Here is a 124,425-nt window from a genome sequence, read left to right as displayed (position 1 = left end):
CCCTCCTTGCAGGAGAAATGTCAAAAGCGGAGGATTGAGAGGGTTTCTGGCCTCTGCTCCGTGGCACGCAGCGGAGGAAGTCCTGCTCAGACATTGACCTGTGGAGGAAGCATGCGTCATTGTCCCCCTGAGATGGCCAGTGTGCAGGATGATCAATGCACCAGGGACGTAGCAGGGCACAGCAGGCTCAGTGCAGGCATAAAATATCCCCAGATATGCTGATTTCTAAGAAATCTCTGGGGAACATGAGGAATGAGAAATCAGAGGATAATAAATTTCAAAAACATTGATGATTTGTGGTGGTGTTATGAGCCCAGGACCTCTTCTGTTATGTCCTGCAATGTACAAAACAGCCATCTGCAAAACATTTCCTCCTAATTTAGTTCTTGGAAACAGCCGAAACACCACAACCCTGTTAATAACAATAAGCTCAAGGCAGACCACCAGCATGGGAAAATTCAGTTCAAGTGGTGGCTTCTTTGCAAAATTGTAAAGCCACTAAAATCCCAGTGATGGTGTAAATGAGAGCCTAAACTACAGGTGGCAGTGCTTAAAACATGCTCTGAAGTGACAGCCACACGTCTGCTAGATAAGCTAGTGCCATATTGCTCGCTTCATCTTTGACATCCACTAGCAATGAGTCAGTAATAACAATTATTTAAGTAAATAAAACAAAAAAGAAAGCAACAACAACAAAACAACACAATACACACACACAAAAATAACCCACACAGCTAAGCATCCCTTTATTAAGTCATCAAAAAGCACATTTTCCCCAGCTGAGTCACCCCTGAATGACTGTCCTTCTGACTAATGAGGTTCTTATGCCACAGCCCCTGCTGCAGGATCCCTGCTCCACAGATCTTTTTGCTGCCTGGCTCGTTGCTGGCTTATCCTCTGCTGGCTTTCATGTGCAATGAAAACCGAAGCGAGGCTGGGTGAAAGACGTGTCCGCATTGAACACCAAACATGGTGTGGTTTGTGGTGGTTCTTATCAGTTGCCTGAGGTATGCTTTCTGGATGGGACCAAGAAAGAAGCAAATAGAAAATAAAGCTGGTTCAATTCTGTATCTGTTTACTTATGCGAGACGAAACACAGTGCTCTTATTAACTTCCCAAAGGAAACAAGGTAAAATGTCATTCCCAATCTGCAGCAGTGCAATCTGCTTCATCCCCTTCCTTGTTGTTTAAGAAGAGATGTGCCACAACTCAGGACAGTCCTTTGCAGACAAGGCTGGGCCTTTCCCCACTGTACAGACAATTCCTGTCACGAAGCTTTTATTTGTGTCTCAGTTCACCAGCTTTAACTCTGTGCTGACTTCTTTTTTTCAGTATAGGTATTAGATTCAGGTGGACTTCTTGGAACAGATTGAGCTCAAATTGCTTCTCCCCATTTCCAAGGGGAAACAGGGGGAACTACCACAGTTTTCAGCATTACCAGGTTCACAGAACCTGCTTCTGGAGAAACTTTTGCATCCCCTGAGGCTGCTGGATGTGACCTCCACGTTAGGGGTACTCATACAGCTTTTGAACGCTGCACAGCTTTGGCTAGCTTCTAAACCTCAGCTTGCAGGGAGGCAGTTTGCAGGGAGGTCTCAGGAGTCACCAGCCCCCATCCCCTTCCTCCCTGAGCCTGCTATGGTCAGAAACACCTCTGTGCACAGCTTCACCACCCCATATCCACTCCTAGCCCCCCCTTTACAGCCAGAGTCACCATCCCACATTGCTGGGCTGGAGCTCTGAGCCAGCCGCGCTTCTCCCCAGCCACCCCGTGACTCTCCCAGCTGACTCAGGTTAATGCATGAGTTCTCTAGGAGTAAAGTGTCCTGCGGGGATGAGAGGACAGCCCTGGGAACTGGGGATTAGGCTAGGCAAAGTGCCTGAATTCAGAGGACAAGGGCAGGTAGTGCCAGAGAGCTGTGTGAATAGGGCCTGTGAGGTGGGCAGAGACACTGGGGATGGTGGGGTTGTGGGGTGCTGAGAAGGAGCGTGGGGACATTGAGAGGAACAGGGGCTGCCAAGAGTTATTGGCACAGACAGCCTTCAAGCTGATGATTGCTAGCTTCTCAGTTACCCGCGTGTTCTTCTACCTGAGTGGCTTCAGTACATGGTGTTTTTGCATAACAAATTTTCTCAGATGATCTCTTATGGTATTTCCTGTAAGGGCTGAGCGTAATGGTCTGAGTGCTGTTTAATAGGACCAGCTTTTGAAGGGACAAGATGTACCTTCAACTAATTGCTTGTGTGCTCAAATTCTCTCCTCGTTTCCAAGCTCCTCAAGCAGTGGCCTTGTCAGGGGGGCAGAAGTACTCGTTAGAGTTTTCAAGGAAATGATACAAGGAATGGACTGACACACACACACACACAAACATCCCCTAGGAAAACTTACTTCAGATAACATCATTAAAGGCTCCAATTACTAATTATACTTTATTTATTGGTGGGCACAAGTTTTTGGAAGAGGCAGCACAGGTAGAAATGTTACTTACACCAAACCCATAAACACTGGTATGAATATTCTGTTAGCACATGCAGTGTATGGCCAAAGGTTAACAGCAGCTAATGAGAGTGGGGTCTTTTTTTTTTGAAAACAAATCGATCTTTTTATTCTTTTTCTCCATTTTCCCTTGTGCAGTGAAAACATCACTAGGAGTGTCACACTTCTGTTAACATGTATGTTCACCACTAGAGGTTTGAAAACCTTTGCTCATCTAAAGATACAGACAGGTACCTGGTGCTTGTCTGTGAAAGCTTAAAGTCCTGCTCCCGTGGATGTGTGTGCAGTCACACCATCTGTATCCTTAGGTACTGAAATATCTTTGAAGACTGAGCCTTTCATTCTTTTAGCTCAAGTGCCAAAGTAGCTATAATAATTCTGGCTGTTCAGGAAGTTACAGTTTGACCTACATTGTCTGTGTCAATGTTGGAAATGAGTTGGTTCAGGACATGTGTCTCACCTGGCAATTTTATCTTTTCTTGTTTTCTGTTGGGGACCAAGACTTGCATACCCTTAACTCCTCCTAGGCAAGCGGCCTACAGCTCCAGTTTTAAGAGTATTGCACCTACATGGGGGATGCTTCTTTCTCACAGAGTCACGGAGGGGTTGAGGTTAGAAGGGATGTCTAAAGGCCATCTGGTCCAACCCCTCTTCTCAAGCAGGGACAACCAGAGCAGGTTGCCCAGGACAGTGTTTTTTTCCAGTTTCTCCCACTAAAATTGTTTCACTTTGCAGCAAAAATCTTAAACATTCCCTTGGGTTGGTAAAAATGGAAAGAGGAAGCATTAACCCTCTCCCCCTGAGCTTAGGGTGATTGCCTCAGAGAAAGGTAGGTGTGGTGCTAACCCCAGTGAAGGTAAAAGTATCTGTGAAATGTCAGCCAGTCTCCCCGAGCGTACACATCCTTAATCTTATGCCAGTTAATAAATAAATAAAAATCTTTGGAACATCTGAGACAAATTTGGCAAGAGATCTGGGAAATTCAGAGGCTGCAAGTGATTTCACTTCCTGAATATTGCCCAACTCTGCAGCAGCTTGGTCAAAGAGCCACAACGGATGTGTCTTCCTGAGTGAGAACTGGTGGCCTTGGCTCCGAGCTTTGGGAGCTTGGCAGTAGGCGGACATGGGCTGTGAGATTATTAAGTATCATTTCAATATCAATAAATGTATTATATATATATTACGTAATATTTCATATCAATATCAGCCGCTGGTGGCATTGCCTCCAGGCCAGGTGAGGGGAACCCATGTAAGCCAGCCAGTGCTTCAGGTGCCACCTGAAGGAACAAAAGCTTTAAGCTAAGGAAGGACTTGAAGTTGCTTGTGTAATTTGTTTGTTGGGTTTCCTTTCTCATCAGATCATACCATAAAGAGTTCATTGAGTTATGCACTGGGGCTTCTCTGGAGGAAGGCATTTTCAGAGATGGAATTGGCCGTGGTTGTGAGCAGGCATCCCTGGACCAGTCCTGGGTTCCCCCCAGCATTTCTCTGTCTGTCTCCACACAAGTAAATCTGCAAAAGAGGAAGCTGGCTGGTTACTGGGTGTGCTCAATAAGCCCAGCACCTCATACATAAATCTCTGTCCATGTCTGATTTAACAGCGTTTTCCATGCAAGCAATAAGAGCACATCCTCCAACTGCTTGTGGCGAAGCCACAGGCGCTCCTGCTTCTCTGTGTAACGCAGCAGAGCTGCTGGAAGCCTGCGTCTCGCACATGTCACGGGAGCAGGCACGGCTCTGCCATTCCCACACGTCCCCGGTGGGTGATCGTGCTCCCACACCGCTGGTGTCCCCTGTGGGGCGGGAGGAGGCGGCAGGGGGGGCAGGAGGAGGGCTCTGGAGACCCAGGAGAGCTGATGTGTGGTTTTCCCTTCCCCAAGGGAAGGATGAAGGAGGTGTGGTGAGGGGGAGAGAGAGAGGGTCCCTGCTGCCTGCAGCAGAGCGGGTTTGCCTGCACAGCTCTGAGCCAGCTCTGGCACTTCTGAAGCTGCTGAGAAGCAGTTTCTTGTTGAATAGATGTACTTATGAAAGCAAAACCATTACTTGTATCCCTGAGGGTGGGGAGACACAGGCACAGTTTAAAGTCCACCAGCTAAGAGCAATGTGCTTCACACCTCCAAATGCAACTCCGGGCTTGTTCCTGAACCTGGCAACCTCAAAGTAATATTTTTTTGTGGCATCATATTTTCAAGAGAGCCACTCCACTCCACCCCACCCCCCCTACACACACACACTCTTTGCTAATTCTCTTTCTGCTGGTGCAAATCATTCGTTAAAATGCAGCTTTAAAAAATTCTAAACAGATGAATGGGAAAAAAAAAAACCCTACCCATGACATCAGCAAAACATACTAATAGACAGATATCAAAGGGATGCTGCCTTCAGCTACACACTTGAAATCCTGCTGACGTCAATCTGGGGCACATTTTAGCCTCCTGTGCTTTGCGTTTAGGAAGCTGAAGCCCATTACCTATAATTGGTTCCACCTACATGTAATTTGTCGAGGAGAAAAAGCAACAAGATGCAGATTCTCCCTAGGATCGCGGGCACAAGGTGTGTTCCTGATGGCCTCGCAGCTCTCCTGCAGAGAGGCTTTGGGTGGGTGCCCGTGGGGAATGCTCCAAGGAGTTGCTGCAGCTCCCAAAACTGGTCCTGAGCCGTGGGCAGGGGCTGACTTCAGCGTGCACCCACTATGTACCCATACCACATGCAGCTAGTGGAGGGGGGATGCAATTTCCACTTGCGTTTTCAGCCCAGGAGCAGAGCAGCTGGTATCTCAAACATTACAGACCCCTGAAGAAGGTCCCAGTGCCTGCTGGTACTGATGTCCTTGCTTGGGTTGGGGACAGGGGGTATCTGCAGTGGGTACAGGACCAAGAAGAAGGCACACCTTGGGGCATTCTGGTGCGTGGATCCCAGGTCTCTGTGACTCAGCTAACAGCATCAGCGATGGAAAAAACATGCTGAAGGCCTTGCTGATGAGGTGTGTGACTGCTGGCGTGGCCGCTCTAATCAGGAAACAGGTTCATGGCACTAAATACTGTTGCTGTAGTATTTATAGCTGTACTAATGCCATCCCAGCCAGCAGGTCAAGATCCTGTGTGAGGTGATGGGAGGAAAGGGAGGCAGGCAGGCAGGAGCATGCTGTTCTTCTGGTGGAGAGCAGGGACTGCTCTTAGCAAGAGGATTTGTGCTGGAAGGGAGCTGGCAAATGCTCTGGCTTGCTAATGTCCCCCACTCCCAGGAGGTCAGGGTATAAATGCTGTATATATATTTGCAATGTATGTTTATATAGATGTTGGATTGCTTTGAAACTGGCTGAGGAGTAGGAGAGTCCAGGATAACCATGAATTTGTTGCTGAATTGGAAGAACCCTTTACTTCATATGGATCTGGAGTGGGCGTAGTAAGGCTTGGTGTGGTATGTACCAGGGCTCTGAGTTTTTCACGCACTCCAGGAGCCTGTGACCTTTGCTGAGGCCAACAGGAGGTACAGGGAGGTAGGACCTGTGAAAAACAGATCTTTCACTCTTTGTATCTAAAAGGAAAGTGGCCTGCATCTGAGGACAGCAAGCAGAAGAGGGAGGAATGAAGTTACATTTGTGCTGAACCTGACCTACTCCAAACAGCCTACTGTGAGCATTGCAATGTAATGTCTTTGCCTTCATCTTCCCTCCTACAGACACAGATTTTAAAAAAACATTTTTGAAACCTTTCCTGTAGGTCCTGCTGAATCTTTTAGTTGACTGTGCCTTAAAATAAATGTGCTGCTTTGGCAGATCTGGGCTGGGTCTGACTGTTTCTTCGGGGAAATGCTCGCCACTGCTCAGGAAGGGAACGCTACTGCTGCCATGTCCATGGGGGGAGGATGCTTGCCCTCCTCCAGATGAAAGCTTGGAGGCTGCGACGTAGGCACAGGGCAGCAACAGGGGCTTTAGGGGGCCACAGAAATATGTGCCTGCCTGTGGATGGCCCCTGCTGTCCCCTGTGGGCACTCCCTGCCGCAGCACCAGACCTCTCGTTCTTTAATTAATCTCTCTCATCATATACCTGAAATAAGGACGTTTCATGTGAAGTGGAAATAACTCACGGGAAGGTCCCATGAGTGCCCAAGGAGTTGCCATCCAGACTCCTGGCATCTGTCCCCACTTCCCTCTCTCCTCCCAGAGGAACAAAGTGCTCTGTGGTGGCACAGGAGAGCAGGGAAGAGGCTCTAGGACACGGACTGCAGGTCCTGCCCTCCCAGCAGGCGGCTGCATCACACAGGCCAGTAGGAAAGGCTGCAGGGAGCAGCTTTTAGCATTCCCAATACAAACTGATCTTCAGAGGCTCTGTCATGGGAGAACAGGGCTAGCAGCTGTGTTAAAGGCTATCCGTGTCACCAGTGCTCGCCTGGATCAGCCCAGAGACCTTCTCTTGGCATCGCTGTAGTATTTCCACCTTGAGCAACAGATTCATCCATCTCTATATTCTGGTAATTCGTAGAACATCAGTCAATTAACTAGGAGGTTGGTTAACCACAAGGACCTGAGACATGCCAGGCTGTCGTATTGCTGCCTGCAGAACTTCCCCCCCCCCCCCCCCCTTCCCCTGGTGCTTCCCAGCACCCGCTGATCCTCTGCAAGTGTTTGCCAGAGGAACGGGTTACATCTGTCAGAGTTAAAGAGGGGAAAAAGTCAGCTCTGCTAACTGCAGCACGCAGCCCTCAGCTGCACGGAGAGCGACGAGGAGCCCCGGTCCCTGCCTCTGCTTTGCAGCACTGGCACCGTCTGTCTGTCTGTCTGTCCCTCGCTGGTGCTCCTCTGAGTGCCTGTGGGACTGGCGTAACTCCATGGATGTTGGTCGTGCCAGGAGGGATCCTCAAACACGGCCAGCGAGGATTTGTGGCTGGAAGTCCAAGTCACTGCTTACTCCAAACAAGCCAGCTGTGGAAGAGTGGCTGAATAATTCATATTAAATGGAAAGGTATTCATGGATGCAAAATCCCTTCCGTGGGTTTATCATCAGCCCTAAAAATAAATAACTGCCTCCTGGGGTCTTTTTTTCCTTTGATTACGATTGTAATATTTTGGGATGTGCGTACCTACGTTTAGCCTCAGAGCAGGAGATGTGAGGTAAGGGGCTAGAGGAGCACCTGAAGATGTGCAGGCCGTGGCCAAGGTATTGCACGTGGTGCAGATGCTGACTGTTATTTCCACAACACTGTCCACAGCTCAGAGGCAACGTCGTATTTATTTATTGTAGGATATTTGCTTGTACCAAGGATGTTTCTCAGAGTTACACACGAGGGGAGCACTGCAGGGCAGATCGGCCACAACCGCCCCTATCGCTGGTACCAGGGTTAATGTTTTTGTATCGTACCAGGAACAAAAACACCCTGCGGTTAATGAGCCCTGCCCCACCTGTGACCATCCTCCCCGTGCCGAGCTCTAAGGGCCCCTAATGGAAGCTTCTCAGAAAAGACCCAGTGTAAACGCAATGAAGGGATGTAAATAATCAGCAGAAACGAGCGCTGATGGGTGTTTTGATAGCGCTACTCGAGGAGGAGTTTTTTAGAAAATTGTAAATGCAAACTTGGATGGAAATAACGTGGGATTCAGCCTACAAAAGCACAGTCCTCTCTGGACTGAGGAAAGTGCCGTAATAAAAACCTGAACTATTTGGAGAGTGTGGGAGGGCAGTGACACGAAGGAGACATCCCTGGGACTTGAGGCAAAGTTACTGACGCCTGGCAGGGAGCTGAGTTTTCCATCTTCAGCTCCCAGATACAGTTTTCATTCCCCAGCACCCCATTGAAAATGAAAACTACGGACACTTAAAGAAAAAATATAGTAGAAATGTTAATTTGGGGCTGCTCCCAGCCATGAAGCACAGAGAACCAGGATGCCCTTTGAGACTCCTGCGCCTTGCTCAAGCTTGCTTCAGAAGTCACTGGAGAAACATAGAGGAGTTACACACCTCCTGCCACCCTGACCGTACTCGCTGATCTGGATGCTGTTTGTACAGAAAATGAGCGCTGGCCCAGCCTGCCCAGATAAATCGTGGAGTTTCCTCCTTGGAGATGTTCACAAGCCGCCTGGACATGGTCCTGGGCAAGCTGCTCCAGTGGTCCTGCTCGTGCAGGGGGGTGCGCCAGGTGCCTCCAGAGGTCCCTTTCCAACCTCATCCATCCTGTGGTGCTGTGAAACATCAGGGAAAGCCACTCACCCCTAGTTATAGGCTTGCAAAGCTGGGTAACATTGCACTTCTCCAGGGCGGGTCTGGCTGCAGCCCTGCAGGGAGCCACGGGCAGGGATGCTGAACAGCCACAGCCCTGCCAGAGCTCCCAGTTGTTCCCACTTGTGACCAAGGACAGCAATGCCAGCTGGCTGGGTTTCCATCATTTACAGTTTCCAAATCTATAACTTGGCACGTTGAGCTCTTCTGGCTTGGAGGACCTTTACAGCATTTGTGCGTTTGTTCTCAGATGGAATGGAAAGAAAATAAAACCTGAATATCAAAAGCTCCTACAAGCTGCTGACATCCATTTTGACCAGCGCAGCAGCCACCAAAGCACAACAAAAGGCTGTTATGGCGACTACCAACATCCGACATCTTTATCCTACCTACAAATTAGAAAGCGCGGCGTGCCCGTCTCTGCTTGAATTAATACCAGGCAATTAGCACAGCCCTACAGTAACGCTGCGCAGGCACCAGCTGGAGTGATGAATTACAGCTCTGGAGCTGATTTCCCCAACAAGCCGCGGCGTGCACGCAGCACAGGCTGGGGCTGGAGGCTGTCCAGGCGAGGAAGCGCTGCTGCTGCCATGGGCTGCGGGGAAATAACAAGTGCAATTTTCAGTAACTGTTTATAAAGGGGAGAGCGATATATTTTTGTGTTTCAGTGTAATTGGAATGAGCCCTCTTGACTTTGCCAGGGACTGTTCTTAGACGTGTAACGGCTTAAAATGAATGGGTTTTGCCGTAACTTTTCGGTGATTATAACCAAATGTCACTTTATTTACCCATCAAGGTGGATTTGTCGGGGGAAGGATATCATGCTTGGAATTATCGCTGCAGAGAGCTGTGCTAACAACTGTGCTTGGGTTTTTAGTACCCAATTAGTAGCGTGCTGGAACTGCACCTCCCCTCATCACTTGCTATCACAGACTCATTTCATTCTGAAAAGAATTAGCGCAATGTTTATAAAGCCCTTCCTCCACTGAATACCAGTGCGTCCGACTGGATCGAGGTTCGGGCCATGCCAGCCCACTCCTGTGTTCCTGCTGGGCAAGGCAAAACAATGAATTGGCAACACACTGCATGGAGCCAGGGACTGGGTGGAAATCACCACCACCACTGAAGGAATTAGAAATAATATCAAATGGGTATCATCACAAAATAAAAAATGTAGTTTTCATCGCTGCAATGGGGAATGGAACACCAGTTAGGAGCTCAAAAGTCATGAGTGCCTCCTTCATGCATGTCTAACATCCTCCATGTAGAAAGATTGCTATGATTGCCCTTACACAGCTTATAGGGCTCCAGCTCTCCTTGGCTCATCCTGCATAAGCAGATGATGATAACCTGGTTCACACCACAATTTAAGGATAAACAATTACTCACTGGGAGGTATAAACAGATGAGAGAGGTAAAATTTAAAATTAGAGATTGAGAGAACGATGATACTATTGCCAGCAGACAGTACATCTGATGCCCCTGAATTTCTTGACCTTACTTAGGGATCATTTTACAGGTGAGTTTCAAGGATAATTTTTCTTTGGAAGACGATAATGATGCATCTTGCTGATGCATTTGGTTTACAAATGACTAATTTTTAAGCAGAGCACTCACGGTATGCATATATGGAGATGAAGAAGAAGGTATCATGACTTTGTTAGGGAGATTAAGCTGACGTTGCTGTCCAAGCCAGAATGCAGATAGAGATGAGGGGAAAGGAAAGTCTTGGAGCTACAGCAAGTGAATTTGTGTAGCACAATAATAACAGTGTGGAGGAGAGGGGTTTGCAGGAGCGGCAGCATCCCCTCTGGCAGGTGATGCTGCTCAGGCCCTGCCTGCAGGGTCACCCCACGTTGCCCAGCCCAGCTTGTCTGTGAACCCGTGGCTACCAAAAGTGGGAATCGTGAGTCACAAACCAGAGGCTGGGGCTGGGTTTAGTCTTGAAGCTGTAAGAAGAGCATCCTGCGGCTGAGCCTGGGCAAGTAATTTCCAGCTTGAAAGCTGAGGGAACCAGCCCCAGACCAACACCAGAGGAGAGAGAAGAAGAAGAGAGCAGGGTGGTGGGATGAGTTGGGGTTGTCAGGAGTCGAGGCTGAGGAAAAAAGAGGAGCAGAGAGTGGGACCATGTGGGTGAAAACATCTGTCCTGAGAAGCAGGTAGAGTTGGGAGGTGGGTCAGGTCATAAGAAACCAGAGACACACACCCACTAAGAAACTGGGGCCAGAGCTGGGGAGAGTGAGGTGGGGCTGAGACGAGTCAGAGAGGGGAGGAAACTGCTGGTTGAGGCTGACCGCTTGTCAGGTAACACGAGAGGTGTGGAGGCTGGAAAGGCAGCAAGAGAAGGGTACCGAGTTCAAATAAGTAGCCTAGTTAGAAACACTAGCAAGAAGCACCTTAAATGAAGTCGCGTACCACTTAGAGGTGCCCCACAGCAGCAGCTGGATGAAAATTATAGCTATATGGTACACGAGAGGCCACAAGGAAAGTTAAGTGGGAAACATCCTCCTCCAGCCTGGGGAATCAGAGGGTTATTCCGAGGTCATTTATTTTCTTCAGAAAATCTCTGTGAAGTCCACTTGTGACATCATGTTGCTCATCTCTTTTCACGCCAGACTGTTCCAAAGATAACCATCATATATCTTGCTCTGTTAGCTCCAACGCCTGGTTCTTTTACACAGATCCAAAATTTCCAGTCCTTCTAGGGACTGATAAATATTGGACACAAAAGAACACCTCTGCCCCTCCCTGTTGGCTTTTTTTAAAGCCCAGAAAGCTACAAACAAACCCCAATGAATATTATCAAAGCCAAGTATGCAAAGGGCAGAAATGGTATCTTAATCCAGCCCCCAATGCATATGCAATAACATTCATACCCTTAGTCTGAAGCCACTGTAGCACGTGAGCGCCCTAAACAGCCACAGTGGCCTCAAGATAATTACATGGTCTTAAACCCTCATGACTACCCAACAAACAGCCTGGTGGACTAAGGGCTCCACCGGGTGGGATCTCCTGCCACTGAAGAGTTCGCGTAGCAAAGCTCTGCCAGAGTCCTAAAATCTGGGCACCCCACGAACCTGTCAGCTGAGCTGGCAGGCAACCAAACGGACCGTGCTCTTAGCTCTGCAGCTGTTTCACCAGAAATTGGTGAATGACATTCCCACAAAGCATTTCAGCTTTCACAAAACATTGATTTCTGACCACGCTCTCTCTCTGCTGTAAAATTCCTTCCCGGTTGTAGCTCTGAGGACACAACCGCACAAATAAGGCAGGAGATGTCCCTCTGCAGATGCACCATACTCCACTGGTGGTTTTTACCATGGCCACTGGGAGGTTGGCTGTCTCTGTTACACTAGGCTTTCATCAGAAGGAGAAAGATCAGATTTGAGAAACCAAATATCAATATCGGTTGGTTGGTAGGTGGCCCACTGCATGCTCAATGAGCTGGAGCTTCTTCAAAACTCCCTCCTGCAATCCCATTGTTTGCCCGTGCATATGGTTAGATTTAATTTTTGACACTGAAAGAGAACATCTCAACACAATTAGACCCTCTTCTCTCCAAGCAGCTTGTGTAGCTCTCCAAGCTGCTTTTAAAACCACATACCACTGACACAAACCTAACTAATTTTGCTCACAAAACAGCACTCTAAAACAAACAAAAAAGTCCATAATGCAGGATTAGCCATCGGTGAAATTCCAGATGACAATCAACTACTTAGCACATATCGTAAGTGGTGTGGCCCTGGCAGGACTGGTTTAACTGCAGTGTTTAAATTCTGCAGCAGAGTGCAATGTCCTCCCTCCCACAGACACCCAGAGCTGTACCCAAGCCCACGTCCTAGCGTGATCACCTACACTGTCTGCTCTGGGTGGCTTGGAAGCAACTGAAGGTAAAGCCCAGGGTGACCTTTCAATTGTCTTTGCTTGAAATTATGACCTTGGTAAATCTGTTCCACAACTGTAGTGTTTCAGTTTGTCTTGTTCTTGAATACTGTGCGGTGGCACTAACCTTTGCGTCACAGCCTGTATAAAATTGAGGACACATATTATGCTACAGGCTTGGGGCAGAGCAGGAATACGAAGCTGGTGAGGGGCCTGGAGCACAAGTCCTATGGGGAGCAGCTGAGGGCACTGGGGTTGTTGTGTCTGGAGAAGAGAAGACTCGGGAGACCTTATTGCTCTCTGCAAGTACCTGAAAGGAAGGAGTGGGGAGCTGGGGGTCGGCCTCTTCTCGCATGTAACTAGTGATAGGACCAGAGGGAATGGCCTCAAGTTGCACCAGGGGAGGTTCAGGTTGGAAATGAGGAGACATTTCTTCTCAGAAAGAGCAGTCAGGCACTGGGACGGGTTGCCCAGGGAGGTGGTGGAGTCACCGTCCCTGGGGGTGTTTAAGGAAAGGTTGGACGTGGTGCTTGGGGACATGGTTTAGTGGGTGACATTGGTGGCAGGGGGATGGTTGGACCAGATGATCTTGGAGGTCTTTTCCAACCTTAATGATTCTGTGATTCTACAGCGGCCAGTATTCCTCTTTGCTTACTAGTCCTAATCCACCAGAAACACTAGATTTCATTTTTAATCTTGGGGCTCTTTGAATAGAGCACAAGAAAGGCATTAGGAAAGGTCAATATTTACATCTGGCAACCAAAACAATTTATAGAACCAAACCAAACACCAAACCCTCCAGTCGGCCAGCCATTCCGTAGCTCAGAATTGCACTTTATTAAATCAACATCATCATAAATGTTTATTTCAATAATTTTTCAAAGATATATACAGTTTCACAGACTTATATGTATATATATATAAATTATTATCATTTGTAATCTAGTTTATTATATGGGGTTACATGTGTGTGTGTGAGGGGGCTTTTCTTCTCTAACACCATGTATGTGTACCAAAACAAACAAACAAAAAAGGTCAACTGTATAGCAAAACACAATCAGCACAGTTCTCCAAGTACTATTAATTCAGTTCTGAAGATTTGAATTTCTATACGTAATGAACAAACTATTAGTGAGCTGTGAATGAACTAATCATGCCTATGTTTGGCTGCATTCTTCAACACAGTTTTAGTTTGAAAAATTGTTCATTTGAATTTATAAAGGAATAAAAAATGTTTTCAAAAGACTATTTAAAGAAGATAGAACTTGTCTCCCACACTTAGTATGTGAAAGCTCTTGCTGTTGATGTTGATACTTCTGTATGAATAGCATTAATCATCCATAAACACAAATCTGTGCTCACATAGGTTTGAATGCACTGTGTTATTATGGCACACTCGGAACATTTTTTAAGCTTTGACCATTGCTATTATTAGCTCCAGTGATTTTAAGATGACTAGGATTTAATTATGTGAAAACTTCTTTTCAGTTACATGTAACTGTGCATTTACATTGCAATCCATGACACGGATCCTTTACCACATGAGAAGCTATTGAAAAATTATTTTAATAAATCGAGCCAAAATTGTCAAGTCTATGTAAAAAGATACACTTCCAAATTTGAATTAGACACCTACATTAAAATGACCTACGACCTTTCCAGAGACACTGAAAGTATGTATCTCCTTTTTTTTCCTTTTTCTTTTTTTCTTTTTTTTTTCTGTTAATACCAAAAAAATATTCAGAAGACAAATAGAATTTTAATTCATAGTGAGACAATTAGCTCGAGGCACTTGCATTTCAAAAGCTTTTGTTTTTAAATACATGGCCTGCTTGCCGGCATAAAAGTAACAGTCTGAAAACATCCATGCTTAGACACTGCAGAGTTTAAGCATTTCCATGTCTGCATTCAACTTACATTGGCACGAACGTGTCAAAATGTTTTTCAATTCCTCCTCACGCTTTAGGAGAAACATTCAGGAACTGACAAATTTGTAGTAAATAACCCTCAAGTTGGCCATTAGCAAGAGTCAGGATTTACATATAATTATCTAAACATCCACAACAGACCAATCTGCCAAATAAATGGAGTGCCAAATGTGAAAGCTGACTTCTAATCTCCAGATCTCCCGTCCTATAATTAAAAAAGTAGCAGCAACAATGGGAAGCCAGCACTGATATAAGTAGACCTAGAACTTTATTCACCAAATTTAGTAATCTATGAGAAGTACTTCATTAAATTATTAATCACATAACTTCAAGCTAGTTTTAAATGAGAAAGAACTTCATCCTCAAAATTCATGCAGACCCTGTTTGCAGAATGAGGAAAATGCTTCATTGCTTCTCATTTCACCAGAAAATGTTATTTGCATTGAATCGGCTTCTCAAGGACAATGCACAGGGAGAGCTGTTGTTTCTTGAGGGTCCGTGTGCTTTTACGGAGCATTGGAAATGTTTGAAATATTCAAGAGCACAAGCCTTCAGTACTCCTTGCTTCTGCAGCTTTTACAGTATACTATCTGTGTTCCATATCAACAAAGGTATTTAAAATCCATAACTCCTATTAAATGCAATGATTAATTGGATTTTTCTAGTCTCTCTGCATGCTGACCCCTGCAATCTTGGCCAGCCCTCGAGGGAACTAAACAGAAAATGCCGTGCTGCTCTTGGCACTTAAGTAAATAGCCACAAAATGTCAGAAAGTCTTTCCTATCCATGCATTGCCAGCGATGGAAATTGGAGTCAGATCATGATTTAATGAAATTATCTCCATGAGCAGATGCTAAATGCCCCTCAGTTAGAAACCACCAAATTGAGCGTGTCACAATAAGGATGACTCGAATATAAAAACCAACAAGGTTATACTTCAGTCCTAAAAGCTGCTGTACCTGTTGCAAACAAGCGGAAGAGCAAGCAACCAGTTTATGTAGCATTTTACCCAGTCTTCCTGCTAACTCTGCGAGGATTTTTTTGAGATACAATTTTCATGTGCACTTCGTGTCTGGGCACAATGCCAAACGCAAGTCGTTGCAGTGTTAGGCAGGAGTCCTCCACGGAAGATTTTTGCCAGCTCTCTGAAACACACATATTTTCTTGAAGGGAAACACCGAAGCAGGACTGGATTATTCAGGACTCCACATTGGCGCTCTCAGTGACTTGAAAAAGGGAAACAAACCCCATTTTTAAAATGAGAAAAAAGGAAGACCTGGAGAACAACAGACGAGTCAGTCTCACCTATGTGACAGGCAAGATCATGGAGCAGATCCTCCTGGAAACTAAGCTAAGGGACATGGAAAATAAGGAGGTGGTTGGTGACAGCCAACATGGCTTCGAAAGGCTCCAGGGAGACCTTATAGTGACCCTCCAGTACCTAAAGGGGCCTACAGGAAAGCTGGAGAGGGACTCTTGGTCAGGGGGTGTAATGACAGGACAAAGGGTAACAGCTTTAAACTAAAAGAGGGCAGATTTAGACTGGATATGAGGAAGAAATCCTTCACTCAGAAGGTGGTGAGGCCCTGGCACAGGTTGCCCAGAGAAGCTGTGGATGCCCCATCCCTGGAGTTGTTCCAGGCCAGGTTAGAATGGGATGGTCTTTAAGATCCCTTCCAACCCAAACCATTCTGTGAGCCTATGACACCAAGCATCCCCAGAAAGCCACATTTCTCATTTTTAAGGACGTGTGGCAGCTGTTTTTTCACATGATTCCCTTCCAGAGTATTTCCAATATTGAAGTTGACATTGCTGTAGTTAAAGACAAATATTTACATGCTGTAACTATTATCACAGGTATGTTCTTTAAGAAAGTTTTCCATTGAATGGCAAGCTGTGTCTTCTGATGTATTTGAATATATCTGACATACAGCACAAACATTAGAAGATGCCATTTTTGGACTTGGAGGTTCATAGTGCAGGCTGATAGAAGGCAGCGTGTTATACAGACTATCAGCCTGCAGAGCTTTTCTTTTCTTTTTTTTTCTTTTATTTTTTCTTTTCTTTTCTTCTCTTTTTTCTTTTCTTTTCTTTTCTTCTTTGCACACCCCCTCCCACTCCCCCCAGTCTAGCAGGATGCTCATTGTTTTCAGATTTCAAGTGCAGGACTTTTTTCATCTCACTCTAATCCTTATTAATAAGCTTATAATATTCTAGTTAGTTTTACTTTTAAAAGTTACCAAATTTAACCCAAAGCAGTGTTTTGCTGCTTTATATTCTTTAACAATTACTGTTACTCACTGAAGCACGAAATTATCATGCACTGTAATTTTTCTAAATGCTGAAGTTCTTTTTTAACATATATTTGGGGAAAGAAAAGGTTGTCTTGCACACAATCCCATAATGTAAAAAGACTATAGACAGCTTAGAAACTGTAGTCATTTTTGTCTCAATTCTCCTTAGGCAAATTATGATTTTTTCTGTATGTAATATAAGGAAAGAGGCTAATTGGTGTCTCAATATACATGTGGAAAACAGCTCATGTTAGGCTGGGGTCCCTATCACTAATGCTTTGCAATTCAGAAAAAAACTTACCAGAATCTTACATCCAAAAACAGAGTGAATATCAAAATTGCATCTTCAACGTGGTGTTCCTATTGTCCAAAAAAAGGGAATGCAGAGGAGCCACAGGCAGTCTCAAAGCCTTGTGCAGACCTAGCAAGTACAGAACTGCTGAATGCAGTTGTTCTCCCAGTATTCACTGCAGGCTCTTGGTAGCTGCTCTGGAAATATCATAGAATCATAGAATTGGGACCTTAAAGCCCACCCAGCTCCAACCCCCTGCCATGGGCAGGGACACCTCCCACCACACCAGGTTGCCCAAAGCCCCATCCAGCCTGGCCTTGAGCACCTCCAGGGATGGGGCATCCACAGCTTCTCTGGGCAGCTTGTGCCAGGGCCTCACCACCCACATAGTCAAGATTTTCTTCCTAATATAGTCAAAAGCTACCGTCTTTTTGTTTAAAGCCATTCCCCCTTGTCCTGTCACTGTACTCCCTGACAAAGAGTCCCTCCCCAGCTTTCCTGTAGGCCCCTTTAAGTACTGGAAGACTGCTGTGAGGTGCTGCTCTCCCCAGAGCCTTCTCTTCTCCAGGCTGAACAACCCCAGCTCCCTCAGCCTGTCCCCACAGGAGAGGTGCTCCAGCCCTCTGACCATCCTCATGCACCTCCTCCGGACTCACCCTAACAATCCAGAAGCTGCCCCATGTTAGATAAGGGCCCTGCTGCTGGCCGGAGCCGGGCCTATAAAAAATGTTGTTTGTGCCTATGTAAGAGCGTATTTAAGAAAGGAAAAAAGAAAACAAAGAAAAACCCCACCTGCTGCTCAACAGCAGCTGGGAAAGAGCGAGGAGTGAGCACCAGCCCTGCAGCCCCCAAGGTGAGTGCAGCAGGAGGGCAGGAGGTGCTCCAGGCACGCAGCACAAGTTCCCCTGCGGCCCGTGGAGAGGCCCCTGGTGGAGCAGGCTGTCCCCCTGCAGCCCACGGGTCCCACACGGAGCAGATCTCCACGCTGCAGCCCGTGGAGGAGCCCCCGGTGGAGCAGGTGGATGTGGCCTGGAGGAGGCTGCGACCCATGGAGAGCCCCCGCAGGAGCAGGCCCCGGGCCGGAGCTGCAGCCCGTGGAGAGGAGCCCACGCAGGAGCAGGGGGTCTGGGGGGAGCTGCCGCCCGTGGGGGACCCGTGCTGGAGCAGTTTGCTCCTGGGGGATGGATGGACCCCGTGGTACGGAGCCGTGTGGGAGCAGTTCTGGAAGAGCTGCGGCCTGTGGGCAGCCCCCCAGGCTCAGTTCGGGAAGGACGGCATCCCGTGGGAGGGACCCCGCGTGGAGCAGGGGCAGAGAGGGACCGTGAGGGAGCACCAGAGATGAAGCGTCAGGGACTGACCACAGCCCCCATTCCCCCGTTTCCTTGCGCCGCTCAGGTGGAGGAGGTGGAAGAGGGTGGATGGGGGGAAGGCGTTTTTGGTTTCTTTCCTTTGTTTCTCACTTCTCTAGCTTGTTAGTAATAGGCAAGAAATCTTACGGTCTCCCTACTCTGAGTCGCTTTTGCCCATCTCGACAATTGTCAAGCGATCTCCCCATCCTTATCTCAACCCTTGAGCCCTTTTTTTCTCCCCCTCTGAGGAGGGGGAGTGAGAGAGTGGCTGAGGTAGAGCTCGGCTGCCCACCCGAGTAAAACCACCACACCGTGTCACCAACAAAGATGTTAAACAGTGCCAGTCACAATACTGATCCCCGAAGAACACCACTCGTTCCTGATCTCCATCTGGACATTGAGCTGTTGACAGCAACAGTTTGAGCGTGGCTATCCAGCCAATTCCTTATCCACCATCCATCCATCCATCAAATCCATTTCTCTCCAATTAAGAGACAAGGCTATCAGGCAGGACAGTGTCGAATGCTTTGCACAAGTCCAGGTAGGTCATATAATGGACGGAGATATCCCTTAGTAAATTTTTTGTCCTATTAGAATAAATTGGGATTTCCAAATAAGAGTAGTGTATCAAAGAAATCTTGATATCTATCTCCTAATGGATCTGTTGCTCATTCTGATAGATCCCTGATGTAATATTGCCCTATCACCATACTGAACTCCAGCAATCTCAAAATAAATTGAAGGTATCTTCTGTAAAACAAATCTTTCAGTTTTCAGATGTATTTCATGTTCTGTAACACTGTTAAGGACTGCTTCCATAGTTTTTAAAAACAGGAAGAAAGGGGTACATCATGGTTGTTACATTTGTTCAATCCCATGACTTCAAAAAAGCATTTTTGCTGTTGAAGAGGAGAACCTTCACCATAGATGCACAGGGATTAGAAGACAAAAAACCTCCATTTCTTCTCAATGCAAAAAAAAATCTTAAATATTGATCTAATCTCTGAAATGCTGTTCACTAACTTAGCAGGCATTGCCTACAGCTATGTATCTGCAGTCTTGCTTGACATGAAAGATGCACAGAGAGGACTGACATAACATTAGGATGATCAATTTCTAGAAACACAAATAAACATGCACACATGGAAGTATGTAACTGGAGTTGAATGTCAATAGCACAACTCGTAACAGACAATTAAAGCAGCCTTTACAATAAAGCAACATTTAGTGAGAGTTGAAGTAACGTAATAATCACACTCAGCAGCTGATACATCAGCTTTATGACGTGATGACATTCAGACTCTTAACAGCCAACGCTTGACAGCACTGAGACTTTTATCCATATTCATGGATATTGAATCACTGAATAATATAGCATGCTAGTAAAGTACTCGGAGATCTTGAGATTTTTATTTTTATTTTTTTTCTAACTTAAAAACAGTAACAGAAAATACAGAATTGAAAAATACTCCTAGTGAAAAGCTGAAAATGCTTTCTGGATCACTGTTTTAAGATTATACTCCATTCAACTGACACATACACATATGTTGTTGTCTGGAAGAGCACTAAGTGACGTAGTCATATTAACCTAACAAATTTGTGTACAATTTAAAAAATTTGAATTTAAACTTAAATAAAAAATTTAACACACACATATAAGCATGACGCTTTAATAAGCAACAAAAGCCTGAAGTATGGCAGAGTGTTTTGGATACACCCTAAATTCTCCCAGCACCTGAGATCTTCATTAAATTTAATATTTTACCTTTTAGGAAATGTTGCTTTTCTATCTAGTATTTTAGTAAATAATTGCAAAGCTACTTCTCCATTTTCTCTGTAAGATCTCCACTCTGCATTCTCTCTCTCCTGAATTACATAACCTGTGGAACGCAGATCAAGGACATGACTGACGATCCTTCTGTAATTAAAGCTCCCTAATGCTGCCAACACAAGCTCTATACAAAGAGCTAGAGAGGCAGTACCTCTGCCCTTTTCTGAACCCTTAAAATCTCTTGTGAAGGCAGCAATCACAAGCCGTTAGAGGGAAAGGAAGAATGTAATTCATTTGAACCTTTGGGAAGAAACCGGAAGATATCCTTTAGTTCATTTCAAAGCTGGTGATATCTGCAAACAATCCTCCTTATGTATCCAAAATACACTTACACAAGCTCCCCCAAAAGGAACTCAACGACCATAATAGCAGATCTTTGAGTGTTAGCCTGAAAATTAATTCACTAAAAGAGAAAAAAGAAAAAGGCAGACAATTTTGCAGATGTTTTTGAACATATGCCAAACAAAGTTTATTTCTGCCTCACCATAATTAAAATTGGAAACAACAGATTTCAGAGATCTCCGTAGTAAAAAGATGAAGCCAGTGTTTGTTTGCATGGTAGTTGACCTGCATAGTTCAGTTATAACAATCAATCAGCAATGCTGCTGCAAAATGAACAGCCCTTGAATACAGATTATGTAGAATATTAATTTTGGCAATAATTGAGTACTTGGAGGCTTGCATGTAAAGAGACAAATGTATTATACATCTCACATTATACTGTGAGAGGTTAGAGGATTTTTGAAGCCTTACAAGACAGAAACCATAAAATGTGCACATAGTATTACCAAGAGGGAAAACAAAGACTGAATTTCTAAGACATACAATCTTGAGATCAACCCAGACAAACATGGGGGGAGGGAGCGAACAACTCAGACTATAAAGCCTCTCCATGACAGCAAACAAACCACATCTGGATTATTTAAACTTCTGGAAAAATAGTCACATAAACATTTGCAGTGTAACGCTGAAACCCACAGATTTAACCCGTAGTAAGATTTTTCTTGTACAGGAAATCGGAAATTTCTGTGCAAAAGATAAGAAATAAAGCTAAGTTCTGTTAAATGAAGATTGAACATTTCACATAACAAAATTTCTTTTTAAAAGCTGCAAGGGTAATCTTAATGATAAGTCTGTACTGATCATCTTAAACCCACAGCTGAGAGACTGGACCAAATAGAACATAAAATTCTTTTCATTTTAATAAGGGAATTACAAAAGTAACCAGAGGCCTCAGAAAAGTAATGAAGTGATAGAAACTTTCATCTTTGTATGCACCAAGGAGGGCATATGCAACAGTGCTTGTGAAAATGCTGAGACAAAGACATGGGGAACAAGCCAGGATGTTCAGTTCAGCCTTAAGCTGCTGCTCCAGAAGGACGCAGATCTTTTGTAGGTCTTGTGTTAGATCTGCCAGTCCTACGCAGATGTCTCAGGGTATGGCAGTAGATCTGAAATGGCATCATATCTCTATGTGCTAACATCTGAATGTCACCTAAACCTGATTTATGATTAACTTCTCACAACAGAGTTCATCTTAACCATTCATACATGAACCTGAACACCTTAAAGTCACAATTTCTATACAGTGAAAGACCACGGATGTGGTGTGTTTGTCACAACCAGGAATACGGCAGGGTTTGATCTGTTTGTAAAAAGTACATACATTCATTGCTAACAGCAGCGTATACTCCAAGTGAAAAATTAACCTGATACCAAATCACACACAGATAATGAAAAGAGATTTTTACTGAAGTAATGCACCTTTTTCTTCTGATGCTAGACTCCAGTTCTTTGGTCAGTCTCTCTCTTATGCTAATACTGTAAGCACTCATATTTTTCTTTCTGTTTCCCCTCCCACAAAGTGGCAATCGAAGAAATCAATTAGGTAACTTGAATGCACATTTTGTAGCAAGATAAAGATTTTTAGAGGAAATGGAAGTCAAGAAAGAATGGTATTTCGAAACACTCCTTCTTCTCTGCCTCAGAGATCAACAACCGACTTAAAAACTAGTTCTAGAGAAGTAAGTGCACCATCAAAAACATTACTGCCACCAAACCATTTTTTGTAACAACAGACATAGATATAAAATGCACCATATTTAAACACACTTCTCCCTCCATGGCTAAGGACAGTTAACTTAATACAGGAAGCTCCAGATACGTTTTAGGTTTGAAAACACAGAAAAGCACAAAAGACAGCAGACTGACCATTGGGGCTCTGCAGAGGATGCAGTACTTACCTTTAGAGAACATACTTTATTTAATAGAAGTTTTTTGCTCCAATATACAAAATAGGGGACTGCAGTCCCAATTAACATTTACATAGTTACACAGCAAATCATTTCCACCATTTACAACAACTGACAACTTTCCCATACTCCCCTCTGTACTACAGCCAAGAAATAATCCTATAATGCTTTACATACCAATCAGTTATATTTTGTACTTCCCTGCCTCTTTTCTTTTTTTTTTTTTTTTTATGAAGTTGCAGTTTCTGATAATAGTTTAATTGAGAACTTCTGATTATTTCAGCTGCACTACAAGTAAAATGAAATATATAATTTGGAATACTATCTCAAAAACCCTATACAAAATGAAAGTCAGCGCCTTATAAAAATATGTGGCAGGAGTAAAACCAGTGAATAAAATGAAAACGTTTTGAATTTTGTTAGGGTATAAAGTATTTAGCAACTAGTCTCAGATTCTGACTACACAAAAAAAAAAAAAAGAAAAATAATGGAAAAATTGTCCATTAGCAAAAAGTAACATGACAGTTCTTTTACAATACTGTACCTTTAGTATGCAAAGGACTTCATCCTTCTAACATGCACCATTAACCAACCGGCTCACTCCTTAACCCTTTTCCCACTGAAAGCTGAAAAAAGGTGTTAAAATTACTTGAATCCCTTAAGAAAAATCCAATCATATTTTCTGCATCTCCCACAGTATTTAAGCTTTACTTTACAATGCTGGTAGTTTAATCATGATACATAATTTTATACAAAAGAATTCTAGCCAAACCAGGGCTTTAGAAACTTTGCATTTTACAAAAGCAATTTGTTACAGCATGACAGTTGCTAAATAGCCCAATTTATTTAGTGACCCTGTTAAAGATTTGTTCAACTGAGCGAATAGGTGAAGTCATTTCCTGAGCTAAAAGATACAGGTAAGTAAATAGTCAGTTATAGCAGCAGACAGGAGACATTCTTTTCAAAAGTTGTAACAGTATCAATAAAATAACCTTAGAAAACTACAATAATGTAAAAATCACTAGCTGAAGAGGGGTGACAAGGACATCCAAGACCTGATTGCCATCATCTGGAATGCATATCCCCTGACTTTCCAGAAATTACATTCAGCTACTGTCAGACAAAGTACTGTTAAATGGAAGAATGTCAGATCACAGTAGTTCACATTTATTACAGATCAGGTGTTTTGTCAAGAGTTGGTTCTTAATGCTGTTTCATAAACCCAAAGCAAGGTAAAACAGTTGGTTTCAGTGAAAAACCCTACGCTTCATTCTACTTTTAAAGGAATGCAGTATCTTCAGTCTCACTAAATTTTAAGCTTGTTTCTTTTTATTACTTAGAAAAATTTACACTTGAGGCCTTGAGTGGTTTTTGAGACAGTCACCAACGTTATTGGTAACATAAGTGGATCTGTTTTTAAGAAAGGGTATGAAATTCTGAAAACAGTTTACTTTGATCCAAATAATTCTAATTTGCTTAGAGTACAAGACAATAAATGATTAAAGAACTATAAAGACTGGTATACCACCACTGCACCAACATTTTCTTTTGATATGCATTCTTAAAAGTCTTCTGTGTAATATTTGTTCACTTTTTTCACCCATTAATGGAAAGATGATATTCTAGTTTAATTAAATAAAGTACCTCACTTAGATACCAGTTCTTCCAGAAGGAAATCTCTCTCCTACGTTACTAATTTTTTAAGACATTGTAGACATTGTTTTTAGAATTTATGTTGGCTCTTCTTTAATATTTTAACATAGTTTTAATTCAAATTAATATATAAAATTCTCAATACTTGTTAGAATAAAGGACAGTCAGTACACAAGATCCTAAGTTACAATAATTTATAAATAAAAATAAACTATTACAAACCAAACCTTTCCCCATACGGAGATTAAAAGCCATAATCTTGACTGATTGTTCCCGATCATACATTATAAATAACGTAAGCTTCTTCAGAGAAGCAAAACATACTTGCCTCCCTGACACCAGTTTATATCTTCAGTTAAACTACTACCATCAAGAAGGCAATTGGGCCCAGATATATCTTCTTGCTTACAAGTTAACCCTCCCAGCCTCATTCTTTCAAACTTAAGCACAGGAAACTAAGTTCACAAAGAGTCCTTCACTTTTTATATGTGAATGCTGTATAAAATACAGATTTCTAATGCTCCTATTGCACCAATCTGGCAGTGCAGTTAGAACCTGATTCAAATTCCACTGAAGTCCATGTAAGGTTCTCCAGTGACCTTAATGGGCTTTGAATTAGGACCACAGAAACAGCATTACCTAATGGAAAGCTCCTGCAAGACTGGTTGGTATCTCTTTTTTGCTTACGGGATGCAGTGGAGACGTGTAGTCAGCATGATACCTGAGCAAATAAAATGGTAATGATATGAAGGTTTTAAAAATCCCAAACTCTTTGCTTAGTTGTGTGCAAACTGTGCTACCACCCCTGGAGCTTCCTGCTTTTCTTTTCTTCAGTGCTTGCTCCATTCCAAGATAGAGATGTGAGGCACAACAATCTCTCTTCGCTACAGTTCCCCCTCAATCCCGAGACTGATAGAAGAGGATGTAACCAGACTCAGAGTTCTTTGAGATGTCTGATGTCAACCCGTAGAATTCTTCAATAGCTTGTGCATCAATTTTCTGTATGTAAAAATCCAAAATTTTAAAGTATGAATACCTTGCATAACATATACATCACATTACGTTCCACTCTAAAATATGTTCTCAAACAAAAATAACTTTCACATATTACATATAATAATGAAAGCCCAATAATTCTTAAATTGTTATGTTTCCAGTCTGTCATCAACTGCACAGATGGCAGTGGATACATATGTTTATGTATATATGTGTGTGCAATTTTAGGGATTAAGTGAACCTGTGAGTGTAACCCAAGGTGCATTGTTTGTGCAAATTTCACACAGAAAAGCTTTAAAGATAACAATATCCCACTAAGACTTTAAATTCACAATGAAGAACATCATTTCTAACTCTAAGCAAACCTCATCATTTCTAACTCTAAGCAGTGTAAGCCAGTCAACTGCAAATGAGAATAATGAGAAAGCAAAGAATGAAGGCTAACTTTTTCTTAATTTTTCATACAAATTTTGTCTGTGATCCTGCCAGCCTGGAAAGCCTCCTATAGCCAAGATTTCTGGGGAAAGACTTAAAGTGTCTGCCAAAACCAGACATTTTTGAAATGAGTAAAGTCTGTTTTTCTTGTCATCACTTTTTATACAAATGAAATTGAAATTAAAAGCAAGCTCTCTTGCTATATTTTAAACCAAGCATAATTAGGCTACAAACAACAAGAGGTGGAAAGATGAACTTTCCTTCACTGAGGCAGACATTATTTAATCGCATTCCCACTATTTGAAATGAAACCTCTCTCAGGAAGGAACAAGTCATTCCAACTTGACTAACCATGGGCCTAAAAGGCAATGAGATGTTTTAGATGTGAGAACGAGAAGATTATTTTCTTCCTCTTTAGAAGAGCTAAGAGAAAAAAAATACATTACTGCCAGGTGTTACTGCTTTGGAATTGGAGAGATTGTCCCTGATGTTTGTGAAATGATATGAGATCTACCACAGTGGCCTCTCTTTTCCTTGGAGGAAAGTGAACTTTTGACCTATTGAGACATTTCAATTTACAGTGTATCTGGATAAAGCATAGAGGCAATCCTTTTACTTTCCCAGCAACCCTGCATATTTCCATGTCTGTCATCTCCTGTGTGAAAAACGATCCATAATGTGGCTTGGAGATAAGAATCCTTAATACCCTTGACTTGTCCTGCCAATTAACACAGTAAGTCCAATACCTGTCTCACTCATTTTTCTTCTTTTTAATTATACAGTACTTGTATAATGTAAGAAAAAATGTAAACTATTCATTGTACTGGCTTAATTAAATCTAATAAAGGACTTGGACAGCACAATCATACTTCTGTTCATGCATAAGCGTAAACAAGGGGAGAAAAAGGAAGATGACAGAACAAGTAAAAAACCTGTAACAGTACAAAATATAGACATGAGCAGTTTCTGCTCTTTTTCTCAATGAAGAATAAAAGATAACTGATGAAACAGTTGACAAAGTGAAAACTGGTGAAGGGATTTGTTTGTTTGTTTGTTTGTTTGTTTGAATAACGAGAATTCCTGGAAGCATGGCTAATATTAGCAAGAATACCATAAGCAAAAGACTCCTGTTTCAGGGACTAACTTTTAAATTTTATGCTGAAACCTGGGAACCCCCAGTTTGTCTACTTTGACACTTGTTGCAGCTTTTTCTGAAACAATCCAGGACATTCTATAAAACAGATGACAAGACTGATCCATTCCAATAATTTATAACCTCTTAGAAAATATGCACAAATACATTCATCCAAGAAATTATTTACTCTCAGAGAAGAACTGCAATAAAACCAATTTATTTGCACCTTTATTTGCCATATACTCTGGCCACAGGAACAGCTTACTAAACAAAGGTGAAAGACAGTGGCCATAAACAAAGAAGCTTCTTTTCAGAATTATACAAAACGAAATGCAATTAAAATTATTGCACAGTCAAATTGTAAGCTGCAGCTCTGTGTTCACAGTTATTGATCATTTAGATTGGGATTGAATAACTCTTCTCGTTAGTGTATCAGTCTTTTTACTTTAAATAATCATGCACACAACAAGGGCTGCAAGTGCTCTGGTTGGTATGAGAAAAAAGTCCAGAGTATACACAAAGCTTACCTCAACAATATCATCATCAAAAAGCAACCAAAAATCATGACTTTTCACTATTGCAATATAATGTCCTCTGTTAGGGCCACTGTAAAATACAATCAAAAAAAAAGAACACAAACTGTAACACATGTATGTACAAACGTATTTCATTAAAGTGTTTTTTTCTTGTAGAAAAGCAGTATTTAACGGTAATTGAAATGGGTACCAACACAATTTCTGTTTGGATGTTTCTTTTCCTCTTTTCTTCCACTTAAATCATCTTCATAACAATGTCTCACTTATCTGTATTTAATGCTGTGCTAAAAAAAAAGGATTATATATAAACTGAGAAATAAGCAGCACAGGCATGAAAATATAAATGAAAGGAAATAAAAGAGAGACAGGGAAGTGAAATCAAGAAATTATTCTGATGCTTCATAAGGACAGGATAGATCCCACACCAGTTCTGATCTTCATAAAGAAGAACATGTAGAGCTGCTGTTCATCTACAGGCTCAATCAGGAATCTCTTCATTTGCTTGACTGCAAACAAAAACTGAATTAAACTGGCAATTTAGAAGTTTGAAGAATCCTTACAGCAAGGAAAGGTCTCCCATTTAAACTAAAGCAGTTCTAATGCACAGCTCTTCAGTTTGTGGCAGACAAGAAATTTCTCCACAACCATGACAGGAATGAAACCTGTAAAAGTGTCTTACTAATTAATCAGATTTCAGGTAAGAAAATGATACACTTTCCAAACTAGCTGAATCTTAAAACTGAAAGCGGACGACTACCTAAAGTAGTTGTGGAACTGCCTTAACCTGCTAATGACACTCATACAATTTTGGTGTTTGTATCAGGGAGGGAAGGCTGCCATCTATGAGGGACGTTTGCGTACCAAATTATACAACCCAAAGTAAAACACAACTAACCTGACATGGCTCTGAGAATGGGTAAGTTTCCAAGATTGAGCATATGTAGGGCTGTACTGTTAGAGTGATACTCCCTGCTACTCCGCACTCTGGGACCCAAAATTGGACATGGAATTCCAGACACCGCTTGGTTAATGCGACAGGGAGACTGATAAACTGGAGCAAGGCCAGCAGCAGGCTACTGCATTTGTCAGAGAACTACAGCACCAGGTGGTGTAAGAGAGACAATGGTCACAAAGCGTGAAAAGGGAAATTCTGATGTGATATAAAGGGGAAAGAAAGTACAGTGAGAACGTTGATGGACTGAAACAAATTGCCCAAAGAGGCAGTAAAAATCCCCATTCCTAGTCATAAAACTGAACTGGGTACAGCTCTGAGCAACCTAATCAAATGTCAAAGTTAGCCCTGCTTTAAGCTTTAGGTAGTTGACCTCACAGTGTAAATTATTCTATGATTCCAGATGTTAAATCATCTTTTTCCACTTTGGCACTTTTATTTAGTCAACAAGCAGTTTGTACAGCAGCCCTAATTTAAAGACTTGAAACCATAAGAACATCTATGGAAAACAGCAAAATCAAGTTTTCTTCTATCTGGGGGTGTTTTAGGAAAGGCTGGATGTGGTGCTTAGGGACATGGTTTAGTGGGTGACATTGGTAGTAGGGGTATGGTTGGACCAGATGATCTTGGAGGTCTTTTCCAACCTTAATGATTCTATGATTCAAATACAAGTCTAACAGTCACATTCTGAAAGCAAGGAAATAAAGTAATCAGCAAAACTCACACCATATGAGTATATTTCAGAAAATGTTGATAAAGTCTGTGGGAAACACACAAAACCCTAAAGAAAACCCTTTATAAAGCAGCATCTGTTCTAAAATGCTTTCTCTCCTCCATTTTTTAAAATGATCCTATGATCCTTAAATGTTATTGCTTATATGACATGGGATATTTTTTATTTTTTTTCCTTTTGACGTAGTTAGGCTCATACAAATACTCCTATGAAACATACTGCTACCACTTTCCACAATGAGCTGTCATGGCTACAAGGCCATGTATTACCAGGATTGGTAGCATTTCTTCACAATGCTTTCCTTGCTAAGAAACTTTTAAGAGACCTCTAAATGCTATTAGTTATGTGATACTGGCTGTTTTATTTTTGTAAACACAGTTAAGCTTACACAAAAATCGCTTACATAAAATATATTATTACCTTCCACAATGAACTACCACAGCAACAAGGTCATACATTCTGTCAGGATTGGTGGCATCTCCTGAGGTGTTAAATAAACGAAGCTCTAAAGGAAAAACTACTCTATAAGAGAGTTTTGTGTATCGATGCAGCTGATCCATGTATTTAAATCTCTTCAAATGGAGAGCTAGAATCATAGGTAGCTTTTTTACTTTCATCCTGAAAACAAACAAACAAAAAAAAACAGTATTTCCAATACTGAGCCAAATCATTCAGCTGACATTGACAAACATGAAACGTATATACTGAAGTCTTTAAAAAAATTACATGCATTAAAAAGATGCTAAAATCGTCAGTCACCTCAATAATACAGAACTTGTCCTGTGTTGCTAAAGCAAAGGTGGTCTTAGCAATTGAGAGAATTGTGAATTTATTTAGAATAGTAGCTAAATGAAGACCCATGAACAACCCATATAATAATTTAGACATAAAGGCCTGTATTAGGTTTATGTGGCAAGGTTTTGGTAGTGGGAGGGCTGCACAGGTGGCCTCTGTGAGGAGCCCAGGAGCTGCCCCACGTCAGGAGCCAGCTCCAGCCAGCTCCAAAAGGAACCCGCTGCTGGCCACAGCTAAGCCAGTAAGTGATGTCGTTTGCGCCTCTGGGCGAGCAGATGGAAGAAAGGGAAAAATCTGCTGTGCTACAGCAGCTGGGTGAGGGGCGAGAGCTGAGAGAGAAGCAGCCCTGCAGCCCCCAAGGTGAGTGCAGCAGGAGGGCAGGAGGTGCTCCAGGCACGCAGCAGCAGTTCCCCTGCGGCCCGTGGAGAGGCCCCTGGTGGAGCAGGCTGTCCCCCTGCAGCCCACGGGTCCCACACGGAGCAGATCTCCACGCTGCAGCCCGTGGAGGAGCCCCCGGTGGAGCAGGTGGATGTGGCCTGGAGGAGGCTGCGGCCCATGGAGAGCCCCCGCAGGAGCAGGCCCCGGGCCGGAGCTGCAGCCCGTGGAGAGGAGCCCAGGCAGGAGCAGGGGTGTGAGGGAGCAGGACCGTGAGGGAGCAGGGGAGACGAAGCGTCAGGGACTGACCACAGCCCCCATTCCCTGTTCCCCTGCACCACTCAGGGGGAGGAGGTGGAAGAGAGTGGATGGGGGGACGGTGTTTTTAGTTTGCTTTTAGTTCTCACTCCTCTAGTCTGCCAGTGATACGCAATAAATAATATTAATCTCCCTTACTGTTTTGCCTGTGACAGTAATTGGTGAGTGATCTCCCTGTTCTTACTCAACCCACGAAACTCTCCATTGTATTTTCTCTCCCTGTCCTTTTGAAAAGGGGGAATCAGAGACTGGCGTGGTGGCGCTTAGCTACCTACCAGTATCAAACCACCACACAGCCATGTAGCACAGAATTCGGTTTTAAGACATACTTCCCTAGAGCTTTCCTGAGTTCCCAAATGCAAATCCTACACCCCACTTGGTATACATTGGAGGTATCGCAACAAAGTTGTTCCAGAGATCCTGTGTCAGTTGAACTTCCCATTAAACTGGCCAAGTCAAACTAGAATTTTAAAACAGGCAATATGACTTTGTCACATTTGTATTACTCCACGTTTTCGTATCAAGCCATTCGTTTAACATTGCCAAGGGATCCAAACAGAACACTGTTATTCGGCTTACCTTATGCTGCCAAAATAAGATAATGCTATGCTCTAAGTGCAATGATTTTGTGTACATGTTGCAGCTTCATTTTACTGAAGTCAAAGCTGGGATGTGATAACCTAGTTTTACTGAGGACTCACTGGCCCCCTTCCCTAGTTTGAGGTATTGAGATCTCAATTCAGTGCTTACAAATCCTCATCAGCCAAACACAGCTGGCCTGGCAACAAACAGAAACTTCCACCCTCTGGGCGATAAATTTGCCCACAAAATAAAATAAAATAAATTTGCCACAAAAACAGCTACCAAGTTAGAGTGCAGTGCTTCTTGGCACAGCTTATTACCTTAGATTAGCACTGTGCAGAATTTGTCAGACTGCCTTTAGCCCTGAAAGGTTGCTCAAAAATCTTAGCAATACAGCCCAATGAAGGCTTCAGGTGTGTCTACTAAGACCATGTTTTCGGAATGTCAGTAAATATGTTTGTACAACATAATCCTTTTCCAAAAGATAAGGGACTGCAGACAAAATCCTTGAAAACACACCTGTTTCTTTTCTCATTAAACTCAGACTTGATAGTATCTGAAAAACCATGCTAGACTCAAGTTTTCTCTTTGGCCTGCGAGGGAAGTAGGAAATGAAAAATGCTGGAGAAGGGGTGGAAGATGACAGGAGCAGCTATTTTTCTGGACAGCTACTTTTTAATATATTACTAAGATATGGATATAATTTCTGCTCCGCTTATTTTTTTTCAAAATGGAAGTCCTCTTTTAAAAATGCAGTCGTGTTAGACAATAGGAGCTCTTTCACTGGCAAAAAATCACTTTTTCTAGTTGAACAGACACTAACATGGATAAACTTTATGATATAGAGAAGGAAGAAAATTATGACTGCAGTGAAACTGACCTTAAGGGCCACATGAAGAGTAAAATATAAACAATAAAAGCTGTGTTTTGCCAATATATCAGTGCCTACAGTACAGGCTTATGTCAACACATCTTATTATTGGTCAGGGATCACGTTGCCTCCCACACAGAAAAAAAGCTAAGGCAACAGAAAACAACAGGACAGACCTTGCTTCACAACCCGCTCATACACATCAATTAGTAAGCTTATGCAATGTGTAAAAGCAAACTTGGCATATGAGATATGCCAAAAGCCATGTGTTCAATCTGCGGTAAACCAAATAACCAGAATCAGTGGTATAACCAGTAGAGCATGTCAGTGTTCCCATCCCTGCAACTCATCCACATAAGCAGACAAATACTTTCTTAGGTAATAAATACAGCACAGTACACAACATCAAAGTTTTTTCAAAGGTGTAAACAAGACTAAAAGAAATATTAGACAAGAAATGTTTTTACACTAAATAAACTACAGGCTTCCATGGAACTTCAGATGCTTTTCAGGAGCACTGTCATGCAGATGTTTAGCACAACTAATCAAAATCTCAGTTAGCAAAAAGTGTTATTACAAGCATCATTCAGACTGAATCAGTAAAAAAAAGTGCTATCAAACCGTCTCTTGCAGCAATCGTAAAAAATATTTAATTATTTAGAGAAAAACAAGCTTAAGAAGTCCCATGAAATCAGTAAATTTTCATTACTACCCAGAATTTTTAACTAATTATTAGTAGTTTATTTAGCTTGTCTTTTCATCTTATCTTTGGTCTTAAGACCATTATTTTTGTCATTCTTAAAATAAATAATAGGCCTCCCTAAACACTTTACATGGATTCTCGTTACTCATGGAAGTAGCCTCGATGAATTCAAGCACGAGGAATGTAACCAAGTTACTCTTAAGTGGAAGAAGAGTGAGAACAATTAAGAGAGACAGAACTTTCTCCTCACGCCTCAAACACACAGAAAAGGAAATACAAGAGTATTTTCATGAAATACATATTTTTTTTCCTTCCCTGAATCTGATGTACCTTTTATGTGCTTCTTGCTTACTGCGACATTCTTCACAATAATATTTGTATTCACTGCACAGAGTTTCTGTATTGCTGAAACCCCTGAATAAAAAAAAAAAAAATATATAGATACTAGTTTCTTACCTGAAAAATATATATAAACATACATAAAAAAACAACAGAAACATTATTTATTATGTTTACATAAAGTAAAATTTGCTACATAAAATGACTATGAGCTTTTAGTTTTACTTTCTGCTTTCATAGTTAAAAAAAGACAGACAAAATATGGAAGTTCAGATTTTTGCATCTACCTTAAACAATGAGTGATTGAAGTATTCTGCTCCACATCAACTGAAAGGTCTAGGAAGTCTTCATCTTTGCTGCTTATCTGCAGGAAGAAAAGACAGGCAGATTACAGTTAAAACCTGTTATGCTAATTTACCTCCTTTTCAGCATCATTTTCTATTGACAGAATGCATCATTGCCCTTGTAATAGCTTTCAAAAAATTGCTACAAGTGAAATGTCTTTGCATGTTAGAGATTTGCTAGATCTGTTTCTGATTTTGTTCAGAAAGAGGAAGAAGGAAATGTGTATGTGTCCATGGAAGTATACAGTGCCAGTGATTATGCTGTGATTTTAGCTCAACAATAATTCCAAGTTCCTTCTACACCTCACACTTTCCAAAAGAATATAATCACTGGCATTTTTCTCCTATATAATGCTGTCACCTCTTCTCTTCCCCTATGATTTCCTCTTATTGAAAGATACGTATTTGCCTATCCTAGCATTCCTAATAAAGAGCAGAAATGCTTTGAAGACTCCTTCTATCTAGATTCATGAGCAACAGATGGCATATTTGTTGGTAAACAAGAGCTTGGGATTTAGTCTGATAGAGGCATAACTGTGGATAACATCTACACCACTGCACACAGCATGGGAAACGAGCAAGAGGAGCTGGAAACCATGGTGCAATTAGAAAACTATGACCTATGACTATGACTATAATCACGGAAACGTGGTGGGATGAATCACACAAGAGGAACACTGGAATAAAGGTCTACAAGCTCTTCAGAAGAGAAACACAGCGAAGGCGGGGCAGGGGTGTTGCACTCTGTTAGGGAAGAGACTGATTGAAAATCAACCATGTTATTAAAATGTTTAGGAAACAGCAAACTGCAACCTTAACTTTTATCTGCTAGTGTTTCCCCTTTGTATCTAGAGATACTTGGTATCACTGGTGAGAACGTCTACTGCCTTCTATGGCTCCTACATACAAAAGTGAATGCTTTCAGAAAAGGTGCCCAGCTGCAATTTCTTGACTGAAAGCAGCTAGAGCTAAATATTTATCTTTAAAACATATGAGATTTGTGTTCCCTAAGAGAAATTTGAAGCTTTTCTCTGATTATCAAGAGATGAGAAGCACACAGTTCCTAAGGGCAGCAGACATGGAGAATAAAAAGAAAAATACAGCTGGTCAAGACAATTATTTCTGAAAATTAATGTAATTGGGCAAATCAAAAGAAAAAAAAATACTTATGAAATTAAGTTAAAACTTTCTGTAAATATCTATGAGAGGACTGGAGAAAGATTTGTCCCACTATTCTGTAGATAATCTTTCCAAGAACAAGTATACATACACAAAAAATATGCCACTGTGCCAGTACATATGTCTACAATAACATTTAAATGCTTAAGTGTAATGTTTAGACTTCCAGAATATATGCAGAAAACTTCCAAGACATTTTTAGGGTGGGGAAAAAAACCAGTATCTTCAGCACGTTGCTCATTTCCCATCTTCAGGGTTGTAATGCAGTTTAGGTGTATGCAGATCAGCAGTTCTTCAAAAGATGTCATTGCAAGCCACTTTCAGAATTACCAATTTGAGTTTGGAACACTAAGAACTCTGGTGGAAATCACTGTAGCCTAGGAATTAAGAATGGCTCAGAAAAAAAAATCAGTTCTAGAAAACACTCTGCTGCAGTCTTCAGCGAGGACAGCTAGAATTAAGGTGCCACGTGATCAGTGTTATTCAGACACGTAATTAAGATATTTCTTCCTCTCTTGGTCTAATCAAAGAAAATTCCATGAAAGAATGAAAAGTTCATAGGTGGCTTTATCACAAGCAGAAGCTGTAAGGGCAGGGAGGCGAGTGGGGAAGAAAAAAGGGATGTATTATAGTTGGTTGAAAAGGAAATAGGTACTGAAATCAGAAGTTTGCAAAAGGAATTTTTCCATTCTTAGTGATAATATTGATATACTGCCTTCAAGAACGTCTCTCAAGTTAGCTGGTCATTGTGCACTTCCGATCATGAGGAACCGTTACAGGTTTTATTGAAAGAATAACTAAGTGGATTTTTTCTATCTAGGCTGGTAACTTAGAATATGCTATTCTTCGTTTTTAAGATTTTTCATGCAGTTGTGTCTGAACAGTTAATTTATGTGTACAGTTTTACTGAAAAAAAAAATAATCTCGCACTCTAACCACGGTCTCTTCTTCTCTACAGATTATATTTACCAATAAACATCACTAAATTCCTTAGACTAAAGTGATCAAATTTTCAAAACTATGTATTGCAATCATCTATAGAATGAAAGAAAACCAACCCCAGAAACGGACATTGTCATCACTTGCAGAGTAAAGCCCAGATGTATTCAAAAAGCCTTGTGAGTGCTCCTAACACAATACATGTATCTGAACAACGATGTACTGGGGTGTTCCAATATTCTGATGAAAATGCATGGTACATTGTTCTCACATCATGGACATAATCTCCACTCAGACAGCACATCTGTAGTCTAATGGCCAACGCCACACAGAACACAAAACCCAGATGGCTAACACTCAGGGAATCTCTATTTCTTTCAGTTTGGTATCTTGCTAGCAACGTGAATCGGCTCGTGGACAAAAAAGCTTTTGCAGCTGTAAGCTCCCATGTGTGCTAAGACAGAAACTATTTTTAAATTAAGCTGAAACAAAGGGCACGATTTGTTGTGGGGGAGGAAAGGGAAAGTAGGACATAGTTAAGTCTTCAATACAACTCCTGCAGAGAGACCACTGAGTTATTCCTTACGGCCTTCCCTCAGTCCAAAGTAGAAGAATTTTGTATGTTGGTGAATCATACCAGAACAAGAGCAAGACCACCAGCTGAACTAGAAAACCCTTATCAGTATCAGTCTGATGCTTTTGATCCAAGACCATTTCCCCCTTTGTCAACTACATTATTTTATGGTTCACTGATATTCTTTCCTGAAATTTTGAGGAAAACTCTGCAAAACCAATGAACTTTCAGAACATTTTTATCAATTAGCTACAATAAAATTGTAAAATTCACTTAATCATACTTCATATCTCTATCATGGAAGGGGGAATGCATCACGACAGGAAATCACATTAAAAGAATATAAAGACAACTTACAATATGCTTTGTAACTTATTTAGTTTCTAGTGTAGCTTGACCCAAGACACAAATCTTTGTTAAAGAATCATATCTCTTGTTTCTTATATTCCACTGTCCATATTTAAACTGAGGATAAACCTTTAAATAGTACGTTAACTTTTTAGTTCAAAGAAGGGCTAATGAGACAGTGTGTCCTGGAAAGAAGCTCTATAATCAGGACAATTAAAAATACAATAAAATCTTGCTATAGTGGCTTTTAGGAACATCATAGATGTTTATTCTCACTTGGAAGAAAGATTGTGTTTTATATTTAAAAATGCATTAAATTCTACATTTAAATAATAATAAAAAATCTAAGCTTATTGTCTTATCATTAATAAGCACTAAATCATCCCTTATTGCTGTGTAAGTATGCAAAGTAATGCAATGTAAAGCTTATGCCATCTGCTACATGAGTTATATTCAAGTACTCCTTACATTTTATTTTTCTGAGCACAGAAGCACTCTAAATACCAGCAATTTCAATAAACATTAAAGCAATCATATATACTTACTATATTTGAAAATAAGACACTATTCACAGTACTATTACCTATTTAATAAGTGTAAATGTGTTTCTAAGTGCTGATTTTCAGGTCACCGTGTTTTAATTAGAAGCTGATATACTGAGTAGACAGAAGCTGATAAAATAGTTTCCCGATTGTTAGGGGATAGAATACAAAAGCCCTAGTATATAAAAAACAATGTGTATTAGAAAAAAATGGCCTGTGATAGATATTCTTCAAAATTCAACTAGTCAAGGAGGCATAGCTGTGAACAGCCATGACATATCCTGTTCAGCAATAACTAACAGATAAATAGAACTGAACAATATCAGTAAAACTCAAAATTGTGATAGGTCTGATAACTAGTAAAATAATGCTGGTAAAGAACATATCAGCATTTTTTAATTGTGTTAAGGACCATACCTAAATCAAAATCCTGACAGGTATTATTCACTATGCCACAGCAAGCAAACGTAATGACATTGGTCATTAGACTAAGCTAAACTCATCTTTCAAGAAGAAAAAAAACCATGACACCGTTTAAGAACTAAAAGAAAAGTGACTGACAGTTGCCATGAGGTAATAACTAGGGAGGAGAAATGTACCAGAAAAGATTGTCTGTTGAAATCAGCACTTAAATTACTCAAAATATCATGATCTATTGAAGTCTGAAGTTGCATTACATATGACGTTAGTAAACTTTTTTTTTTTTGACATCAAAAAGTGGTGGGATTTCTAGAAGACAGAAAAGAATACATGTGAAATATATAGATTTAATCTGACTAATTCCTCCTTTCCAATGTCATGCTGAAATATATGCATTACGTAATTAAGGAAAATAGGTATGAAGAGCCACACAAAAAATACAGTCATTTAGCTTTTTACTATATCTAAGGCATAAACCATGACAAAATTACTGTAATTTTCAAATTGTGCTGCTTTTTCTCTTTCTCAAGAAGGTAAAATTCAATTACAAGTTTTTCTCTGAAATATATTCTTTCTCTTACTGTAGAACTACTCTCAAAGAAATTTTGGTATAGCTCACTCAAAGAGGGAGTTTATTTATCAGGGTCGAGTAGCAGCAAAATACCTTTGGACAGACATTTAAGAAACGATTACTTTTCCTGCATTTTATGTTCTTTGAGTATCCCAGTCTAATGTCTCAGTGCCAACTGGCACCCACAGTATGCTCATACAAATGTAAAATTTTCTTTAGAAAGAAACTGATTTGTTAGTCTGTTGAGATAAATTCTTCATGCTTCAGAACTTTGTTTCATGATTCATTTATTAAGTAAATAAAGACTTACAGTTTCACATGTAAGACATCTGGTTTCGTTTGTTAATGTTCCCTGAAAGATTTCATGAACCCAGGTTGGGTCTGGTGGGCTGTTATTTTCATTATCAATGTTGCCATTGGGTAGGCGACCATTTTGCTTCTCTTGTTTTCTTTCTTCTTGCAAGATATCCGCAATTGTATTTAATAGATAGTTTAAGAATTCATGTGCATCCTGCTGCATGTAGTTATCAAAAAGCTCTAAAAGATTAAAAATAATAAATTGGTTAGCATTATACTATAAAAAAGATTTTAAAAATGCAAACTTCAAAATCAGTCTTTGTTTCGGGTCTTGAATCATTTCACAGTAAACACTAAAATCAGTACTTCACATATTAAGCCAAAAATGCAGCAGGGGATGGAGAGAAACTCAGTCTACATTCACATAAATATCTCAGCCGATCAGAGTTACCAAAAAAGTCAACCATTCTGCAAGAAAACTAGGGCACTATTCTGCTAACTAAACATTGGTGTACGTATAGTGCCACTTTATAGATTTTAATGGTTTGGATCTCTTACAGGGGCTAAGCTATTTTAGACAAGCTTAGGTCAACATGTTGAATAATACAGGGCATCTCAAATGCCATTAGATGTTGATATTTTCACAAAGAACTCGGAACTTACGATAGGAAATATTTCATTGTTTATACGTTCTATCAAGGACGAACATGAACAATAAATGTTCAAAACATTCCTTTATTGATTTTCACTTCTAGGGTTTTAAGTCCACCTTTGCTCTGTCATAAATGCTTTGTTGTAAGAAATAGCAATGAAAATAAGATTAAAATGGCAGTATCTCAAGTTCTTAAACAACATTGTTTTTTGCAGATCTCTTTAAGGCAGTGTTTGTAGGAGCCATGTCGCATTAGCCTGAATATCTAACCAAGGCAAGAGCAAACAAGCTTTTTATTAGGACTTCAAGTAATAAACAGATCATCTTTTAAGATCTGAAATATTGCTTCTAGAGATTGGTGTATGAAGCAACTTTATTACTGGCAGACTTGTTGGACAGATAAAAACACAGTCACTGTGTTTTGCAGTTCAGGTTGGTTTGTGAACGTTTCTACGTATAACTATCATAGAACTAATTCAGTTGAAGGGAAACAGTTTCACCGGCACATACTTGCAATGTATAGCAATGCTACACATTAAACTCTCTTACAAGTCTATTATCTTGTTTACATTCAGACTGGTACCACCGTGAAAACAGTTTATTGTAGCCCCTTGGAATACCACATTGAGACATCCTCTCCTTCTACAAATCCTCACTCATGGGACTAAGAAAACCTAAAGGGCATTGAACCACATTTATTAACAGTTACTTCTCTCTTTCTGACCAGGAGTTCTTCAAAGGAAATTTTCCTGTCAATTTAACAACCATGCTATATCATTGGCTAATATCATACATGTTTTTTTTTGTTGTTTTTTTTTTTAGCACTCACATCAGTTAACTATAACTTGCGATTTGCTTTTGATAACACTAAAAGATTGGCCTTCACGAGAGGAATAGTTCTCAGGACTGGAAAGATGAATGAAAAATATCCTCAGTGATGAATAAGTTTTGAAATGAATACAGGGACTACATCAAAGCTTTAGTATTATTCACTATCATTCACATTGATGCCATCCAGGAGTAAACTTTAAACACACAAAAAAATCCTGAGTTATTAGGAAAGTAGGGAGAATATGATGCTAATCTGTATCACTTGGTTAAATAGTGCAATAGGACAGCCAAGAGTATGAATCAAGTATCCTATTTAATGAACTCCTACACTATTTTTGAGAAGAAAAACTTTCACTGTGAATCTAACCACCTACAAGATCTTTATTTAATCAAGTAAGTCAAGGCAGAACAAGAGCTGCAAGTCTCTTGAGGTAAAACACTCCAGAGGTTCCTCACCATGTTATGTCACAGATCTCTTGGGGATATCTGCCCAGCCAGTAAATTAACAAGAAAAACATTGTTCATTTTATGATTAGAAGAAATTTAAGTAAACGTAACAGTATACCTTCAGCTGACTTCAAGCCAGTTGCTGCTTCACAGACAGTTAAGCTTTAAGGTCATTAATATATGAATGTTGGATCCAGGCTTAGTAAACAAAGATTGAATAGCAGCATTGTAGTGTAGAATACATGAAGTTTATGTTCTCAGTCATCTCCCTGGTACAGCTGGATACTGACTGGAACAGAATTTTGACTGGTGTTGCATACCTATCTGATTTTTTCTTAATCCTACTCTTCTCTAAAGCTCAAATTTGTGTAACTTTACAATAAACATGTAATAGTATATACAAAGTCCATGAAATCATTGGTCAACAATTTCGCCATTTAATTCTGTAGAAAAGGTGAGAGCTTCATCATTAAGGGACTCAAAAAGCCAACAAGATCTGAATTTTCACATTTTCTCTCTGAAGATCTTTCAATTCCTTCTCCTGTGTAGAATTTCAGTATCATGACATAATTAAGCATTTAAAATAACACTTTCTATAAAGAACATAATGGTTCCTGTGTTTTGCTTTCTGCTTTACATTTGAACCATTCTTCTCATTTGTCATAGTCAGTCAACATGTATTAACTAGCTAATGAAATAATAATGAATAATTTCTGTAAATGCCTAAAAACACAAGCACACATACTCAAGTACAATTACTGAAGAACTTAAGGATAGTTTTCTATTCTGCTTAGGTAAGACATTTCTTTCTTCAGATAAGAAACAAGAAATGCTAAAAATCTCTGGCAGTGTCTTAAAATTTGGGATATCTATTACATCAAACAAATCAGATAAAAAACACTTATTTTAAAATGCACTAAGTCTTTAAAACGCAAGTCAAGCCAAGTATTGTATAAATGCTAACTGAATATAAAAAAATCACTGCATTTTAATCTAGATTCTTGCAGGGATGTCTCAACGTCTGCTCCATACATTCAATTTAGCATTCAATTCTATATTCAAAGAGTAATGATCTCTTAAACACAAAATAAAAGCTTTGCAGTGAATTTGGATTATAAAATTACAACTCTTAGGCAATATTAGCAGACAAGTTCAGAAGCAGCCTCTGACAATACATTCACTTCTATACAAAGAGAAAGAGATGAGGATTCTCTCAAAATAGATCCAGGGTTACACCCTCATTCTAGGGTCACCTCATCTTTATCCTACAGCACCAAGAACACTTTTCATCCCTAATAAATATGTAGGTATTCCACTATTTCAACTTCAGAACCAAATCATACTTGCTATTACACAAGAAAAAGAAAAAAAAAAAGTTACCATTTTCTTTTCGTAATCTTGTTATAAATTTCTTGGGAGGTATAACTCCAACTTTTTTCTTCTGGGTGGCTATACTGTGGAAGAGATCAGCTAAGCATGTAAGGAGATTCTCTTTTTTTCTTGGTTGACTCTTATATGCTAAGACTTTGTCTCGAAATGGGCGACAGAAATAAAGTGCCTGAAGAACTGAATTGCAGTAGCATGTATTCCCAAACTATAAAAGAAGAGAGACATTTATTAGCTTGCATTGTATTACTATAGAGAGGTAAAATTAAATCCAAAGTATGAGAAAATTCATAAGCACGGCAAATTTTATGTAAGTCATTTCTTCTTGACCTTAAGATGTTAAAGCATATTTCTGCTGTGCAAAGGATTAACAAGGACACTAAGTAAATGCAAAAAAAAATGTAAATTTGAACATGCTATATCATTTTGTCCTACCTGTAAATTTAATTAGTTAATAATATTTTGCATTAACTTGGGTCAAAATGTGCAACAAATACCACCAATTTCACAGCTCCCAAAACATGGCCCAGTAAAAGTATCTATCTATTGCATCTATCCATCTAGCCACAACAGCGAGGAACAGGCACAGCATGACATTGTACTGTGAAGAAACTCAGCTGTAAATTAAGAGAGCTGTTCAGACACTTCAGAAATTGGATTCTCCAAATCTTATTATTTGTGATCAATGTCAGAAATAACTGCTTTAACCTGTTTCTGTATTTTCAGTTCTCATTTTAAGGTGACAGGATTGGCATTCCAGTTTTCTTCAAACACTGAAACACGGTTTGTTAAGGATCTGAAGCTACGTCACAGGTGGTAGCTTCAAATGGAGATTAGAAGGAAAAGGACACACAATTTGGACATGGGCAGTCTGAAAGAGGCAGGCCACTGAATTGAAGAGGGGTAAGCAGAGTCAGCTCGAAGAGCATCCATAACACCCTTTGTGCCAAGATGCTCTCTATGTTCCTCTTCCCTAAATTCCTTCCAGCTCATAGGCACTGCTTCGAGTCTTGCAATCACTGACACTGTCGCCAGCTCACCCCAACATGACAAACCTCCCCGTCACCTCTGCGAAGGCATCATGAATTGTCAGTGGTGAAAGTTGCTCTCATTTTATGCTGCCCTCCTGCAGCGAAGCCCATTATCTGACACTGAAAGTGTCAGAAAATTCTTTATAAAGCCCTCAGCAAGCAATCCAACCTTTCAGCTGCAGTCACTCAACCTGCAAATTGAAGCACATACCTACCAGGCACAGCCTGTAAAATGTGAAAATAATGTTTTTATGCTTTATATAAAAATATTAGCATATATGGGTACCAAATTATATTGCGATGGGGAGACTGTTACACAGCAAACACAGTCCATTTAGAGGTATTAAGAGCAGCTTCCATCAACAGAGAAAAAGCACTAAAAGCTTTTACATCTTAGGAGTAATGGGGAAGTAACTGTTTTCTGCCCTCTACCAATTGAGACAATGACAAACAAGAGCACTATGCAATTTCATCAGAAAGCTGGCAAGGAAATTGTTTTTTGTTTCGTTTTGCTTTTAAAATAATGAAAGATGGCTTCCTAAATACCCAAGATTCACTCAAAGAATAAGAAGTGTATTTTTTTAAAAAGACATGAAGAAGTCTTAAGATCTCCATACTAAAAATTGAGCAAAATAACACCTGTTAATTTTACTTTTTAGACCAGGGAGAATATATTAGCTATATTAGCTTCTATTGAGGCCCAAATCTGCACTCAAACAGGTTAATGAATTTAAGAGGAAAAGAGGGCTTTTTTCCTTATAGGAAACAGATGAAATCATGCATTAGTTTATGTCAAATCATTTAATATTATAAGCTAGCTATTTATGACTTTATAATTAGAAATAACAATATACAGAAGAAATACATTAAAATGTTTTAAAAGTTCCAGTTAAATCAAATGGAAGAAGTGTTAAAAACCTCTACACCAGATGTCAAAAGATGAAAAGGTAGTAAATTAGAAATTTCATAACATTCCCATTTTAAGAAGGAACGCTTTGATTACAAATTAATTACAATGACAAGCATGCAGTGAGAGGCAACCAAAATATGAAGCAACAGAGAACACCGAACAAAATTCTGGAGATTAAATGCAATATTAATGTATGTTAACCTACATGTCTATGGATTGGAACTAAAAGCAAGCAGATCAATTTCATACGGTTTTCTCCAGCCAAATTCAGAAAGACAGCAGGCAATAGAAGATAGTTTGAAAACAACAATTTTATTAGATCATGTTTATTTTTTACGTAAAGAATCAATCTCCATAGCTGCAAAACCTGATATATATCTTTTTTAAATACAAGCTTCCGATAGGGAAATGGGGAAAAGGCGGGGAGGTTTCTCTACTAAGTAAATAGGAAACTTTGTTAAGCAAATAAATGCTGGTCTTACCATCACTATTACCTTACTTCCCACCTTCAACTCCAACACAAAAACACACCTCTAACTTCAAAAACAGCCAAGACCTTGCTGCAGTCCTCTCATCCTCCCATCACCGACTGAACAATGTCAATCTGGGCCTTTTCAACCTCTAGATTACACATCACTTTCTAATTCTCCTCCTTCCATACTCAGCTCTCCTGCTAGCCTGGTCAACTGACACCTTCCTTCTCTCCTCACTTTCCAGCTAACAAAAGCCAGTTGCCTCAGATGCACAATACTTGTACAGAGCAATGCTTGCACAGCTTTTTACAATGAGAAGTTTGTAACCGTAAGCTGTATGCCTTGTAGTGATACTGTAAGCACTCCAGCACCACTCTGAAATAGGAAAATGCACAGCACTGAACACCCATCCAGGTATTCAAAACAAGAAGGGTATTTCGCTTGGTTTATTCAAAATAGAGCTGTAGGAAAACAAATGCCTTTGCAGTTTGCATCAGAGTAACAGTAGGAAAATGTAAGAAAATACAACGATGGTATTTCTTATCTTAAACTTTCAGCTTGTACCGGACATTGAAACTCCTTCGTCTGTCTCTTCAGGGAAACTTAACAGAGGCTACATACAGGGGAGGTAACTGATATTTTCAACTGGTTTATAACTTGCCTCCTTGTTTCTGTGAGGACCATCTTAAGATGTACATACCTAAGAAAGGCTATTTTCATAGCCTATCTCAATCTCGCTTCATGGTCCTGTTCTCCTTTCCTTTGACAGCTGCACAATCTTTGCTGTTACCCCTTCAGCTTACTCAGCTGACAAAGGAGCAACGTGCTGGCTGCACTGGGACAAGTGCTGTCCACAGGTCAAGGGAGGTGATCTTTCCCTTTATCCAGCAGCAGCGAATCCACACCTGGAGTGCTGTGTCTAGTTCTGGGTCCCCCAGTACAGGAGAGACACAGAGTTACTGGAGACAGTCCAACATAGGGCCATGGAGATGGAGAAGGGGCTGGAGCATCTCTGCTGTGAGCAGAGGCTGGGAGAGCTGGGGCTGCTCAGCCTGGAGAAGAGGAGGCTCAGGGGGATCTCATCCGTGTCCCTAAATCCCTGAAGGGAGGGTGCAGAGAGGACGGAGCCAGGCTCTGCTCAGCGGTGCCCAGTGCCAGGACAGGAGGCCATGGGCACAGCCGGGCACCCAGGAGGCTCCCTCTGAGCACCAGGCAGCACTTCTGTGCTGGGCGGGTGACGGAGCCCTGGCACAGGCTGCCCAGAGAGGCTGTGGGGTCTCCTCCTTGGGGATCTCCAAAAGCCGCCTGGACGTGGTCCTGGGTCATGGTGCTCCTGCTTAAACAGGGAGTTGGACCAGGTGACCTCCAAAGGTCCCTTCCAACCCCAACCCTTCTGTGATTTTATGGAAGCTGAAATGTTTCAGCAGTACGACAAAGGTTGGACAGAGTTGGAGAAAGGCATGAGAGGACTGCAAATCAGCAGTTTGCCTGGTGAAGCCTGGCATTATCCTAAAAAAAAAAAAAAAAACAAAAAAAAACCACAGCAACATGAGCTAGATTAAAAAACAGCAACATGAGCTAGATTTGCATATGGAATGGTGAGACTACAGCTTTGGTAAATACCATAATACATATACCGCATTAATGTTTAGCTTATATATTTGAGCCATGTCTACACAGGCAATCTATACTTGCTGAATCTCATACGTAAAATCCCACATCAAGCAAGAAAGCTTTCTCTGACCTGCTATTAAGTGTCACCCCTATAAGTTCAGTCTCTCCAGATCACATTAGGAATGCTAACTTTATTTTTCTTTGTACTTAGCATTTGGCTCTACACAAAGTGAGAAGGAATTAGCAGCAAGTCTGAAATGCACTATGGTTTGACCCCAATAGGGCAATCAGATTTAACTGAATAAAGGGCTCATGTCAGGCATTTTTAGAGGAGTTGCTACCTCTGACAGATAGTTCACAAAGATCTTCAGTTTAGTGGATGCAAATGGCAGTACTTCATGCTACTAACATTTTGATCTTACCACATATCTAAAATATTTCCTGCTGATTTAGTGAATGATACTGTTCTTTCAACTGTAGGCTGAATTTTCCATGTAGAGCTTTCACTTACAGAATCAAACACCCCATCAACCACCTGGTCTTTCACATGTTTAAAGTGGAAATATATTAGCACCATATACTTACCCAGTTTAACATCTGAATTTAGATGGTTAGAGAACTGAAATTTCTAATATGTGATCTGCAGGTTGATCTCGCATTAGTTTATTGACTACTTGGGTCATTTTAAGAGGGTTTTATATAGACACATAACCAAGGTGGAAGACAAAGGCTTAAGCTAAGCCATTGTTCCCCTCCAAAAAAAATAGAATACTTTTACACTTTATTTTAAGACATGGCCAAGACAGCATAAGCCCTTTGCATACTACCATAGATCATGGGACAAACTTTTAGAAGTGCTGTACTCTTGAGAGAAAGGGTGGGTGGTATCTAAGATATCTGTTTAAGATTGCTAAGAGGACATCGCAAGATTTCAATTATTTCTTTTTTACCTCTTTTACTCTCTCTAGATGCATTTCTACAGTAAAAACAGGGCATACATTCTGATCTGAAAAGGGACAGTGAGGCAGCATTCATATCAACCAGTACTGTAGGTATAAATTAAGGTCAAAGAGATTTTGTATATAGAAAACAGTGCAACGATGTTCAATCCGTTGTGTAATATGAGAAGAGAGACATAATAAATCCTCCCTGGACTGAGATAAGAAATCAGAAAAACAGACTTGAGAAAAGGAACAGCTTTGAAGGAAAGTCTAAGCTCAGCTATAGAACTAACAGAATCATAAAACAGTTCAGGTTGGAAGGGACCTCTGGAGGTAACCTGGTCCAATCCCCTGCTCAAGCAGGGACACCCGCCCAGCACAGAAGTGCTGCCTGGTGCTCAGAGGGAGCCTCCTGGGTGGCCGGCTGTGCCCATGGCCTCCTGTCCTGGCACTGGGCACCGCTGAGCAGAGCCTGGCTCCGGCCTCTCTGCACCCTCCCTTCAGGGATTTAGGGACACGGATGAGATCCCCCTGAGCCTCCTCTTCTCCAGGCTGAGCAAAATCTTATGGGGAACAGTGTACCCCCTACAGTAAGTATTAACAGCTAAACTCCTCTGTTTCATCTTTTCATAAAAAATAAAAATAAAACGCAACGCATCATTTTGAAGAAAATTCAACTTCCACAGGAAAGGAATAAATTACTAATTTAAGTCATGGCAGTTAAGCTGCATCTAAGGCAGCTTATCAGTAAGAACATTTAATGACTGCCCAGTGGATGCTGGGATTTTAGACACCTAAACCATGTCAGTGCTAAGAACCTAGAGGCAGAGACATGTGCTGTGGTAGCAGGACAGCACTACAAGTAATTAGTTCCACTACAAAAAGGAAGATGCTAGCTCATGTAAAATCCACCTGGTTTTAGTACATACTTTCCAAAACCCCCAAAATAAAGCCATTAATAATTTATTTCAGACAGAATCATGCAACTTATAACAAGATATACTTTTCATGGGTAACACCAGAAATTAAATTTTAAATTATTCCTGAAAACTAGTAAATGAATTGAACAATTCAGTGTGTTTTTCCACACTTGCTTCCCCCTTTGGGCTCAGTATTATTTTTTTTACGTCTCAATAAAAATAGCAGATGTGAAAGCTTGATACCTTCAACAGCTTCACAGATTTTTTCTTTTACTGTATTTATTCTCTTAGATTGGCAAATTACCAACTACGTGATATATATTCTAAACAGATTTTTTTAATACTTCTACATCGTAACTGCAAGTGGTTTAAAAACTACCTTACAATAAGTAAAATGAAATAAAGTATTAAGTAACTAGCCCAATTTCAACTATTATTTCAGTAACACATTTCAACAAATACAATAATTAAAATACGTTTCAGTAAGTGTGTCTATTCAATGGCTGTATCTTTCAGTGTTTTAATTATCGACTCAGTCACAGTCTTGCAATTTAACAAATCCAGTCACAGCATTTCAAAGCAATCGTGTTAGGAACTGAAACTTACATTAACCAAACCAAAATAGTGTTCATTAACTGGAAATTGTTCCGGACCAATCTCTTTCTCCAAAGCTGAGGCATTGGCGCCCTAGAAAAATCAAAAGCAGAAAAACATTAGTGTTACAACTATGTACACAGGGAGTTCATCTGCTTGAGAAAAAAAATCTAGCGAGTTTTTTTCGCAAGGATAAATGACTTGGATCTGAAAATTGTAAAATGAACAACTACAGCCATGAGTGGCAGCTCATACACATCAGAGACATCAAAAACACAGTCACAATTATGAGTCTGACCACAGCACACATCTGGGGAAAAGAGCCATTGTTCAAGCTATGTTCTGTATCGTGCACAGACATTAGTTATGCATTTCACATTATATTTCAATCCTGATTCTCACATATGCATACTAGACAGTTAGCTCAAAGGTTTTTATCCCCAGGCAATCACTGATTTACTTCAATTTACCTGTGTGCACACACACACGAGATTACTGGTCACAGCTGTAGACCTTGCTACACCAAACCTGCATCTTCAGATGACAGATTGTAAAACTTAGATTTTACTGAATTTACATATGCTGAAGCAATCCCTCTAATCAGGAGAGAGGAAGACAAAAATAAATCAGAGACTAAATACAGAAAATGAATGAAAAACCTTCCTGCTTGTACCCCAGAGGGGTAGAAGAAGTGGAGTTTGTGATCCAGCTCAACAATCATACATGCCAAATTAAGAAAACATGTTTAATTAGTCTGTTTCCTAATCCAAATACAAGTTTGTAGGCAGGATAACAGTACTCATGCATGCAGGAAAATCGGTCCTTTGCGTTCTCTGTTGATTTGCACTCTCAGGATGTTTATATTGGCCACAAAATCATTCCACTCAGATCTTAAAAGCAGACAGGTCACCCAGCGAGAAGCTGTGCCACAATATAATATTTACATGCGTATGATAAAGAACCTAACACCCTTTCACCACCAGAAATTTATTTCTACATAATCCAAAACGCCTTAGATAATGTGTTTCCAAATGCATTCTGTTCAAAAACATCTCAAAGTAAGTTACATCATTTTTGTGTATTTTTATGCAGTTACACTGTTGGTGTGCTATATTTATTTGTTTCAGAGTAGCTTCTTTAATAACAATCACTTTAATATAATATTACAAAGTAGATGATAAAAGGTCAAATGGTGCTCCCCTCAACAAGCATAATTCTCATACTCAAGCAATGTATCTCACACAAAGTTAAGAAATGCAGATGTTCATAGGAAGCAAACAGACTGGACGATTCCACTTAAAATGAAAAATATAAAATGTTTAAATTGTTTTGTTAAATACTTTGACTTGTAAAATTAAAAGACAGCACAGTACAGCTAGCTTTGGTGTGCATTAGAAATGCTGCAGACTTTGCCCAACAAATCTGTTGGTTTTGATCCTCAAAGAGAAGTCAGAGAAAGTAACTCTGGTTACTCTGTCGTTCCAGCTGATGGCTGTAGACTAAACTGGTGCAATAAACAGTGGATTTCAAAGGAAGGAGATTTTTAATTTTTTTTTATTATTATTTAGAGATAGAAAAACCTCTGCTTGGAAAATTCAGAGAATAAATAACTTACTTTTTAGAGGTCTCACTCTGAATGCTTTTAGTGAAAAGCAAACATATCTAACCTTTGTTGCATAAAACATTGCCATATATATACACCCTCTAATAAACTAACACATAAGCATGGATATTCCAGTCTAAAGTCAAGCCTAAGTGAATCTAAAATAGCACATACTATCAAGAATCTTAAAAGCAGATGCAACTCCTTCCCAACTAGTTCTTTTTATTTGTTTGTTTTTACACAAAATATGTAGCAAATGGCCCTGAACATAACAACAATAAAACTGAATCAAAATCACAAAACTGCATTAAAAATAGCAGTTAGGATTTCACAACTGTTCTCAAATGGTGACGTTGACGATGAGGAAAAGTTGTATAAACCTTCATCTAAGATTAAAGTGCTCCATGGCTTCTGAATATTTGGTGTTGCAGTATTATTGAAATACACCCATGAGTTCTGGCAAGGTGGATATTATTTACAAATAAATAGGGAAAAAAAAGGAAGGCCTTTTTATCCTATTGTTAAAACCTCTATTTCATTAAAAATAAATTCAAGGCGTTTAGGAAATTCTTTCTCTTTTCAAAGCTAGGGTGGAGTAGCTACTTTATTCTATCTTTGGAAGGGAGAATATTATGATATAAACTTTGATGTTTCTGTTTCATACAGACCTGACCACTGTATTTAGATTTCTAGCACAATAAAGATCCTGACTCGTCAGTAAGTAAAACGTGCTAAGATAGGCCTATACTAACAGTACAGTTTTCTGATTATTCAAGGCTGTTTCATTCGAGGCTTAGACGTTCACATAGCTTCAGAGCATGACATTACTTTTGTTTGAATGTGGTTGATTATGAATGTTTTATCAGTACAAACCAGCACGGATGTTTGATACCAATATAAAAAAACCCACAAGCTACTCAGACTTCCTTCTACACCCCTCTTTTTGTCTGTCTTAAGAGGATGTCATTCCTCCCCACGCAGTAACAGTGTGCTGGCTGCAGACGGGGAGGACAGAGCATGCAGCAGGAGCATGAAGGAGCGTGCTGAAATGCATACTCACATCTGGCACGTAAGAACTATTTTAAAACCTAACTATCCCTCACTCTGAGAGGTTTCCCATTTAACGTTACCGTACACATTATCAGTCCCTGCTGATAATATATCAAATACAGATCACAGAATGGCTTGGGTTGGAAGTGACCCTAAAGCCCACCCAGCTCCAACCCCTGCCATGGGCAGGAACACCTCCCACCACACCAGGTTGCCCAAAGCCCCATCCAGCCTGGCCTTGAGCACCTCCAGGGATGGGGCATCCACAGCTTCTTTGGGAATGTCGCGGAGAAGCACTGTGACACCACCAAATATTATGGTAACGTATGATCTTTTAGACAAAAGGTCAGCAGTGGTTTCAAGCAGAAGTGGAGTCATATGTTTTTACATCAGCCATGAGAGATGGATCTAGACTTGGATCTAGACTTGGGAGATTTCAGTCTATGATGTATGACGCAGAGTATAAAAGTTTTTCCTCTGCCACCTAACTGGGATACGGGAAGATCCCAAAATGATTCTCTGCTTTTCGGGGCTCACTGAACAACCCATACAACTAGTGCTGGAAGAGTGTAGTATCTTTACACAATTAATTCTCCTGATTTTCACGTTTTACAGATACAGGTTCTCTAAAAGTTCTAAAATGGACAAAAAAAAAAATCCTTGACATCGAGCATTTCAACAAGAAAGAAAAAAAATCTAAAGTGCAGATATAAGACGGGTTCCCTTTCTTTTCCTTTTTTTTAAAAAAAAAAAACAACTTGCTAAAGCAATAATATTGCTAAGTATTTCCACTTTCATCATTGCCTTCTCTCACTGCCCCAGAGGTCACACTTCTGTGGTGCCACAAGTAGTGGGTCTCAGAAGTAGTAATTCTAACAGCTAACATATGGATAAGCTTACAGCAGCAGATCTGTAAAGCACATCAGTGGGTGTTTATGATCTGACATACGCACAATTTGAGTTTCAGATGTTTTTTGCCAGATTGGTTTTAGACTGGCTCTGTGACTGAACACTCAGCTGTGGCTTAACTATGCTGCTTGATTTAGTTTCCACCAAAAGGAATTTAATTTGTGCACAGTAAGATGACTTCAAGATGTAAACCAAAGTATGGTAAAATTCAGATGCCTGGAGGAATCAGTTCAGAAGTGCACACTGAAACACTAATGTGAAGGCACTCAGCACTTGCCTAAAGAAAAAAGAAAAAAAAAAAGCTACCCTGCATTGAAGTACTGTCTACAAACATGTCAGTGAGCAGGCAAACATTACCAGTTTTCATGTGTCCTACCTTGTTGTTATCACCCAGCCTAGTAGACAGCTCTTCTCTTACAAAGATTGACTCGCAACCAGCCTAATGTGCTTTGAAGATTATACTGGTGTTAGTCTTACGGGAGGGAGGGGGGATGCTGATCTATCCCTTTCTAGAATAAACATCAGTTGATAACATGGTGGGTCCTCTTCTCAGTAGTTTGCTGTAATAGTTTTATTCTGTAACTTTACTGAGTTGTAAGTTTCCTGAGTAAAACCAATGCCTGAACTTTTATTAAAATAAACTTCTTATCTCAAAACTTACATTTGTTGTCAAAGTCCTGAAGATGTCTTTCTCCCTTCATTCGTGCTCTATGCTAGATCATTCCCTATAATACTCTCCACCTTCCCCAAGAGGCAAGGAACAACAAAGAAAAAAGGTGACTGACATAACTAACCACATTACATAGGTGTATATAGAAGCCAAAATTTTCCAGCACGACTTAGCTATAGGTAAGTGAAAGAGAAGAAAAACACAGACCAGAACTTTATTCTTCCTAGTGACTGAAAGGCATTACAAGTAAGTAAGAAATTCAGTAACCAGGAATAACAACGTTTTCCTCAACAAGAATATAACATACAAGTATAAAATTAATTTACTTACAATTTGTAAAAGTAAATTTCAGTATATAAACACTCATTCTATAGTGCTTTCATTTTTCCCCCCCCATATATTAGAAGATGCTTCCTTGTCTGTGCCACTATTGCAGGTGTACAGAATTTCCCAGCCTAAACTAATTAATGCATGGTGACTGATCGAATCTTCTATGGCAAACGAAATACAAAATTCTACTCTTCAAGTCATATTTTACTAGAATATGTAAACTCACACTCTTCCATGTATTTATATAAGTCAGGACAAAAAGCAAAACGGAAACACATCTCTTACAATATTGTTTCTGGCCCAGGAAGAAGTGCAATATGCTGAGTGGGCTTCAGTAATGCTTGTAGTTATTTTATTTGCAGAAGAACACGCTCTAGCAATACGCGACTTGATAATCTAATTTGGATAGCTTCAGTTCGTGCTTTTAAAATACTTACAAATAGTTTTAGTTTTTTCCTTGCCTAATTGATTTGAGACAGTCCTACGTACTCTAATCATACTCAATAGCATTAACTCAATAGTCTAATTGAGCCCATGGTAAAACTTCCCTGCACAGGCAAGGAAGATGATTGCACAGCACAAAATTACCTTCACTTCCCATTCGTTACGTCTACCACACCTGTCTTTTTGAGCCTCACTGAGCACACGCAACACATTTTCCTTCACAGCAGGCAGACAGACAGACAGACAGTCATACTTCCTTCTGTTTTGAACACTTAAGTCAAACCTAAGTTACTCCCATATATGAAGCTGAGACTCAAAGAATTAGGGCTCTGGGCTCAGCTCTTTCATGGAATGAATCTTCACCACGATGCAATTCTTCCCAGGTTGCTGCCACATTTAAATATGGATTTTGACTGTTACCCTCAAAGCAGAAGGAAAGCATATCACAACAAATTAAACACTGCCAACGCAGTAAGCCGTATTTATCTTGTATAATTCCAGAAAATTCCCGAGATAATGCTGTTTATGAGATCTGGTGATTTTGCTTCAGGTTCCTCTGATCAGATGGATTTTTGCTAGTATCAATACAACACCTCTTATGACACCTACTAAGCAGGATCCTGAAAGGCCAACACTATTACCTTCATAGACTTCTAGTTAAAAGTTGAATTATACTAATGGACAAGACAGGAAGTCTGTGAGATGTATTTAAACGAGGATCTGATGGTGACCTTAGAAACCTTTCACCGCCTAAATAACCAGGTAATTAAAAGCATTATCCCCATGTTAAAGCAAAACAAAACAAAAAACAACCAACCAGAAAACAAACAAAAACCCCCTAATCACCCAAAAAACAGAGGGGAAAAAATACAGTAACACATTTGCTCAAATGCTTTTCTTAATAAACTGCACACTACAGTGTGTTTCAAACACTCTTTTAATCCACAAAAAATCCTGTTTAATAAAAAAATTGTTGCTTTCATAATTTCCTATTTTCATGTACTTATTTAAAATCTTGAATTTACAAAAAATGGTTAAAAAAAAAATGTTTTCCAGTTCTGGAATATTTATGTTAATACACCACTTCAACGTATTTATGCTAATACATCATTTATGTTAATAACTCATTCTGGTTATACACTACAAAAGTTATCTAGGGTTGTTTTTTTGTTGTTTTGTTTTTTAAAGATCAGATAGATTTTATTTGAAGTATGTCCTTTGTTAAAAGCATTTTAATCTATGAAACTTCCTAAACCAGGAAAACAAAAGTTACTCCAATACAGGCCGTTCATCTTCCTCCTTCCTTCAACAGATTTGAAAGAGAAAAACAAAGAATGTCAATTCATGGGCAGTAAGCCTTTTACAACATTTTAACAGAATCATTCCTACAAGGCTTAATGCAAATTAAGACATTCATTAAGTCTTAATTGTTGTTTTGCTAGTTTAAAAAGTAACAAAGACTACTTAAAAGACCAATCTGAATAATCAAGCTTTATGTAGTAATGGGATCAGCTGGTCCCACTGACACAGATAAAAATTCTCGCTGTTGGAAAGACGAGAGTCCAAGTTTGTATTTTATCGTTTCTGCATGCTTAGAATGTGCAAAATGAATGTATGTTTGCATACAAGTAAAAAGACAAAGAAACATTTATATACTTGAAATTATCCAACTACGTAATATGCAAACTAAGTAATCCTCTGTGCTGGGACAAATACTGCTTTATAGCTACACAACTTCAGTACTTTTTTCTTCATGTCTCGTATTTGACATTTGTTTTCTATGTATTTAGAGTCAAATTTGTCCAAATTAATTGGCGTATTAAGCAGTGCCATAAACCCAGTATTTTAAAGAGCAAATGTGTAGACTTCTCTTTTATTACTGTACAATAACGTTACATCTGCAAGAATGATGATGACAAATGCCACAACCACAGCTTGACTCTTAGTGTCATATTCATCATGAAAAGCTCTCCCAATTAGAAATCCAACCGATGAGTGAACCTCCCTGCAGCAGTTTAAGCTCTTAACCTAACTGTCTAACACACATTTCTCCAAAACTGAACGTGCCCTGCAACAAAACCCGTGCCTGAGCGCTCCAGCCCGCCGATGAGGCGGGTCCAGGCCACGGTGCCAGAGAGCAGCGGAGCGGCTGGGAGGCAGCACATGTTCTTCATGTTGTTTCTTGCCAGCCCTGCTACATAAGCAGGGCAAACAGCCGGATAAGGAACGCCACAGCGCTGCTAATTCCTCTGCGCTACTTTACTTTAGCCCTCTCACCTTCTGCTTTCCTTCCTATCACCTTCTCTCTTTGAGCTTCCTTCCTTGCTGCTACTTGCTTCTTCCAGCATGAGTGCCCCTCACACTTTTCTGTGGAATCTGTTAAACTGATTATCAATTACATTATACATTATATATTATAATTTGTGCTTCGGCGGAGACGGCGCAGACCAAAGGAACAGGAGTGAGTACGGGACGGCCATTTCTAGCTGACTGCAAACTGTGGCAAACATCAATTTACATTAAGTAAGGATTTCACAATCAGGCTTGAAAAACCTATTGTAAACAAATAGCTTCTTGAGCAGTAATGAAGCCTGTGTATGTACACCTACCTCAGAGTTAACTATAAGCTGCAATTAAGTGTTTTATAAAGCCTCTGCACCACGACATCTGAGGTAAGGCTGCACCACGGCCTTCCCTCAGCAAGGCACTGACAGGGGCTGTTCCCCTAAGCAGCCTTTCCCCACATGCGTGTATGAACTCAAATATCTCTGAGACATCTTCTCCCTTGTCAAACGGGACTGAAACGGGCAAGAGGTGGGATAAAAAGGCAGGCAGGAAAAGGACAACAGCCAGGCATTCAGTGTGATTCCACAAGTCTTACTACTTTCAAAAACAAGCCTAAAAACAAAAATTCGGACTGTAAGACATGCGCATACTCCTCACGCAGAACACACTATGACATTATAAAAGCCAGATTTACTACAAATTATGTGTTCGATGTCAGTTTGGGGGTCTGAATTAACTGAAGACATTCAATGGCCAAGCACACTGACCCTGTATATAAAATGTTAAACTAGCAGACAGAGAAGGATCGTTTAGACAAATACCTGAAACATTAAGCAAAATATTTTCGTGTCTAGCACTACAGTTTACAGATTAGCATAGTTTGTAAATTTCATTAAGCTTTTTCAGGTCATGCTAACGTAATCAACCAGTTTCTGGAAGAAACACAGAAAAACAAGTACTGCTACTATCCTAACTTCCTTCTCTATGTCTGAGACCGACACCGTTTAAACTACAAAGGTAACTTCTGTCCTCTCCTTACTTCAGCCACTAGAAGGCTTGATACCTTCCACCCGATGATAAGTGCCTGCTGGACTCTAGACAGCAAAAGCAAAAGTCAGAAGGACTAGATTGAACCTTTACTTTACGGTGAGGATAGCTCGGGGCACATCTTGCTGCAGTTAACATGGGTTATTTTACCACTTCCCAGAAATGCATTAAAAACCCGGTATCATTCAGTCAGGTAAGACTTTGATTGCAGTTCAATGTGGGGTTGAGGGTAAAAGGCCAGCTTCTACTTCTACTGCAAAGACATCAAAATCAACAACAAAGCCCACCTTATAACCTCATTCGTTTTGCAACAAGAACAGTGACTAAACCACTCAAGAGCAAAGGTGTTTTCCAGTGCTCTTCCACGATCTCCAGCCATGTAATTAAGACTTATTACAACACGAGAGTTGTGATACAGAGAGAAGTCCAGAGAACCCCAAAGGGGTAGAACAGTAGAAAACAGTACTACGGGAAGAGCTCTGGCATAATTGATGTGAACACTGAAGTATAGATAACAAACTAATGAAGAAAAAAAGTCCCCTTTGTAGACAGAGCGTGCTCCTGCAAGATCATCTCTGAAGGCACTGTGGCAAACAGAGTAAAAACCCTGGACATTATCACTCTTCACTGTATCCACACAACCTGCCAGTGCTGGAAAACCTGGTTTATTACTTTCCAGTGTTCAGAGCTTGAACAACAAGGATAAAGTGCATTAAATATTAGTGAGTGAGCAGAAGTTAAACTAATTTGGATACAAAAAAAAAAGAAGCCATAAAACGTGGGACTGAGATGGAAGAGCTTCTTCAACATCGCTCCAGACTGCAGGTGTACGTATGTGTTAGGTTTGTGTAAGCACCGTCTCTTGGCAAAAAGTACCTGTTACTGGTTTTGTACTATCCAAATAGAAGACGGGAAGCAACAACCTGAGAATTCTTTTAAGAGGCATGGGCAAAAGGTAGGGAAACCTTGTGAGAATTTTCATAAAGCTGCTGAGAGCGTATCAGATGGTGGGTTGACACAAAGAAGAATTGCCAGGGGAAAAAAAAAAAAAAAAAGTATTACTCAGCATTTATATTCCTTTTTGGTTTTGAAAAATTAATGCTTAAGCACAATTACTATATGACTGAAAATTAAAGGAGTCATTCTGGACAACTCCAAAGTGAATATCAACTGCTTCTTCTCACTATCTTTACTGAAATATTTATAAGCACAATCCTATATAAATTAGTGCCAAACTTTTACATCCTATTCTAGCTATCCCGAGTCTCACAGTACTATTAAAGCTTAAGCATCAGAAAGGCATAGGAAAAATCTTATGCCCAGAGTTTATCCACCTCAGTGCACATGATTACGACAGGACACAGAATATCTAATTGACATCAGAATTTCAGGTTCACGGGTACAGACGCTTTAGTTAATCATAAAATTCTTAGTTGAAAGACTTGTTTAGGTATTGACCTGCATGCCAGTGAGATGTCATTTCTAATAACCACGGATACAGAATAACCTGCAACTAGCTGCCAGGCCAATCCAGACCTACTTTCACACTGTGATAAGCAGAGAAGTGGCATCCCATACTGGACCTAAAACAGGGGACCAGCACTGAACCTATGCTGACACAACAGCCAGTGGTCAACCGTAGGTAAAAATGAGTTAGCTACAACTGCAGCACAACCAGATTGTCCTGGCTCAAGGATCACTTTGGCTCCTCAACAGTCTTAACCTGAAACGTAACTGCTTCAGAGAATGAAAACTCCTGGTCCTACATTTGGTCCCAAGAAGATCTTGGTGGACAGCTCGTGAGCTCAGGAAGTCCGGCCCTCCGAGTCCAAATGAAAAGAAGTGATCTCCCATGTCGCAAAGAACACTACTCCAGCTGATCAGCAACCACCTGAGCAACCCCACCCCACGGGCTTATGGCCACTCATTCCAAATTCTCAGAGGCCAACTCCGAATTGCCTGTTGGAGATATTAAAGACTCTTTGCCGTAAGATTTATGAAAATCATAAATCAGTTTCCAGTTATGCATGCATCAGCATTTCCCACTGCTTGACATTACGATACATTATAATCCCAATTCAGCAAATTAACAAATGGGATGACAGAGTGCGTTTTTCCCCTTAGCCATCTCCTCCCCTGTGGAAACAGATTTGGGGGTTTGATTTGTCCATGGAAGAGTTAGAAAAGAACATGATAAACCCTGACGTGCCGACACATCTCTTCCACGACTTGTAGTGACTTCTACTGACTAAGGGATGTTTCCTTCCCTAAATTCAGCATTCCCTCATCGGTCAACCTACTGAGCTCCCCACCCATCATTACGAAGGAACTCCAGGAGAGCCTCTCCACCTCTGCGTGGCTGCTTCTGTCAAGAGAGCTATGAAGATAGTGACACCCAACGTGTGGGATGCCACCACTCCTCCAGGTACCCAGCGCAGCACCCGCCTGCCAACAGCCTCTCTCGGCCCCATAGCATTATCAAAGTGCTCTGAGAGATGGGGACCGCCACCGAGGGGACCAGCGGAAGGAAGGCACCCTCAGCACTCCTGCCTGCCACCAAGCCACCCGAGGCAGCGTCCTGAGGCTCCCCCATCCCAGCTTTGCCTTGCTTTGGGGGAACAAGCTGCTCCCCAAAAGCAGCCCAACCCCAACCCCAGCCCCAACCCCAACCCCAGCCCCAGCCCCAGCCCCAACCCCAGCCCCAATCCCAATCCCAACCCCAACCCCAGCCCCAGCCCCAGCCCCAGCCCCAGCCCCAGCCCCAACCCCAGCCCCAATCCCAGCCCCAATCCCAACCCCAGCCCCAATCCCAATCCTAGCTCCAGCCCCAGCCCCAGTTCTCCCCCCGGCTCACCATGGTACAGATGGAGGCGATTTTGGAGACTGTCATTAGGATTTCCATCCGCCCAGCGCCATCTTCCGCCCAATCACAGCGCCGAGCCGAGCCGGGCCGGGCCGGGCCGGGCAGAGGGAAGAAGAGGAGGAGGAGGAGGAGGAGGAGGAGGAGGAGGAGGAGGAGGAGGAGGATGAAGGCTGCGGGGGGCGGGCAGCCCGCGCCCCCCCCGCCAGCCGCGGGGACGCGCGGGGACGCGCACGGCCCCAACGGCCCCAACGGCCCCAACGGCGGCCGAGGGCGCGCGGCTCCCGGCGGGCGCCGCACACGCACGCGCGCACGCTCGCTCGCGCGGCCCCGCCCCTCCCCGCCCCGCCCCGCCGGCTCGCTGGCCACGCCCCCTCCGCCTTGGCCACGCCCCCTCCGGGAGCTGCCGGGCACGCATGCGCAGAGGGGAGAAAAGGGGGGCGTGGAGCCCAGCGCCTCACCCGGGACCGTCGCCCGCCAAGATGGCGGCGGTGGGCTTGGGGTGGGCGCGAGGGTTCTTGGCGGCTGCTCGCAGCGCTCCAGGCGCTACACTTCTTGGTGTTTCAACCCGTTTTTTATTATTTTTTTTTGTATCTGCCCATAGGTTTCAGTTCTATGGGTTGCTGGGTGCAATTCTAGGGGTTGCTCTGCTGTATGGGGAGGTTTCTATGGAGCTATGTCACCTTTCCACCCATTGGGTTTGGTTTTCTTTTTTTTTTTTTCCTTTTTTTTTTTTTTTGTATTTTTTGGTGGTGAAGTGTGCCTGCCTCTTGGGTTCTGTGTGTTTGTTTTTGTTCTTTGGTGGTGAAGTCTACAGCCACATTCTGCATCAGTGAGGCTGTTTCATTTTATCATCTGAATTGGCTCTTATTTGCTGAGGAACAGACTCGGCATGGGGAGGAAACAGGGAGGAATTGAACTGAGGGGAGTGAGGACGAGCAAGCAGCTTCCTTGGTGTGGGTGCTGACCTGCTTCCACGGAAAGAAGCGGTCACCTTGCAGCCTGGGGAGGTGGGGAGAATGGAATTAGGCATAAATCCCAGCTAAGCAGCAAAAGCAAATTAAAAATTGAGCTAAGAAAACTCATCTCTCCTGTCAACTGCATCACTCTAATGCCAGGGTAACTTTGGAGTGACTTCTGGCTTCCAAGCAGCGGTTGTTTGTCAGAGCCATTACTAAAGGGTCCCTCATGGGAAGAGGGGTGTGGAGGGTCAAGCACATAGGACAAACGTTTGAAATCTTCTCTTCTTTCCTTTTTCTTAATCAGCCTCTAGATTAACAGCTCTTTGCTTTCACCGAGTCTGGGATTTGACCATCCCAGCCTCAGACATCTCCAAAATCAAGTTGACCTGTAGAACAGACATTTATATCAACTGTTTTAAGATGTTTGCTTGGGAACGAGATGAATCATCTTCTACATGTGCCTGTTTGTCTGAGGACTACAATGGAAATCTGGATGACTAGTCCAAGATGTTAATATCTGCATTAAGGAGGCCTAAAATTAGCTATGTCTCACCCTGTCTTTTTTCACATATGGGAAACATATAGCAGATTGGGATGCATTATTATTAATGATAAATGCCTAGTAGGGCCTAGATCATAAAGACATCACTGTAAAAAAAAAAAAAAGATAATTTAAATTTATAGCTATTAAAATATATATCTGTGATTCTATGGTCTTCAGAAGTAAACATTTTGTAGCAACTAAATTAATGGAAATAAAGATTAAGTTTTCCTTCATGTGAAACGTAAATATGTCTTTCAAAAGGCTTATATCTGAGCTATTTATTGCAACCTGAGATATCCTCAAGCATTTCTTTTATATAATAGACATGGTCCAGAAGTGTGTATTTCATAAGTACAGTATTTGAGAAAATGAATACCTCTTGGATGACTACATTCAGAAACTGTTGCCACAGAAACAATGGGGGAGGACAGCATCAAGGGAATGAGAAATAGAAACAAAAGAAGTGGATTGGCCACCCATGAGCAAAAAGACCAAGAGAGGATATTTGACCAGCTAGACACATCAAGCCATCAGATATCCAGCAATTCATATATTGAAATACAAAGCTGCAAGATCCATATGTGATAAGACTTTTTACAGTATTAGGCATGCTACAAGAGATTATCCTGTGTAACCCGGAGAGGACAAAGTGTTCAAAAAATGACACAAGGACTGTATGACAGGATGCTGTCTCCCCAAAGCAAAAGTGCAAAATGTGATTGCACTGTTGCAGAAATCTACAAGGTTATCTGGGAGATAATTCAGTTTGCAACCAATTAAGTGGCATCGAGTGGAACCGTACAGGCCATAGAGAACTGAATACAGAAACGCTTTCACTGCCCATTAAAATGTGAGGAAATGATTGGATGTTAACACTTAGTTGTCACAATTGGAATTTAAAGTTAAATATTCCATTATTTTGACTGGTTTAGGTAGGATAGACCTAGGATTGTGTGTGTGTGTGTGCATACTTGAGGAGAAAGAGCTTTGAGAAGGGCTACAGAGTTGCTGTCATGCATGTAGATCAGGATGGTAACTAACCCTGTCTGAGAGAAGATATCAGCCATATCTTGTATCCTTGGGGAGAGACAAGATCCACCTGATGAAGTAAGACAAGGGCATCTTTGCGAACCGGCCAGCCAGCGTGGACAGGAGAACTTTCAGCTGGGGACAACAGGGGAGGGAGGCTATGATGCACGGGGAAGAGAAGAAATGGTGGTCATGGGCGGTAAGAAAATGGTGCAGCATGCTGGGAATAAGAGAGACCTCAGGGACGATGAAACAGGGTGTGAGAGGCCACCCATCTCAAGGGTATGTGCACAAACGCCTACAGCCTGGGAAACCAGAGCTCTGCAGGGGTGATGTGGTGGGAGTTTGGTACAGATTACCTCATTAGGCAAATTAAGCCTTCTTTAAAGGATTTGAGGAAGTCTCTGATCACAGACCCTGGGTTTTGGGGGGATTTCAGCCTACCTGACATCTGCTACAAGCACAACACATCACAGTGCAAGCAGTCATGATTTCTGAAGGGCATCAGGGATGATTTATTGATAGTGGATGGGCCAACCACAGCTGGATCTGCCACGTTAGCAAGGAAGAACCAGGGGATGTGGCAATCAGTGGCTTGGTGATAAAAGCCTTGGCCAGGAGTGGTGTTCATGATCCTGAGGAAGGAGAGCAACAGATTGCAGACCCTGCGCTTTAGGAGAACAGACTTCAGGTTATTCAGGAAACTGGAAGGTGGCATCCACTGAGCAGCAGCTCTGAAGGGTGAAACTTCTCAGGAGAGCACAAGGATGGTCCGTTTTAATTCTGAGGAAAACAGATAGATGTATTAGGATTTTCAGCTATGGGAAAGCAAAACTGATGTGCTCTGAGGAAAAGGAGTGGCTAAATGGAAAATTAAGTTAAGGTCGGAGTTATCGTAAGATCTGTATTGCTTGGTAAATTCATTCCATTCAAATGTAGGCACAAGTAGAGTTACTCAAAAATACAGTGAACAGGTCATGCCTGCAGAGATGAGCTGTGTTATGGAGAGCAGTGACTGAATTCACAGGGGCCAAGCCAGCAAAAATCAGTTTCTAGTCTAATGTTACAGTATAGATAAATAGTGGAATCTTTGGCTATATAACCAGGGATGTGGCAAGAAGCAAGAGATGTTGTTTTGTCTCTGCATGTGGCATTGGTGAGATTTTTGTGGTAACACTGCACCAGCATCTGGTGTCCTTGTTGTCAAAAGAATGCTGAGAGGTTGTTTGAGGCCAGAGAAAATTCTTTATGTGGAGAGACTTAAAGGACACGATCTGCCTGCGTTATCAAAAAGAAGACTGGGAGGTGACCACAGAGATCTTTAATCTTGCACGGTGAGAGGCATAACAAGAAAAAAAAAAATCTATAAACTGAAATCAGACAAATTAGAATTAGAAATTACACACTTTTTTAAACAGTGGTGGATGACATTAATGGTTGGGATATGCTGCTGAGAGAAATGCTGCTTTCAGTATCTCCTAAGAGTTTCAGCTAAAGAATAGGTGCTTTTCTCACAGAAATGTATTAGTTGAACAGATAGAATTAGTTCCCTGCCCTTAAAGTCTCTCATACTACATGGTGGTTGTTGTTATTATATAATATTTGAATTACCATGACACCTGGAGACACAACTCAGAGGCCAGAGCCCTTTGCCTCGTCAGTCCCTCTATAAGACATGGAGAGAAAATCTGTTCAATCCCCTGAAGAGTTTACAATCCAAAAATAGGGAGGCACCAACAGACACAGACGAGCAAAGAGAAAACATGACAGGTACAAACTGCTTCTGCTCACCCCATGCCTCTCCGTGTTTCATAATTTCCTGGTTTGGCAGGAGCCCAGCTTACTCGAGGGTGTGTGCGTGTAGGTTGGCTTGAAAAATTGAAGAGTAGGCATGGTATACAGGTATGTTTGTTCCCGTATCGTCTATCTGCAACTGCAGGTGGTTTTGCCGAGTCTGGGGCACGTCAGGTTTTTATTCATGTTGGCTGACAACAGGATTGGTCCCATGAATCTGCTCACCCTGTCTGCTAACCAGTCAAACCACCGAGCAGTCAGACTATTGCTGCAGTGTCTCAATGCAGACATATTGTGTCTGTTGTCAGACCGGTGTGTAGTATGCTCACAAGATCATAACCTAATAGGACCATAGGATAATTCAGGTTGGAAGGGACCTCTGGAGGTCTCTTGTCCAACCTCTTGCCCACAGCAGTCAGCTTTGAGGTCAGAAGAGGCTGCTTTGTGTATGAAACTCTTTATTTGTTCTGGAAGCTTAATTTTAGATCCAGACATGATAGCACGGGGTTCTAGTCCTTGCAAAAAGACCATCTGACTTCACCGTCTGGACTTTTACTGACACATAACCCAGTGAAGGTCATCCGCCATCCTCGTGGTAGAGTAACCAGCCCTGCTCTGGAGATACACCTTACCTTGTGGGCAACAGGTGTTACAGGATTTGTGCTACGAGGTAGTAGAGTGAGACATGAAAGAATTTTTCCTCAACTTGTATGTCACAAGTCCAAGAAAACCTGAAGCTGAATACAAATTATACAGAACTGGAATCTTAACCCATTATGTGAGTGAAATTGGATCCTTGTTGGGAACAGCAGAGACAAACAGGAAACGTATTTTAAAAGTCATATCAAATTATCTTGTATTCACCGACAGAAAGTTAAATATCTAGATTAGTAGATTAATCTTTGTAAACTATGTTGTTGGTACATTTTCAGAAATAAAATACTTTTCAGAGCAGCTGAATATGCTCTGTGGGAGCCGTGACAGAGGGGTGATGGTTGGCTAAGTGAATATGGGAGGATCCAGGCAAATACTTAAAACAGGTGAGGTGATACATTTTATTCATAGTTTCAAAAGAATTAATTCAATCTTAGTTATAATCACAAACAAGGTATTAATAAATTATCACAGAAAACTGTACAAACTATGGAAAATTATGAAAACTATACTTGCACTAAAGACAAATATTATTTTGTTCCTTACCACTTTTCATCAGTAAATCCCGGAATATTTTACAAAGAGGTATGAGAAGTAATCATTATTGGGCCAATTTTGTAAACAGAAAAAACTGGTGAAGGAGAGTTCTCTGGCAAAGTAAAACTGGCTCACAATGATTTATACCTTATGATAATTTCAGAGGATCGAAGCTTTCCTCAATCAGTGTGGCTTTGTTTTTAAGCAGAGAGTAATATTTGTTTCTTGCAGAGTTCACAGATGAAGATACTTGGGTGCCTGCATTTTTTACAGCTCAGCTGATACTGGGCACCTTGCCATATATATAGCTGGCAAACAATTAACCTTTTATTACACAAAGGATTACCAGCATCCAAAAAGTTAAAAGTATAAAAGAGAAAATAAAATACACTACTAAACTGAATACAAATTTCTACCAACAGAAGTTAAAATACACATTAGTAAGAGAGGTGTCCAACAAAAATGTAAAATAAAAGAATTTATTCGTGCTGAAATTAACAGTAGATTTCTAAAATGTTATCCCGCTTTGATTCTCCAGAATCCTAAAATAAGGTGGAATTCTGCCTGAGAGTAATGCAGTCATTCTTAGAAAAAGAGTCCATTTATACAACAATAATGTTTTTGAAAGATGGCATCATATTTTGCAAGAGAAATGTGTATAGTTCAGGTCTCCATGATCTCAATATGAAAGTACGCGAGCTAGGGATGGAAACAGCAACCGTGTGCTTTTTGACATTGTTCTGAACATCTGCAGAGGCCTCTGCAGAATTCTTTGGAGAAATAGGGCCACAAGTATATCTAGACATAAGGCTGTTTAATATTGTATCAAAAAACTTTCTATTATGGAATTAAAAAAAAAGTTTAAATGGATTTGATCCTTGACACAGGCACCAGGGGAACCATTGTTATCAACTCACTTCAGTTTCTCCATAGAATGAAAACCTCAGAAGTCAGTGACAGTTCCTAAGTGCGCTAAAACTAATTTGGAAAATCCATTGCCAGAGGTGAGAAGTACAGGATGCTTCTTCGGTGTGTGTGCTCCCTACCAGAGCACCAAGCAAAGCTTCCCACTGCAGTCAGCAAGACAGTATTTTTGTGATCTTTGCAGCATTTCTCCAAAAGCAAGATTAGCTGTCATGTACTAACAACATTGACGCACAATATGACAACAGGCAGCCTCCAGGTAAGGAGTCTTTGTATAATTTCAGCCTCCCCCACTAATCAGTTCTCTATAGCACCGAGATATAAAGGAAGCTGGGGAGGAATATGTAAAACAGCATGCATATGGCAGACAGCTACGTAGTGGAAAAAATGATCTGTAAGAAGTGGAAAAAATACTCAATATGGCTTTGTGGAGATAATGAAATTGCTAAAGAACATTTACTGTTAATAGCCTGTGTTTTTCATGACACTAATGGGTGGTTCATTATTTTTGTTTTAATTGAAACATATGTCACAGTTAGCAATATTTTGTGCTTCCGCTGATCTGAAGCTATTGTTCAAGTGCGTGTTGCAATCAGTTCTCAAACAATGCTCTCTTTGTCAGCAATACAGAAGTAGAATGATTTTGATTTCGTCTCTTGGAAGATTTATACCCTGGAAAACCCATAGTTCCCCTCTGTACTTGCAGATGGTCAGTTAAATACTCCCATCTGGTTATACTTATAATTACTTTTCTCTACAAACTGAAAACAGGAACGTACACAGGTTATTGCACGTGCAGCAGAACTAATAAAGCTCGATTTCATATGGGTTTGTGCCCTGTGTCTTTACACTGCAGTAACCCAGGCATCACCTCTTTGTCCCAAATGACCTCATTGCCTCCTTCCATTTCCCCCATGCTTTCAGTTCCTCTTCTCCCCCTGCAGCACTTCTTGCCATTTGACCTCTATTTCCTTGGCCTTTTTTTGTCCCTTCTTCTGCACTGTCCCTCTCCCATGGATAAGCTGTGGCTGCTTTAGAGGGACACAGATGCTATTTAGCTCACATTATTATTTTACTTATTCCATTAAGGACTCCATAGTTTTCACAAATATTAATTAATTGATCCCTAACAGTAACCCTGCTCCATAAATATGTACTATGATTCCCATTTTACATATGGGAAAGTTGGTCAAGGTTATCCTTGGTTGGTCACAGCCTGGTCAAGTTTATCCTTTGCTAATTCCCTGTTTCACTTCTCCTTGACTCGCCATTATTTTGTTCTTTTTTGGCTGTACATATTTGTTCAGAGCAGCTGCTGTTGTCTCATTGACAGGGGTTGTCAGAGCGTAGCTAACTCTCATTATGTTATCACAAGCCTTGTGATAATTTGATAGCTCCCTTCCAACGCCAGTTCCTGGAGTCAGGAGATGAAGATTACTTGAGAAAATCACCTTTTGCTTCTTACAACAAGTTTCTAGCTCAGTAAGCTAGAAAATGGAAAGATACAAGAGCAGAACACTGAACATGTTCAAAACAGGGTGAAAATAAAAGCACATGCATTTTTTTTTAAAATGCAACTGTTTTAAAGCAGCTGTATCTTGTGATACCGTGGAATCGACTTCAGGTTAATGATTTAGAAAACTGTTCTATGTAAGACTGCAAATGCTAAGGACCATTTCACATTTTGGAAGGGAGGCTGGCCTGCAAAAAGCAAATCACTCAGTGAAGGCTGAAGCTTGTTGAGCACAAATTCCAACTCTGCTGAAGTCCTAGGGAAGAGTATATAATTGGAATTATAAACACATGCGAAGCACCTTCATGCAGAGAACAGCATGCTTTTTACTCCTGTGGTTTCTGTATTTGATTCTTCTTTTCTTTCAGGAAGAGGCTATGAAGACAGAACAGGATTTTCTTTTAGCATCCGGAAGATACGTACAAGTGCAGTAACACGATGTTTGCTGAAAGACTGTTGCAATCTGCTCAGTACTTGAGTTTGCAATAACTCTGGTTACTTCATGCATTATTAAAAAAGTGCATTTTGCAGCACTGTTAAAATCATGTACAACTTTGTCTGTATGCACTCATACAGCAAAGCAAATTTTATTTGGTAGAGTTTGAAAATAAAATTAAATTTGTGTTTACTGGAACTCAGCTAAGGCTAAGTAGAAAACATTCCTTTTCTTGAAATAAAACTACCAATATTTTATAAAGCCCCTTCCTTCGAGTGAGACTCTTTGCCATTTCATAAGCAAAAACAATTATGTTAATGGCTCTGATTAGAACAATTAAAGAGAAATAAAAATGGCTACCTCAGATGCCAGTATACCAATGTAATTTCGTAGAGTACTTATGAAATAGAGAATGATTCCACCAACATTTTTACTTTACTGATGTAGAGAAGTCGGAATCACAGACTAATACAGTCTCTGGTACCTATGGAGGTCTTAAGTTCAATCCTCTGCTAAGAGCTGCTCCAGCTCAGTTTGCTAAAAGCCATGTCCAGTCGAGTTTTAAATAGCTCCAAGGATGTAAATTCCACCATCTCTCTGAGCAACCTGGTTGAGTTTTTGACCATCTTTACATTAGAAATGTTTTCATTACTTTGAATCGGGATTTTCCCATATTCTAACTTGTGTCCATTGCCTCTTGTCCTTCTGTCATGCAGCCCTGAAGGGTCTCTGGCTCCATCTTCTCTACACCCTCCCACCAGACAGTGGAAAACAGAGATAAAATCCCCCCTTTGCCTCCTCCTCTGACAAACCCAACTCTTTCAGCTTCTTCTCTTATGTGCTCCAGCCCCATGAACATCTCAGTGGCTCTTCGCTGGGCTTGCTCTGGTAAGTCTACGTTGTGTTCTGGGGAGCCCAGAACTGAAAACATTACTCCAGATGTGCTCTAACAAGTGCCAAAACGGCGAGAAATAAATCCTTGCCATACTGGCCAACCTCTTGTGAATAGTGCCCTGGATGTAGCTGCAGTAAGGGCACATTGCTATTGTCCACAAGGACCTTTTAAAAATGCTTTTTAAAACTGGGAGTGATGCTTCCCTTTTTCCAGTCACCAGGGACTTCACCTGACTGCCAGGCCTCTTCAACTATGATGGAGAGAGGCTTGGCAGCTCCATCAGCCAGTTCCCTCAGGACCCAGGGATGCACGGCATCAGGCCCAATAGACCTGTACCTGTTCAGTTCCATCAGGTGGTCTTGAACCTGCTCTTCGCTCGCAGCGGGAGGCATTTTTCTCCCCCAGCCACTGGAGGGAGGTTCAGGGACTTGAGAGACGTGGGAAGCCTGACTGGCAGTGAAGACTGAGGTAAAGAACCCGCTGAGTACCTCAGCCTTCCCCATGTCTGTCATTACCGATTCTCCCTTCTTGTCTGTCAGAGGGGGTGAACATAATAATGCTTCGTGTCAGGCATTAAATTTCAGCAGCAAAGCTCATATTCAGATCTATGTAAAGCTGAATCTCTTTGCCCTCCAAATGTTAGTTTGCCTTGAAAAAGTAATTGGCATGGCCAACCTGGCATATAGCTCAGGCTGAGCTTCTGTTAAAACTATACTTTATAGTGAATAAAATAGTCACGTGCTAGAAATCAGATAAGCAAAAGGTAAACTAAGTCTGGCCCACGCCAGCCTGCAATTTTTCCTAGTGTACTTGTTTCGGCCAATCTATTTTAAAGTGATTAATGGTCAATTCTGTCCATACCTGTTTATTCGTTATAGACAAAAATTCTTTTAAAGACACCAAGAGTTTTGTCTGAGAAAAATCATCACTACTTAAGAACTGACTTCGTGCCACCGAAATCACCAAGAGGCCTGCGATTGCATGAGGGTTAGATTAAAAAAGGGTCCCCTAGCACCCAGCTAGCAAGTTAAGGACAATCGCTGAAACATTTATTGCCAGGAAAAAAATCAACCCCCTGACCTTCGTATTTCATGAATTGTGATCATATTCCTTAATAAGAAGAAATGTGTCAGAACTAATCAGCGTACTATAAATAAGGTCACTGGGACTGTTGTGTACAGTTCTGATCACTGATACACAAGAGCAATGTGTAGGAACAGGAGCAAATGCATAGAGCTTGCTGTGTGTTTGGAAGCTCCAAGAGCCTGGATTATGAGGCTTAGTAAAACAAAGGTGTAAAGTGGATATCATTCTTCTGTGTAAATAATTACAGAAAAAGAAACAAGGCAAACATCATTGACCTTCCAGCTAAAAGTACACGAAAGTTCAGCTGTAAACAAATGAACAGAAAATAACAGTATGATCCTAATAAACACCAAGCCCCTTACTTCTTAAACTGTAGTCCGTAACTCCCCAGAAGATAGGGAAGGGCATAAGGGGGATTGTGAAAAATGAGATTTAAATATATATATATATTATATATATATTATCAAAACAGGATGCTAACAAAAATCCCCACATTATGCAGGTTTGCTGCTCACAGCAGCTCAGTTCCTCTACAACAGAGGAGTTAAAAGGATCTGTAATTATCAGCTCTGCTAGCCAATGAGTGGCTAATCACCTTTACTCAAAAAAAAATATATATATAGCAAATCTGATGCTAACAATATGAGGAGTTGTTTGTTTCAGGTTAGATGGGCTGGACTCAGAGGAGGTTACACAGAGACAGGTGACCTCAAAAAAGTAGTAGCACTTACAAAAAGTCTGAGGAAAAAAAAAAAGCATTAATGAAACCAGTTTCCTGAGAAGCCACTCCATTAGTGAGGGAGGAAAAGGACGCTAATTGCTTTTAAAATGATGTTTCATAAATGTGAAGTTTGATAAATGGATTATACTGTTTGGTACCCGTGAGAAGCTGGTCTCAGTTACACGACAGGCTCCTTGTATGTTCCTAATGATTCCTAATGGCCAATAATGCAGTACTCACATATACAAGTAGAATGTCATGTTATTCAAATAAGCAGCTGAATGACGGAATTTGTTCAGTATTTCAGATTTTATGTGGCAATCAAGAGATAATGGTGGAAAAAAGCCATTTGTTTGGCTTCAGTATCAGTCTAGCTGTATCTAGTAACACTTTGGAGTAGCAATTAATGTACAAATAACAGCAGCATACAGAAAACCTTCACCGATGTGTGACCTGCTGACCCCATCATAATTTTTGTTCTGCATATTTTTTTTGCCTTTCCAGTGTTCCAGAGGTGCACTGTCACCATTCTGCATTCCTCTCTCCATGAAATGCTTTACTGGTGATGCAGCTCAGTTACTGCACCTGCACTGGCACTTACGCAATTCCACAGTGAGCCCATTCAAGGAGTTTGTAGTCATCTTCTTGCAAAGTGATTGGTTGCTCTGACACAAATTTTATTCACTTAAAGCTCCAACTTTTAATATTTACAGAGTTGGTTTTGTGGATGAGGAGTTGGACCAACTACCAGAAATAAACAGGCTGGTAGAACCAGAATCACTGAGAGGCTAGAGACCTGTGAAAGGGGACAGAAGTATGACTTTGCAAAGTAAGAGGATCATTTTGGAAAGAGCAAACAGTGGAACAACAGGATCAACTTCAGAGTTGACTTATAACTTCAGACGGTAACTTTTTGATCAATGGTACAGGGTAAATGCAGTACTCTATGGATGGGAGCCTGCTATGGGGTAACCAATCAACTTCATAATCTTGTTTTAAACTTTCCCATTTAGATTCCTGGTTTTGCAGTGTTATCACGAGAGGAACTGCAGATTTCAATCCTCTTTATTTGACACCTAATCTCAGTTATTTCTGTTAAAATTTTGCTCCAGTCATAATCAGCTTTTGTTGTTGTTGTTGTTGTTTTTTCCCCACATAATGAACGTGTTATGTGAGACACAGGGGAAAACCTACACCCTACTGAAGGGGAATGTATTTCTTTTCACCTCAAAGCAATTTACAAACTCTCATTAATTTAAATTCTTTCCACACCCCTGTTGGATAACCTAACATAAATGGAATGTCACACTCCAGATCTTTGTGTATATCATTTGGTCCTCTGAGCTTAAGAACAAGACAGATCCCACTGCGCATTAGAAATTCAGTGAAGAATTCCTGACAACCCCATGCGCAGAATCATCATAGCTCATTTATTTAGAAAGAGCTGTTGTCCAGACAGATGCTGCAGGGAAGTGTCAGAAACAAAATGGGATTTTCCCAGAGAAGATAACAGAATCCTGACTATGGGAACTCAATGACTGGAAATGTTTTTCTGGTATGTTTTCAACTCTGAAAAACAAAGTGATGTTTATCTAGTCCCCACTCCTCTGACTTCTAATGGGCCCTGCTTTTCAACACTCTCTCCCTAGCAACTTTCAGATTTGTTCCACCTTCATGCCAGAAAGACTAGGATGGAAATTGGGCCTACCACAGCGTAGAAATATTTCCAAAGTACATAACAGGTGGAGCACCAGCCTGGGACTGGGGTTTTAGATCTTCATGGGATTTTAGATCTTCATGCTACGCTGCGTGTTGCTACTCATGTTCACTCCAATCTTGAGGGTGCTGTGTAACAGGCTTCTTTCTATATAGTGTAGGAGAAACTGGAATCAGAATCCTACAACTGCAGTTTGAACAAGGGCAGTTTAGGCTGAGTTTTTGAGGGGATGAGGCAGGGCAGTAAGGGGAGCACCTGCAGTCTGGAATAGAGATCTTTATTTCCCCTATATCTGCTTGCCTGTTAGCCCTGGATTCCAGACCAGAACTCACCAAGCATCTTGTGCAGCTTTATTTGCTGGAGACAGCCATCATTATTATTTATTATTTTGTGAGGAGCTTATAAATGCTCTGCAGTTTGAGTGCTCAGTAGGCAACAGCTTTGTGAAACTGTGTGCAGAGTGTTGGTAGATAGGATGGACTTCTGGATCAGACCCAGAAAGCATGGCCAGTACATGACTCTATGGTAACAAATTCTGAAACACAGCAGTTTCTTTGAAATATTGCGTTAAAGAAGGATCCTGGGAATGTGTTCATCGAGATGAATTTTACAAATGAGAACATCATTGAAATTTCAAATAAACGTATTGTGCAATTTATGCAGAGAAAAAAAAAAGTAGCAAATCCTGAATGTCTTACTTGGCCCCAAATAAGGCAGAGTTCAATTAAGTTCACAGTTAGTGCTCCCTTATGAATTATACTTACCTGCTCTGTATGTTGAAATAAGTTTCAACATGTGTATTTTCTTCCCCATTCTTTCCTGCTTGATGTGGAGAAAAAAAATTACCCTTTATGTAAATCATTGCCAAGAGTAGAGAGTTCAGCTCACTGAAAATATCTATCTTCCTTTATTTAATAGTATTTTTTTAGGATTCGGCTTCTTGTCTTCACTTTGCTTGATGTCCTTCCTGAAATCTCTCTCTTGCCAATGTTCTTCTCCACTTAAGAGCTGTTGAGGCTCATAACTACCTTCAAGCTTGGAAAAGATCCACCTAGGCTGAATGTACAGATTTCCACTGCATAGATATCAGGTGTTGTGAATTCTACGTTTGTCATGGTACAGAACCGGAATAAATTTTTTCTAAATATAACAATATAAGAGATTTTGTGTATAGACAGGGTGTTTATCTGTCAAAACATGTCAGCCAGCTAGTTTTGCAGGCAGAACCTGATAGCACATTTAATCCTCCAAATCCGTTCTTATGATCTATAAATATTAAACTAGCTTTAAAATGATGATAGAAAGGACTTAGGCCTAAGCCTTGCAAGACAACATTAGAGTAACTGTGAAGTTAGTCAGAGGATCAAGTATGTTTTTATATATTGCTTTAAGTAATCATCCCTCCCCTAAATTAAATAAGTGCTTCTTTCATTCGAAACAAGAATTCCTGCAGTAGGGCAAACTTCTAGCTGAGACAAGTTTTGAACTGTCCCTGCGTGTTTAGACCAAGGGAGGGAGGCACTCTTTTTGACTCACTCCTGCCTACAACCCGCTTCCCATTGCGATTCCTGTCTGCTCCGATGTCGAGGATGCACAAACACAATGAGTCACGCTGTCAGCTCGGGAAGCTGCCCACCAGCCTGCTTCATTTTCAGGCACTGCACAGCTGATGCAACCTGTGGCCATACAAAAGGCTCTTTATTCGGGATCCGTGCGTTATCTCTGTGAAAACATCCACCACAAAAATCAGACGTTATAGCATTTAATAACAATAATATGTACATACAAACAAACCTGAGCAGCCTCTTTACTTCTGATGGCTGCTGAATCCTGGTTTGCTTCTCCCACTGGGTCTTCTTAGCCAGGACCTCAATTCTGGCACCTGTGACTGACATAGAGTAGCAGAAGGCTCACAGTGCTGGAAACTAAATCAAAACACTTTAATGTCGTGAAACACCTTTTTGACTACTATGCTTCAAATTAACAAAAGTTATTTGTTAATAAGTTATACTTCAAGCTAACAAAAGTGTGAGAAACACTCTGTACCCAATAACATAAGCAGAGGCAAGGATCTCAGTAAAGTAGTAATTTATTCACGATTGCAATGGTGGGCATCCCACAAGCAGGAGTGCACCTACTAGTCCATAACACAGTTTATACACTTTTTTTCTCGAGGACCAGGACCCTCCCATTTCCCCATTGACTGGGTAATCCAGGTTCACCATCTATCCGGTGCTTCACAGACAATACGTGGCTTTCAGTTGCCGGCCTGTTATAAGTCACATTTCTTTTGACTTTTATACTCTTTGAGGTGGTAACGTTTCTTCTACAGTGATTTCCGCCTAAGTGCTCTAAGGATTCTGGTTGTCTGCATTTTACAAGGTCGCCTGCTAAACTTTCGTATCACTGCAAGCATACCTCAATACCACATTCCTTCCCTCTAAACAATGTAACTCTGCAAAAACACATTTCTCTTCCCACAAAAATCCTACCCAGGGCGCGCTGACGCGCTGACCCCCCACCCCCCACCCCCCACCCCCCACCCCTCCCCATTTACCCCACAGCACCCCGCACCGCCCTTTCCCTCAGCCCCTCCCGCCCCCATTTCCCTCAGGCCCCCCTCCCCCCCGCCGCCATTTTCCTCCCTCAGGCAGGCGGGCGGGCGGCCTTTCTCCCGCCTGTCTCTTTCGGCCAGGCGCGCCGCGGGCAGCCCCGCCGAGGCCCCGCAGTTAAGCGCGGCCGCGGCGCCGCCCCTTTCTTTTCGGGCCGCGCCGCCATTTTGTGGGCACGCGGGGTGCCGCGCCGAGCCCCCCATCGTCCCTCAGGTGTCTCCGGGGGGCGGCCGGGGCGCTCCGGTAGCGGGGTGGGGGGGCTGTGGGCACGGCCTCGGTGGGGTTGGGGGGTGAGGGGGGGAGTGGAGAGGCTGTGGGCTGCAGGCTGCGGCGTGGGGTGGCGGCTGGAAGGCTGGGCCGCACCGCACCGGGAGGCTGCTGAGGGAGGGAAAGAAGGAAGGAATAAAAGGAAGGAGGGTTTGAGGTAGTTTCCCAGCGTAGGTCTTGTAGCAGGGCCCAGAAGGACGTGGGGTTCGCTAACGTGGCTGGCGGCATGGGGCTGCTGAGTGCGTGGTGAGAAGGGTCGTGGCTGAGGGGCGTCTGTGGTAAGAGGCTCGAGTTCATGTTAAAAAGCATTACTACGGTCAGAGCAGAAATACCAGACCGTGGTCTGTCATACCACGTGTAATAGTGATGCCTCTAAGAGTAGTTATCTGATAATTTTGGTCGTAGAGGTCTTGTTTTTTTGGCAGGCCCTGTGAGGAGAGCTTGAGCGAACTGGGCTTTGGCACTCGGGCAAGAAGCAGTTTTGGGAGACACTTAACAGCAGCTGTTATCAAGAAGATGGGTCCTGGTGCCTAATTAGGGACATGTGACAGGAGAGATGGCTGTCATAAGTTCAAAAGAGAGAAGTTCTAACTAGATACAATGAAAGGGTTTTTTTGTCATGAGGTCAGTCAGGCCTCCAAGCAGGCTGCACAGGGAGGCCGTTCAGCATCCTGCCTCCATCCTTGAAGGGTTTCAACACCTGATCGGGCAAAGCCCCGAGTGACTTGGTCCTCTCATAGCAGGCATTGCTTTGAGGAGAAAGAAGGTGGAGCTGGTGATTTGCTAACATCCCATGTAACCTCAGTTATGGCTCTATAGAAATATTGTATTTGTTTACTGTCAGTGTCTAATAACATTTCTTGGTCCTACCCAGCAGTTTGGAAATGGTGTCATTCTGAAGGCTTAAAGGATTCCTTTTTCTGAAATTCCTGAAAATATCATTAGTCAATTTTTTTAGTGAACCAGTAGTTCTGAACAGTCTTCATTCATTTTTACAGTAATCAGCCAAAATGACGAACACAAAGGGAAAGAGGAGGGGAACACGTTATATGTTCTCAAGGCCGTTTCGCAAACATGGTAAGTACATCGTATGGTGAGAACAACTGCACTAAGTTACTGTCCTGTTGGATGTCAGCAGTCCCTAGGTAGTGTATGGATACACCAGCTTGCTTCAAAGGATATCTGGCAACTTAGGTCAAAACCCAAAGAAAGATACACAAGTAAACTTGCAAGTCTTACAGGTTATTATTAGTCTTCTGAGTGCTTGACGATGGTAACAATACTGTTTCTGTTAACGCTTGAAAGTGAAGAAGATACGTCAAAAGTTGTACTTAGTTAAAATGTATGGTTTGTTGCCTTTTAGTGATGAGAAGTGATAGCAGCTGTATTCACAGTGACATAGTAAATAGTTGGAATGCTTTTTCAGCTTCTGCATTAGGAATGAGATTAAAGCCGTAGTTTTCTTCAGTTTGTTTTTTCTATATTTTGGGGTGTGAAGAGGTAATTACTGCTTTAAAAATGTTTGATTTATGTTTTTTTTTCAAATTAATTTTGAACTTGAGTTTTTAAATCAAATCTTATGAAATGCATGGTCCGCTTCTACTCCCCTCCCTCCCCACCTTTTTTTGTGTGTGTGTGAAATTGAGAGCTTCACAGTGTCCCTATTTGCATCTCTCAACAGGAGTTGTTCCTCTGGCTACCTATATGCGCATCTACAAGAAGGGCGATATAGTTGATATCAAGGTACTTTCTACAATGCAGTATAATTAAAAACAAAACAAACACAAAAAAATGAAGTAGTGTTACCGCTTTCCATTTCCATTTTTTGTGGTAGTCTTTCTGTTATTCGTGTCGTATGTGTCAACACAAGTAGCGGCTTCTTTTGGAGCAGTAGTGGAACGACAATGCTGTTGAGCCAATATTAATGCTTCACTGTCACGTACTTTGTATTTGTGATACATATTGGGCTGTGCTCTGTTACTGTGCGCTCAGCTGAAAAAAGTGAGTGAAATATGCAATATCTAATACTTGGGTTGCTGCATTGTGCCTGCTAGCTCACAGGAACCCCACCTGTCATTCTAGTAGATACTGTTTTGCCTGATTTGCACCTGCTGTTTGGAAGAGCCATAGTTCATGCTGCATGGCTTATGCAGCATCATTTTCCATTAATCGTTATTTTCTAGGACTTGTCATTTAAAATGAGCCATACTTTCAGCATGAAACTGTATTAAATTTGAACGTTTCACTAGGATTTCCTACTCCGTTGAATCCTTTAATTTCAATTTGAAATGCTGAGTTTTCATAACTCACAGAGGTTGAAGTGTAATTGTTTTTTTTTAAAACTCCTGGAGAGCTGTAGCATTCAGGAATTATCACTTCTTGACATTCTGGAGCTTGATGATGATTGTCCCCTGTGATTGCTTGCTAAAAACAAAGTGATCGAATCATTTCACCGACGCTGAAAGCAACAGAATAGTCATAGAAGAATTTGGTAGTCTTCAGATACAAAATGTGTGGCTAGAAATTCTAAGGTATGAACAAAACAGGAGTGTTTTTAAATCAATCTTGAGTAATGTGATATTTGTGCTTTAATTAACTTCTGAATGGAAAGCCCTTGACATTGCTTGAATGTTTTTAAGGTAAAGTTTAGGCTTCATTCTCATTTTACCTCTTAACAGGGTATGGGTACTGTTCAACAAGGTATGCCCCACAAGTGCTACCATGGGAAGACTGGAAGGGTATATAATGTTACGCAGCACGCTGTGGGCGTTATTGTTAACAAGAAGGTTAAGTAAGTAATGAAGTTCTGAGCATCTAAACTTTGTGTTGGGGGAAGTTGATCTGTAATGGCACCCTCCTTTCACTTTGCCAATTAGACATTTTTTTTGTCTTGATTGGTCATTCAAGGTGGGTAAAGTGTATCTCCTTTTAAAACCCAAGCAAATGATGGTCATTTGACTTGGATCCTGTCAGAGGAAACAGTTCTTTATTCTTCTGAGCAGCACTTAATGACATTACCTAATGGGGATTATCAGCTGACTTTCACATTTATATTGAAGGCTTTTTAAAATACTACTTTGCAGCTGTATTCATCTTTTTGTACAATTTAGTCAGAAAAAGATACTACTTTTTTCCAGAAATGAGACTGAAGTACAGTGGTAATAGTTACTTGTCTGTATGCTACAAGGTTAAGGTTAAAATAATTTGTTCTCCTGCAATTTAATGCTAAATTGTCAGCATATTGTTATATATTAATAAGCTTTCAGTTACGTAAATTAACTCTGATTTGCGTCTGCAGCAATGTATTCTGAGTGATTGCCACTTAAAGAAAACTGATCTGTAATTGAGCTTATGGAGTTACTTATGGAAATGCCATAACGCTGGCCTTGAAATGGCCTTTTTGCAAGTGCAGTAGATTAAAACCTGATTTCTTTTCTTAGGGGTAAGATTCTTGCCAAGAGAATTAATGTGCGTATTGAGCATATTAAGCATTCCAAGAGCAGAGACAGCTTTCTGCAGCGTGTGAAGGAGAATGAGAAGAAGAAAAAGGAAGCAAAAGAAAAAGGCATTTGGGTTCAACTGAAACGCCAGGTAGTATTTTTATTGTAGTTCATGCATTATTGATTCAGTTGGGGGGGGGTAAACCACCCAGAACCAAACTAGTTGACTAAAATGTTATTCTCTTCCAAAACAACAAAACGTTATGCTGCAAACTGAACTTATTTGTTAAAAAAAAAAAAAAAAAGTTAATGAAACTGCTTACAGTACTCTGAAAAATCCAAAATCCAGGTCTGTTGCAGATTGTGTTAGAGGTGTCTGCTACTAGCCTCACTTAGTTTGTGTTCTTTTTGTAGGAGGTTCCTTCTTTTTCTTCATTTAGAGTAGAGTGACAGCATGCAGCGTGTCTGCATCTGAGCTGTAATGCTTCGTGCCTGAACAGCTGTGCACTGTTCCTGGATGAAAACGAAGTCCTTGGCTGTGAACAAAGGGCCAGATGCTTCCTGTTCAGATATCGCTGTAGAGGGTTTCTAATTTGGAGCAGGAGCTTTGGCTGATTTCTAGGAGTGATGTCTTTGGTTTAGTGGAATTCAGCTGCGGCAGTTTCTGTTAAAACCCTTTAAGAAAGAATAACTAGACTTTTAGAGAAAACAGCTGTTTCTTCTAGAACCCCAGGCTACATCACTTCTCGTTAACTTAGATTAGTAAATTGCAGAGGACAAAGTGTAGTTTTCTTCATTCAGCAGTGGAAGACAAGTAAATTTTCTAGCAGATCATTTTTTTTGCAGCTAATCTTTGAAACAAATTTTAAAGAGACAAGGAAAGATGAAATTGCTGTAATGTTTATATAGCAATGTATTAAGTGTCAAAATTAATTTTGTGTAAGGCTGCTTCTGAGTTTTAGTGTTAAAAGTTCTTTCTTTTTTCGTTTACAGCCTGCTCCACCAAGGGAAGCGCACTTCGTGAGAACTAATGGGAAGGATCCAGAGCTGCTGGAGCCAATTCCCTATGAATTCATGGCATAATGAACATTTAAAAAAGATAAATTAAAGATCTGTTTTTGGACAAGTGTATGCAATTGTGGCTGATTCCTTTAAGTATTTTTTATTGAACAGATTCTTCAGAAAGCTTCTTTTAATTGAAGTTTATTTATCTTGCTTTACGTGATAGTTGGTCATTTAAATCATTGGCAGCTTTTGCTGCTCAGTTCGGTCACTTACATAGACAATAAATTTTAGGGACACCGAAACTTGCTAATGCTCAATGGTAATCATTCTTCTTTAATTACCTAGTGGGGTAATAAGAGAGGACATTGGATATTTCACTGACAAAGTGAAAGCGTATAGCAAGAACTGTACAGTGTCACTTGAAGAAAATGGTTTTTGAAAACAACTTCTTAAAAAAAAGGCTGTGGGGTGGGCTTCTGTTTCACCACTGTAATGTGTAAAGGGATTTTTAGAGCATCCCCAGGCCAATAAAAGCATTCTTAGAAAAGTTTAGTAACAAAGCTTTTATGTCAAAACAGTGCCTTTGTCACTTCTTCTTTATTTAATTGGCTGGCATAGTTCAGCACTTGAATTTCGTATGTTTGTTGCCTATCTGTTGGATCTAAATGTCTGTCTGGATGTCCTAATGCATTTCTCCCACCCAATTAACTTCAGTAATGCTTCCCAAAAACCCGGTGCTAGTTGCCCAGTGTTTGAGCGGAAGAACAGCCAACTGTGTGCTAACCAATGCTATTGTTTAAGTTCTGTTTGAGGCTTGCTGAAGAATCTGCTGAAGGCAACGTGCTTAGCTTTGAAAATGCATGAACTCAAACATAGCTTCGTTAGAGTTTTGGATTATCTTTTACCTTCCTAAGTCTGATGTAAGGCGCTGCGTAGCTACCTCAAGTAAATGATGTAAAACTAACGTCCACAGGTAGAGAGTAAAATACCAGAGAAGCTAGTGATCTCAAGCACTTTGTAGGTGTCAATTATCAAAAATTACTGAATACTCAATTGTAGGACAACTATTTCTGGGGGGAGTAATAAATGGAGAGTTGAGGTTTGCTTTTCTCTTAATTCTGAGGTGTTTTAAGCAGAAGTTTCAAGCTGCATACAGGCTGCTTAGAAATTAAGGGACTGATGCACGTTTAACCTAACGCTTCAGGTGCCTTTCAGGAGGTGGAACAACTCCTACCTCTTAGCAGATCGATAAAGGGCGTTAGTGCTGGGTTTTGACATGGTGTGTTAGGCATGGAGTGCACCACCATCACCCAGAACAAGGTTGATGAATCTGTCCTAACTTTTACTGATTCATGCACTTGGTTCTTATGATCAGGTGTGGTGTTCTTGGAGCAGTCAGAAGTGTATACTAACCTTAGACCTTTATCAGCTTATTTGGCTTGTGAACTTCAACAGCAATTTAAAATAAATATTTGTCTAGCAGGATAAGCATTTTCCATCAGGCTTCGCATCTGAAGGAGTTAAGTGGGAGGCTTTTGTGGGTGTGATCTTTGGTGCTGACATTTTCATCAGTTTTCATCCATTTCTCCTCTGATGCATGCTTGTCGAAGTTACCTTGCTTCTGTATTTGTTTTGTGCTTCCCTGTCAAGATTCAAGTGGATGAACTAGCACCACGATGAAAAGTTTAACAAGCACAAATTAGGTGGTGGCTAGCTTTCAACTGCTGGAACTTCTTCAGCAATTAGGGGTAATAGGAACAGGCAGTATGCAGAGGTCTTGTTTAAGAGCTGTGCTTCTGGAGACCCTGTGGATTACAAGTTTTCCACTTAGCCTCTGTATTTCCAAGGTCACTCTGCAGGTGGTAAATGCTCATAAGTGCGTATTTGGAATCTGCGTGGGCTGGGATGGGAGGGAGGGGATGCTTTCGACGGCCTGGGTTCCCAGAACTGACTGAAAACGAGGTTGGGTTTGTGTACCAAGAGTCTTTTTAGGTTTCTTCCAGTGTTTGGCAGAAGGACAAACTGACAAAGGTTTAGCCTGACTCGGGTTTATAGGGGCTGCCTTTCAGTTGCTGTGAGTGGAGTGGTGGTTTTCCTGATGATCTCAGGTTTGGAGAAGCACAGCTTTGGGTACTCACAGACCTCAGGATCTGCTGTAGAAGTTTGCTTTGCATGTGTTTAGCTGTCCTGTTTTTGCACAGTCCTGACAAAAGAGGGAGATCTGCGGATTGAGCAGCTGTTGAAGAAGTGGCTGTCGTGAAACTAGCTCCTAAACTGAAGTGCCTCCTTGATAGAAGAAAATAAGTTTAGGTGTGTACATAAGTTGCAAACTGCTGGGGAGGGGACTGACCTCTGATTTCAGCGTCCCTCTCTGGGTGGGTGAGGCATATTTGTTCATGTTTGGAGTTGCAAGTTCTCCCCTTCAACTTACTCTCGATGGGATGTTACACATCAGACCTGTGAGCTGTAGCTGGTGGTCACATTGCCCCTGTACAACGTGTAGAGAGTGAAGTGCTTGTGGGTTAGCCCAAGCCGTTGCACTTCCACGCAGTGCTTGGTCTCCGTTCAGGAGCCTAATTCAGAGGTGAGGGCTGAGCTGCCTCCTGTGTCCCAGGTGGGTGCTGTGTCGGGGTGGCCCAGCTGGCCCAGAGGATGCCAAGAGCTGCGTGGCTACACCTGCCAGCAAAAGTGATCCTCGCTGTCCCGTGTGTCCCTGCAGAGACCACGCGGTGCAGTGGTTCCCATAATTTTTGCTGTGGGGAGAAAGGACACGACTAAACTGGGCTTCTTGTTTGTATGGGCAGTACCTCACGGTTCAGGAGTGCTCTTAGGGTCTCCCACAGCGCAGGGGACATCGTACTGCTGCAAACTTCCCCTTTTATGGGAGCGTTGTACCAGCAACCCCACAATATTTGGCGTGTTGCATTTTGTGGCCGTCCATCTACCTCAGTGGATGCAGTACCTAGACGTATATAAGGATCAAGTTGTAGCCTCTGGGATTTCCATATCAGAACCAGTCTGGAGTCTATACCATTGGTGAAGACTTGCAGAGGAGCACTGCTGCTTGTTTCTTGGTGGAGAAAGGAGCTCCAGAGGCCCTCACAATGCCCTCCCTGCTGTAGCTGCTCGAGTGAGCTCCCCTACGTCTCCCAGGGTACCGAGTGCTCCCAGAGCCTGGAACAGGGATGTGGGTCAGGCAGCACCGGGGTGTCCTGCGTGATTGGGATTTCAAGTGGGACTGGCACCAAAGGCCTTACAGGGACCATATTGCTGGGGCATGGAGTATCTGTGTGGGGTGGGTGGAAGTACAGAGTGGTGCTTCCACCTGGGAGCTGCAGCTGAGGGATGAGGAGCTCCTTGGAGCAGATTTGAACCCACAGATCCTGGGGAGCACTTGGCCCGCAGAACAAGGGCTCTCATAAAGAACCCGAGCCCCAACTGCTTCACCGAGCGATGTGCTCACGTTGCTCCCTGAAACGAGTTCCTTGATGGTGGTCCCTGCTTGGGTTCGTGCAAATGACCGTCACCGCTCACCCTTTGGGGGTGCCTGGCACCGGGAAGGCAGCGTGAGCCCCACAGCTGCCCAGGGACGAGGAGCTGGGTGTTTGGGGGTGGCATTCAGTGCTCCCTGCTTTCACAGCTCCCAGCGCCTGGCAGTCATCTGCCTGGAACGGGCTCGTTTTAACGCCGCTCTTTCAAGGGCACGCTGAATGTAGTCTGATAGCTCTTTTATAAAGAAACGTTTAAAAATAGCCCGTTTGTGTACAAGGCCAGAGACAAGCGGCGCATGACAATGGGAGCGGATGACAATAGCGTGAACCTTTGGAAACCAAAAGCTTTTAGCGATGGAAGAAAATCTTGTTTACAAAAGGAAAACTGGCATGACAGGGAGTGTTGGTGCAGAGATTTTAGAGGCAATCGCTTTCTGAGGGGAAAAATTGCCTCAATGTTCCTGTAGGGGCTCTTGGGCACCAAAGTAACACAAATAATACACAGCACTTCCTCCACAGCCTTAACTGAGGGTGTTAACTGCTGTGAATCATGTGTGACCAGCTAAAGAGCCATGTGGCTTCTTTATCGGGTAGAAAAACTCTGGGATTTATGGGGCACAAGAGGAGAACTCAGATGGGGCACAACTTTGGGGGGTGGTGGGTCCCTGCCCGCTGTGGGGCTGTGCCCCTGGGAAGTGGGTGCTGTTCTGCCCATCCTTGTGGTCCCTGGTGCCAGGGTTACTTACCCTGGGGACACTTTCGCTGTGGTAGAGCAGAGCTGGTGATGTTCTAGTGCCCTCATCCTGACTTTTCATGTCACCGGAGGTTTCCCAGGAAGTGCTGAGCAGGCATGGTTTTTGCCTGGACTTGGGGAGAAAGCAGGAGGGAGGGCAAGAGAAAGTAAAGAAAAACGTGACCTGTTGTCATCCCATGGAGCTGAGAGCTGTGCTCCGCTGGAAAGGGATTGGACTAGATGATCTTTCAAGGTCCCTTCCAATCCCTAACGTTCTGTGTGATTCTGTGGAAAGGGATGGAGAGTCTCAGTGCCCAGTGTGCCAAGGGTGCCTGTGAACGACGGGGAGCCTACAGCATCTCCCTTGGCACCAGCCTGCTCCCTGGCTGGCACCTCCGTGTTGTTTCCTGCTTCCTTGTGTTATCTCCCAGATAATAATACAACCAAAGCATCCCTTAAATGAGTTATTTCACTTGTAAACACTCACATGCTGGAGAAGCAGCACACCGCACAGGCGATTTTGCAGGAGCCAAGGCAACGGTTTGCACAGAGATGGGAGCGTGCACCCAGCTGTTAGCAGGCTTGAGGCTAATTTACCTGCTGGGCTGTGCGATCCTTTCCCTTTTCAAGTTGCCTCCACTCCTAAAAAGCGAAGGGCTTAATCCACACCCTGGGGGCTGATAGAGCGCTTCGGTTTCGGGGCTGGCCGGGGCTTGACCTGCAAGCTGGGCTTTCTACACCAACTGTAGAGGGATGTATCCAGCTGCAGACCTGAGATCCAGCCCCAAATCATTTCCCTTCTTTTATGTATGCAGCTACGGACCTGAGATCCAAGCCCAAATCATTCCCCTTCTTTCATATATCCAGCTGTAGAGCTGAGATCCAAGCCCAAATCATTCCCCTTCTTTCCCGTCTCCATCCCCGGCTGCGGGGACGACACATCCCGCGGGGCGAAGGTGCACCCTAAACCTAACCACAACCCCCAAAACCTTCCCGGGGCAGTGCCGTGGGGTCCCGCAGCTTGACCCAGAGCAGCGGGGGCCTTTGGGGAAGGAGGCGATGGAAGGATGGGGAAGGCGGGGAGAGGCGCCCGGGGGCCGGGCGCTGCAGCCGGGGCGGTGCCGCGCACGGAGCCGCCGCCGGAGCCTTTAAAAGGCGGCGGCTGAGGCCGAGCCGAGCCGGGCTGAGCCGAGCCGAGCCCAGCCGAGCCCCTCCATGCGCCTGCCGAGCATGTCGCAGCCCTTCCTGCTGGCGCCCATCGCCGAGTGCGCCCCGGGGCCGCCGGGCGGCGAGGTGCGGCTGGCCGTGCTGGGCGCCCGCGGCGTCGGCAAGAGCGGTGAGTGCGGGGCTGCTCCGCGCCGGGATGTCCCCGCCTGTCCCCTCCCTGTCCCCCCTTGTCGCCTTCTGTCCCTCCGTCCGTCCTAACGAGCCCCTCTCTTCCAGCTCTCATCGTGCGCTTCCTGACCAAGCGCTTCATCGGGGACTACGAGCCCAACACCGGCAGCCTCTACTCCCGCCTGGTGCGCCTGGATGGGGAGCACGTCGCCGTGCAGATCCAGGACACGCCGGGATGCCTCCAGGTACGGCCCCGCCGCCCCCCGCCCCAAAGCCCTGGGAACCGGGGGGGAAAAATCTCGGCGGCTCGCTCCGGAGCCGCCCCAAATCCTGGCGGCAGCGGGCAGCGAAACGGGAGGCAGGTTTCGCTTCAGAATAAGGTTTGGGTCAAAAACCGTGAATTCTGCGGGGGCATGAGCTCGTGATTCTGGTAGGTTTAGCTTTCAGCCGTTTTTCCTAAGAAATAAAAAGCCCTGAGCTATGCCTCGCCGCCTGGAGCTGGGCACGCTGCCGTCCAGCTGAGCATGGGATGCCCCGGGTTGTGCCTCGCTTCCTTAAATTAGATCGGTTCTCTGCCGCTTGAGGGCTCAGCTTTTGAGCCTGTGTTTCCTAAAAGGGAATCAGCCAGGCTCGGTCCCCTAGGACAGAGCTCAGACCTCTCTGGACCCGTCTAACGGTGCTGCCCGTGGCACAGGCGTCGTGCTGTCACAGCCCCATGTCAAGCTCTGGCTCTGTCGTGCCGCAGGTGCAGGGGGACCGCGTGCAGGTGCTGGACTCGCTGTCGAGGTGCGTGAAGTGGGCAGAGGGCTTCCTCGTGGTCTACTCGATCACGGACTACGGCAGCTACCAGGCAGTCCGACCCCTCCATCAGCACATCCGCCAGCTCCACCCGGACGCCAGGACTCCCATCATCGTGGTGGGGAACAAAGCCGACCTCCTCCACGCCAGGCAAGTGCAGGCCAAAGAGGGACTGCAGCTGGCCAACGACCTGGGCAGCCTGTTTTTAGAGATCTCCACGAGCGAGAACTCCCAGGGTGTCTGCGACGTGTTCCAGTACCTCTGCAAGGAGGTCAGCAAGCTGCAGCACGCCGGCGGCGTGGACAGGCGGCGGGCATCCATCATCCCTCGGCCCCGATCCCCCAACATGCAGGATCTAAAGAGACGTTTCAAACAGGCTTTGTCTTCCAAAGTCAAGTAAAGCCTCCAGGGCGACCCAATAGACTCTTTATTTTTGTAAGCTAGTTAACAAATAAAAAAAAAAATCTTTATTTTTGTACTAATGCCAAAAAAAATGGAAGTAAGTATGTCGAAGCTTGCAGTTTCCTTGTTGTTCCCTTTTGTTTGGTCATGTAGGGTTATTTTTCAAAAAAAAATAATAATAATGCTGCATAGCAACTGAATAGATGTGGTTGGAGAAAGGGCTTTTTGCCAGGAGGTTTTGATTCTTTTTTGTTTGTTTGTTTTTTCTGTTTTGGGCTGGGATTTGCTGTTTTATTCTGCTGAAATGACTTTTTTTTGGGCCTCAGTTTCCTGCTTGTAAAATGGTGATGATGATGATGATGTAACCTGCCTTTATAAAATGCTTGGAAAGCCCTTGTTGGAAAGCTTTATATGGAAGGGGAAAAAAAAAAAAACAGCCTTATTAAACATGAAAAGAGAGACCTGCCTGTAAGAGTACTGCTTATATCTTTCCTCCTTCAGTGACTGCTGCTTTGCTTGCACCTGTCCCCACCCGAATGCTGACGAGCTGTTGGCAATGAGCTCTGATTTCTGACCCGCTGCTTTAGAGGTCTGTCCCACGGAGCCCTTAACGGGGAGGGCTGAGCCTCTGCTGCACATCACCATGGGACAAAGTGCTGAGCAATCCGCGGCTGGGATGTGTGTGGGATTGCTGCTGCTTTCTCAGGAGCCGTGTGATAGGAGGGACTGATGCGTAGGTTCCTTTAGAGAAAATAGCTACGTTTATGAGGAATCGCATCTCCATCTTCCCCAGGGCAATTCTGTAGCCAGTTGGAAACGGGTCAGGCTTTTTCCTCCCGTTTTACGTCAGCTCTCCCACCCTACCAGAGCGTTGTTTTACTTATTTATTTATTTATTTTTTATTAACGTTTGCCGGCTGTCTAAGCACAGAACGTGGGTTTTGCACTTCAGATCTGCCTCTGAAGTGCGTGCGTTGTGCTGGTAAAAATAAAGCTCTGCTCCACGCTGAGCAGAAAACGTGGAAGTGGAGTAATCGCTCGCTGCTGTCCCTGTTCCAACCTAACTCCGCTACGGGGGCCATGTGCACGATATGAATGCAGGTGTAACGTCTGTACTTCTGCTCTTTAAGGGCCCTGCGGTGCCTAACAAGGGGAACAGGAGGGCTGGAGGGACACAGCCCAACACCTACATGGGCAGACCCAAAGCAGGGCTGCAAATTAGGCTCAAACCTCTTGAATTAATTACTGGAAGAGCCAAAGCATGCTGACCACCTGGACAAGGGATGTTAGTGGTTGAAATACATTGAAAATATTTCTTCAGCCTGAGAAGTGCTCTGCCAGGTCCATGACTCTGTCCTGGGGGCTTGAGGGGAGTGGGGGCATGCAGTTAACGGGGACAGATACCTTCATAGTGAGCTCGAAGTCACTGCACGGGACACACATTGGAAGGGGAATTTAAAAAATAACAACTGGGGTACCTAGGCAGCATTTCATTGTCCTGAAGTTGGGGAAAACAAACCGTTTTCAAGAAAAAACTCACTGTGTTCGCGTGTTGGTTACTTTTGAAACTGTGGCTGTTGTGGCTGGAAATGATGAAGCTTGATTCCCTACTTGAGCACCCAGTACGGGGTTTCACTGAGTGAGCTGCTAAAGGTGTTCACCTCGTACATCTACAGAAAATGCGCCCAGCACCAAGCCCTGGTGCCTGCTGACCGAGGGAAGCTGGAGCTGGGGATGGTGCTGGGGGCAGCTTGGGCAGGGGGTGGCTTCTTCCTAAGCCCTTCAGGAGCATGGCAGGGCTCAGCTTGGCCTTTCTCCACGATCAGAGGGAAGTATGAATCTGCCTCCTTCCTCCCACCACCTCCGCTGTGGAACAGAATCACAGCAATTTCCCCCGACAAGAAGGATGAGTGGGTTTTCAGAAGCGGGAACGCGTTGTGGCATCACACACTATTATGGCTGCTACTACATCAGCATCTCCCCCCCCGTCGGGCTATTTTGTCTAGTTATCTCCCAGAAATGAAATCATCCAGCGATGCTTTAAGGTTTCATGAATTTTAAAACAGCTGCTGCCATCAACCAGCTCCGTGCGATTCTGTTCAGGAGCCACAGGTCCCTAGGTAGAGCTAGGAATATCTTCTTCGGGAGGTTTCATGGATGTCCTCTTCTCTTTTGGCTGTGGTTGAGTAATCCTGGACCCAGGCTGCTTCCTCACTGCCTCTTGGCACACATGGCACTCAGTTATATTTCTGTGTGTGTTTGGATACAGTTATATAATATTATATTATACAGTTATATATTCACAGTTATATTTCTGTGGTGTGTTTGGATGGAGGACCATGGACAAGAAAGACCACGGTGACCCTGTGGGCAAGAACTGAGTGCCAGCTTTGGCCCGGGAGCAGAAGTGGCCAAGGCTTGGATGGAGGAACAACTAGAAACAAGTCCATATCCCATGCCCAGACCTCCAATAACACAATGTTAGTCCTGGTGGACTTCAATAGCTTTTGGTGGAACTGTTGGTTATTTAGGAAGGTCTGAACAGGTTCAGAACGAACTAACACCAGGGGTGATGCTGCCTCAGTGCCCTGAGGTACCACACAACCCTCCAAAGAGCTGCCTCACAGAGATACCTCCGCAGTGACAGCCCCCAAAAACCTTATTATGAGTTGAAGCATGGCTCACAAAACAGCAGCTCAGCTTCAGTTTTGGATAATTTGTGACAATTCAGACTTCCCAGAAAAACCCCACTGATTCTCAGCCTTGCTCATCCACTGTTCTCTTTCCACATGTCTAAAGATAAGGAGAAATTAATTCCTTTTATTGAAAAAAAAAAAAAAGATAACTGGTTTAAGAGGCTTTCGTAATACATTCATTGCTTGACGCTCTTTACTAAAAGAAGCAGGATCAGGTATACAAATACATATCATACACTTGCTAGGCCAGTGTATATTGAGTAGCACAACCAGTTATATCCTATCTTCCTATCTTTTTCTTCCGAAAGAAAACTTAGGGTATAGAAAGCAGCCGTTTCACTGACTTCATTTACAATTGAAAGCAACGTAGCAAAGTTTGCACAATAATTTCAGAGCTCCAGAGATGTTACAGCTGTGGTGTTTAGGATCACCCTTGTTTTGCTATCCACGTTTTCCTTCCTGGACCGGCACTGACCATCCACAAGAGAAATCCTCACCCAGAGGCCCTCAGGCTGTGAGATGCTGTGAATCAGCCTCTGCTTCGGACCCCACAGCATCCTCTGCCCTTTGCTGGGTAAGCACAGGTGCGAAGGGCTCTGCCCATGTGCCCGGGCTTGGTGAACCCTATTTCGCTGTTGATCTGTGCACAATCCTCCCATCAAAATGCATCTGCCCAGGAAATTGCGCAAGGTTATTTAATAGTTCAGCCTGCATTACTGGGAAGCAGTAATTAATTCTTAAAGCTGGGATATTTCTCTTCCAAGGTATTTGGCTCTTTTCCCGTAACTAAAAACATCCTCTTCTCAGGTTTCAAACAGTCCTCATAAACATTTCATAGTAATCCCCCCCCACACCCCTGCCTTGGGCTATAGCTAATATCAGTAAATATTGTTTCTGAGCACAGCTCTGGGAAGAGGGGACTGAGCCCCACTTGCTGGGGCAGCCAGGTGAACCACGAGCACCCTTCCTGCAGATGTGACCTCCTCCTCCTCCTGCAAACAAATCCCAGAACAAGCAAAACGGTGCTCTCAGCCCCAAAACCTTCCAAGGGCTTTAGGAACAAGGTTTGATCTGAACCGTGCTCAGGAAGCAGACTTCACCTAGGAGGTGACCTGGCAAGAGCCCATGGAGTACAAGGGTGATGGAGAAGTCACAGCAGCAGCAGCAGCATATCAGCAGCCCCCTAGGGCTTGAAGCAGCTGAGGAGGTGTTGCAGGTGATCAGTACGGATGCGGAGATGCTGGATGGGGTAAAAGCAGGGGGGCTGTGTTCAGCTGCAGGGAGGAAAAGGCCAGGCTGCCAGCCCTTTGGGGTCAGCCCTGGGTCCTGCCCAGCATCCAGGAGTTGATAACAGCCTCTGGGAAAGCTTCCTCTATAGCAGGGTGAACATTTTTTCCCCTACCCAGCCTCTGTTTTGTGCAAACACCCCTGGTATCCTGTCCATGAGGAGGCAAGTCTGTGGTAGGGGCCAAGGTTTCTGAAAGCTGGTCTGGGGTTTAGACCTGAAGCACAGGCAGAAGGGACATTGAAGGATTTTATTCCAGAACTGTAATTTTTTTACCCTTTCTCTCACCCCAGTGTACAGAGGCTAAATAAAAAAAAAAAAAAAAAAAGACTTTTATTTGGGTATATTGCATCCTTCATAGTGCCCAGTCTCCCATACAAGTGGCAATGTCCCTGCAGATTAAGGGTGCTTAAAACACAGCATTGGTCAAGAGGGAATTTTTCCATCTGTCCATGGTGTATTAAAAGAGCTCCAAAAGGACTGTTTTGTGGGTTTTGCACAACAAAATGAAAGGCTTTGGCATTTATTTAGAGAGTGAGGGTGAGCTACTGCGCCTGCTCTGTGCTAGGGGCTCCTCATCACCTGTCCAGCCTGAGGAGAAAGAGGCTGCATCATTTTAAGGGTGGATTTGAGAAAAGGCTGGTGCTTCTGGAGTGAGCAGGTGCAATTTTGTGGGTGGGTTTGTCTGCATTTACCTTTAAACAGGTATCAGCACAGGACTGATTTCTCCTTAAAAGGCTATATAAAAAGTCAGATTTGAAGTTTTACGTAGTTTTCTGACACATAGCAAATGGAGCCTGACTTCTGGAGTCCCTTTGGTGTTTAAATAGGGATACAAATACACAAGGTAGCCCGAGTCTCACATGCCTGTCTCATGTCAATGATCTTGGCGTAGAAGAGCCCATCGGGAATTAAGGGCTACCGGTAGGAGGCAGAGGCCGGTGCTAATTCAGGCTTGTACTTTGAAGATAAAATATGCAGCTGGTTGTTGAGGTGCCTGCTAATTTTAGCTCTGGTTCTGAATAATGAAATAGCATTATTAGTCTGATGCAAAACTGTCCATATTTCTTATGCAAAATTGCTGTCTCAGTAGTGAAGCAGCCTACTTTGATTTGCCTAGATACTAAGGAACAGTGGACAATAAATATGCATGCAATTAGACTAATTTGAGTGAATAAAGAGAGGTATTGCCTGATATATCTAAAATTCCAAGAATTCATGCATAAGATGCAATGAATTGTTTTCCCCATCTTTTGATTGTTTCAGGGATTTCTGAGCAAGCTTGCTTAGAAGATGTTATAGTCCATTTGCTTTTGTTAATGAGATGTTCAGATAAAAAGCTGATAAAATATAAGCAAGATCTGAAGCAGAACTGAGTCATTTTAACCTGGCAATGAGCTGTCTTGCTGCCTGCATCATCCTCTTGCACGGTAAGGGGAAAACACCGGAGGAAACTAGCACCTCCATGTGTCCACCTCCATGCAGACACAGCAGAGGAGATGTAAGTGTGGTCATTTCTGCTCTCTGCCACCTGGACCCACACTGTGCTGCACAGACAAGTGCTTCCAAGCTGCCTTCCACCTTTCTGCAAAGGAAACCAATAATTATGAAAGCTTCTTAGGAAAGCAGCTCACATGCAGGTAACACCATGCTCTATCTTTCACCGTTTGTGCCCTCCCTGGTCTTCACCATCCTTCTAACTCAGTCACAAGGCTTTCCCTGGGCATCCATCCTAAATCCCTGAGGCTGTGCCTATGCAGCCAGCTGGGAGAGACCTCAGCATTGCATGCCAGGAGGCATGGTATGAGGTTGTGGAGGTGTTTCAGAGTGCAAAGCTTGATGGGGCCCTGTTAAATTTCTGCTGGCAGGAACCTAACATCATCCTCTTCATGCTGCCCTTTGGGGACAACTTGTGGGATTGAGCTATTCCCAGAGAAATGCCTCAGCTTGGAGGGAGCTGGTTGGGGCCAACCAAGGTAGACTTGTCAGCTGGAGTGCATGGTCAGAGGTGCTCCGTAGAGGTCTACTCCATGACCATCCTTCAGGCCCTAAATAGACAAACCTGATCATTCCAGCAAAGACCAAGGTCTTGCTGTACAGCTTGCCATTGATTTGAAGAGTGTGGCTCTTTTTTTTTTTGTCAGACTGACCAAACCCATCTCCTGGGATCTTTAGGTCCTGACTGTCTTGTCAGCACTCCTGCAGACCTTCTCCAGTTTCTCAGTGACTTGGTTGAAGTGGGGGTGCCAACATGGGACAATACTCCTGGGGCAGCCTCACTGACATGAGATAGAGTGGGAATAACAACTACCATCTGTCTGCCAGCCACACTGGTACTCATGCAGACCCTGTATATGGTTTGCCTCTCTCTCATTAAAAGCCCACTGAAGTCTCCTATTAAATCCCAGGTCGTTTCCATCAGGGCTGTTATGCAGCCTGTAGGATGCCGTCTCACACCAGAGCATAGGGTTGCTCTGCCCCCATTGCAGAACTTTTCCCTGCTCCTGTTGAACTCCATTGGTCAACTTTCTGTTGATCCAGACCCCAAGTTTCTCAAAGTCCCTCTGGTCAGAAGCTCTACCAGCTATGCCAAATGGAGATGGAAGTTGTCTCTTCTAATCTATTATCTGCAAATGGGCTGAAAGTGTCCTCTCTGTCATCGGCTTGGTGACTGATGAAAATATAGAACAATATCTGCTCCTGTATCATTCTCTGGGGTCCTCTGTTCATCACTGGCTGCCAGATGGCCCATCACAACATTGATTACTGTTCTTTGACCTAATGATCCAGCTAATTTTCAGTCCATCTAACAGTTTATTCATCCAACCCATATTTGTTCAGTTTTTGCAAAGTGGGAGACTTTCCAGTTGTCAGAGCTGTCCCTGTGACTTTCTGGTGATGGACTGCAGCCATACAGTCACATCAGCACCCTCTGGTGAATCCCATCTGGTCACCTGGATTTGAATACTTACAGCTTCTCTAGGTAGACCCTCATTTGTTGCTCCTCCCAGTGTTTGTCCCTCTCCTTCACAAGTCATTGTGCACATGTGAAGGTCTAGCAGTAGGCTTTGCCAATGAAAACTTATGCAAAAAAGGCATTGAATAATTTAGTCTTTTGCTTATCCTCTGTCAGTGTGTTGAGTCATCCTTTCATTAGTAGACCCACAGTTTCTCCAAATTGCCTCTTTCTGCTAACGCATTTAGAACATCCCTTCATGTTTCTCTTTGTCCCCAGCCAGGGTTAGCTCCAGCTGGGCTTTGGCCTTCTGATTTCATCCCAGGATGAATAAACAATGCTTGCATGCTCCTTTTTGTTGCTTTCTCATGCTTCCACTTGCTGTAAACTCTCGTTTTGCATTTCAGTTCACTGAGAAGATACTTGCTTAGTATCAACAAGCACACTCCCGGTCTTTCTGCACAAGTGGATGGTTTACTCCTGAGCTCTCATTTTCACACACACCTTGCCCCATGCCATGGTTGTTATTTGCTGACCTCCCATGCCTTTGGCTGGGCTTAGCTGCCAGCCTAGATCCTACCTCATTTTTGAGAGCCACAGGCTTAGATCTGAGGAGCCTTCCTGCCCTCGGGCATTTCCCCAGCTCAGCTTCTCCCTGTGGGACTTGTCTTCTCTCCTTCACATGTCAGCTGTAGAGAAGACAAGGAGCAATGGATTTAAGCTGCAGCACAGGGGTTTAGGCTGAAATTGAAAATACTTCATAAGAGTCTGGACAGTTAACAACGGAAAAGGAGCCCAGGAAGACCATAAAACCTCGCCCTTCCGAATTTTAAGAATTATCTAGAGATATATACCAAAATAATAATAATAAAAAAAAAGGCAGCAAGGGTAGCTGTTCTGGGGCCGGTGACAAGGAAAGTTGGACAAGTTTCTGAGCCCTGCTCAAGCCTGTTTTTTTATGACTTCTGTGTGCTGCCTACATTGTTCATCTGTGAGTCTCTGCTCTTTTCAGCTCCTTTTTCCATGGCCATATCCTCAGGAGTCCTCCCCAACTCTCCCATTTTCCAGCACCCTTCCCCAGACTGTGGGGACAGCTGCTCTGGGGTGAACCACCCTGATGCACAGAGCTGCCCTTGGGCCTCCTTGTACCTTCTCTTGCTGCCACCCCACACGGGCAGGAGCTGCCCCCACGTGCACTTCCATCCTTCTCTTCCCGGAAAGCAGCAGCACTCAGCGGCTCTTCACTTCAGTCGGTGCTTCTCCGGGAAAAACAGTGACATTTAATCAGATTTACAAGAGCAGCCCAGGTCTGAAGTGCTCATAGAGAACTATAAACAAGCTGGCATGAACACAGCGTTGCTGTCTTTTCTGAGCCCTCCTGCAGTTTAGGTTTAGCAGCTGAGGATCTAGACGCTCTCTGCCACCTTGAGTCACACACGTGGCAATAGCATCTGTCCTAGTTAATTCAGGGCAGATGTGATAAAAGCGAAATGAACCCTCTATATCTCTTATCAAGACCAATGTATTTGTTGGTGAGCTTCTGCAACCTGCAGCTTCACAGCTCTTCTAAAGTAGTTTATAAAAGTATTAACCTATGGGTGTTCCTTTTTCGGTTTTATTTCCCAGTGAATACTCTGAATTTGCTACAAAACTGCATGCAAGGTGGGATTTCATTTTGGGATGGTATTCTGCATGCTACGAATGGTGAGGGAAAGGAAGATGATGTTTCTTTTATAGGTTGAGTACTCTATATATAACAGCATGCACTCAAGCAGGGAAGTTAGGGACCTGCTACACAACTGCTGTAACAGCGTACAGCACTTAAACAGCATTTAAAACTGGTAAACTTCAGGACATACAGAAACATGTGGAAAGACTGCCTGAAGTGAAAAGAAACATGGAAGACTTACGTTTTTTCCTTTCTGTTCCTGACCGTTAACTCTGTACAATCTATCTACCAGCAGGTAGACTGAGAGAAGATTTATTGCTGACAGACAGGAGCTCACAGTGTTTCTCCTGCCTAAATAATAAAAATAGATTTGTGTAGCTATTGCTGCCAGCCCTCGAGAAAATGTGGCTTTCCTCAACACAAACCCTTCAAAAAGGCAAGCCAGACATCTTTTCTTATTAATTTTTTTTCTAAATTATTTCTAAATGTTATACATTTTTGTGTTCACAAAGTCCTATGGCATGACTTTTACTTAAAAACCTTGGCTGCTAGAGATGAATCTCTGCTGCCATTCACAGAACATTTCTAGCCTTCAAGCTTGAAAAGAAAAGTGATGGGCTATGATCTAATGTGACCTCAAGGTCCAGAGAAAGAAAAGGCACCCTTGAGCTCCAAATCATATTTTTCAAATCATATGATTTTTAAATTATTCTGCTGATGCGAAGACAGAACTCAAAAGGAGTGAGAATGGCTCATGGTGATTTCTCCTTTCTGCAGCTTTTCTGTATTTGAAGGAAATGGGGAAAGTGTAGGAAGCAGAAGTCTTTGGCTCACAAAACCCTGGGAGCTGAGGCTCCTGAGAGGACCCTCCTGGGAGCTCCAAGCAGAGGCTGGAGGCAGAATGCCCTGGCATATTTGGGGGGGGAGAAGGAACTGCATGGAAGACAGCACTGGGTGGGACTGAAGTATGTCCAGTTTATGTTGTATTGTATTAGGAGGTCTTTCCGTTAAAAAATAGACTTTTTTTTTTTTTTAAAGTGATTCTATGGAAGCAAAACAAAACAAACAAACAAACAAACAAACAAACAAACAAAAACAACTGCTGTACAAAGTAAGAATCCTGGTCAGCCATCCTGCACCTTTGCTCTCAAGGAAGAGGACTCCAGTTAAAAATCACAAAATCATCAGCTGTCCTGAGCTGGAAGGGACCCACAAGGATCATCAATTCCAGCTCCTGGCTCCACACAGGACCACCCAAAAACCAAACGATGTGTCTGACAGTGTTGTCCAAATGTTCCTTGAACTCCAGCAGGCTCGGTGCCGTGACCACTGCTCTGGGGAGCCTGTCCCAGTGCCCGGCCACCCTGTGGGTGCAGAACCTTTCCCTAACCCCCAGCCTGACCCTCCCCTGTCCCAGCTCCATGCTGTTCCCTCGGGTCCTGTCGCTGTCCCCAGAGAGCAGAGCTCAGCGCCTGCCCCTCCGCTCCCCTCGTGAGGGAGCTGCAGGCCGCCATGAGGCCTCCCCTCAGCCTGCTCTGCTCTGGGCTGAGCAAACCAAGGGACCTCAGCCACTCCTCACATGTCCTTCCTTTCCAGACCCTTCACAATCTTTGCAGCCCTCCTTTGGACACTCTGATAGTTTTATGTCCTTCATATATTGTGGCGCCCAGAACTGTACACAGTGCTTGAGGTGAGGCCGCACCAGCGCATGCTCCTTGTTTTGCAACTGTTGGTGACCAGGAGCAGGAGGTGGACATGGCAGCTGGAAGGGCAGTGGGGCAGGCAAAGGTTGGTCCTCGCAGTCTCCCTACCAAGAAATCCCAGCAGAGGACATGAAGTAATTTCTGCTGCGCTTAGGGAAAGGAACGGCTGGTTACTGTTCATCATGCAGCTTGTTTTCCTGTTGGACTTTTCCTCCTCCAGGATTACTGAGATGCTTGATTTATCCCTTATGCTCACAGGAAATGTTGCTCACTGGGGATTTGGACAGCTTTGTTCAATCTTCCTAGGGTTGTTCATGGAAGCTTGAGCAAGCTGTTACTAGCAACATCTATAATTTGAACCAGGCCCTTGTCACTATCAATCAAAACCTGGCAGAGGATTGTGCTCAGCCAGAACAGGCAGCCGAGGAAGGAAACCTGCAGGAAGCAGAAACCTTGTGGCCATGAGCCTTAGCTTGGTGGCATGTGGGCATTACTCCTGTCTCCTAAAACCAGCTCAATGAGCACCACAGTGATCAATGACATGGGAACAACATGGGAGGCTGTTACGCTGTGGCCAGCGGGGTCCATCCCCATCACAAATTTGTAATATTCAGTAAAGCCTTTCTGAGCCTTATTTGCCTGTGCCAGGCTAACACCCAGCACAGAAGTCACAAAGCACATGGGGAATCAGGCTGAGCTCATACGAGCACAGGAGGCTCAGGGGTGACCTTATCGCACTCTACAGTTACCTTAAAGGAGGCTGTAGCGAGGTGGGGTTGGTCTGTTCTCCCACGTGCCTGGTGACAGGACGAGGGGGAATGGGCTAAAGTTGCGCCAGGGGAGGTTTAGGTTGGATATTAGGAAGAACTTCTTTACTGAAAGGGTTATTAAGCATTGGAATGGGCTGCCCAGGGAGGTGGTGGAGTCACCATCCCTGGAGGTCTTTAAAAGACGTTTAGATGTAGCCCTTAGTGATATGGTTTAGTGGAGGACTTGTTAGTGTTAGGTCAGAGGTTGGGCTAGGTGATCTTGGAGGTCTCTTCCAACCTAGATGATTCTGTGATTCTGTGAAAAATGCAAGCTGTTTTTTTTTTTTCTCTTTTCCAGCATATAAGGAATAAATATTCTCATCTTGTAAGCATTATGCTGGCAGTGCATAACTATACCGTATTTCTTTGTGTGTAATATTGTTCTGTTAAATGTCTATGTATGCACAAGGATTTCTCTTGAGCTCCCCACCAAGTAGAGGCACTGGCTCCAGGCCTGCCAAGAACTGACTCCTGGTCCCTGTGGTGGGGCGCAGGACATCACCCTCTCCTCCTGTCCTTCCCCAGTGAGCTACTGGGGTGGTGGTTTTGTTGCTTGCTGTGGAGCCTGATGTTTTTTCTATCTGGAGCTGCTGGGTCAGCAGGTAATTGGGATTGTCTCTGCTGCAGCAGCCCACACGTGTGATGGATGACCAAGCCACATGGGAAGGCTATGCTTCTGTCCTGAGGTCACCCCTTTCTCACCCTTCCTGAGGGAAAGTGTCTGGAGGGGCAGCGTCCAGCAGCCTTCTGGAAGGGAGAAATGATTACACCGTCCTCCACATGATCACACCTGCTGGGGACACTGAGGTTTGGGAATTGCCAGCTGCACTTGGACCTTCTTGCTCTGGTCCCACACACCTCCTTTGAAGTGCTGGCTGATGTTTATTTTTTCTTCAGAAGCATCAGGCAGACTTAAACACAGTTTCTCCAACTCATGTGTGCTTGACCCCCTCCTCCAGAGCCTTCTCTGATAAACACAGCTGCTTCTTGGTTTTGGCAGGGCCTTTTCTTTGCATGTCCTGGAGCCCAGACTTTCCTCTTTCTGTTAGTAGCACCTGGTTTGCTTTGCTTCGCCCTCCAGAAACTTCTGCTGGTCAGATGAGGAGGGAATGTGAGTAACTTGCTTGTTTAAATTCCAGCTTCCCGTGGATTACTTTGTAGGCACCACTCAAGTTGCAGCTGGATTGTGGTGGCTTTTAAGTGCTACAAGATTTTGGCAGCACGGCTGCTGATGCTCAGCTGCGCAACTGAGATGGTGAAGCTGAGAGAGAGAGTGGGATAAGTTGGGAAATGATGCCGTGGGCTGTTTCACCATCGCTTCCCTGCAGAGGCAAACAGCACTTAACCTCCCACCTCATTTCTTCACTCATCTGCCCACTGCAGAAACCCTGCAAGGTCATCACAGGTGATGAGTGGTTCCGTGAAAAACTTCTTCAGTTCTGGAGCTCCTCTCTGCTGTCTTCTGCTGACTCAGTTGCTGCCAAGAGCAAATGCTGATGATGGCACCAGCGACCACAGCCATGGGGGTGTACCAGTTCCTGGCATTATCCACCCCCAGTACTGCATCCTTACACATGCGTTGGGGAAGATGCTTGACACAAACATTTTCCACTTAAAGCAATAAAACAGACTCTTGATGACATTATTTGTCAAGCAGCTGCAGATAAACAGAACTTTTTCTTTTTTCCCTCCAGAAACAGTGCTACACTTGATTTTCCTCCCAGCAGACCCAAGTGTACCCCACGCCAGCACTGCGTTCAGTGCCCTGGGAGCCAAGGGTGCTGGGGCATGGAGGGTGTGATCAGTGCCATCACAGATGTCCTGGGAAATAATGTATATAATAACACAGCTGGTGTGGTGATACACCTACATTTGGCTTCTTTCCTCCCTCCTTGTAAGAAGTGCAGGTAACTGGAAGAACTGGATTGTCCAACCTGCCCCAGTCTGATGTTGTTTCCAAGAAAAACCTCCCAAACCTCCAAACAACCCATGGGAAGAATAATTAAAGGAGTGGATCAAGGAGCCCTGGGGAAGGTACTGTTCACAGCTTTTACTTTCTATCTGTTGATCTGCTGATGTTCCTAAGTGGATGCTTTTCCTTTCCAACATCCAGTCAACTCCAAGGTTTGAGTTGCTTAAATCAGACCCTTCCAAAATGGTAGGGAACTACTTCGGTTGCTTAGCTGAGCAGCTGGCCCCTGGGCTGCAGTGCTGAGACATTCTGGGTGCAATGCCTTTAATCCTGGAGGCCATGATATGCTTCGCAGAGATGCGCTCTGATGGTATTTCATCATTTCCCAAAATTGCTCTCTGTAATAAGACCAGAATTATATCTCAGAGCATGAAATCTTACCACTTCTTAAGGCTGCTTGAGAAGTAAGGCATCATTTTATCAAGCTGTGCTATCTGACCTTTAGAAAGCACAGAAGGTTGCACAGGAGACAAAAGCCACTGTGAAGACCTATGTTCCAAAATGAAGGTTTTATTACAAATATATTTTTGTCTTCTGCAAAGATTTATTTTTCTATAGACATAGATAAATTTCAGTTTGTGCTTAATGTGCTTTCTCATTTTTTATTATTTTCAGATTACTCCCACATGCACTTGGAAAGGTGTGCTGTGTCGTCTTGCAGTCAGGGGCTGACTGCATCATGAACACCTCTGTTGTATTCACAGCCATGCGTAGAAGTGAACAGAAAAGCCAGTTTGGCACAAAGAGAGTGACGGAGCATGGTACTTAGATTTTTTTTATTTATACATTTGTGTGTGTGCATGTGTGAAAACAGCCTTTATGTTTCTGGAACAGCAAAGTCTTTACAATTCTTTTATGAGAACGCAAGTACAAACACCACTGATTATGGTTATGAATGAGACCAAGAATAACCTTCAAGTATAAACCTGTTTTCATGCTATTGCTCTTTTCACAAAAGTTTGCTGAGTAGGGCACTCTCTGTGGCAACCTGAGGGAGAGAAGGATTACTTAATCCACACCAAGATGACAGAAAATGCTTTAAATGCTTAGCTTGGTGGTTTTTTGATGTTGTTGTTATTTTGGTTTGGTTTGATTTTTTTGAGAACAACTGAATTTTCATTGATTTTTCTGGGGATCAAAGTTGAACATACATAACTGAAAAGAATAGCCCCAGGGAGAGTAGAAGAAAGAAATACATGACACTTTACATCGATTTAGCCATTATATTGTACTGAACAAATGGAATATAGCAAGAAGAGCCATTACACAGTTGTTCCCGAAGGTGGCCTTGATATTTACAAGTACTCACACACAATTACGGCTTTAAGTACAGTAGTTCTGCCCTTCCCTGTTCATCTTTTAAGCCATAAAATTACAGACTGCTTCTTAGTCATCCAAAGTATGCCACAGAGGTGGGCAAAGCATCCTACAGTCCTTTTAATAACTATAAGGATGGAATAAAAAAAAAAAACAAAAAAAACGAAACAGGCACAAAGAAGAAGAAGGAAGAGATGTTCATCCTAGTCTTACTGGCTGCTGGCAGCTCAGCTGTCCAAAAATTCTCCAACTCCTGGTTCCCCGGGAGCACACTCAAGGTACTGTCTGAGGCTCTAAAGGTGAAATCAGGGTTTGAACTGGGTTTGTCATCTTCAGTCACATTTTGGGCAGTGGAGCATGACTAAATCAGCTAGCTGCTGAAAAAATTTCCCTTGAACAGAAGAAAATGTTGTACGAGGCTTATGTAAGCTCCATCCAGAGATTTTAGAGAAGGAGTTGCCACCAAATGATTCTCATCTTGCTTTTCCTTCCCAATGGAGAAAGAACAAACTCAGGTAGCCTTTAGCTTAATAAAAATGTATTCCTGGGTCAGGGATGGGAAACAGTGTACATGTCTCCTTACAGAGCACTGTGTTTGCTTTCAGCCCAGGAAACATGCTAAGTCCTATTTAGCACTGAATCACTGGTTCTCAAACTTTATGCTCAGAACCACACTTCTGTTTGCACTTCTTGACTTATTTGTGAGCTTTCAACCCTGTCCTGTTTCCAGGATCGTGCGTGAATGTGTGGTCATGAACCCCCTTCTCATTTTCCAAGTCTAAGGATACAATGGCCTGAGGATAGACCAGCTGTCCATGCACTGAATACCCCAAATCAGCCCTTGCACAGGAATCTCCCTGTAGTACACCTGCACCGCACACTTGTACCCTCTCTTTCCTTGGCACTGTCTCAGTTAGCAAATCAGGAGCTCCTATGAAGCACCTTTGCTATCGAACAGTTTCTGCTTTGCTCTAGGGGCGCAGCGGGGTGAGTGTCAGTGCCCTGAGTGCCACCTCCTCGTGCCCCACGTCTGTGCTCAGGGCGAGCTGGGTGCAGCCTGCTGTGAGAGGAGCGCTGAGAAGCACCCCTGGGTCCTCCTCGTCTTTGCTGAAGGGCTGCCTTTAGGCTCAGGCACTTGGCCATGACCCCACTGAGCCCTTGCTCTGGCTGCCCCCTGGCAGAAGATAAGGCAAGGATCTTTTGACCTACGTGGTCAAAATCTATAAAACAAGAGTCATCCTACAATTTGTCCCCATAATGGTCCCGTTCAATTAATCATGTTGAAACCTGTGGCATCTTAGCTTATGTAACTGCCTGAAGATACAGCTGTAGGGCTGCACGCTGCCGAGCTGCTGCTCCTCTACAGCAGCCACGGAGTCCTGTTTTTGTTGGACCACCGTGCAATGAAGGCTTCATTCGCTCTGCAGTGCCGTTGTTCCCTCCCAAGTGACTCTTGTGTTTCCTTTCCCTTACTGCACTGCAGTGAGGCATTTGTTATGGGGAGCTAAAATAGAACTAATTCATTGTTTGCTAACAACTGCAGAGTTTGTGAGGCAGCTGCACGCTCACTCTACAAAATAAAGAATTCCCATCAAGTGTGGACCTGGCTCGGCCATCTCTGGAGCCGGTAGGACTCTGCTTTGATGTGAATTAAGCCTCAGATGCTGATATCAACAAAGGCAAAACAAAAAAGCAAACAAACAAAAAAGCAGACCAGCTTTCAAAAGAATAGAATACACATAAACACAGTTGTTTCAGAGCTGGGTATTAGGCACTCTGGTCAGTGGGGCTGGTCTTGGTGAAGCTCCTTTTCTGCTTGCATTCTAATTTGTCCACGTGAATCACTGGCAGTGTTTGCAGCCATGGGCTGTGTTGAAATGATTCTTTTAATTAGCACACGCTTGCTAGAAGCCAGTTTCTGCTGCAGAAGAGCTATAACGTGGCTTATGAACAAGCACTTGTACCCGATGTTTTTATGAAACTGTGGTAAAGCTGTCACCACAACTGTGCTGAAAGGAGTATTGGGTAGGCAGTGACAAAGCCTGCCCAGGTTCCCGGTCTAATTCTGCCACTTGAAGTGCATGGCATAACTTTAAAGGCAAACAATAGTTTGGGGGTTGGTTCCCAATCCTTGTAGTGCCAGCAGCTGTAATATTCTTTTCACCAATCTATCAGTTCCTCTTGGTTTGGATGGATGGCCACTGCCTTGGGCACTGATCTGAGTTTACAGGCGTGCTTTCCAGGCTCCTGGATGTCCCTAGATTCCAGACGAATGACATTTTTAGGTAAACGATGGATCTGGTACTTCCCTGACATTGGAGGGAGATTGTACCAGTGCTGGTATATAAAGGGCTAACAGGAGATTGTAGCAATCTTGTCTGCAATTGTTTTGAGTGATCTTGTAATGCTGACCAACCTTGGGGAGTGACATCTAGATTTCCATGAAGCTTTCCGTTGTCTCATCAGACAATTCTGCTAGCAAAGTAAAACCGCTGATTGTTTTAGATGACTTGGCTGGGTTCATTAACAGCCTGTGGTTTTTGGAGGGGCCTCTAATTTTTAAGGAATGTTCTGTGTTTGACAGCCTCTTCTCCTGGGCTGCATCCTCCAGCCACTGCTACTAGACCTGCATCGATTCACACGCAGCACCTAAGGAGGTGACCCAGTGACTCCTGGACGAGGAACCTGGCAAGATTTTGCTCTCAGCTCCCTGGTGCCTCTCTGCCCACGTGATTCTTTTGCTGTAGCTAAGAGTAATTTGCAATAAATATCTGCTCAGGTATAAAACAATCACCTACCTCATAAAAGGTTTCCAGTTAAATTGCCCATGTTTGTGTGGGAGTGTTTTCTTTTCTGCTGGCAAAGAGTCCTTATAAGGAGTAATAACACTGAAGAATCTGTTAAAGAAAAATGTTTATCGAAGCTTTACTATTTCACAGGTTTTACTGTAGAATCATTTACGCAAAGCTGTGAGTCACAAGCTGAAGTTCAGTGTCTGAAATTGCTGGCAGAGTGAATGAATTTTGTGCATGACAAAGAGATCGGTAATCTGCATGCATTACAGTCAATTCATAATTGCTTTAAAATCACATGGCAAATGATTATAATTAGGACAGGAGCTGTTAAAATCAAGAACAAAAGGAGGCCAGAACCTGAAGCTATTTACTGCTGTATTTCTTATCTTTGAAGGTTTACGAAAGACATCCCAACTCCTAAGCGGAAAACACAATAAGAAATCACCAGTGACCCTTCCAAACACTTTGGCGTCAGTAAATTTGGCAGGAATGTCTCCAAAGTACGACATTTACTCGTGGTACATGTCACAGGGACCTGGGCACAAAGGCCTGAAATAGACAGGTCGTGACGGCAATAATGCCACTGTTCTGCCTGGATGGCTGAGCCTACCTAGCAAATTGAAATGACCTCTGCCTATGGCTGCTCTGTCTCCTCTGCGTCCAGGGCACTCGGTATCTGACAGTACAGACCTTCCTCTAAGGGGTTTTCTCTCCAGGAGCAAGGAGGAGCGTTGTCTGCGTGTGATGGAACATCTTCATGGGTGAAAGGCGCCTCGGGGAACTACGTGTCGCTCCTGAAAGAGGTGGCCATCCATCAGCTGAGCGACTGGAATGAACGGAGCAGGACGGAAATCTTGAGATATTGTGGTGATGGAGCAACCCCTCTCACAGCCTGGTGGCGCAGACAGCGATCAAGCTTGGAAGCCATCAGAGCAAAGACAAGTTTTTAAGGGAGCTTTCGCTGCAAGCTGTGGCTGTTCCCTGTGGGTACTCGTGCTTTATTTATGCACGAAGGGCAGGGTGGCAGGCAGTGTCCACGTGAGCTCCCCCACAGGGGTACGGACCTTGCTGAAGATCACCCTGGGCAGGAGAAGGATGCTGGCTGCAGATTGTGTAGGCATAACTGAATCAACGAGGTGAACTCACCCAGTTTACGGCAGCTGGTACAGATCATTATTTAACTGAATCAGAGCAGAGCAAATGCTTCCTACCCCATAAATCCAGATGAGCCTGATAAAAACCTTCTTGATTTTGTTATCAAGACATTACATTTCATTTTCATTTGAGGATTTTTTTTTTTTTAATTTTATTGAGGATCTTTTTTTTTTTTCAAGGTCAGCTCTTGTGCCCAGCCTGTTCTCTCACCTTTTTAGCTATCCCTAACAGTGTTGTGCACTTTGTAACGGACGTGATTTGGTGATGTCAGCCAGGGATCAAGGACATGAGCTAAACCCTACCCAGGATTGCCCACCCTGCATTGGTCCACACAGGAGAAGACCCATCGCTCTGCATCTGGGGGATGGAAGGACTCAGGCTTCCTGACTTTGGTTCTGCTCTTAACCACAACTTCTGACACAGGGGAAAAAAATAAAAGAAAAAAAAAGAAAAAAAAAAGCCCAAGAGAGGACTACTATTTTCTTTTCGCATGTGAGGCAGAAGTCACATCAACCATCAGTTGCTGCTGCCAGGAAAACAAGAGTGTCCCAGCTGGCAGGCTGCTGAAGTCCCTCAGACAAAGGATTTTTCTCTCTTCCAGTGACCCCTGGATGATGCAGCAATGCCTCTTACCTGCTAGCTGGCAGCTCACATGAGAGTTGCTTTAGGTCCCCTCTAATTTATGCTGAAATGAGATTAATCCAGGGAAGGACCCTTGCCTCTCTTGCTGAGACTCTGACAAGGAGGGTTTTCTCCAGGTGGCATATTCTGGATCACACCAACTTTTAGCTCTCTGCAAGCCAAGGAAGGCAGTGCTCCTGCCAGATTTCTCCTTCCTTCTGCCATGCACTCTGTAAAGAGGAGAACGGGAATTACTAATTTGTGCCTACATGAGGCAGAGGCCCTTTTCCTAGAATTAAGAATACTCAGATGTTTTGGAGAAGAGTTTAATAACCTTCCTGAATAGCAGAAGGAAAAATACATCAGGGCTCAGAGGCATCACAGAATCACAGAATATCCTGAGTTGGAAGGGACCCATAAGGACTGTGGAGTCCAACTCCTGGCTCCACACAGGACCACACAAAAACCAAACTATGTGTCTGAGAGCACTGTCCAAACACTTCTTGAACTCCAGCAGGCTTGGACCACTGCCCTGGGGAGCCTGTCCCAGCGCGCGACCACCCTCTGGGTGCAGAACCTTTCCTGAATATCCAACCTGAACCTCCCCTGTTGCAGCTTCATGTAGTTATTTAATACAAACAATCAAGCATGCTGTCACACTTTTTAGCCCAAGTTTAGCTTCCCTGTCAGCCACACAAGAATAGAGAAAAGAAACTCCAGTAGAATCAGTGCATTTTCATTAGTAACAAATCCAGACAACACGGGATACAGCCTGATGCTCTTTCAAGACGTATGTGCAAGTTTCTGCAGCTGTTTCCAGGATATGAAGTGTTTGGAGTGATGCCCAGAGGTTAAGGTACCTACACTCTGGCACGGCTCAGCAGCAGTGAGGGCATGCAGTGTGCGCCGTTTGGCAGATGCAGCCGGTTTGGTGACTATGGAGACAACGCTAGTAAGGAAGAAAGGTATGTGCTGTCAGTCACCAGCATAAAACCAGATGTCACTGTCTTATATATGAGGCTAGCTGGCTGATCAAGTGACAAATCCTATTCATCTGCAGGAATAAGGGAGTTTGGCATACAGCTGTTTCTTTTGACATTGCAAGGAAGAAGTCTGAAGTGTCTCAGTTAAGTGGCTAAGTGCAGGATAACGCCAAAGAAACTGTGGAATCGAAATCAAAACTGCTAAGTACAAAGGTACTTTAGATTCCAGGTGCTCTGAATTTGTGCGTTTGCAATAATTAAGATGATCCTTAAGGGGCTCTGATAATGTTCGGTTATTTCTCCAGCTAAATATAAAACAATCTGGATATCGGTTTACCCTCTGCACACATACCAAGTACATAACACATTGCGTGTGGTGGGCACAGATGTGAGCAGCTATGAAGATCTGTGGACTCTGGAGGCTGTTTAAAGTCACACATCCTAAAGACTCGCCACCTGGGTGGTTATTCATTGCTGGGATCATGTGGTTATCATTTAAGGCCACAAAAGGGTGGTTGGCAAGGCTTTTCCCGATTGTGGCCTTATTAAAGTCCTTAAGCGTGTTTCTCAAGCCTCTCTTTCAAGCCAGACTTTATAGCTCTGGTGTTTCCTTGTTTCTTCTCTTCTTTTCCCCAGGTCTGCAGGGGGATTAGTCTCCAATGAGGTGTGCTAGTTCTGCGAGAGGGAAATGGTAGTCTAGGGCAGCTTTAACCCAAGACTCGTAATCTTTTATGGGCTCTGTCTATGTTGTTGAAAAAAAAAAAAACAAAAATCAGGAAAAGGTTATATTGTGGTATTTCTAACAGGTGTTAAAGGCAGGTACTCATGAAGTCTAGCCATGTTTCCCGCATGTACTTGGAGCCACTGGACCTTTGTCTCCTTCTGGAAAAGTAATAGTATAAATACATGGGATGGGAGATCTATATCCCACATGACAGCAGCTTACTGAAAGTTCAGTGGAGGTTCTTATGACACTAGCTTCATCCTTCAAGTCAGTTAGGTGTGGCTTAAGCAAACTGGAGTGAGGTACATGCTTATCCAGGGGGACATTAAGGCTGTGATGGGTTGAAGAATGGGGAAGCAAGGAAGAAGCAATAAGTGCTGTGGAGCACTCTTCAGGAACACTTTTCAGCAGCTGAACCTGTAAGACCGAGTCTGATTTTATTTCCTGACTACCTTGCAAGAGGGGAAAAGATGGCTAAAAAAATGAAAGCCCAAAAGAAGCTAGGTTGAAACAGGTCTAACACTGTCCACCGGAAACCACTGGATATCAGAGTGCAGTTAGACTCTTATTGCCAGAGAGGAGGCGAGACATCAAACTTCACAGAGATATTTGACAAGGATCACCTCTCACAGATAGGTTATCCTGCATATATTACTAGTGCTTCTTCATACTTGGCATGGCAAAGAAGATTCTCCAAGGATATCAATTATTATCCACCTAATGGGACAGACTATTACCAGGAAATTCCTGTCCAGAGCAACACAGTTGAGGAGGAAGATAGAGCCCAGTTGTTTATTCAATGGGCACATCATTATTAAAAACACGCTGCTGAAATAGCCGTGGTGCTTTATGCAACAACAAGCATTTTTCGTTGGACTTATGTAGATTTACCATCAACTTCTCTGTCTCCTGCCAGCAAGCTTTACAGCCTCACATACCAACACAGTTCATGTTCAGGGTAGATCTATTGAATTTCTCCCAGCTAGAGGCTACCCAGTCTCATTTGGTTCAGTCTTAGGTTTTCCTCAGGTGGTAAAGGCGCAGATTTCTGCATTTTTGAAGGATGTTTAAACAATTTTCAGGAAATCGATACAGATCTGGACGTGCTCTAGCTTCATCTAAATATCCCTTAAGAAATAGGCAGCAGATGTTTTAAGACTGAAAATCCCAGCATTTCACAAACAGTCTCAAGTTCTGTTTATTTAAAGAATGGACTTAGTAAGTCCATTGTGAACATCATCACAAATAAAGTAAACTGGATGCATTTGTTATGACACTTTTAGTTGGAACTCTTCCAGATTTTGTTTTCTTTGGAGTCCACTGTAAGCTGAAGACCCAGAAGTTGACCTTCATCATTCATTAATCATCACAAAACACTTCCTTGAGGGAAAAAAAATATGTAAGGTATGTACAGTGCTGTGGGGGTGGCTTGCTTCAGACGAAATTTGAGAGCTTGGGCTCTGAGCCAGAGGACGGTTTTTCTTAAAGAAATTGTCCTTACAGTCCCCGTGTGCATGGCTGGTCCATCCAGCCCTACTGTGTACAGTCATCCCTCCTCCACCCTGCCTGCTTCTCCCAGCCTGATGCCTCCTGCTCACTCTTCAAAGGTCAGCAGCTCAAATGAAGTGTATGGGGCAGTGTCCTGACTTGTGACTCCTGCTGTGGCTTGGCTCTACCTCTCTCACCTCCACCATACGCTGCTTCCAGCACAGCCCATCTCCTCCTGGGCATCCTTTTTTGTCTCCTGCTACATCTGTGCAAGTAAACAGGCCAGGGACAGGACATGAGTTTTGACCATTGGCCTGCAGCTGTCCTGATGAGATGCAGCATCAGCACACTCCCTGCATGGTTTTGGATTTTGGCAGCAACCCATCTATGCAGCATATGCCTAGGTACAGTTCAGGGACAGCGTAGACCATGGACCAAGGACCAAGGACAGCGTAGACCAAGGACTGTTCCCAGTAGACCCAATGGATGTATAGACCCAACAGATGACAGATCGATTCCTTAGTTGTAGGTGAAGTTAGTGTAAGCTGTGCTGTGCCACTTGCCCTCAAAGGCTAGTGGAGATGCCCTGGACATGTTCTGTTCACACATAAATTGCAGTCAATTCAGTCCGTCCTTCTTCTTTGCTCCCCTCACACTCGATTGCTCTCAAGACAACCAGACATAACCTGTTCTGTACAGAAGGGGCAAAGGAAGCAATCAAGCCCCCTAGAGTTCAAACACACTGCTACTGTTTTTCCCTCGTGCCACAAATGTCATGTGTTCATGTTGTGCTGCCTGAAAGAGCTGCCAACATCTGTCTGCCTTACCAGTGCTGCACCACCAGAAACGGAGAGTCCTAGCTCTTTGTTGCAGGCCACGTTTTGTCAGAAAACATGGCCTAAGCCATAAATCTGAAGAACTAACATCGCACTCCTTCAGTCCACACTTGGACATCTAAAGAGAGCAGGTCAGTGTTTATGGGCACACAGTACCTCAGATCTCCCTGATTTTGTCAGAGTTTAGTTGAAAGGAACCTGAATGCGATTAGCATGGTACAGCTCCACAGCTCATCAGTTATCTTGGGTAACTCCTTGTTTCCCCAAATACGTCTCTTTTCGGCCCAGTTTGCTAAGGAAATGAGGTTTCTACGGGACCGTGGCTCAGGTAGGCAGGCATGCATGCAGGCCTTCCTCATTATTGCTGCGCTATTGAATTGTGATTGATGTGAGCCAATGTGTCCCAGAGCGTGGTTTTTACAAGCTTCGTGACAATAAATGTCTAAGTATAGAAGAAAAAGAGACCCTGTGAATGTCTCTGTGGGCTAAACAGGAGAGGACTAATGTCTGCATAGACACCGAGGAAGCTGTGTGGGGGAAAGACGTGAGGGCTTTCTCAGCCACTGGAAAAATCTTTAGAGACTGCACAAAATATTCCAGCGACGCTGCAGAACCCCCTTGTGAGACCAGCCCCATACTCCCCAGCTTCCTACTAGCTGCTGGGAGCTCTTCACCGACATTCCTACCCTAAGCCACGTTTTGTCAGAGCAATCTCACTGCCAAAGCTCTCTGCATCCCCCCAGTTTTCCAATCGCTCTTTTTAATCTGGATAGAGGATAATAAAAATGTTGCTTGGCTTGGAAGAACGTGCACCCATTCTGGGAAACCACATAAACCCCAGATGTCTGTAGGATGGAGAAGCACAGATACGAGAACACACCTAGAGACATGGGAAGTGACAGTGGGCAGCAAATCAGACAAATGTCTGCAAGGAAACACACTTGGAACTCCACTCACACACATGCATTATGGAAAAAATGGTGGAAAAAAAAACTTTTTAAATGGTTTCAATGCAGAGTAGGCAGAACACTCTGGTCCCCCTCCAGCACTGCAGCTGAGCAAGGTTTTATTTTAAGGGCATGTGTAATCTGACTAAAGCAAATTGGATTACTCATGTGCTTAGAGTTAAGCACAGGCTGAAAATTGCTTCTCTGGCTGTGGGCCGGGGTGCTCACCAGGCGGATTGCCCTCGGTGCCTTCACGGCTTCTGCTTGGCTGCTGTGGGGTCCGACACCACTGTCTTGGTGGGATGACGGAGTCCAGAGTAAAGAAACAAAGCTGGGAGAAAAACAGAGGGACTGACTTATCAGGGAAAATCATGGGATAAATAGGGTTTTTCGAAGATATAGCGCAGTGTGTGGGCAAAAGTGAAAACAGTCTGTAGATATCTGAGGAGAGTAAACACCATTGATAGAGAAATATTGCTTAGGCAAACACACTGGCAACATAATTAGGGTAAATGAGAGGAAATTAAGAAAAGGAAAATTCAAATTAAGCTCTGGGAGCATATTATTGATGAGGGAGTTTATACTGTGAAACTGCTGTCTGCAGTTTTGCTAACTTTTGCACTTCCGCTTCTCGTAAACTCATCAGTCTGGAATTGAACAAATTAACATTAATTCTGGGGCTTTAGCTTCTGTTCTAATTTTAATCCAAATGTCCTTGCATGGTCCAATGTATTTCAGTTACACATCAGGCCACTTGCTGCCGTCCCTGCAAGAAGGCAGATAATGAGCCGAATTCTGCTCTGAATAACGCCAGCATCCATCTTCACTGCCTTCACTGGTCTGGGGCAAAGGATGCGAGAGCAATGGGCACCAGAGACCATTTCAGGTTGTTCAGGTTTAGGTGATGTAAACCATTTTGGATGTCTCCATGTGGTTTTTGTGTTGTTTTTTTTTTTCAAATCTTCCACTGTCAAAGAGCTTGTTATATCTTCACATAATCACTTCTACCATCTAAAAATACTTGACATTTTACAAAATTATTCAAACAGCTCTTTCGCGGGGTGAAGCAAACCACACACTGGGACGTTAATATGAGCAGTCTGCCGAAATCTTGTACGTCGTCACAGGAGAGCCGGATCCTGGCCCCAGTGCCGCTGTCTGGGGTGAAGGCAGACCCTCCATTGCTCCATGGGCGTTGTGTTTCTGGTAGCTTTGCCTTCACAGAGGACATGTTGCTGGCTTCAGCCCCTGGATCCAAAACCATGGGACAAGTTCAGTCCCAATGGGAGAACTCCAAAAGCATGATGGTGTCTAGAAAAGCTGGTGATGAAGCCGTCATCCCTTGGCAGCATTGCCTCTTGGACATGTCCTGGTTCTGCTCCCATTGCTGTCTTCTCCTTCTGTTTCTCCCCAGAAGCAGCCCATGCTGGGGGACCGCGGGGAGCACCGTCAGCTCCCATTTGCCCAGAAAACTCCCGTGTATCTCTTGGGGATGTCACAACAGAGTCGAGTGGCAGGGACCACCACAAGGACACGGTGCCAGGAGTGGGCACAGAGCAGCGGGGTGACCCCAGTGCTCAGCAGGCACTCCTCCTCTCTTTGGCATTAAAAGCACCAGGCGTTTTTTTATAGCTTGATTCATTGCTGCAAGTTTTCCCTGCTATTTGCCTCCTCGGGGTTGCTAGAAGAAGCTGCCATGAGAGCAAGGTCGGAGGCTTTGTTTTTCTTCCATGGCAATCCTTCCCTTGGCAAAAGCGCCTCCCATCTACACAAGCAGCTGGCGGCTGAGCAAATAATTTCGGGGGAGCTCAGTTTCCGAGGAAGCATCGCATGTGCCCCTTACTGTAACACTCCATAAACACTGGTGTCTCCGCGAGATCGGACGGCAGTTATCGCCGCGTTTCCCGATAAACACAGATGGTGTTTGTGTTTAAATATGCCAAATGTGGTAATGAGAGCAAACTTTAAAAGGATTTATTTTTATGTTGTTTCCATTCTGGCCTCTGATAATTAAGGCTGCTGTGACCTGCCTTTTGGAGGAGGAAAATATATTTATGTGCAGTGCTATTCAGATTTCTAAAATAACTCAGGGAGGTTTTTCTTTCATTCTTCCCTTTTTTTTTTTTTTTTTTTTTTTTAAGGACACTAAGCTCCTGTTTCCCAGGAGGTTTTATTGCCTTGTATCGAAAACTGTAGACCAAGGTTTACAGACATAACATAGCCTCTGGTTTATGGATGTTTATGGATGCTTCTAAAGCAACTTTTTTTTTCTTTTTTCTTCTTCGTCTTTCTCTTTTCTCTTTTCTCTTTTCTCTTTTCTCTTTTCTCTTTTCTCTTTTCTCTTTTCTCTTTTCTCTTTTCTCTTTTCTCTTTTCTCTTTTCTCTTTTCTCTTTTCTCTTTTTTCTCTTTTCTCTTTTCTCTTTTCTCTTTTCTCTTTTCTCTTTTCTCTTTTCTCTTTTCTTTTCTCTTTTCTCTTTTTTCTCTTTTCTCCTTTCTCTTTTCTCTTTTCTATTATTTTTTTCTTTTCTTTCTTCTTTTCTTTTTCCTCTTCTCTTTTTTTTCTTTTTTCTTCATTCTTTTTTTTTCTTTTTCTCTCTTTTCTTTTTTATTTTTTTTTCTTTTTCAAAAAATGAAGCTAATGTAAGAGTTGGAAAAGCTTTACTCTATTCTTTGTGGGTTTTTAAGCCAACGCTCATACAGTTGCACTGAACCCCATAGAGCGCTGTGCTCGGCCATGCATCTGGAGCATGTGTCTTCCCTCATCTTCTCTGAAGGCAAGCATATTGGGAAATGCTGTTTTCAGCTAAACACTGACACAGGCAAGTATGCACACAAGTGTTTACGCTGAGCTGCGAGGCAGAGAGCACCCATATTTATTTTCTGCCTTTAGGCCAACTGATGGGAAATCTTTCAGAGCCAGTGCAGCCTTGTGCCACAAGCACGTCGTGCTGCTGCTGGGTGCTTGGGCTGGAAGAAACGGGCTGTGACATTTCAGTGGGGACAGCACAGCAAAGGTGCTAATATGGCACATCCAGCTGTGACAGACAGCTTCTGGAGTGCCTCTCTGCCAAGGCCCAGCACCAGCCGTGCTCCCTGTGGATTCTCAGGATTTAGATTTTGATCCTTGTTACCCCACTCTTTTATTACACTAAAGGTCACAGACTGCCAGGCACCTCCTCTGTTATCAAATATAACCTGCGGTAGCTCTTAAATGTTTGTTCCGAAATGTCACACTTCTCTCTGACATTACCTCATTGGTGCAGTGCTACTGCAGGGACAGCAAACTAAGGAGAATAAAATAATAATAATAAAAAAGTACAATTTCTTTATATTATTTTAAAATTTTGAAATCTTCTTGGGGTGGCTACATCATGCAAACAGCTTTCGAACTGCTTAAACTTTGGAGTATACCAGCTTCTTTGAGGAAAGTGAAAGTCTCACTGCGTATTTTGTGTCTTTGAGACAAAAATGGAATGTAAAATCTTTATTGTCCCTTCCTATGGCTTGCAGATATAGTCAGGAAGATGGTAGGATGTTTATCTTCTACAATTGGTACCATCATGGACAACAAGAGCTGTGTTAATGGTCTGTAAGGAGCCTGTAAGACAGCAGCTATGTTAGAGACAGCTCTATCAATTTTCTTCTCTACTTCAGCTTGACATCTATAGCTGAATTTATAGGCTTGCACGGGAGGCCTGATATCCTGCACTGCCAAGAATCTTCAGCTTCCACCTTTGACAACAAGTGTGATTACGTCCTTGCCTGACCAAGGAACAGGGGCTGAGCCCAGGGAGCAGGAAATATCAGCTTCTGTGGCTACCTCAGCAGCACAGCATCAATCAGCGGGGCACCCAAATGCAAATCTCAGGGCAGGAGCTGCTGAACGCACCCATGTCATTTTCAGCACTACACATGACCCTATGGGATGCTATTGTCTACAGAGTCTGTTTTCTTTAAAATCTGACACAGCTGTGGATTTTAAAAGACTTATTCTCTTCAGATAGATGTAAATATTGCTGTTGAAATGATGATTGAATCACCTGAAAGAAGCTGGAGTAGATATGGTGGACTTACATGCATTGAATGAATAACCTGTGAAGAAAGCTTGTATATTGGTTAATTTTTGCATGAGTGAAAACCAATGACAAAGGCCTGGCAAACCATTCATTTACTGGGGAAAGCTAAAAATCAAGACCAAGTTGGCTGGCCAACAACAAATCAGTTGTTCAAGTAGTAGGTAAATACTCAAGAAACTTAGGCTTCTAGTCCATGTAGTGCAGATTTCCTCACGACCTTTAGGGACTGACCTCGCACTGGGTTTTTATCAACTAACTTTAGCTGCTCAGTCATCTCTGGAGGGAGAAAGACACTTCAGAGCTCCTGACCTCCAGGAATACTGCCACAAAGGGTGAGATTTTCTCTGCATCCTGGCAAAGCCTGGAGTTTGCTACTGGGGCTTGGTGGTGGACCATGTTAGTCACAGGTTGTCATGGGCTGTATTTTAGTTTCCACAAGCCCAGCTCCTTCCCAAGGCTGTACTCCAGCCGTGAGCATCTCAGTGGCCTCTGGCTCACCCCAACAAGTCAATGTCGTTCTGGTGCCAGGGAACCCAAAACTGGACCCGGTATTTAGATGTGGTCTAACCTTTCCCTCGATCCACTGCAATGCTTGTGTTATTTCAGCACATACAAGCAAAGCTTGAGGAACGGTGTGTGAGCCCAGCTTGTATGGAGTGATCAATTACAGGGTGTTACCTGCCTCGAAGACCTGGCCCAATTTCCACCCCCCGGCAACAGCAGCCCTACAGCTCCATCCCAAGCTTCTCAAAAAAAAATGCAGTGGAATTTTAGTATTTAAGTAAAAGCAGGACTTGATCCTCCCATCTCAAAGATGGGAAGTATCTCAACAACAATTTAGTGGGACGTGAGCTCAATACCTGCTCCGCAGAAAGACTGCGTTCCACCTTGTCAGGAGGGTCCCAACATTTTTCTTTGAGAAAAATGCCTTCCTTTGCCTGTGATGAAAATGCAGAACGCAGAACAAGTGATTTCTGAAAAGAAACATTGGATTGTGCTTTGATTTTATAATGACAAAGTAACAAAAATAGTCATGGCCAAACATTAATCCAAAAGAAATGAAGCATGAAGGATTAAGACATAGAGATAATTACATTTTCCACTTCACTTGGTTTTAAACAGTTGTTGTGAACTAGAGGAAACAACAGGAGTGCTCATCTTTTTATAAAAGCAAAATTTTTGAGGGAACGCCAACTGCCCCACAGCATCCTGATCTGGATCCTTAAAGAAGTTACAAAGTGCAGTGCAGAAACATGAAAAAAAATAATAAGAGCAGTTAGAAGAGTTTTTAATTAAAATCGTTCTACAATCGGAGAAAGGAGGTCTGGTCGGGTGCTAGCCAGCCTTGAAGAAGAAGACCTCGGAAGGCACAGAGGACCAACCGAGTTTAAATAACCCTGCTCATCTTGCAGTCAGCTCCATCTCCCCTGTCCCGTCCTGCTCTCGTTTCTCCTGCCTGCTGGCTCCACCTTGCGGTATTTGAGCTAGTAGTTATCCCAAAGCAGGCAGGACCAAAGGCAAATGCCCTATTCCAATATGATGTTGCTGCCTCGCTCAGCAGAGTACAATGACTTTCTTCCTCTGCAGAAAAAAAAAAAAAAAAAAGCTTAAAAGGATTGGACAAGGCAAAAGCAGAGCAAAATATTCTGTCTTTCAGATCATGATTATTAGGAACTATCAATCCAAATGACTTTTCTTAATCTCTTTCCTACCCAAACCAGTCACACTGCATTTTTAATCCAAATTCCTGGTAATATCAAGGCTGGGCAGATTTCCAGGATTTTCACTTAACCGGTCTTTTACAGAATACCACAGACATTTATACAGCTGTAAATTCCAAAGGACTTTAAAAGTGATAATTTTAAAGAACCACTAAATTGTCTCTGGGCAGGAAGATGTCAGCTGGGTGTAGGTGAGCAGACCATCTAATGGGAGAACAGAATTTTACCAAAGGACATATAAGCTAAACCTTACTGTAAAAAAAATAGCACAGGATCTTAAAATGCAAGACTTTTCCTTATAGGATCTTATTCAAAAGAGTGCCTCAAAATAATCTGCATTAAAGTTCAGCAAGTCTAGTGTCTGAGATCAGACATTAAAGCCACTAAACGCTCTTTTCCGCATGGTTGACAGTCTGAAAAAAATCATTTTCCGCATGATTGCCATTCCTGTATATCCTGCAGGAGTTTATTTTACATTTCACAAGATGAGGCATAACATTACTCATCTGTATCACATGTAAAATACACTGTGCTTGCTTATGGTGTTCTGATTTATAGCACTGACTGCTAACTCTGGGGGAGTAGTGATTAACAGATGAACTAATGCTCTGCTTTGGAGCATAGGGAAGCTTTCCTGGAGGTCATATGGAAGCACCCTGTAGATATTTAGGTTAGAAAAGAATGTAACAGAATTTATAAAGTCAAATCAATTGGGTTTAGCAGCAGCAATAGAGACCCCCTAAATGTGCAGAAGATCTAATGAAGGAGGGCTGAGTAGAAGGTACTAAGGAGTAAGGGAAACCAGAGAAATTATGGGCCCATTAGGTTGCACCTGCTAGCATGCAAAATCTCAGATGAAATTATGAAGAGCTAAATAATGAAAGCCAAGAAAGTGGATATAAAACAGAAAACAGAAAAAAAAAAAAAGTAGATCTGCAAATAACATGGTCATGCCAGATTAACTTGATTAATTTGCCATCATTTTATAGGGGAAAAGTGATATCTAATCTCTGTGGACATCTGAAAAGCATCTCGTGGGACAGTGTATGAGAAATTTTCAGGCAACTCATTGAAAAAGGGCTCCAACATGATGCGTGTGTGTAAGGTGAGTTCAGGGACAGATGCAGGTAACTTGCACTTTTCCACAAGGACTGATTTCAGACAGGATTTCCTTGGTGTCCAAGGCAGGTAACACCTCCTACCTGCTTGGGATGGTACCTGCAGATGCACGCTCGTTGTAAGTGAAGGACTGGTGGCCTTGGAGACTGGAACAGCAGCAGCGAGATGGTGCTGAGCTGTATCGAATGGGAAGACACACTCTTGGGAAGAGGCAATAAGAAATTTAGAGAAATTGAGTGCTCATCTTTAGGGAATGGCCAACACAGAAAAAGACATGGTATCGCAGAGTCCATCTACACCCATGATTAGGGCTGATCTTGAGGCTGCCTTTGCCCAGATTGAGCCAGCTTTCCCACCAACAGCTCGCTTTTTAATCCGTATCACAGGTGGGTACATGAATCTTGCTGGTATTCCAGTAGGACTCCTCCTGCCCTAGTCCTGTGCTTTAGGAACCGACTGTATCTGTGGAGAGATACAGGAAGAGAGGACGAGCTGGATCAATGCTTACGGCACTGCAAATATTGCAGTGGCTGTGAGTGGTGTTATTCTGTGCGAATGCCAAGGCGCTGCTTCTACAACATCTACGGCAGCCTTACCTTGCCTAAGCACTCACAAATTGTAGGGCAGGTGCCAAAATAATAAAAGGCTTTAAAATCACAACATTTGAAAGAATGAATGTTGTTTGCTTTCTATTCACCTTGGAATATGAGCCTTTAAGTACTGTATTTATTTACTTTTGTTTGTTGCATGGGTTAAGAGCTTGTAATCAAGCAGAGCAGGCTTCACAGTCTCCTGCAAGAGACTTTGCTGCAGCACTGCTCCAGCTGCAGCCGTCTGGCAGCTCTGTGCCCACATCCGTGCACTCAGCAGGCTGCATCCAGCCAGGACAATTCATTGAAGATGGATCTGTTAACTACAGGACGATGTTATTGGATGGCAGCAGAAGCCGCCAGCCTGAATCTACTTGCTTTTTGAAAGGACACGGGTATTTCTATTTTGTTTATTGCTTCTTAGATTAATTATTTTAATGGCTTTTTTTTTTTTAATTTAAGCACTTATTTTTCGTTAATTTTACTTTCTACCCTTCAAAAGGTAAAATAAATAAACAAATAAGCAAACGAAATTGAGAGAAATGACCATTATTTTGTCACTTTTACCGAAATCCTAAGACCAATGGCTGCATTTTTCTGTGCAGAAAACGCATTCAGTAGCTCCGGACTGGTTCCAAATTTTCAATTAAAGCAGCAGCTCCGAGCTCTAATTGTAATTACAGAGGAACAACTCTCCATTCCCGTTTAAAGATTTCCTGCAGTCGCACCGCTGCAGTCGAACACCAGCTCTTGGCCAGCCGTCAGAAAACCAGGGGCGCACTCCTGACATGGCACACGCAGCCTTATACAGTTACAAATAAAAAATTATCGGCTTTCACCTTGGGACAGGTAAACAAGCAGTTACAACAGCCCACAGGCTCGAGTATCGCTTTATGGGCACGGTTTTATTTGCAGCCATAAAAGCGCCTGATGGAGCTGAAGATACCTGCTGAGGGGCTGAGCAGGAGAACCGGGCGCCGTACCGCAAAGCCACCGGTTGGGGGTGACGCAGTCCACGAAAAGCCTTGAAATTGTCACTTTTCGAGCTGTTCTCTCGAAGAAGAAGCCGGGAAGCCGGACACTGCTCGGTGTCACCCCGGTAGGTGTCACCCACGCACCGAGGGCACGCTCCTGGCACAGGAGCCCCAAGGGTTTTCTGGCCCCGCTGATGGTTTGGGTCAGGGCAGGGCTGGGGGCGTCCCAGCAGAAAATCCCCCTCTGCACCCCCGCAGGATTCCCTGCAGGGCTTGGCTCCTTCTGCATCTGATGGCTTGAGACCGCCAGCCCCTCCTCACTCCTCGTTCCTTAAGGACATGAAACTTCCAGTTGTTGTTGTTGTGTTTTTTTTTCCTTTTTTTTCTTTTTTTTTTTCTTTTCTAAAATCAATTGAAAACATCTTTCTGCTACCCAGCTTAATTATTAATAAGCACTGTTTAGTGATAGGACCAGAGGGAATGGCCTCAAGGTGTGCCAGGGGAGGTTCAGGTTGGAAATGAGGAGACATTTCTTCTCAGAAAGAGCAGTCAGGCACTGGGACGGGTTGCCCCAGGGAGGTGGTGGAGTCACCGTCCCTGGGGGTGTTCAAGGAAAGGTTGGACGTGATGCCTGGGGACGTGGTTTAGTGGGTGACATTGGTGGTAGGGGGATGGTTGGAGCAGATGACCTTGGAGGGCTTTTCCAACCTTAATGATTTGTGAGTCTATGATTCTATGAACTGATGGTTGCTCAGTCTTTCCATAAAACACAAAAATCCTCCCCAAACCCCATCCCTGGGTGTCTACAGTTAATTCCAAAGGCACACGTGCTGCTCAGCCCCTCGGCTTCGCTGCAAGAGGTTCAGAAATAGCCACTCCCATGCCCCGCTCTGTTTGTCATGAGGAGATTCGTGCTTGGCTGAATTTGCTGCTGTCACTGACAAGTTTGGGTTGTGTTTGTTTGTTTTTAGAAAGAAAAACAGGGTTTAGAAAAAGAAAGACTTTTTTTCTGCCCCATGTGGCAGACCTAGACTTCATTCCCCAAACACACAGCCCCCTCACCTGTGTTTCCAGCAAGTACCTGGCTTCAGAGCTGGTTTGCAGCCTCTCCTGGGCTGTATCCCTCTTGTTTCTCGAGCCAGCACTCCTGCAGCAGCTGAGCCGACCGCAGGGAAATCCCTCGGTCTGCATGGCTCAGCTCTGCCCTGGGTGATGCCTTCCTATTGCTGCCCAGATTAATCACATAAAAGGACACCTAATTGCTCTTTCCTTAAATGTGTGGCCTGGCTTTCAACCAGCTGTCCGTAAATTAGAAACCTGCTCAGTAGCCACGTCCCAGCTTGGTGACAGGTCTAGGAAGTAGAAAATAGTGTGTCAGCCTCTGCTGTGGCAAGTGTCCCCTGGCCAGGCACAGGGGCTGCAGGTGACCGCTCTGTCCTGGGCTGCTACTGAGGGCAGAAGAGGGCTTCTCTGGGTCTGCAGAAATGCATGATCTGGATACCTGTACTATAATGAATTAGACTTTTTTTTTTTTTTTAGTAGCAACACAGGTTATGAACATTCACACTTCGGGGTGCTGAGGGTGATGGCAGTGGTCTTTGAGGTGGGAAAAGAGAAACAACGGATCAAATTCTGACTGGCTCAGGATGCTCAGTTTGGGGATGCCTCACAGGTGCTGATTTCCAGAAGGTGCTTAGCACCCCGTGCCTCCACAGCACAGCCCTTGGAGCAACTCAGAATGAGCAACTGGAGTAACAAGTGTTTTTTGCAAATACGAGCACGGGGCTGGTGCTTGGCCTGGGTCTGTGGAGACAGATTCTGGTATGTGCTGAGCACCTTTCCATCCCAGGTACTGAGGCTGTTCGGTCAGGGCAAGACACCTCATGCAAAAGGGTATTCTGGGCAGGAATTACTTGCTTCAGGCAGCAAGCTTACAGACACAGGCATTTTCCCCGTTTCCTTGCACTCGATATGAGCCATGTTAACATCCCAGTAAACATGTTTTCTTTTCAGCTACAGTGCTTGTAACAGTATTTGCCTGAATTAGAGCGAGTTTGTTCTGCAAACTGCATTTACCTTTCCCAGATACAGAGCAGCTGTTCCCTGTACGTTCTCGCAAGGTCTTTGTTTGCACAGACTTTTGTCAGCAAATATACCCCCCTAAACAAGCCACTCACGTCAACTTTCCAGCACTGATAGGGGAGTTGTGAGCCCTGCAAGACACCTTCCTCCTTGTCTTTTTTGTTTCATTTATAGGCACCTGCCTTCGAGACGGCGCCAACAAGGATTTGCTCATGCCATCAATCATGGCCATCAATCAAGACTCAATCAAGAGCCTTACAGAAGTGTGAAAGAAAGCAGCAGACGTTATTAATTTTGCCTTGGGTGAAAGCTCTTAAATCACACCATTCTGACACCTGCTACCTATCCCCAGCAGCATAAACACGAAGGTCACCAGCTCCCCAGTCAGTACCCAAGAGAAAACATCTCCACCGTGGCTCCCCACATGGACGGTGGCATTTATTGCGTGCCAAGTGGAATCATGATCTGTGAAAAGTACCAGAGTAGTGGTGTCCATTTCGCAGGCAGGTGTCCAGGAGAAAATGCTTCTAGCATGGAAGATTGGTGTGGATGTCCCTTGGGAGACATGCCACAGAATATTTTGGCTTTGAGGTGGACAAAGAAGGAACACCAAATAGGGCTTCATGGCATCTACTGTGGGCATCCCAGTAAACCCAAGTTCAGAACATCTCTTGGGACCTCCTTCCTACAAAGCCTGGGGAGGAGGTGGCTCCTAGAGGGGTTAATCAGAGCGTTAATCACCACCCATTGAAAGAAGTTAAGGTTTCTCCAGACTTCTTCATGAAGATGCCTAAATTAGATGCATCTAGCCCATCTCGAATCTAATTAGATCGGATTCTTCAGATGGCTTACTAAAGATGCCATTACATCTTTCTCCCTACGCTCATTTTGGGGAGTTTTAAAGCTCTGCAGAGTAGTTGGGTGAGCCAGAGCAGGTGTGGGTGCTGTCGTGCATCCACACACAAGAGTAAGTCATAAGTGCAGCTGCAAAGGACCTGCCCAAAGTGTCAGAGAGAATCTGGAGAAGAGCCAGCGACTGAAGGCCATCATTCCTCACAGACAGTTGTATCTGATTACTGAGCTCCGTGAATGAAACCGGCTGAGAGAGGGGGTGAGATGCTGAGCTACACGTGCTTCACGCAGTCCTTTTGCATACTTTCTCTAAATGTGGCGGTGCTGAGGCGTGCTACCTTTGTCATGGAGTGACACCAAGTGAAGCTACTGATTTTGGTCAGCCTGCCCCAGTAGGCCACACCAGGGGATCCAGCTGTGTTCCTGCTCCTGAGGAGGTTCACATTTACCACTTCTGCCCTCAGGGACAGGTACACCTACAAACACACACACTCCTCTGACCCAAACAGAGCTGGCAGGTGTTCAGGTCAGCCCAGAGCATTTATCTGAAATGTGTAAAAGAAGTTGGAGTCTTCATCAAAGCCAAGTTGCTGCCTGAAATAAGAATGGGTTATTACGGGGTCCAGGATAAAGCTGCTTCGTGCCTGTTGCAACTAATCCAGCTGGCACCAGACTCCCCGCAGAGCACAAGCAGATCCCCCTGGCGGAGCAGTGCTTGAGGAAGGTGACCGTGGGCAGGCCCAGCCTTCCGGGAGACGTGGCAGATCGGTCGTCCCATATGGTCAGTGCCCGCTGTCTCTTCTCAGAACTCGTTATTTTCCTCGCTCTGGGTTTCCTGTCACAGATCTCCACTGCCCTTTAGCTAGAGAGGGTTGGCTGTAGGTGCTTTTAAGCTTCAGAGGGCGTGAAGGCCAGAAGACACGGTTCTCTTCCTGGAAAGCGCCCGCAGCGACCCCACCCCGTGCGTTGGCTAGATACTATCTGAAGCCGTTCAAGCAGACATTACACGAGTAAAGAATGTTACACATCTACCACACACAAAAAGTCATCACAGTAATGGTCTTTGGCTTCACCCCCAATGGTTTGAGCTGTTGTCTCTGGTCTATCTTGGGCAGGGGACACATTCCCATCTCCTTGACAGCAGTCACGTGCAAAACTATTACAGCAGCAATTCGTGCTCTCAGATAACTCCACAGTCATTTCCACGTCCAGGAGTACTGATCTGGGCAGGTTGAACCATCCAAGGTTATCTTGGAGGCCTCTTCTGATCATGGTCCCTTGAGAGATGAGGATTTAGCCCTGGGTACAGCCCTGGATGCAGGCTGCTCTCAGGTCATTGGAGCTATGCTAGGAGTCGGGCTGAGCCCCAGAGTACAAATGATTGTTGATGGCAGAATGATAAAGGCTTTTTTCTGCACTGATCATCCAATGCCAGGAAGAAACCGCAGCGATTTGACCTGCTACTAAATGAGCTAGTAGGCTGAGTAGCTAGTAGCTACTAGGCTGAGCTAGGTAGGTTGAATGGGGCCAGAGCCGCAATCCAGAATAATTTCCCACTGGACACTAAGAGTTTAGAGCAACTTGGGTCAGTAAAGAGGGCTAATTTTTGCTGTCTGATGAAGGCAGAGTGTCTTCAATACAGTTAGTTCCCTTTAGACAATTGTCTGCCATCACAGCTGGTTCTCACAGGTGATCTGTCCAGCTCTCAGCACGGGCTGACTGCCTGTAGAGGCTTGCAGCTAGTAGCTCCAACCCACCTGGGACCCCCTCGGGGCTGGAGAATGTTAGCAAGGACTTATTCTGCTTCACATACCTAACTCTGTCAACAAGGGATGTTTTAGGAGCAGCGTGGTGAGATTGCATAAAGGTCATGTGGCATTTCTTGGTCTACTGAGAGAGGTTATCTCAGCTGGAAAGCTCTGACCGTGCATTTCCAGGGATTATTTTTCTGTGCAATGGACAAAATATCCATTAGACGTAGCCTCATTTTCAACACATGTTGGTGCCTTTTCAGGGAAGTTCTAGTTTGGTATTAAGGGAAATAGCTGTATGTCTTTACTACCACTCTCTTCTCACTATTCAGGCGTGTTAAGTTGACTGAGCACCGGAGGGACGTTATAACCAGATGACCAACCAAGGGAAGCTGAGCCAATCAGAATTTAAGGCTGTATCAGCTCAATCAAGCAACCCATGGAAGAGACACAAAACCTGTTTGCCATGTTGTCACTTCTTATCAGGCTGGGATTTGCTTTGGATGCGACAATTCAGCTTGACACGATAGTCAACGGTGAAGAAAGCTGGCTGAACGTGGCAACAGGCACAGTAGCAAAGAAAGGCTTTAAAATGGACCAATGAATCCAGAAAAGGAGAATGAAGAACTAGGAAAGTGCAGCATGAAACACAAACTGTTTGCACAGTCTTTAGGAGAGTTATATTTACTGAGTAATCTTGGTTATCTAATGCACATGGGCAGGGCATGTCTTTTATTATGTGTCTGAACAGCAACTGGCAAAATGACACGTAAATATCATTGATGAAAACTTCGTATTAATAACCACAAGAATAAAGCAATGGAAGGTGATGTCTTCATGCAAGAAGCCCTTCACAAAAGTGACCAGTGAAGTTTTAAGCTAGTTGTCCACAAGGATGCAAACAGCATCCAAAAGAATACATGGAAACTGTACATTGGTGTTAACTTACAGCACAACTGCAAAAAGATTAAAACGTGAACCACAGCCTTTCAATTTTAAGACAATAGGACCTATCTCTGTAATGGAAAGGAAAGGAATCTTTTAAATTGATTTTTAAAAGATTTCCTCTTTCATAATGAAGGGAAGTTTGGTAGTTACAGATTATAAATGCTTACACAGAATAATTTAAGGCCAGTAAATCCCTTTAATGACTACTGAAATGCCATCTAATTTCCATCACATTAGATAAAGGCACAGAGTATCAGAAATGCTACTGTTTTTTACTAATTTTCTT

The 124,425-nt window shown here is 43.1% G+C and overlaps 3 protein-coding genes and 2 long non-coding RNA genes across 5 annotated transcripts; 4 read left to right on the top strand and 1 right to left on the bottom strand.

Moving 5' to 3' along the window:
* Nucleotides 1-20,730: 20,730 nt before the first annotated feature.
* Nucleotides 20,731-59,501, bottom strand: USP12 (ubiquitin specific peptidase 12). Its single transcript, XM_080554290.1, has 9 exons — nt 59,170-59,501; nt 47,989-48,069; nt 41,488-41,701; nt 38,191-38,417; nt 33,251-33,327; nt 32,955-33,038; nt 29,401-29,598; nt 27,287-27,365; nt 20,731-25,192 (listed from the first exon to the last, which is right to left on the bottom strand). Exons 1-9 carry the CDS (start codon nt 59,215-59,217, stop codon nt 25,091-25,093), a joined length of 1,110 nt encoding a protein of 369 aa, XP_080410416.1. The 5' UTR covers nt 59,218-59,501; the 3' UTR covers nt 20,731-25,090.
* Nucleotides 59,502-59,586: 85 nt separating this feature from the next.
* Nucleotides 59,587-62,391, top strand: LOC308177337. The gene is made up of 2 exons (XR_013939017.1): nt 59,587-59,733; nt 60,442-62,391. It is a non-coding gene; the product is annotated as an uncharacterized lncRNA (long non-coding RNA).
* A 12,330-nt stretch (nt 62,392-74,721) lies between these two features.
* Nucleotides 74,722-79,437, top strand: RPL21 (ribosomal protein L21). The gene is made up of 6 exons (XM_080564231.1): nt 74,722-74,812; nt 75,865-75,943; nt 76,548-76,609; nt 77,545-77,657; nt 78,307-78,457; nt 79,300-79,437. Exons 2-6 carry the CDS (start codon nt 75,877-75,879, stop codon nt 79,387-79,389), a joined length of 483 nt encoding a protein of 160 aa, XP_080420357.1. The 5' UTR covers nt 74,722-74,812; nt 75,865-75,876; the 3' UTR covers nt 79,390-79,437.
* A 5,228-nt stretch (nt 79,438-84,665) lies between these two features.
* RASL11A (RAS like family 11 member A) lies at nt 84,666-86,528 on the top strand. The gene is made up of 3 exons (XM_080564216.1): nt 84,666-84,871; nt 84,979-85,115; nt 85,616-86,528. Exons 1-3 carry the CDS (start codon nt 84,751-84,753, stop codon nt 86,066-86,068), a joined length of 711 nt encoding a protein of 236 aa, XP_080420342.1. The 5' UTR covers nt 84,666-84,750; the 3' UTR covers nt 86,069-86,528.
* Nucleotides 86,529-98,299: 11,771 nt separating this feature from the next.
* LOC308188309 lies at nt 98,300-103,200 on the top strand. Its single transcript, XR_013945382.1, has 3 exons — nt 98,300-99,221; nt 99,775-99,920; nt 103,061-103,200. It is a non-coding gene; the product is annotated as an uncharacterized lncRNA (long non-coding RNA).
* The last annotated feature ends 21,225 nt before the right edge of the window (nt 103,201-124,425 follow it).

Source organism: Anser brachyrhynchus (genome assembly GCF_964034855.1).
Source record: "Anser brachyrhynchus genome assembly, chromosome: 1".
Lineage (NCBI taxonomy): Eukaryota > Metazoa > Chordata > Aves > Anseriformes > Anatidae > Anser > Anser brachyrhynchus.
The sequence above is the reverse complement of the archived record's forward strand: the minus strand, read 5'-3'. Positions and strand labels throughout refer to the sequence as shown.

What these genes read in the sequence shown, in the direction of transcription:
- USP12 (XM_080554290.1), bottom strand. Translation starts at nt 59,217, where the DNA reads ATGGAAATCCTAATGACAGTCTCCAAAATCGCCTCCATCTGTACCATG. An exon ending in TCGCCTCCATCTGTACCATG is followed by an intron (nt 48,070 to 59,169) that starts GTGAGCCGGGGG and finishes TGATTTTTCTAG; the next exon opens with GGCGCCAATGCCTCAGCTTT. An exon ending in AAGATTACGAAAAGAAAATG is followed by an intron (nt 38,418 to 41,487) that starts GTAACTTTTTTT and finishes TTAATCTTTTAG; the next exon opens with AGCTTTTTGATAACTACATG.
- RPL21 (XM_080564231.1), top strand. Translation starts at nt 75,877, where the DNA reads ATGACGAACACAAAGGGAAAGAGGAGGGGAACACGTTATATGTTCTCA. An exon ending in ATTGTTAACAAGAAGGTTAA is followed by an intron (nt 77,658 to 78,306) that starts GTAAGTAATGAA and finishes TTCTTTTCTTAG; the next exon opens with GGGTAAGATTCTTGCCAAGA. An exon ending in GGGTTCAACTGAAACGCCAG is followed by an intron (nt 78,458 to 79,299) that starts GTAGTATTTTTA and finishes TTTCGTTTACAG; the next exon opens with CCTGCTCCACCAAGGGAAGC.
- RASL11A (XM_080564216.1), top strand. Translation starts at nt 84,751, where the DNA reads ATGCGCCTGCCGAGCATGTCGCAGCCCTTCCTGCTGGCGCCCATCGCC. An exon ending in CCGCGGCGTCGGCAAGAGCG is followed by an intron (nt 84,872 to 84,978) that starts GTGAGTGCGGGG and finishes CCTCTCTTCCAG; the next exon opens with CTCTCATCGTGCGCTTCCTG. An exon ending in ACACGCCGGGATGCCTCCAG is followed by an intron (nt 85,116 to 85,615) that starts GTACGGCCCCGC and finishes GTCGTGCCGCAG; the next exon opens with GTGCAGGGGGACCGCGTGCA.